The sequence below is a fragment of the Ceratotherium simum genome, chromosome 36, assembly GCF_057802395.1.
Source record: "Ceratotherium simum simum isolate JZ-2026a chromosome 36, ASM5780239v1, whole genome shotgun sequence".
In the NCBI taxonomy this organism is placed as follows: Eukaryota; Metazoa; Chordata; class Mammalia; order Perissodactyla; family Rhinocerotidae; genus Ceratotherium; species Ceratotherium simum.
In genome coordinates, this window is record NC_141935.1 from 24,079,398 (window position 1) to 24,223,576 (window position 144,179).

Consider the following 144,179-nt stretch of genomic DNA (forward strand, 5'->3'; position numbering starts at 1 on the left):
GAAGTGGGTGGCTTGTCTCCTTGGAGAGTTTCTCTGTAACTCCTCAGCTGGGGGCATGGTGGACCGGGGTCTGTCTCCCACTTGGGAAAGACACAGGACTGACTGACTGATTGCTTTGCAGGAGTGATGGAAGAGTGCCACTGCACCGGGACTGGCCCAGCTCCTAGAGATGGTCAGGGCAAGGGAGGTGTGGGTGACTCATGTAGACCCGGGGGAGCGCAGCGAGGGGTCCTCTTGGGTTCTGTCCAGTGGGGCTGCCCGGGGGCGAGGAAGCCTGGCAGCAGGAAGCTGGAGGTGAATGCTTGATTGCTAAGACCTGCATGGTTGACCCCACAATAGACACACACTTGTCAGGTTCGAGGGGCCCAGCAGGGATCCCTTGAAAAACTGATGAAAGCACCCTAAGAAAGAGCCAGTGTCACATACCTGCCAGAGCCACATTAACCAGATGCCACTGTGGGGGAGACCTTTCCCATGTCCAGCCTTTGCCCCCTTCCCCTACAGGCTAGAAACTCAAGCAGGAAGAGGACAGGCTGAGATAGAGAGAGCAATCTCATCCCTTTCCCGCCGCAGGCCTCCAGCCTAAGCAGGCTCAACTGAGCCAAGGGCGGGAGACCCGCTGATGCTAAGTCAAGTTCAGAGATTGGCTTGTCGTCTTGGACTGCGCATTCCAACTGCTGAGTTCAAACTGTGTTTGAAGCTTAGAGGCACCGTGGGGCGTGAAGGACCATCTGTCTTTGCAGAAGGGAAGAGTCACAGGGCCTGCCTGCAGAATTTTCTTCCAGTGGTAGGAGAAAGATTCCCTCGCTGAGCAATTTTAAAAGGGCAGCGGGAGAAGAAGAAATGGTTTTGATCACAAGTTGTGCTTGTTCAACGTAATGTAGATAAGATGCGTTTTGTCAAGCATCCCTTAGTTTGGCAGGGGTGTTAACATGTGTTTCCTCAGTCCTTGTCACCAGCCAGGGCCTGCCTGGAGATGGTCCCTGAATTGGGGATAATGCGGGAGGAGCCCAAGGAGACCAGGCTGTGGTTCAATGCCCGGGCTCAGTGCTGTGGCCCACCCGGCACTTGTTCTTAGGTAGCTGCTAACCTCTTCCTGGGAGGTCTCCTCAGAGATTGTCACAGCCAGTTGGAGCTGTTTCCTGGTGTCCTGGGCACCACAGTGGCTGCCACCTCAAGAAGAAATGGAATCACCACCAGTACAATTGGAATCCAGTAACTGCTCAGGCAAGGCTTTCGACCCCAGACAAGCAGGGCAGGACCATGTGCTGGGCAAAGACACTGGAGTTCACAGCAAAAAAACAAGCTGAGGAAAAAAAGAAGAGCTTGGTTGTCCTGGGGTGTGTGACAATGACCTCAGCAGTGTCATCGAAGCCTGACTGTGAGATTAGCACTAAGTACCGCCATTTAATCTATTCTGGGCAACTGTTTCTATTTCCCTGATGGTTTACATCCTTCTTCACAAAAATCACAGAAAGTTAGAGCAGCTGAGGGAGCCTCAGTGGTTCTCTACAGCTGCGGTTCTGAAGGTCCTTGCACTCATGGACCGCTGAGAACTGATGGGTTCTATGGACCCACTGCCTAGAAGGAAGTGTGCCTGGGCCTACACTTCTGCAGAGACTTTCCGGGGGTGACATGCACTCAGCCACCATTCTCGACCCCCTTCGTCCTTGCTGGTAGAGCCCACCTCCCCCTAAACAGGCTGAAGATGCCAGATATTCCGTGTCCAACCTCCCTTGCAAGTGGGGCATGGGCGTGTGTCCCAACCCTGGCCAGTGAGACTGGAAGACAGGTCTACTGGGAGCAGTGGAGAAGTTTCTCTTTCTGGTAAAAAGAGAAGGATGAGGGGGCCTTTCTCCCTCTTTCCTGCCTTCGGATGTTGACGCTGAGTCTATCTGCCATCTTGCAACTGTGAAGGGAAAGCCAAGGGAAATACAGAGCTCAATTCACCAATCCTGCCACTGTCCACTTCCTGTCACAGAGATAACGTGTCCTTATTGTTGGAGCTGCTGTTGGTAGGGCTTCCTTTGCTTGTAGCTGAAAGCAGCTGTTGACACAGTGGATTCCCTGATGACCACTGAGCATCTTCTGAGAGTTCACGGACCTAGCTTATGAAGCTGTGAACTAGAGTCTGGTCTTCTCATTCTACTGCCGTCTTCTCTGGTCTCAGCTTCCTTCAGTGACCAGTCATCAGCCTGGAGAAAGACAAAGGCAGGCTGGAACAGGTCTCCAAGCCACGTCGGCCTGTCTCTTAACTTTCTGGGAGAATTTGTACGAAAGGCCGTCTACATATATCGGGGATGATGAGAAAGAAGCATCAGACTGGAAAATACAGGTTCTCCACCTGCTCAATTCCAACCTGTGTTGGGACCATGGTCAGCGTCTCTTAGCTCTCTGAGCCTCAGTTTCTGCATCTGCTACTTCGTGCTATGTTGTCATGAGGGACTGCATATGAAAGTGCCAAAGTTGGTTCTCGGCATCTGTGGTTAATTTCTTCCTGATCCCAGTCCTTCTATAGCATCAAAATGCAGCCCATCACTCAGAAGTGGTTCAGAGGACCAACCGGGAAGCTAAGATGCTGGCTTTCTTCTTTCACGTGACAAAGAGAGTGATGAGAAGTAAGTGTGCCCAGGATACTGAGGACCCGCCGTCTGCCTGTTATCAGGGGAGCCAGGCAGGAGCCGGAGTCACTGTCTGCTTCTCACCACCCTCCAACAGCATGCGGTCTCTTGGCTTGTTCCCAGCACCCCACAGGCTTGACTGCCTGCTGGCTCTATAGTTTGGCCTCTTGTCAGTTCAGAGAAACAAAATCCTTTAAAAATTATATTTCTGGAATGCCTGTAAAGTGCTAGGCAGACACATAGATCATAACAACTCAAAGCTTTGTTATTGGCTCCAAACCGAAGTTGCACACTGGCTCATTCAAATCTAAAAGGCCCAGCCTGGTCCCTGGGTGAGTACCACATGGCTAAAATTAGCCTGGCCATCTGCTGAGACAGCAGCTGGGCTATTCTGAGCCCCAGCAGGCCTGCCTGAAGCAGGGCTGGGCCTGGGGGGAACCGTGTGGCGTCTGGTCCCTTCACAGTCAAGGTGGACGGCAGGGAGGAAGGGGAGGACGAAGCCACACCGCGAGGGAAGGCCAGCGTCGTGGCGAGGTTTCACAGGAGATTGAAAAGGCGGGTGTAAAGGTACCTTTATAGCCTCGGCTCCTTCCCCCAATTCTGTCCAACAGCTCCCTACTAAGCACAGGATTTTTTTTTTTTGTCCTGGCCCGTTTTCTCTTTTTTTACCTGGAGCTTTCTGTTGGGACTTGTCTCCCAGCAAAACCATTCTCCGGGATTTCAGTAATAATGGCTGAGATTTACTGAGAGCACATCAAGGTCAGGAATCACGCTAAATACTGTACGGGAGTCAGCACACACATTCTCAAAACAACGCTAAGCGGTAGGTACTAGATTTCAGTGATCCAGAATTGCTTGATCCGTCTTTTTGCAGTCAGTGAGGAGGAGGCTTGTTCAAAGGGCCAGACGGGGGAGCCCTGGCTCAGATGACCCCGGGAATACAGGGGCTCTTTTCTTGACACTGCCTCCTGCTTCCCCCAAGCTGAGCCCATCGCTGGTTCTCCAGTGGGGGGCAACAGTATCCCTCATAGAGTTCAGAATGCATTGACCTACAGGGTGAGGAATTTGGGGGGTACAAACATAACCTAGACAGACATTCATAGATACTCCATAAACTAGAGTCCAGTTTTATATTTACAGCCATTCTAACCCCTCATCACAAATCCTAGACTCAGGCCAGTTGTCTATGGCACCCTAACTGGTTGCTTCAGCTCTCGTTTCTACAATTGGTCCCTAAACCACAGTTGTCACTTGTAACTTCCTTCTTCCACTAACCACTCCGTATTCCTTCTGCCCTCTGCCAGCACCTTAGCTGACCAGAATTCCTTACCTGGTGAAGGGCCCCCGACCTTCACTCCTGAGGGTCTGCATCCTCAACGGTTCTGTCGCTGTTGTGGGCTGCTCACTTCCACAACCTGTACTGTTGGACATGGTAGGACTATGAGGTGCTCCCGAGAATTCCCCGGGTTATAGACATTGTCCTGCTGCCGCCATGGTACAGCATCCGTCGCCCCCTTGGCCATTAGTCACTGCAGCCAGTAGAGTAACCCCTTTCTCTGCTTGTGAGGACAGTGGCCTTTAAGGAGCTCCAGCCAGGTGGCAGGCTCAACTTCCAACTCAGTGGAACCATTGTGTGTCTCCTAGGGGAAGCACATCTCCCCCAGGGACTGAGACCTCCAAACCAGCAGAGCTCGAGGAGAGGAAGCACAGACTCTTGAGTGGGTATGAGATGTGGTACTCCTCACAGGAGCTCCTCCCACTCCAACCCTTGGTTCCTAGACCCATGCACTGCGGCTGTGGGACAGGGCGACACATTGGTCTGATTTAAAGCATACACTAGATTCTGTAAGATCAAACCCCATCCCTTACGGGTATTGTCTCACAACTGGCACCATTAGGGCCATTCCACCGTTCAATGAGGCTAATTCTGGGTGAAGCGGTATGTTGCTAAACCAGTTAATTCATGGGCACGAGCCCACTGCTGCACCTCCTTTGCTGTGGAATAAGTTCCTCGGTCAGAAGCAAGGCTGTGCAGAACAGCGCGTGGTGGGTCTGCTCTCCGCAAGCCCCCCGGTGCACAGGGCTAACATCCCAGGGTCCCCAGTACCAGCACCGTCCACTAGTCGGCAACCTTTTACAGGAGGGCCAAGGCCCCGGAGGAGGAAAATGTTTCCAGGCCACATTTTCTCACTTTTTAAAATGAGTCTCCAAAAACGTATCTTCTTTTAACCTAGATCACCTACTTTAGAGACTAGTGAACAATGAGAGAACTGGCACTGCTCTCTTAAGCCAGAAAAATGGGCAAATAGAGGCTGCTAACCTTCTACGCTGATTAAATGGCAGAAGTGAGGGGGGCAGTGGGATGCTGTTTATCCCTGCCCCACACCTCAGTAAACCAGCTATTAGCCCCCGTGAGTCACCATTTGAAAGGCCCTGCCTGGAGAAGCGGTGAGAACGCCATTCCTTAAAAAAAACAAGTCCCAATCTTTTGGGAGTTGAAACAGAATTTAAGGGAAAGGATGTGACATCACTTTGGGAAATGTGAAATCCTTAAGGTACCTGGGTGACACCAGTGTCATAAAACCAGCCAACAGGTCAAAGATAAACCATTCCTGATACTCAGATCTCAATACAGTCATCTGTCTCTTGACAACAGGGAAATGTTCTGAGAAATGTGTTGTTAGGCAATTTCATCCCTGTGCAAACATCACGGAGTGTACTTACACAACCCTAGATGCTATATAACCTCCCACACACCTAGGCTCTATGGTACTAATCTTATGGGACCACCGTTGTATATACAGTCCGTCGTTGACCGAAACATCGTTATGTGGCACATGACTATAGTTAAGACACTAGGTTTTGGAGAAGGCCAAAGGACAATGCCCCTTGTAGGCTTTCAATGTGAATACTTCAAGCACGTCCTGTATGTGCCCCAGGGGCCAGGCTACCACTAGATTTCGGGGGACTGCCTAAAAGCAGTGCTTGGGGTTCACCCCAAGGTGAAGTTCCAGACAAATCATGCAACAGTAGCTCCAGGGAAGTGGTCTGGGATGTTGGAGCTGTCCTCCTCCTCCCGAAGAGGGCAACATCCTTAGTGTAGCAAGGGAGAACCGCCACTGCAGAGTCCACAGTTAACACACTGCAGTAACATGCGGTGCTCCTGCTTAGGTGGTTTAATAACATGTGCCACTGTGTGCAACAGCGTGGTCTGAAATGCGAGCCAAGGGCTGCCTGGGTGGGGCAGCTCCTGCCGTCCCAGGGCGTCTCCAGACACAGAGGCCAGAGGTAGGGCAGCGCACCAGGAGAGGCAGACCGCAGCACCTCTTCTCATCGAGCACCCCATGCTTCTGAGCAAAGTATTTTGTTTTTTAATTTTTAAATTAACTTTAATTAAGTCCCTGAGATAGGACTTAAATTTTTTAAAGTGAAGAAAGAAAACTAGAATGTCAATATTGAAACAGAATATGGTAGGTTCCCTCTTTTAAAAGAAAAAAATGGATTTAGACATGGGAATTTCTCTTTAAGAAAGAAATCAGTGTTGATTACAAGGAACCCATTAAGCAATCACTCCAACCCCAAAATACTTTGTTTAATCAGGCACTGTGAGGGTCATCGCCTGTCTCTGTGCCGATAAAAAGGGTGAAAAAGACAGAGTATTCAGGATCCAGGGAGCCTGAGAGCCTGGATGGCTGGCTAAATCAGGGGAGAGGAGTCTCAGGTCAAAGGCACTAAATAAGGATTTTCATCAAAAGTTAAGGACCCTGAAAAGAGACAAGGACTCTACTATTATGGAGGTGATGTGCCCGCGTTTCTGTATCTGACATCTAAGTCACAAACACGGCAACTACAGGACACAGCCACAGGTCGTAAACCATACCTGTGGTTATAATCACTTACATGTAGCTCAACTCAGAGAAAACATGTTTTCCTTCTTTCCTGTTTTGAATGATGTCTGTCTTTTGTTTCCCCCCCAAACCCAGTGTAACTTCTGGGTTTGAGACAACAGCCCATTTTGCTGCCTTCTCTTGCCCGTGACTCTACTCCCTGGCCGACATTTCCCATTCCCCTTCTGTAAAAGGTCCCTGGCTTGCAGGGAACTGAAATGTAGACATTTAAAGCGTCATTCTCAAATATACGGCAGTATGAAGCAATACAGTGTAGATAAAGTAATACTGCATAGGCTAGAACAATACGCCGACAAGAGTTTTATCACCACGATGTATCTGATGAGCTGAACAACAGGAGTGTCTTCCTGTGCTTGTGTTTGGATTCCCGCCACTCAGATGGGGCATTCTGGGGTTTCACAGATACAGGACCTTGAAACTGTGCAGATTAACCGGATCTGTAGTCAGAATGAAACTAAATACACAAATACGGAAGCAGTTTCCATTTTAATCGAGAATTACTACCAGCCCTTGTACATCGGTTGATATAGTTTTAACTTGGAAGACAAAACTGCTCATAGGAAAGTTGAGAATTTCAAATGCAACTTTTAATGTACTATTATTGCACATATTCTGAGAGCTTCCACCTTCAAGAGTCTCTAGAAAAGGGAAGCGCTTTTTGTTTCTAAGTATGAGAAATTGTTAATGTTCCTCCTTTTGTTCTCCCCACACCCCACCCCAAAAAAGACAGCTAAAAGGATGACAAAAATGGCAAAATAAAAAGAAAATCTAAATAGTATGAAATTAGTTTTTATTTTTACCTCAAAATAAATGCTTAACATTTTTCCAAAATCAGAACTAAAGATGAACACTTAGAAATAAGCGTGGGAGATTATTGTTTCCTTCCCTGGGGAAACCAGTAAGGCAGACATTCTAACGTGGGTTGATTCTTTCCACAGGACTAGTCTAGACAAAAACCCCCAACCTCTCCCCAGCTTTTCCTCTATTGTCAGTTGTAGCTACCAGGGTTACAGCTGGCAGGAAAACACCCTGAACATCTCCCCCCCTCCACCTCCCAACCAACACAAACAAGGGATTTGAAAAATCGGGAAGAACTGCTTAACATGTGACCAAGTGTTCATATAAAATCCTTTCTAAGGAGACTTAGTAAAAGGACCATCCCGCAGCAACTCTGCTGAGGTGCCTGCCCAGTGAGCCAGGGCCAAGCTCGCAGGCAAATTCATACCAGAGTCACCGGGCCGCGACTCAGCCACCTCTCACGGTTCACCACAGGGACGTCTTGAAGTTGAATTTCAGCTTCAGCAGATACTTCAGATTTACCTGAGCAATATCGTAGACGATATACCTGGAGGGAAGCATGTCAAGGAGCAAACAGCTTTACTTTTTTTTTTTTTTTTTTTTTGCTGAGGAAGATTCGCCCTGAGCTAACATCTGTGCCAATCTTTCTCTATTTTGTACGTGGGACGCTGCCACTGCATGGCTGACGAGCAGTGTTGGTCCACACTCGGGATCCGAACCTGTGAACCTGGGCTACCTAAGCAGAGTGCAGAACTTTACCACTCCGCCATGGGGCTGGCCCCAACAAATGGCTTTACTTTTACGATGGAGGGTGCATGTGCTGCCCCCAGCTGGTGGAATGTTGGGCGCTGGTCACACCCCATAAACCAGGCTTATACAGGTGGGGAGAGACCACCGAGGGGAACTACTCACCATGGGACACACTATGGGATGGTCTCTAATCAGTCTGCCCCTGGTAAACTGGCTGCATGTAACTGACTCAACAGCCCCAGAACACCCCTGTGGGCTCACGCAGCGCACTCGTAAAAGGATACTCGTTATACAGCAGACAGGTGTCATTAACGCCCGATGAAATCCCAGTCCCCAGGGGAACCTCGACACCGTCCAGAGTAACACTTGCCGAAGGGTCAGGGGTAGTTTTGCCCAAACCTGCAAAAAAGGAAGGCACAACGGATGTGAATTGTGAGAAGAGATGCTGAAAACGTTCCAGGGAGAGGAGACCTATTTTACGCTGGGTCTGTGTGTTCATTTTAAAAACATACAAATTCCACACTATTTCTTTCTTCCAGATACAAACTGCAGGTTATAAATCTAGCTCCCAGGGCATCAGCCTTGACTGATTTTAATAATAGTAGCACCTCCCTCCCCCACCTCCACAGGATCATATTTCTGCTGAGCAGTCACTTCAACCAGGCAGTTGGAGGTGCTAAATCATCAGCTGCTTTGGGCCCCAGCAATCCAAGATGCTCCAGGGACCACTATGGCACAGGAGGTCCCTCAGTGCTGCAGCTCGGAGGGCAAAGCCATTGCACCTGGTTACCGGGGCTCAAACCAAGCCTCTACTATGGTCTTTGCAATACTAACTGCAGCCAGAGAGAGGGAACCTGTTTTTAATGAACCTCCAGCTGTTTAGCAGCCAGCCTCGGGAATGCAGCCTTTTGGGGAAGGAAAGCTCCCTCCCCGTGCTGTCCAGGATGCTCGGGGCTGTAGCAGCAGCTTTGGAAACGCATTACCTTTCACACTGTGCTTGCCCTTGGGTAACTTGCTGATATGCGAAGCATGCTTCAGTTCATACCTGTTCAAGAGAGCACAGGCTCAGAAGAGCCCCCGAGGACACTGGGCCTCAAACCAACAGTCTGATTAGCAGAACAAGGTCAAGAGAGAAGATGAAACAGACACCCAGAGAAGCCAGTCCGACTCCACGGCTAGGAGCCCGCTCCCACTCTGGCTCCAGAAACTGAAGGTGCGGTTCTTTCTGAACAGAGTTTGTGTCAATGATCACTGCTATGGGGCCACTTTCAAGGAAAGGTCCTGTTTAGGCTGTGGCTGCCCATTCTGGAGGTTCCTGTCTGGTCCATGATCCCTGGACCCCTGGGCTCTCATATAACCCCACTCTTTGAGTTACAGTTGATAGCACCAAGGTGGATGCCCAGTCCAAGCTGGACCTATTGGATTTTCTCTGTGAGGAGTTTGGAACTGGGATGAAGACTCCAGTTTGACCTGAGTTGGTCTCAAATAGAAAATCTAAACATCAGCAGGAGGAGAGGGGGCATGGGGTGACCATCCTTTGTGCAAGCCAACCTCTGCTTCCTAGTCCACAGAAGAGTGGACACTGCCAGTTCCCAAGCCAGCTCCTGGCTGTGTTCCTAGACTTGGGTTTCATGAGGCATGCCTCCATCTCCCTCGTTCACTTCATCTGAACCAGTTTCTGCCACCCACCACCTAACTGGTGGCTCTTGTAACTGTGGTGGGGAATTTCCAGGGTCACCTCCCAGCCAGGGGGAGCTCTCCTCCCTACAGCCCACCCCACTCGTCCCCATCAAGTGGCCCCGGCCCCAAAGCCAGGCGTACTCACATGTTTCCAAGGGCGACTTCCCCCAGCAGGACTAAGCCTATCGGGTCTCCCTGGGACGTGTGGCAGTAGTTGGCGCTCTTGGAGACCATGTCGGCGAAATAGATCCCTTTACCAAACATGTAGCCTGTCTGCGGGGTTGGAAGAGGGACAGCTGAAAACCCCCTAATGGGAAGTTCACAGCACTATCTATTCACTGAGTGTCCACAGTGAGCTAGGCACCAACATGCTGCTTCTGACTCTCACAGTGCCCCCGCGAGGGGGCGTCGAGGCCCGAGCTCACGAGCCAGGCGGGTCAGATCCCAGTTCCGCCAGGTACCGAGGGGCCGCAAGAAGTTCCTTAATCTCTCTGGACCCCACTTTCTTCTCTGGACTGGGGAAAGGAACCTCATGGGGCCGTTGTGAAAAATTTTAAATGAGTTAATAATAAACGCTACTTAGACCAGTGCCAGGCACCTATAAACACCCAATCGTGTTGCCTATTATTTTGATTCCCTTTTGTAAGGGACACTCAAGGTTCGGAGAGGTTAGTTAGGTCATTTGCCCAAGTCACACACTACTCCACAGCGCTAGCAAGTCACTAAACCTCTTCGCTTCTCACTTTTCACAACTGTAAGATGAGAGGCTTGGAAGACCATCTCCAATTCCTGTCCAGCTGGTCACTTCTATGATCCAGCAAGGGATATAACAAGCCCTCATGTCTGGGTAGGGCTTTACTCGTTTATTACCATGTTCTCTTGAGGAAGACACTGAAGCTCATGGTGGTCACCCAGCTGGGAATTGGTAGAGGAAGGTTTGAACTCAGCTTGGCACGGGGCCAAAGTCTGTTCTTTGCATGTCAACACACCAATTAGCACTCGCAGCAGGACCTGGACACTTTAATTCTTTTGTTCCAGAAACTATGCTCTATCCATGTGCAGCCACACCATCGATAGAGTCAGGGTCAGGAGAACGGAGGTGAAGGCACTGTCTGGGGGCTGTGGCTGAGGGCGCGGGGAGGAACGTGTGGCAATAGCCACCCGGTCAGCCACAGCCAAGCATCACCTGCATCTTAAACAAGTCCCCTTACCCACTGGGGCCAGTGCACCTCTCACCTAAGTATCTGTAAAGCTCTTTATGGAGACAACCGCAGAGACAGGTAATGCCCACCTGACACCTCCCCAGGCCAGGCACATACCACAGGCGCTTCTGGTGGTGCTATCCGGAGACCCTGGGACAGGATCCCAGCAAAGTTGGTGGTCCTGGACCCGTGCCACAGCAACCTTCGGTTATGCAACTGCTTAAACGGCTTATAGCGCTGGCTCTCCCCTTCACGCTCTATCTTAAAGATCTGGTCGGGGGATCAAATAAAGCAGAGAGACGAAACAAGCCATTTGTTACTCTGGTTAACTGAAAGATCAGACTAGATACAGGAGAGCTGAGCAGTTGTCCCTAGAGCTGGAAACCTTAACATCTGTTGCAGTACATATGGTGTTCCATCAGGCTGGGACGCAGCAACGTGACCAGCCAAGGGCCCGGAGCAGAGACTAGCTATTAAAATCAACACCACCTGTAGCAGACGCACCCCAGAGGCACTTCATTTTGGACGTCGGATGATATCTTCTAATTCTAAAACTAGGTTTTGGGATAGGAAACACCCTTTAAAACAGAATAAAAAGCCAACCCCAAACCGCTAAGACTGCTAATTTTTCTGCTCAACAAACAAACGAGTGACTTCCTCCAGTTACTTAAGGCAAAGTAAACTGCTCTTTTGTACGCAGGCCCAGGTAGGAGGAATGAGCAGGGAAGAGCTGGTAGGTCGTAAAGGGGAGGGAGGGATAAGCAATTCTCACATCAACGACTTCCAGGTCATACGCATTGTGTGTGGTGGCGTGAGTGTTCTTGACGTACTTCCTGATGGTCTCGGCTTCCTCGGAATCTTTGTCCACCACCTAGAAGAAAGGTGTCCTGGAATTAGAGCAAGGGAGACCCCCGGAGAGCCACGGAGGCAGGAAGAACAATCACAGGCTCAGTGGATGCACAGATTAACACCACGGCCCTTGTCGAAGCCCAGGGGGGACCGAGACAGGCCGTGTGCCAGGCCAGTGGTCCCACTTCCTTGGGCATTGGCTTCTTCATCTATTTGGATGGTGAGAGGATCTGAGTGTTCTTGTCTCTTAAAATTCTATGCTTTGGGATATCAGGAAAGCTAGAAATATGGGGCTCGCTGTGAACAGGGAGCCTCCAGAACAAGGAGCTGGCCCCCAGGTAACAGTCCAGCTCCTTGGCGTTAAAACACGTGGGCCAGACGCCCCACAGCCCACACTTGCAATCAGGGCAGCAAGGATCCGATTAACTGCAGGGCTTCGGATAGAGAGGAATGCTCTGTCTCTTCTGAACCCTCAGGGCCACGCACACTGTGGCTCAGAGCATCCGCCCACCAAGTACCCATCAATTAGTGGATTAATAGATGCTAAACAGACACGAGTGTGTGCTGGGAAATGCTACGTGTGTTCTCTTATATTCTCCTATTCTTACCCAAAGTTCAGAAAATCCAGGAATTCTGGTCTTCCTCACAGCCTCTTAATTAAAAGACTTCAGAATTGTAAATGGAGAGATTAACAACCCTTCACAAAGAACCATGCCCACAGCATTCCCATCGAGAAGGTGCCCCAGGTGACATTTGGTGTCTTCCCCTGCTCGGACTGTGATTTGTCCTAAGCAAGAGGCAAAGGCCGTTTGTGGTGATGTAAACACACCGTACCAGGCTCACCAGACTACAGAGCACCTGACAGAGTTTCCCTGTAACACGGCAGGGAAGGAGCCAGGGGCCGAGGAAGGGAGGCACACGGGAGGTGAGACGAGGCTCGAAGCCGGCGCACACCAGGAGCTGCAGCACAAACGCCTCCCAGGTGGCCCAGGCGGGGTGATTTCTGCCCGAGCCTCCAACACAATGAAGCTCAAGGACTGTGTGCGCCAACACAGCCACTTCAGCTCCAGAGAAGACGAACCCATGCACTGTATTTTCACTGCAGCTGCCACCAGGCATTCCTACTTCTGAAATGGGATACCAGTAACAAACCTTCTAGAGTTCACGCCATAAGTGTCTCCCAAAACGGAGAATCTCTCTAGATTAAGGAAAGCAGAACTTTCTGTAAGGCCCCTCAAAAACCAGCCTCTACTGAGGGCCTGGCCTGGAAGCCCGCCTTTCAAACAAGGTGCTTATTTACAGGTGAAATGCTCTGAGGTTCTCAAAGGACCACCAGCAGCAACATCTGGGAACCTGCTGGAAAGGCCAATTGTTGAGCCCCGGCAAGCTGTTTTAAGAAGCTCTCTAGGAGATCCTGACCACGTTCAAGTTGGGGATCCCCGCTCTTGGGATGAGTGGTGAGGATGCTTCAGAAAAGGCGGGCCCTGCTACCTTTATGTCGGTTTTGAGCTTCTCGTAGTTGACGTCGATGGGGTCCTTGCTGCTATCATCAGACCCACCCCTGAGCAGACTGTAGGCCACCTCGATGTCCAGCAAGTTGTCCAGCATTTCCACCTTGGCCTGGAGGAACAAAAGGAAAACCTGAGCTAGGTACCAAGGGTGAGGGAGAAAGACTCGCCCAGTTTCAGCACAGAAAACCTACACGCAGAAGACGGCCAAAACAGATAGGGAAGGGGGGCCTCCCGGCTGGTTGGGGACAGCTTGTCATCTGTGGTTCATAGTGAACGCTCCTCAGGGTTTCTTGGAAACTCAAGGAGGGCTTGCTCCCCAGGGGAGGGGAGAGGCGGAAGCTCCACGGTATGGTAAGAACTCTTTCCTCCCGTACACACTGGTGCAGGGTGGGGACCTATCACTGGCTCCCTTGTGAGGCAGGGTGGTAGAGTGGGGAGGACGACGCTGTTGGGGGAGAGGCACTCCCGCTCCTATGGTGCTCTTTCCCAGATGGATGTGACACAGCAGGGGCAGCAAAACCCATCAGTTTTGCCTGTGGTCTGTCTCCACTCATGTGGGTAGAAACGACGCTTTGAAATGAGGGCACAGAGCTGGCCCTCTCGGCACTGGTCTCTGCCCTCAGGGACCATGACGTGGAGGGACAGTCGCCGTGAGCAGCACCCAGACCCGCGGCTTCCTCCCACAGCCCCATGCTACCTGCACACTGTCTGTGTTATTCAGGAGTGGAGGCTTCTTCATCCCAAAGTCGTGGGGGATCAGGGTGTAGAAGCGATTGGAGAGATCCAGGATCTGGGAGTCACTGCTGCCCTGGGACACCGCCTGTAGGGGAGGGACAGAGGGGGCAGACTGAGGCAGGCAGCAGCTCCAAGGCCCCAGCACTTGGCCGGGCTTTCTCCTCTGGAAGGTGGGTGTGCAGCAGAGTCTTGAGATAGCCTGGTGTGTGCAGGAGCCAGGAGGTGCAGGAAAAGTCTCAGGAGACCAGCTTCCTGCTGGGGTCACACAACTGAACAGGATCGCCATCCTCAAACTGTGCTCCCAGCACACAACGGGCTTCCCATATGAAATTTCATTTCTACAACAGCGGTGTAATTATAGACACATAAAACCCCCCCACTGCTATGCAAAACGTTAACTGGGGCATCTAGGCGGAGGGTTCATGGGAACTGCTGTAAAATTCTTTCAGCTTTTTGTATGTTTGAAAACTTTTCATAATAAAATGTTGCAAGGGAAAAAAACCCCACTGCTATAAAATTCAGTCAGGCCCCCTTCACCCACCGACCTTCCCCTTTAAGGCACGGAACTTGTTTTTACTGCACCTGGAGTCCAGGTGGCCAGGCACAGAAAGGCTAATAAACTCCCCTTACTGCCACAATGCCCGTTGGTGCTCCGTATGCAAAAAGCACTCAATAAATGCACGAAGAGATGGAGGAGCTGGACCACTGGGGTACTGCATACTTGGCAGACACCCTAGGTGACCACAGGATGGTAAAGGAGCAATGAGTTGGCCCCCTGTAGGCCTGAGGCCCATATCTAGCTCTCACTGGGACACAGGTTTCTTTCTCCAGCCTGTCAACCTGTTTTCTGTGCTGCAGTTTACTCTGTGCAATGGTACGGACCCTGTCCCAGCCCTTCCACCTGGGGATTCTGGAACAGGGCAGAGCCTGGGCTCAGGAAGGCCTCTCAGGTCTCAGCCAGTGGGTAACAAAGAGGTCACTGCTCAGGACCAGCTGTAACCGGATTTAACTGCTATGTTTCAGGGCTTCTTCTCCAGCACTAGGCAGAAAGCCCACGGTCCCAGCCCCACTTCAGCTCCTGTGTCCTTTCTTCTTCCACAAGCCAAGCCTGCGCCCCACCCCTAAATACAAGCAGAACCCTCCAGCCCCTCCAGGGCACAGTTTGGGACTTTGGTAGATAAGCTGATGTTGAATGAACATGAATGAAGGTAAGACAATATTTAGCTTTCGATTTGATGATTTCCTAGTAACTGCAAAATAAATTCCACCTCTTATTAGGATTAGACTAAATAAAATGAAATAACATTTTTATGAGGTAGGAAAACCAAATTCCTCGAGTTATGGAGAGTTTACTATATATCTGATCTTGAAACCATTGCTAATGCGTTTTGTGACCATCTTTTGCAAGTGGCAGGCACCTGTCATACTTGTTGAACTGAAAAAAATCTAAATCGTTATGAACTGTGGCTCAGTACGTCTAGTTCATCAACATTGAGTAAATGTACTGCTGCACTCCAGGATGGGAGGTCTGCCAGCGGAGGTGGGCCCAGGAGACCCACTGGGTAGCTGGGAGAGAAGGTCAGCCCCTCGCTTACCTGCTGGACCTCACCGAGGATGGAGTACGCCGCCTGGATCTGCCTTTTGCTCAGTTTCCCCAAGGGCATCTTCTGAAGGTCAATCTAAGGAGACAGGGGGTTTTCCCTTTGAAAGCTGGGTACTGTGCAGTATGGTGACGGGAGAGCTAGACCAAGCACCCCCTCAGGCCTCCTGGGCCCCCGACAGATGCAATCAGAAGGCTGCCTGGTCTTCCTGGGGAGGCCCAGTGACCCAAGCCCGCAGAGTCTGCAGCCTGGCCCCCACTGTGGGGCCGGGAGTCTGCGTGAGAGAAGATTCTTGCTCATTTCATTTACGGCAGGGATAAGCCAACCAGGGCTCCCCACCCCACCCCTGTGTTCACTTTGAAATAGCCCAGCACTTCTGGAAGAAGACACAGCATAATTCCCATCTAATTCCAAAATGCGGATGAGGGTGAGCCCAGGTGGCCTTCTCTGGGGTCTCAGAGCCAAGGCACTTCTCAGCCGGAAAACAAGCATGAAGTGGTGAAAAATATTTTTAAAAGGACACACTCCTGAACATATGTATTTATATTCAAATCAATGCTGTCCCTTTCAAATCAGTCACCCCAAAAGGCTAAACATTTGTTCCAGCAATATTGCTACTGCTCACAACACCTTGGGAACTACCCTCAAGAGAGGCGACAAGGTACAGAGGAAAAAGCATGAGATCTGCGGCTGGAAGGCCTGGCCGCCAGGTAGCTAGTGACGCATCCACTCTCAGCCCTGGTTTCCCATCTGTAAAATGGGGCCACCTTCCTCAAAAGGCACCCACTCCCTTCGTGGGCAACTCTGCCTGCGCTGCTCGCTCGGCTCCCCTCCACATCTGTGCCCCAGTGGACCCCAGGCTCCGTATCCTGAGACACCGTCTCCGCGCTATTCCCAATGGACCCTTCTGAGCTCCCGGGGCCCGAGGCCGCACCTTAGCCATCTCAGCATCTCCAGCACCTGCAGTGCCTGGGACAGAGATGGAGCTGGACAAGCATCTGAGAAATGGAACCACTCTGTGATTAAACTAAATAAGACGTGAACGGGCTCACAGCTGCTCAGGCCCCAGCCCGGGGCCAGCGGCGACAGCATCTCATGACGACCACAAGCCGTGGTGCATACGCTTCTGTACCCTTAACACTGTCCCCATCCCGAGGGGAGATCTGGGCTCTGGGAAGAGTTAAATAGTTGGAGCTAAGTCTGGGGAAGAAGGTGGATAATGGATTTTGAGCCAAGAACGGGGTACCATAAAAGAGCAGAGTGACTTCCATACGGATTATAAATTGGCTCTGGAGGCGATTCTGCAGAAGGAATGCCAAGAGGTGCTTAGACCAAGGGCAGCATGACCAGAATGAGAGGAGACACTCCGAAGGGAGCAATATTCTCTGAGCTGTGTAATTTTGGTGCTTGTTTAAAAAAGAAAAGATTTGGTCTCCCTAACCTACACCCTCAAAAAGCACAGGGGCCACAAGAAAAGAGAAGGGCTCCATCAACACAAGCCACCCCCGCTCTGGGAAAGAAACTCTGGGTGCAGCCCTTTCGCCTGGGGGCATTGTCACAGCAGCTCAGTGCAGGGAGAAGGCAAGAGTGGGAGACGCCTCAGGGTCGGGGAGATGCGGGCCACGGCCACGGCCAGAGCGGGGCTCCCAGGCTGCAGCCGGCCGCGGACACAGCACACACCTTCTCGGCACGGGCTGAGGCCCCGAGCCCACTCTGCTCGGCTCGGCATTCACCTGTCTCACACAGAGCACCAGCCCCCCTGGGGTACCAGGTTTACTTATCCACCTGGTCACCCTAATCCCACGTGGAACCCATCAGGCTGGAGTGGGCACCCCACTCGCCACACTTCCACAGGCTGTCTTCCAGCCTGTTCCAGCAGCAGGCCCTGGCCCTTTCCTTCCTGCAAAACTAGTTACCCGTCCCAGTGAAAACCAACAGGAAAACGTCACTTCACAGGAAGAGACTAGTTGACTAATTCTATGAATCACAGATAAAGCAGAGCATAGAAAGCCGGAAATGAGGCGCCGACATTTCTTTTAAACCATGAATGAAATGGAGACCCTCTCCCCTACCCCCCAGCCCACTTCTCCTCGTCTCTTCCTCATGTGCCCACATTCTTGGTGAGGCCTCAAAGTTGTTCAAACTACTCAGACCTCCCACACAGAAGTCGGGTATGTATCTATTTGAGCCAGAAGACCGAACAAGCCCGGGCCATTCTCAAACCTGTTAGGGGACGTCTAGGATGTAACTCAACATCCTGTTCTCTAACAACAGCTGAGCAGTGAGCAGTCCTGCCGGGCTGAGCTCCGGAGAGAGACACGGGGTTGAGGAGGAAGAGGCTGCCAGTGGCTTATACCACTCAGGTTTGTCCCCTGTTCCCCTCCAAGGCCGGCCGGCAGCCTCCAGGAAGGACGTGGGAAGCAGCAGAAAGGAAGCAACCCCTCGGGGAAGGGGCGGAACGGCCAAGGTTGTTGATCTGCGCTGGTCCCTGCTTGTTTTTCAGAGCAGCCTGACACTTGTCCGTTCAGTGGCTGGGGAAGAGGGGAGACTGTCTGCCAGCCAAACAGCAGCAGCACTGGACCATCTCTACTCTGAAGGCCCCGGGGTCAGCACTCAAGAGCTCTGACACCAGGGGCAAGAACAAGGGGCCCTTCTACAAGCATCTCCCAAAGGAAGAGCGGAGACAGGATGGAGAACAAATGGGGACACCTGGCCTCAACAAATGGGGACGTCCGGCCTCAGCCTGCAGTCCCCGCCCTTCTGCTCCCGGCCAGGAGCATGACTAATCAACCATCATTGCCCCCACCCCATCCAGCCCCACCCCCACCCCCAATTTCCTCCTACAAACAGCTGGTATGAATTTTATCAGACGAAGCAAGTGACAGAAGTTCTCTGCACTTCTGTCCATGCTGGTCACGTTCTTTCACTCTAAGTTCGCAGAGTTCTTTTACTGTAAGTGGGCCACGTCCTGGAATTCCCATGACAACTCCGCTGGCTCATTTGGTTGGGTGACAAAAGCAGCATGCCTTCACCCCCACCATGGCACCCAGGAGATAAGTGCAAGGGGCCTGGGGACCCAGGGGCCAGCTCTCTACAACACGCCATACATTTCACAGCAAGCCCAACGATCCTTTGCAGAGGAGCCATCCTCTGGCTCCTGACAGACTCAGGCATCTGTCTCGGGCTGAAGGAGAGGTCAGAGGAGCCGACATCCAACAGGAGCAGCCCCTGAGCTCGTCGCCAGCTCAGCCCTGCAATCGTCAACGCCAGCGACCGCTCAGATAAAACAAACGTGCAATAACCTCATACTCCACCATGGCTTTCTTCATACTTTCCACGTCAAAGATCATCTTAATGAGCTCCTGCACTGGCTTGGGGAGCTTGGACTTGGTGCCAGGGTTTACCGTCAACTTCTTCACCGCCTCTTCATCCTTTAGGGAAAAGCGCACGTTACGGGAAAAAGAAAATCAGTACGAGACCCAATTAAACCACCCAAGCAAAGTGGTGATGTCTGGGGGTCTGGGCTGCAGATAAAGGATGCAGGATGGAGTGCCGCCAGCAGAGAAGGTTGAGCGTTCATGAGGAAAGTGTGGGCAGCGGCTGCCAGGAGGACCGGGTGTGAGTCTGCACAGGGATCAGACACTTCTTGTGCGGCTCCACGTCCTCCTGGCTGCTCCAGAGTCTTATTCCAGCTGCCACTGCAGCACCCAGCTCTGTGCAGACTCACACTACCCTCATGCCCCCACCACTTCTACCCATCTCCTCCCATCCTGAGGCTGCTGGCGCCCTGGCTGGGAACCTGCCCAGTGCCCACTCACGCCCAACCCAGAAGTGCTGGGCAGCTGTGAGGGCGAACCTGGGACCAAGGCGACAATGGGCAAATTCTCCCCCTTTCTCCTGCACTGCCTCCCTCCAGGGCCAACTGTAAGACTAAGTTCACACAGCCTTCTCTACAGTCCCCAAGGCTCAAGCAACCAGTCCCACTCTCTGCCAGGCAGCTGCACGGTGTTAAAGCACATCCTAGCATTAACCCTCCGTCCTCTCCTGCCTCCCTCCCCGCGTCCCCCACCCCCCGGATTGCACTTCCTAAGAAACTAACAGCACAAGACTTTCCTCCTGCTCTCTGGAGAACGCAGGCTAAGTCAAGACCATGCTGTATTGAAAATGCCTTAACTCTTCTCCCTCTTAAACCCCACGAGGGCAGGGACTGCGCCGTCCATCGCAGTGTTCCTAGCAACTAGTAGTGTTTGTGTTTGTTTTGAGTGAAGGTGACTGGCACTGGGCTCCGATCCTGGAATCTGCCTGGCCTAACCCAGCGGCAGAGGAGAACCTGTGCTGTGTCAGTGCTCGCGGCTGCTGCTGCCAACATCACCATGGGTCTACTCTTAACACTGAAACACTGAGTCTTCAATGCATTCTTATCCTCTGGAAGGCAAACTATTAAGGTGTTAAAAGCCTTATTTACATGCATATACTCTGTGATCTGGTAACTCCATCTCTAACAATAAACAGATATTTATGTGTATATCACCATCATTATACTAAACACCTGGAAATAATCTAAATGCCTAATCTGGGAGGCGAGGGTGGTTTGGTAAATTACGACTTCTGGCTACCCACAGGATGGAATTCCATCCAGCCTTAGGAAATCATGCCCCAGGTCAGTGCGTTTAATACAGTAGCCACTGGTTTTAAAATGCAGCCAGTCTAAATTGAGATGTGCTGTAAGGGTTAAAAACACACCAGACTGCAAAAATTTGGTAAAAAAAAAAAAACACGTAAAATATCTCAGTAATTTTATTGTATCGACATGTTGAAATGATAACGTATGTTGGATAACTTCAGTTAAATTACTAGTATTCATTTGACTATTTTTGTTTTTTAAAATGTAGCTACTAAAATATTTACAATGGCATAGGCGGTCGTATATTTTTACTGGATAGCATTGCTCTAGAAGACATGGGGAAATGCTCCTGGTACATTCAGGCACAGAGCAGGTGGGCACAACACAGTATGTGAGAAGACTCCAGTTTACAGGGCGAAAAAGCACCTGTGAAATGAAAGAAGACTGAAAAAAGACATACACCATGATTTTAACTGTGGTTAATTCTGGGTGATTTTTATTTTTTGTGCCTTTGCTCAAAAATTTCTAAAACAAATACATAACATTTTTGAAATCAGAAAACTCACTCACTAGGGGGCACTGCTGAGTCAGACCAAGTCCATTCAACCCTAAAGTCCAAGGTCTCAACCTCAACATTAGGCACAAGTCAAACTCTGATTTTAATGGTCAGAACTCATGACACTCTCTAGAAACTAGAGAATTCCCCCTTTGAGACATGCTAGGCCTCAAAGATTTGGAATTAAAATCTTTACCCATCTATAAATCTTTCTCCTTCTGCAAAATAAATGTGTATTTTTTTCCCAATTATAAAAGTAATAGGTTTTCATATAAAAATAAGGCAAGCATTTTGTCAAAACAAATGGCCACAAAAATATCAGCCAAAAGACTGAAAACTGTCTGGTAATGTATGTAGGGAGATGGCCGAGCTACACATATAGATAACGTAGATATTAGGAAATTATTAAAAAGTAATTTAGAACTAGAAACTGTGACCTATTTGCACAAGGAAACCATCAACAACATGAAAAGGCAACCTACTGAATGGCAGAAAATATTTGCAAATCATATATCTAATAAGAGGCTCATATCCAAAATATATAAAGAACTCACACAACTCCATAGCAAAAAAACAAACAATCCGATTAAACAATGGGCAGAGGATTTGAATAAATATTTTTCCAAAGACATAAGGATAGCAACCAGGTACATGAAGAGATGCTCAACATCACTAATCATCAGGGAAATGCACATCAAAACCACCATGAGATATCACCTCACACCTGTTAGGATGGCTATTATCAAAAAGACGAGATAAGTGTTGGTGAGGACGTAGAGAAAAGGGAATCCTTGTGCACTGCTGGTGGGAATGTAAATTACTGCAGAGACTATGGAAAACAGTATGGAGGTTCCTCAAAAAATTAGAAATAGGACTACCATATGATCCAGCAATACCACTTCTGGGTATTTATCTAAACGAAACAAAATCACTATCTCCATACATGCACCCCCATGTCCACGGCAGCATTATTTATAATAGCTAAGACACGGAAACAACCTAAGTGCCCTTGATGGATAAATGGATAAAGAAAATGTGGAATACACAGATAATGTAATATTATTCAGCCATAAAAAAGAACGAGATCCTGCCATTTGTGATAATATGGATGGACCTTGACAGCATTATGCTAAGTGAAATAAGTCAGACAGAGAAAGACAAATACTGTATGATCTCACTTCTGTGTGGAATCTAACTCCTCTACCTGCCTCAAAAAACAAACCCAGGAGCTCATAGATACAGAGAACAGACACTGATGGCTGGTTGCCAGAGGTGAGGGGTGGGCAAAATGGGGGAAGGGGGTCAAATGGTACAAACTCCCAGTCATAAAATAATAAGCCAAGGGGATGTAACGTACAGCATGGTGACCACAGCTAATAATACTGTGTTGTATATTTGAAAGCTGCTAAGAGAGTAAATCTTAAAAGTTGTCATCATAAGAAAAAAATTTTTATAACTATGTATGGTGATGGATGTTAATTAGACTTACTGTGGTGATCATTTCACAATATACACAAATAGCAAATCCTTATGCTGTATACCTGAAACTAATACAATGTTATATGTCAATTATACCTCAATGTAAAACAAGTCCCCCCAAAAAACTTGTGACCTAGCAGAGCATGTCCTCACCATAATTCTGTCTTGCGGATAAACCAGGTCACATGATCTACGATGAAACACAGGTTCAGATAAGAAGCCCTATCTGGAATCTGTGAATTACTCCCAGTTGTATTTAGGGAGAACTTCAAGGATTGCTCTTTGAGGGTCTTAAAAATGTTAATGTTGTTCTCATCAAGACTCCATCTCATACTTCAGGGTGTGGATTTTACTGATGAAGGGTGTTGGATTTTATTAAATGCTTTTTCCGTGTCTATTAGGATAACCGTGTGGCTCTTGTCCTTTATTCTATTCATGTTATATTACACTGATTGACTTTGTGTGTTGAACCAAGCTTGCATTCCTCAGGTAAATCCCACTCGGTCATGGTGTACCAATCCTTCTATGTTGCTAGATTCATTTTGTTAGTATGTTAGTGAGGATTTTCCATCTATTCATAGGGATATTGGTCTTTAGTTTTCTTGTGATGTCTCTCTCTGGCTTTGGTATCAGGGAAATACTGGCCTCATGCGTTGGGAAGTGTTCCCTCCTCTTCTATTTTTTGAAAAGAGAAGGACCGGTATTAATTCTCTAAACATCTGGTAGCATTCACCAATGACGCCAACTGATCCATGGCATGGTTTTTAAAGAACCGGGGGTCCCCTTCTTTTCCTAGAACTGGAAGGTGTAAGAGCATTAAGTGCTTACCTGGCCGTAGTCGATGTCCAGAGGGTAGAACTTCTTGGGATACTTTGTGAAGCTTTTGGAGTGCCAGGCGTTCCCGGTTTTCTCCTCATATAACTTCATAAAGTGCTCAATGGCATCCTCCTTGGACGGCATCTGCTCCCGTTTGTTACTCCCAATCACGGTGCCCACACGGCCCCAGGACCTGAATATCCAATACCTACGGGGATGGGGGGAGCATCAGCTATAGATCTGCGGCCCAGCTGGTCACATTTCACCATGTGTTTCCCCTCCCTGCCTTTGCACTTGGGCAAGAAACAACTGCAAACCCCCCAAAATTATGGTGACGGACACAAGGAAACAAAAGGAACTGATATTACAATCAGGACCTTTATTTTACTTTTTATTAAACTGAGGGTTATAGTAACTTTAAAGTAATTAAAGAACGCCCTTTCAAGTCATATTGGCAAATGGACTATAAAAAGTAACAAAGAACAGGTTAAGCTCGGATCTGGCAGCTGACCTTGAGGACTCAATCCTGGGTCTGGAGACCTTTACAAGAAACATCCCATTCCTCTCCCCAAAGACATATAGCAAGTATCATCTGGAAGTCATGTGTTCAAGGTGACGCAACCATTAACAACATTCCCTAAAAATAATGATGAACGTCTGGCTCAGATCAGAGGCTAAGATGTGATGAAATGGGAGGGAGCAGAGCGCGGCCTGCAGGGTCAGCCTACAGACCCAGGCTATCATTTTCAGTTGCCATCTCAATGTAGGGCACATTCACAGGTACCCCACGTGCTGTGCTGCCTAGCTTTGGGTGAGTTAATTTTTCTTAGTGGAAGTAAGGTAACGCATAAGTTAAATTTTATATCACAATAGGTATGGATATATCAGAAACTCAAATACAAGATTTGTATGCATTTTTAAGATAAAACCAGAGTTCAAAGAAAATCTGGGGCTTCTTGCTGGTTTTCTGGGCTGCTGCCCAGAGGCCTATAAATTCCTTCTCTGCTGGGTTTCCTTCCATGGAAATGTCTGGAAGACACCACGCTGATCTACTGAAAAAATTTTCTGACCCTAACAGCTCACACTACCCTTTCACTCTACAAACCAATAAATCCAAGCCACCAGAAAAATGTACACGGCCACAGTCACCACTAGAATTTCTTTGTTGTTGTTGGTAGACAGTTTCATTCTCATTGCCTGTCATTTAACAGAATAAGGCACCCTGCATATTTCCACAAAAATCCTACTCCTTCTCCTGTACTACAATATATATCTAGCTTTTGGAAGGTATGTTTTACAAGCAAGAAACCATTTTTTGATTTTCAAATCTCTGACAAGAGTTGGTAATAAACTAAATGACGTAGAGTTTATGTCCTCAGAGATTTCAAGTAGCCAATCAGGTACTTTGTAGTCTTTTAGGGTCAATTCTGTGTCCACTTTTTACATGAAAGGTTGGGTGAAAAGCTGAAGAGATAGGCCACTAATGCTTCCAAACCGAGGCCAGTCACCATTTACCTGGGTTACATTTACCATTTTTACGGGGGTTTGCCTTTCAACTAGTAAAGCTTTTGGGATCTCCTGGAGTTCCAATGGGTACACTGGTTTCATTGGCTAAAAAGAAAAGGTCCAGTTTAACATACTGGACATAAACATACAGGGTAATTTTTTCAAAATGTTTTTTCACCATTGGAATTTAGTGAGCGCTCCTTCCACACACCTTTCCACCTACACAGCTCCCAGGCCATGTTGGCTGTAATGAGGGACAATCGACTCAGAGGTGAGGACCACCCTGCCTAGAAAGGGGTGGATGGTAGAAGCCTGCCCAGCCCCTCAGCACCCCAGAATCAGCCCTGGCCTAGCTCCACCACGTTAAAAAAAAAAAAAAAAAAAAAAAAAGGCAAACCCAAACATCTTTAGTAACTAGGGAGTTTGAAATAATACTAAGGAATAAGTTCAGTTCTTGTCAAATTTTATCGGCTTCAGAAGTTTTAAAACGTGTCAAGGTATCAGAAAATCTAGGTTCTTCAAGCGGCTACAGGGAAAGAAAGTTGGGAGACGATGCGACACGGCATCCCGTGAGAATGGCAGGACTGGGCACAGGAAAGCAAGGCTGTCTGGGGCGATGGCTTCTTCCCTCTCGCTAAAGGCCTCACAATCCACGTGTGCGCGTTGCGAGGAGACTGAACCCCCAGGCACTGGGAGAACCCCGGTCTCATAAGGCCGACTGCACAGTGCTAACAAGTCCACATCTTCTATGGAGCCGGCCTCACACTAACACTCCCGTATCCCCAGGACACACCTGCTTTCTTTGTCATCCTCCAGAAGCTGCAACTTGTAATAGGAGTTGGTTCCTTTCACGATGTCCACCAGGCCGAGGGTGGCGCTGAAGACCTTCCCTCCTTTCTCCAGGACGTGTGCAGAATGTTCCAGACCTGTCGTGGGCAAAGCTCTTCCAGTCTCCTCTCCCACTGGGGCCAGGGCGCCCAGGGAGGAGGGGGTCTGCAGGCGCGGGGTCCACACCAGCCTGGACGTGCTAACGCTACCTCCGGGAGGTGCCCCACAAGACGCGCGCTCTCTCTCAGGACTGGGGAGGCCCCACGCCCACAAGATTTCCTGATGAACCGGGCGAGCACAGCCCACTCTGCTCACGTTCCCGTTGGCTTACCAGACTCGGGATCCACAGCTGCTCCTCCTTTAAGAGTTAATTTCATTCTCTTTTCCGATTTGTTGATTCCTTGGACGGGGGCAGAGAAATGTAAACATTAAATTAAAAAGCCAAAGGGAAGGTGGATGGCAAGGCAAGTGAGTTGTTTCCACTTGCATCATTGGCCACGGTGGATTTGGAGGCTGCCTCCTACTACCTTTTCCCTGGGCACAGGGAAAGCGGAATTGAGAGAGTTGTTCTGGGCAGCATTCAAGGGATCATTTCAGGGGCACAAAAGGATCATTTCCACACTGGCAGACCTGGCCGGCCTAGGACAGGCCCAGGACCTACAGCAGAATGGGCCACTGGCGTCCCTGGCTCTTGGCCCCCAGGGCGGGGCAGTTGGGGGCCTCACCTTCCTCCTTGACGGGGGCCTTGCTCTTCTTGGGGAGCGCAGCCCCCGACTTCCCTTTCGGGGCCACTACTTCCACAGGCTCCGCCTTCACCTCGGCCCCCCAGGGGGACAGGATGTGGGCTGAGAGCAACTCCTGGAGGCTCTTGGTCGAGGCGGAGACGTCCTGGAGGAAATCCTCAGACACGACGCGAAGGTTGGCTTCTTTTACTTCCTCCATCTTTTTATTCATCTTTTCCACCTCCTCTGTTCAAATCAGAAGGGGAAAGACAAAAAGCTAAACAGTAAGTTTAAAAGTAAACCCAAACCTCAAATTTCTTGTGTCCTATTTACTGAGTACCTCTAGACCCTCAGCATCCACAGCTCTCCTTTCCTTCCAAATCTAGTGCTCGGGGCTTATTTCAACAACTGTCTTTTATCAGCAAGAGTCCCCTTTCTCTAAGGTATGATAAGGTAGGGCCACCTTCTCCAAACCATTCTATAGAATGAGACGTTACTGGGCATTCCACAGAAAAACGACCCTGAAGTCAAATTCGCATGGGAAACGTCGTATACTATTTGTCTGGTCTTGGAGACGTACAGTGGTCATCACCACCATTACTCTGCAAAGAAACCTGTTTACCTTTCTCTAACTCTGCATTTTCCAAACGTACTTAAGCTGTGAACTTTTATTCTGGCAGCAAACCTACAAGCATCTTGTGAATAGTGCTAGGTATGAGAACTGTCGTCTACGGTCTTAGTTGCAAAGAGAAGACACGTGTGGACATACACAACACAGAGCAGCAACGCCAAGTACGAAAGCTGGTTTCCCCTCCTAAGAGCCTGAACAACGACGCTGACGATAAGAAGAGATACATTTGTCTGAGTGCCCAGTGTGTCAGACACCATGCTAAGCATTTCATCTCATTTAATCCTCATCACAATCGCAAGAGACAGATGGCGCTATCTCCGGTTTACAAACAAGATTCAACTCACTCTGGGTACTGATGCACAGGGAGGCCTTGCTTGCTGTCCCTGTCAACTTGCCCCCGAGCTTCTCGATCACAGCCTTCACTTCATCCTTGTTCCGGGAGAGCTTCCCGAGAGTCAGGATCTTCATGTTGGATAACGGCTTATCTGGGATGAGAACGGGATCATGAGGCGGGCTGCTCCCCAGGAAGGGGAGGCGGGGTGGCAGGAGAGCCAGGACAGGCTGCAGGGCCCTGGGCAGCCTCAGCACCCCTCTCTGATCAGCTTCTCCTGACAGGAGACTCTATGAAGACAGACGTAAAGGGTGAGGACAGCAAACTGCCACCTGAGACGTCTGAGAACCTGCGTGCATCCCTCGGCATAGAAAGACCAGGTGGGGTAAAAGCCACACGATGACACTGCTCCACCTACAGGCCAGCTTCGCCGGCAGTGATCCGGGGTGGACGGGGGCTCCTGGGTCTGCTCCACACGTGGACTAGGAAGGCTGCATTTGGGGACAGGGGACCAGGAGGCTGGGCAGTGGGAGGGGAAGTCGAGGGGTAGGTCATGGGAACTCCCAGTTCCTCCTTTTCTTCTTCTCCTCCTACTTCATGTCTAAAAATAAACTGCAATTCTTATGCAATACTTATTAATTAACCCCACATTAGAAAGTCAGACTCGTCAGCCGCTCACAGCTCTGGTCGGCAGGATCACACTGAGCCGAAATAACCGAATCCAGGCCAAAAGGGCCCTGGCATTATAGGTGTCCAGCGCTGACCCAGGCCAGAAAGTCCCAGGACAGGGTGTGCCTTCTGTTTGTGGCGAATGGGAATGTAGTGCTGGTCACACTTTTCTAGAACAAGAGAGGCTGTAGGGAGAAGTCCTTCAAGCCCCACTGTGAGGGCAAATAACTGGGGACACCAACAGAGTTTAACTGAAACTGGCTGAGGTCTGCACAGGGGACAGTCATTTCGTTGTGTGTGAACCATGAAGGAGGGGAAAGCAGGGCGGACCCCACAGCAGGGGCCAGAACGCCAGCCCCGCCTGGCCCACCACACATGCATGTGGGCTGCAGGCAGTGGAGCCGGCTCAGGACGACCATCCACACGCCCCCTTCCCCGGGGATGGAAGGAGATCACCAACAGGCTCATGTTCAGGGACGGACTCTCGTCCTCCACCCATCCAACAGTGGCCGTAACCATCAGATTGTACCATGTGTCTGAGTAAAGAAAGGCAGTGGGTCTCTCCTGCCAGAAACACACAAACTGTCTCGTTGTCTTGGTGGCATGGAGTATTTCACACTAACATTGATCAGCACCTTCCTCTGCTGACAATACATGCAGCAGGTCTCTGTACAGAATAGAGACCCAAGCATCACAGCAGGCTCGGGATGATTGACAGGTACAGGGCTGCCTGGAGACAGGGAAGCGAGACCTGGAACGATGCTCTGCAGTGCAGAGTTAGGCAGGATGTTCTGAACGCCATTCCAGGCGAGGCTGCCTGCCTTGCCTTTCTCAGAAGCCCCCCTCCCAACCTTCCTCCTCTTGCTGGGGGCAGGGAGAAACAGGGCAGGGCTTCCCCAGAAGATCCACAAACAGAGAATCCAGAAGGATACCCTCTTCCCCCCAAGATCAGGGCCCCAGCCCAGCCCCCGCCGGCAATCGGCCCTGGGGCAGTACCTGGTGGAGCAGAGTTCACAGTAGTGGGCACCGAGGCCGTGGCGGGTGGGGGCGCTGCCGCCACTGGGGCACTGGTCTCTGGGGGGAATATCCGGTCCTGCTTTTTGATCTTCAGTTTCTTGAGGTAAGAGATTTCTCGGAATTCCTAAAACAATTAAGTTTTAGTTAAGAAACCAGATCTCCTTTGAAATAACCACCTGATAGAGCAAAGAGGATGTGTCTTATCCAAGTTAATCTTCTTTCCTCTTATAATAAAGATTAACATATAATAGGAAAATGTGACGTTTCTAGTATGAAATACAGTATTATTGCTGACACAGGACTTGTTTCTAGCACTTGTACATTTAAAATAGAGCTGGGACTGTAGATGCTTTAAGAGAAAAGTATTTTTCTTTTTTTAAAAACGATCAGTTGACACTCTGATCCGGGAACCACTGCTGGAACCCGACCACAACCTCTAGGCCTCACTCCCGAGTCGTTCCCCTCCAGAGTCACCAGGCCTCTCCGGGGTCACACGCCCACCCATGACTGAAAGCCCCCAAGACCGCACGCTCCGGGAGAGAGATTAATACCTGAGAGGAACAAGGGCAATTCCCTTCCCTTCCTAGAAGGGACCACGGATGCAAAGAGCCCAACAACAGTCAATGTTCCATAGAAATCTGCCACCAGCACAGTCCGTCTTCATCCCAGGTGATTACAATGGGCCTGGCTCTAAGTGGTCATTCAACAGACCTCAAATCCACGAAGTTCGGGAACACCACAGTTCCTATGCTCCTAAGTCTTCATCTAATCGAGCACGAGCCCGCTCCTGCTATACCCACGTTCAGTGAATGCGCACTGGATAAAAAGAGGTGACAGATCGTTTCTAACATATGTTGAGCGTCTAACATGCCACATATCACAGGGTTGAAGAGAGAGTTTCTGCTCTTAAAAAGCAGCTTAGTTTTGACTGAAGAGTCAGATATACGAAGGCAAACTTTAATATGGTAGTTTAGTTCTAAAACAGAAGCGTGCGAAGGAGATGCAAGGCTGAGAATGCTGGGAGGGCTCCAAGGAGGCAGTGACCTGCTGAGTTGGCTAGGAACTGAAAAAGCAGGGGGCGGTCTAAGAAAAGGCATGTGACTGACATATTGTGGCACGTGCTGGGAACTCGAGTAGTTAGTTCCCTATCGCGAGTGTGAAGAATTAGAGAGACGGGGGGGAGGGTATGTGTGTGCGTGGTGTGGGTGTGGGGTGGTTTGAGCGGTATGTGAGAAAGAGGGTGGCAGAAAGGCCACAGAAGGCCTACAGAGTCAGATCATGGAGGGCTGTGAGGGGGTTCAAGCTAAGGAGCTGTCCTCGATTCCGGGGGTCAAGCCCCTGGGGGCAGCAGAGTCGTTACACGGGGTCTGGGAATCCATGGATTTGCACCGGCCGCGAGCATGCTTGTTGACGTGAAAAAAATGTCTTGCACATGCAGGCACCCTTTTAAAGTAACCTTTAATGTGGTATATATACACAAATGGAATACTACTCAGCCATAAGAAATGATGAAATCCAGCCATTTGTGACAACATGGATGGACATTGAGAATGTTATGCAAAGTGAAATAAGTCAGAGGGAGAAGGTCAAATACCGTATGATCTCACTCATTAAGCAGTAGATAATAACAACAACAAACAAACACATAGACACAGAGATTGGATTGGTGGTTACCAGAGGAGAAAGGGGGAAGGGGGAGGGCGAAAGGGATAATTCGGCACATGTGTGTGGTCATGGGTTGTAATTAGCATTTGGCTGGTGAACATGATGTAATCTATGCAGAAATAGAAGTATAATGATGTACACCTGAAATTTATACAATGTTATTATCTTACTATTTTCTCAAAGATCGTAAATGGGATACACATACCACATACGGGTCTGAAACATTTGCACACTCAAAAAAAACTGAGAAACATTTCTATAGGAAATGGGGAATCATTGGAAGATTTTAAGGGTGGGGGAAGTGACAAGGTCAAGTTTGCTTTAGAAGGATCACTCACGGACAGAGAAAGACTGGGAGGGAGGGAGTGTGATGAGGGTAGGGAATAGAGGAGAAACACACCAGCCAGTGCAGGAGGACCAGTGGAAAAATGTTCCGTTCTGGATGCTGAGTTAGTGGTGCCAACAGGACACTCCAGTAGCAGTTCCTGAGTGCCTGCTACGGGCCACTGTTCCAAATGCTCAACCCCCCGGAGTAAGCAAGGGGGTGCGATAACTCAATGGAGATCAAATCCGAAATCCCAGTGAGTGGCAGAGCTGCAACTCCACCCCAGCACCAGCTCGGCCGAGTCTGAGCACACAGGTGGAGTCCCTCCAGCAGCCAGCCCCCACCAGCACGGCTCCAAATGAGGCTCCCCAATTGAGGTTTCTTTTAAGATTCTGAGAATTCAGCACGTAGTTCCATTAAAAAAAAAAAGACAGAGATCAATAATAGGAGACTTTTGAATGACCCAATTCCTCCTCTAGCACTAAGATAAGGAAATATCCTTAAGAAAAACTCTCCTGGGGTCCGGCCTGGTGGTGTAGCGGTTAAGTGTGCACACTCTGCTTCAGCGGTCCGGGGTTTGCAGGTTTGGATCCCGGGCCCAGACCAATGCACTGCTTGTCAGGCCATGCTGTGCCAGGTGTCCCACATATAAAGTAGAGGAAGATGGGCACAGATGTCAGCCCAGGGCCAATCTTCCTCAGCAAAAAGAGGAGGACTGGCAACGGATGTTAGCTCAGGGCTAATCTCCCCTCCCCCCAAAACCCCAAAAAGCTCTCCTGTCATAAAGGCAGGAATTACAGCCCCTTTGTTCACCATTATGTCCCCTGTGCTAGAACAGTGCCTGGCACAGAGCAGGCATTCGGCAAACACAAATAAAAATAACTCACGGTCTTTGCAAGCAAGAGGATTCTACACCAATCGGACAAACCTACGCTCCAGTCAGGAGGGCTTTGGTTTACATGGGTGTAGTTTGCAAATGCACAGAACCACTAACATAATTTTACATTCCGATGATGCGGACGGCCCCACTGTAAAGAAGCCTGAGGAATACTGCACTGCAGCCACAGTGACCTGGAGTGTGGACAAGCCCAGAAAGTGGGACCATGTTTTTTGCCAATAGATCCCAGGATCCCCCTCACCATCACCACTTACCTTTGGGGTCACCCATTCCTTCCGGTTGGGTGTCTGTGTCTTGACCATACACTTGGTCCACGCAGTCACGTCCCCGGTACAGTAATAAGCATCGCTCTTGAAGACCAGCTGGCCCGAGCATTCCTCGCAGGGAAGGAGGGCACCGAACACCATGCCATCGGCTACGTGGTCTAGGATCTGAAGCCAGTGAAGAAACAGTGAGAGGGGAGAGGAGCGGCTACAGAAAGGGACACTTACCAATGTGGGATGAGGAACCTGCACAGACCTCACTCACTAAAAAAAGAAGAGGGCTCGCCCTGAGGCTCTCTGACATCCCTGGGGCAGCTGGCTTACAGTTGGGGCTTGGATTTTTTTTTTTTCAAGGAAGACTGGCCCTGGGCGAACATCCATGCCCATCTTCCCCTACTTTATATAGGACGCTGCCCCGGCATGGCTTGATAAGTGGTGTGTAGGTCCGCGTCCAGGATCCGAACCTGAGAACCCCGAGCCACTGAAGTGGAGCACGCGAACTTAACCACTACACCACTGGGCCAGCCCGGAGGCTGGGACTTTTGTACTTTAAGAGACCTTATTTCCACGCATGGAGTGTTCCTGCAGCTGGCCCTTGCCTCAGTGACTTAGAAACACAAGGAGAGCCCAGAGCATCTGCTATTTCTGCACAAGGAACAGTGCCAACCTCTCCCCCAGAGTGATGGAGGGGAAACGGGCAGGATGCTGGTAGGCCGCCTCTCCAGAGGAGGTCTCTACTCCCTCCAAGCCCTTGCAGCCCTTGGGGAGCTGGGGAAGAAGGCAGCAGAGAGAGTTCCTCGGGCCAAAGTGTGTGGCGTGAGCACACAAGGCAAATATACAGCCCATCCCAGTCCTCACCAAAATTCTAAACCAAGGGTTAAGTCGTGGAAGACGTCGGGAAGTGCCTGTGAGAGCCTGCCCCTTCCTGCCCCTGGGAAATAGTGACCATGATGGTGATGCCCATGCCACACAACTATGGAATTTTCACCCCACCCAATTAATACCAATGGGTGGCAATCGGAGGGCCTCCCACACTCCATTAGGAAAGTCACTCCACAACGACCTGGCCACCTCCCATGTGGCTCACTTAACACAAAGGCAGCTCACCGCCGACTCCCCGGAGGGCACTTGCTGCTTGTTGAAGATGAGCAGCTCTTTCAGGTCATTTGTCGAACACAGTTTCTTGAGTTCGTCCTTGACATTCCAGATCAGGTCATTCTGGGCCTAAGGATGAGACCCAGCAGCTGAGAGACGAACTCTTTCCAAAGAAACCCAACCAGAGGAAGACTCCACCAGGGTCGTGCGTACTCTCCAGTCACATCCTTGCAGGTTAGTTGGGCTGCCCCTCCTAAGTCGGTCTTATCAACAGGGAAGGGTACTCCCAGTCGGCCTCCTGTGGAATCAAACCGAACCTGGTGCGTGGCCTCTCAGAGAATACTGGAAGGCGGGGAAGAGGCCACGTAGGGTAACAGGGATGGCTGGAACCAAGGCCATCAGGGTCCCTGGAATCAATCCCTCAGAAACAAACCCCAGGAGACATAGGAAAGAGCCTGGAAGCACCAGGTTCATCCGGTACCCAAGGGAGGTTGGGGGCGGCGGTTCTCCACCACGCTGAAAGCAAGGAGGGACGATTCCCCAGCACCTCTGATCCCCTGAAGAGTGCATTACACTCAGTATCATGTAGAAATAGATTTAAGCTCTTCTGCAAATGGAATTTTAAATCTCTATGGTAATATTTATGCAGAGCCTATTTTTCGTGAGACAGTTTGCACGTTGTCTCATTTATTCTCACAACCACCTTGCGGAGGAAGACACCAGCCTCCCCGGGTCAGAGCCAGGGCAGGGTGAGCCTCCTCCCTCTCTAGGGTAATGACTGGGCCCCAGACCCCACCTCTGCAAAACACGGATGAAAATGCCGGCCCTCCATACCCCACCGGGTCTCTCTCAGCCCCACGTGAGGAGGATTCTAACTGACGAAGCTGCCTCACACGTTCACGCCTGTTTCCCGGCTACACGCTGAGGGCTCTCAATAACATCCCCTCCCTGTAGCACCACGTGCTGGGCCATCGGTTATGGAGACGAGGGAGCATGAGGAAAAAGTCTAAAGGCCCGAGTTTAAATGAAAGACGCAGAATTACTTCACCTACGTGACCAAGGACGGGAAGCCAAGGGAAACACGCGCCAGGGTGGGGAGGCTGTGGGAGCATTTCAATTTTCTAACTTTATGTTTCTGACAACAATGGAGAGAGAGAACACCAAACCCACTGAAGGGCAAATGCAAAACAGCACCACAGCTCTGCTGCAGCCAGACTGGGTGCACAGCAAACACATATTTTTTTTAACGAAAGGACAATCACACCAAATTTGTGATTCTTATCAAGCAACTGGCACCAGATCAGAAATCACTTCCAATTTTTACACCACTGGCAAAAACTGAGCAGATGGCTCATGGAAATCATGTTCCCAAGAAGAGACTGACTGTTCTCCCCGGGTTTCCTAAACATCCAGCATTTTCTACTTAATCACTTTTCATTTGCTTCAATGCACTCATAATCAATACAGTGATGACTCTGGTCAATGACCATTGATTTAATGAGTGGTTTTCTCCTCTTTCACTAATGCCTTCTACTCCTTTTTTTTCCTAACAAAAGCTCTTCATTTAAAGAACATGGAACAACTTTGTCTCTTCAAGCCATTCATCTATACTAAGGACCTTCGGCATTCTTGAATTTAATAATGAGTTTCCAAAGTTTGCAAGCGACCCCCCAGGTCCAGGATGCGCAGTGATGTATCATGTGGCTGAAGAACGAACCTACCATCTCAGTGTGAGGCTGGCGAGTGGGAACAGATGGCTCAGCTCCCGCTGGAGCCCGGCTGCTGGTCTGGCACCTAGAACCTAACATGGGTTCTCCTTCAAACAAGAACCGTTTCTTTGGGAGGAGGTAAGAAAACCTGGGGAAAAAGCCACGCTATTTAAAACGGCTCTCAATTTGGGAATTCGTAAAGGTCTGAGTAAGTGGGACAAACACAGTTTCTTGAACTTTCTCTCCAGAATGAAGAAGAGAATTGAGACAGAACGGCAAGAGACTCAGCTCAGAACTCACCCTGAGAGCCTTTTCCAGCTTACTATCCTTGTCCTTCTCTTTCTTAGACTTCTTCTTGGCCATTTCATCTGCTCCATCCACCTCGTCGCCTTTTCTCTTTCTGAAAGTGACACAGGATATAAGGGAAAGAACCAGAGCCACCAAAACTCTGCAACCCAGTAACTCCAGTGACACAGCATCTGCACGTTACTTCTCTCTGCCAGGCCCTGCTCACCCCGCGTTTCACTCAGTGCTCACGGGAGCTCGCTGTCTGCTCAGGCAGCATTTACAACCGATTTCATCCACTTCAGAACACGCTCTGCTGCCAACAAGGGGGTCAGGGGTTGCTCCAGGGCCTTGGAACAGCCCAGGACAGGACTCAGAGCTCTGGCCCCATCTGATGTCAAAAACCCCACGTATCTCTTGGCACCCATGAGATGGCCTAGAAGGTTCCGGAAGGAACTACGCTAGAGGTAAGTTCATAGCTGCGGGGCAGGGATGGCAGGAAGATAAAGCCGTGCCAGCAGCTGAGCTTTTCAAGCTAAAGGGCTTGGCCTGTAAGGCCAGGAGGCTGTTCTCAGAGGTGGGGCTGCGCTGCCATTTAGAGCCCAACCAAGAGATGGTCCAGGCACTGCTAACCAGTCCGCCTCAGCTGGGTCAGCAAACACGGCTGACCGACTTCAGCAGCGTGCTCCCTGAACTCAGGGAGGGCACCGGGGGTCATCAGCAGCCCCTCAAAACAGGGCAGCATAGCCATAGTGGTTAAGACCCAATTTCTGCCATCACACAGACCTGAGTTCACACCCTTGCGTTTTCCCTCATCCATAAAACAGGGAAAAGAACACCATCTACCTTATAGGATTGTGGTGATGGTTAAACGGAATATTTCACCTACAGTGCTCAGCATAGTGCGGGGCACACCAAGAGCGCTCAGTCAAGTCTGGCTGTTGTCACAGCATCAGTGTGAACTCACACACTCCTACACCCACATGTGTTGTGATGCCCTGAGGATTTTTTTAATCCCTGGGCCTGATTTTCCAGTTTTCTTACACATTCCAGAGCCACAAGTGCTGTGCAATGAACTTCTGCGTTATGAACTAATATTGTGTGTGTTATGAACGAAATAATGCATGAAGGCTGCATGATGGGGGGGTCAGGGTCACCCCAATCCTAATACGGCCTATAGTTACTGTCCAAGGAGCAGGGAGCACACCATGGCCCTGCCACGCTTCCCGTGGTGCGCTCATTACCAAGCAACTGCAGACTGTGGCAGAGGGACCAGCAGAGGGAAAACAGGAAAGAGTAAGAAATGTACACGGACTCAAGACAGCTGCTGACAGGTCTTCCCCTCCTGACTTAACACCGTATGAAACCCACGCCACCCTGAACTCTAAACCAGGGAACTGCTGATCGCCTGCCAGCTCCCCCCTCATTTAAAAACAGTCATGATTCCCTCGGCACCATTCTCAAGAGACCCAGACACAAAGGAACACATGCACACACGAGGATGCGTGGGGATGTGAAAGTGGGTCATGCAGGGTCAGAGGAAACCCGGTGGCTGACCCAGGCAAGGGGAATACTCAGACGGGACAGGAGAGTGTTTCGAAATGTCCGAAAGGCTGTCGTGGGAAAGAGGGACCAGCTCGTCCCCCGTCCGTGGGGATGAGACGTGGAAGGGGAACAGACCGCCAGGAGCTGCGGGAACATACACTGGGAGCTCCCTGCGGTCCTTCCCTACCCTGTCCTCCGCTACCAGAGTGGGGAAGGGCAGAGCTCCGTGGTCACCGTCCCTCAGCCTGCATCCTCCCCGTTTTCTGACGGTCAGCAAGAGCAAACAAAGGGCTGTGCAACCCGTGGGACCTCCAGCCCACCCCTCACTGAAGCCCTGTGGTGCCCCCCATGGCCCTTCACCCACCCTTCACTCTTGACTCCCGGGAGCTGCTTCTTCAAGGCTTCTTTGTCCTCTGGAGTGAGGACGCTGAAGCCCTTGAGCTGGCTCGCGCTGTACTCGGGCCGGAAGCCCAGCTCCTCCCTGTTCTTAACGAAGCAGTTCGGGTGGTACCAGCGGTCAATCATGCCCAGCTGGGGCTTCTCCGGGTCCAGCATCTTCTTGGACAGGCGCACCTGGCCCTGTAGGAAAAACCACATATGGTACCAGGAGAGAGACAAGGAAGGATGGCAAAACATCAGGGGCCCGAGGGCAGCACGAGCCAGCCGGTGCTCCAGCCAGCGATGTGAGGGCGGCTGGGAGGTTTTGGCTCTCTGCCACCAAGGATCGTATGTTATCCTTAGGCCTCAGCACTCCCATTTTAAACGGGGTCAACTCCAACTGGCTACCTACCTACCCCCCTGCCTGGGCAGGTGAGGAAGCGATAACATCTCCCCGAAGATGTTCTGCTGACCTGGAGTAGGCATAAGAACACCTAATACAGTGTGCCGGAGTGGAGCTGGGGCCTAGAACAACAGCTGGGATGCTACACTGCAGGCCCAGGAGCCAGAGCAGGCCCCCACTTCCAGCCCAGATGTTCTCCCATCACCCCCACCCCTCTTCGGTCTCTTACACCTCTGAAGGCCCCCAAAGAAGTGGTAATAAACCTGTAAGCTAGAACCTAGTCCTGCCATCCTGCCCAGGTTTACAAACCCCAGGCCTGACATTCCCAGGAGAGTCTCATGCCCGTGAGCCCCAGATCTGGAAAACTCAGCACAAGGGACGCTGACACTACGTAAAACTCCCTTTCAGGCCAAGCAACACTGAATGGCACACAGCTTCTGGCATTCCCCTCGGAACCCTAACTTTTGCCTCAAATTTTTGGTGGTTGAAGGTAGCTGGAGAAGATCTAGCATTTCATGTTTTTCCCTTGTAGACACCCACTGGCTCACCTCAATTTCCTGTACGACACTTAAAGGAGGCAGAACCCTCAACTGATGCCTTAAACGAATCAATTAGAATGTTTACGTAAGATGAGAAGGCTGACAAGCCTGGAGGGCACAGGCCTACCGTTCTACCCATGTCCCACAGCTCCCCACTCCACCCAAGTGGCTGTCATCCTTCAGGAACCAGAATCGGTAGGAAAGGCTGGTTAATGAAGTTCCTGATTAAAGAGAAGAAACCTGGAAGCTCATACCAGGGAACAAACTACTCCTTAAACTTAATCCTACCACAAATCACAGACCAACAGCCTTCCCCAGCCCCTGCTACATCCAACAGACCTCCATGTAAATGCTTCCCAACTCTCTCAGGTCTCCTAAGGGGGGATACAGTACAGAGACGAAGACTGAACCATGAGTAATTAGGGCCAGACCTGTCTAGAAGAAGTCATTGTCATCTCCTGTCTCTATTAAGATCTTCATTATCTTTTTAACCACTAGTGTTGAGTTAGCACCTAAAGCTACTATTTTTTCTTTTCTCTCAAGATACCCAATGACACCCAATGCAAGAGGTCCAGAAAACCCGGGATTTGAACTCCCAGGCCCTCACCTTTTCGATCTTCTCCATACAGCCCTTGCACGTGCTCCTGTTGGACTTGGCATACTCTGCCGCAAAGTCACCCAGCGTCTTCTCAGCCTTGCTGCCACCTCCTCCTTGGCCTTTGCCTAAAGAATCAAACACAGCAACGCTCGTCTCGACAGCCTCACAGTGTCACTCCAGAGACCCTGTTCTCTTCCTCCACTGCCTGGGTTCCTCCACTAGGACAACCTTGTGTTTTGGGCGACTACAGTTGGTCCATCTCATCTACGCCTGTTTCTAACCATTGTGGTTGCTTAATAGAGCTTCTTTTCTGGGAATAAGATCAAGACCTTTCTCAGACAGGCTCTCAGACACAGCACCATGTCAGGTGGTGGCTGTCTCACCCTCCAGCTCTCTCCATCTCCTCTGGAGCCGCCTCCCTCACTTTGGAACGTACTTATTAAGTGCTTCCCAGGAAAGCCTTGCACCATGCTCAATTCTAACACCGCCTTCTAATTTCCATTATACATTTATTTATCAAAGTTAAATGGTGAATTACAGGGAGTATCTTGATATAGAAACAGACACAAGTGTATGTAAGAATTAAATACATGGAAAAGGTGGCATTTCTCATTCGTGAAGAAAGGCTGAATCATTCAATAAAGAGTCTTGGGGACAAATGGCCAAATATCTGGGACAAAAGCTAGATTCTTTTCTTCCACAAAAATAAACTCAAAGACTGAACGCTTCTCTCCTAAGATCAGGAACAAGGTATCTTCTCTCACTACTTCTACTCAACATTGTACTGGAGGTTCTAGGAAGTGCATTAAGGGCAAGAAAAAGAAACAAAAGGTGTAAGTTTAGGAAAGAACAAGTAAAGCCACCTTCATTTGTAGATGACACGACTGCACATGCAGGATATCCTTAGGAATCTACAAAAAAGCTACTAGTACTATTAAGTGAATTCAGCAAATTTGTGGAGCACAGGTCAACATACAAAACATTTCTATATACAGTGGTCCCCCCTTGTCCGCGGGGTATACGTTCCTAGATCCCTACTGGATGCCTGAAACCGTGGCTAGTACTGAACCCTATATATACAGTTTTTTTCCTATACATAAGTACCTATAAAATTTAATTTATAAATTAGACACAGTACGAGATTAACAACAACTAATAACGAATAGAATAATTATAACAATATACTGTAATAAAAGTTATGTGAATGTGGTCTCTCTCTCTCAAAATATCTTATTGTTCTGTACTCACCCTTCTTATGATGATGATGTGAGATGATACAAGACCTATGTGATGAGATGAAGTGAGGTAAATGACGTAGGCACTGCAACGTAGCGTTAGGCTACTACTGACCTTCTGATGATAGGTCAGAAAGAGGATCATCAAACCATGACATTGTCGGTGGCAGGGGATCCAACAAAGGGATGATTCTCGTCCCGGGCGGGACGGAGCAGGATGGCGTGAGATTTCACCATGCTATTCAGAATGGCATGCAATTTAAAACTTATGAATTGTTTACTTCTGGAATTTTCCATTTAATATTTCTGGACTGCACTTGACTGTGGGTAACTGAAACTATAGAAAGCAAAACTGCAGATAAAGGGGGACTACTGTACTAGCAATAAACATACTGGAAAAGGAAATTAAAGCACACTACTATTTAATTAGCATTAAAATAAATAAAATACTTAAGAGATAAGTTTAACAAGACATGCAAGACCTCTACACTGAAAGCTATAAGACTTTGCTGAAATTAAAGAAGATCTAAATAAAGGGAGAGAGAGCTCATGTTTATGGATTGGAAGACTCAATTTGTTAACATGTTAATTATCCTCAATTTGATCCACAGATTCAATATGAGGCTAATCAAAATCCTAGCAAGCTTTTTTTGGGAAGAAATTGAACAGGTTTACCACAAAATTTATAAGGAACTACAAAGGACTTAGAAAGGTCAAAACAATATTGAAAAAGAACAAAGTTGGAGGAATTACTCCACTTGATTTCATGACTTACTCCAAGGTTAGAGGAATTAAGACGGTGGGGTATTGGTAGACAAATAAATCAATGGAACCAAACAGAGTCCAGACACAGACCTACAGTTATGCAGTCAACTGGTTTTGACAAAGAAGCCAAAGTCTTTCCGACAAATGGTGTTGGAACAAAAGGATTTCCACATGAAAAAACAAAACACAAAAAACAACCCCTTCCTTACACTTAACACAGAAGTTAATTTAAGACAGATCAGAAACCTAAACATCAAAGTTAAAACTACAAAACTTCTAGAAAAAAACAAAGGAGTACATCTTCATGATCTTAGAGTAGGCAAAGATTTCTTAGGAGACAAAAGCACTAACCAAAAAAGGAAAAAAATAAAAAACCAACAAATTGGACTTCATCAAAACGAAAAACTACTGCTCTTCAAAAAATATCAGTCATTAAATAAAAAAGCAAGCCTCAGACTGGGAGAAAGTATTCACATTATTTATATCTAATAAAGGACATGCATCTAGAATATTCTAAGAACTTTTACAACTCAATAATAAACAGACGAATGCAAATTAAAACCACAACAAGATAGCACTAACACCTAATAGAATGGCTAATACTAAGAGTGAACATACCAAGTGCTGGCGAGAATGTGGGGGAATCAAAACTCGCATATACCACTGGCGGGAATGTAAAACGGTACAGCCACTGGAAAAGTTTGGCAGTCTCTTTAAAAAGCTGAACATACATCTACTATAGGAACTACCACTCCCTTCTTAGGTATTTACCCAAGAGAAATGAAAGCACACATATATAGAGAGAGTTGTACACAAATGTTAAGAGCAGTTGTATTATACAATGTTATAAACCAACGTTACCGCAATAAAAAAAAAAAAAAAAAAAAAGCAGTTGTATTCGTAATTGCTCAAAACTGGCAACAACCCCAAAGTTACCAATAAGAGACTGGATAAACAAACTGGGATATATTCAAAGAAAGGACTACTCCTCAGCAATAAAGAACTGAGGATAGGAGACAACCTGGATGAGTCTCACAGACATGATGCTTATGAGAGAAATATACACTGTTTCTTTTTTTCCAAAATTCTAAATCACACAAAATTAACCCATGGGGATAGAAATCAGAACAGTAGTTACCTGGCTGGGGGGAGGATGACTGGGAAAGGGCACAAGGGAACTTTCTAATTTTAATTTTATTTATTTATTTTTTCCCCCAAAGCCCCAGTAGATAGTTGTATGTCATAGTTGCACAGCCTTCTCGTTGCTGTATGTGGGACGCGGCCTCAGCATGGCCGGAGAAGCGGTGCTTCGGTGCGTGCCCGGGATCCGAACCCGGGCTGCTAGCAGCGGAGCGCACGCACTTAACCGCCAAGCCACGGGGCCGCCCCGACAAGGGAACTTTCTAGGGTGACAGAAATGCTCTACAACTTGACAGGGTGTATGTTAGATGTGTGTACGCATCTGTCACAACTCACTGATTGGTATACTTCAAGTTTGGGCATAAAACCGTATGCAAATTATTTTTAAAATTCCAGATGAAAGATTTAAAAATACCAAAACAGATACCGTAAATGAGAAGACAGATAGGGCTAGAGATCGTTTAATCAATGAAGCCTTCAATGTGGCAAAACACACAATAAACAAATCTAAAAGAAAAACGTCAAACTGGGAAAAATATTTGCAAAACATATGACGAAGAATTAGTATCTTTTACATCTCACTAAAAAAAGGACAAAATACCCTAGAAGAAAAATGAGGCAATGACATACACAACTATCAAAGTAACACAAATGACTAATAGACACCTAACAAAATGATCCCCCTCACTAGGAGCAAAACTAAAAGGAATGAAAACACTTAGGGATGATATGGAAGTGGAGAAATGGGTATATTACATATTGTTGGTACAAGTATAATTAATATGATCTTTCTGAAAGGCAGTTTGGCACACACACAGGAGGCCTTAAAACTGCTCATCTCTCTGAGCAGTAATTCCACTTCTTGGAATTAAAGAAATAACTGGACAGGTGCCCAGCATGTACAAGAAGTTTGCAGTGGCTTTATCTGTAAATATAGCTAAATGGTTCAAAGTCTAGTCTCAAAGAAGACAGTCCACATGTGAATCCTGGCTCATTTACCACCAGTATAACCTTGGCCCAGTTACCTATCCTCTCAGTGTCTCGGTTCCTCATCTATAAAAACTGATAAAGGGCTGTTGCAAGAATTTGATGAAATCAATATATGTCAAGTGTTTGAATGATTCACAAAATTTAGCAAGACCTCAATAAATGAATACTACATTTAAAAAATGATGCTGGACGGGCTGGCCTGGTGGCAAAGTAGTTAAGTGCATGCGCTCCGCTTTGGCGGTCCAGGGTTTGCAGGTTCGGCTCCTAGGCGTGGACTGACGCACTGCTTGTCAAGCCATGCTGTGGCGGCGTCCCACATAAACTAGAGGAAGATGGGCATGGTTGTTAGCCCAGGGCCAATCTTCCTCAGCAAAAAGAGAAGGATTGGCTGGGGCCGGCCCAGTGGCGTAGCGGTTAAGTTCGCGTGCTCTGCTTTGGCAGCCTGGGGTTTGCAGGTTTGGATCTTGGGTGTGGACCTGTGCACCACTTATCGAACCATGCTGTGGCAGGCATCCCACATATAAAATAGAGGAAGATGGGCACAGATGTTAGCCCAGGGCCAGTCTTCCTCAGCAAAAAGAGGAGGATTGGCAATGGATGTTAGCTCTGGGCTAACCTTCCTCACCAAAAAAAAAAAAAAAGATTAAGATGGTAAATATTATGTTAAGTATGTTTTACCACAAAAAAAGGCTGACTGAGCTTTTAAAAAAAGTAACACTTAAGGTAGGATCCCATTTCTGCAGGAAAGAAAAAAACATAATACACACACATACGAATCAATGTTTGAACAGAAAATTTTCTCAGAAGACACCCCACAATGTTAATGATAGTTATTTCTGAATTACAGGATCTGGGATAATCTAAACTTCTTGATGGTCCGGCCCCATGGTAGTGGTTAAGTGCGTGCTCTCTGCTGCTGGCAGCCCAGGTTCGGATCCCGGGCGCGCACTGATGCACCACTTGTCAAGCCATGCTGTGGTGGGGTCCCATATAAAGTGGAGGAAGATGGACACACAGATGTTTGCTCTTCCTCAGCAAAAAGAGGAGGAGTGGCATGGATGTTGGCTCAGCGCTGATCTTCCTCACAAAAAACCAAAACAAAACTTCTTGAATGTCTAAATATATTAAGTTAGGCTCTCTGGATGAAAAAGCTTTGGACAATTAGGTAGGATCTTAACTTTATGACTTACGATGGTTTCACAAAAGAACCACGTTTACAGCAAAATTGCTATGCCTTTTCATATTATAAAATTACATAATTTGATACATACAAATTATAACTAGATATAACATATCTAGGTCCCTAAACGGATAACCCCCACTATCCTAAACACAAAAGAGAAAACGATCACAGAACAAGAAAAATTTCTATTACATCTGTCCTCTGCTAAAACTGACACTCTCTCTCCAGACCCTTTCTTGGCAAATTAACTGTTATCTTTATTCACAATTCTGAGCTGTGTGACTGATCTCTCAGCTTCCAGCAGATCAGAAGCAGCTGGAGACAAACATACTGACAGTTGCAAGGACTGAGAGGGCTGGCCCCGTGGCTTAGCGGTTAAGTGCGCGCGCTTTGCCACTGGCGACCCGGGTTCGCATCCCGGGTGTGCACCAACGCACTGCTTCTCCAGCCGTGCTGAGGCCATGTCCCACATACAGTAACTAGAAGGATGTGCAACTATGACATACAACTATCTACTGGGGCTTTGGGGGAAAAAAAGGAGGATTGGCAACAGATGTTAGCTCGGAGCCGGTCTTCCTCAGCAAAAAGAGGAGGATTAGCATGGATGTTAGCTCAGGGCTGATCTTCCTCACAAACAAACAAACAAAAAAAAGAAGGATTCAGAAACCAGTTCAGTACAGGCACACACAGCTCCGTGGGGAAGGATGGCTGACATCCCCATCAACAGCCTCGAGCCACAAGAACAGGTTAACCTGGGTCAGTGGAGGAAGTAGAGAAATGAGCACGCAGTCTCGGAAGATCTTCAAAAAGTGATGAAAAACTATTTAAAATTTAAAAGCATCTCAGCAACTTAAGTTTGTGGTATCAACAAGCTGACTAAGTAAGGTTTATGTGGTGAGGCAAAAGACCCAGAACAGCCAACAGCATTGAAGGGGAAGAACAAAGCCAGAGGACTGACACTACCAGACTTCGAGACTTATTATAAAGCCATGGTAATCGAGACAGTGTGGTACTGGCCAAACAGACAAATTGATGAATAGACCAGAACAGAGCCCAGAAATATACCCATGCAAGTACAGTCAACTGATGTTCGGCAACAGAGCAAAGGCAATACAATGGAGAAAAGGAAGCTTTTTTTAACACGTGGTGCTGGAACAACTGGTATCCACATGCAAAAAAGTTAATCTAGACACAGGCTTTATACCTGTCACAAAAATTAACTCAAAGTGATCATAGGCTTAAAACGTAAAACACAAAACTATAAAACTCCTAGGACGTAACACAGGAGAAAATCTAGGTGACCTCGGGTATGGTGATGATTTTTTAGATACAATGCCAAAGATACAATCCATGAAAGAGATAACTGACGGGCAGGACTTCATTAAAATCGAAAACTTCAGCTCTGTGAAAGACAGTGTCAAGAGAATGAGAAAGAAGACAAGCCAGCCTGGGAGACAATATTTGCAAAAGACACATCTGACAAAGGGTTGATGTCCAAAACGCACAAAGAACTCTTAACACTCAACAATAAGAAAATGAACGAAAAATGAGCAAAATATCTGAATAGACCCCTCAGCAAAGATACACAGATGGCAAATAAGCACATGAAAAGATACTCAACGTCATACGGCATTAGGGAACTGCAAATTAAAACAATAACAAGATGCCACTACACACCTATTAGAACGGCCCAAATCCAGAACACTGACAACACCAGATGCTAGCGAGGATGTGGAGCCACAGGCACTCTCATGATGCTGGTGGGAATGCAGACTGGTACAGCCACATCGGAAGACAGTTTGGCAGTTTCTTACAAAACTAAGCACACTCTTCCCATATGATCCAGCAATCACAATTGCTCCTTCGTATTTACCCAAATGAGTTGAATATGTGTGTCCACACAAAAACCTGCACATGGATGTTTACAGTAGCTTTATTTGTCATTTCCAAAACTTGGAAGTAATCAAGATGTACTCAGTAGGTGAATGGATAAATTGTGGTACATCCAGATAATGGACTACTACGCAGCACTAAAAAGAAATGAGCTATCAAGCCATGAAAAGACACGGAAGTACCTTAAATCCATATTACTAAGTGAAATAAGCCAATCTGAAAAGGCTCGATACTGTGTGATCCAACTATCAGACATTCTACATACTATATGATTCCAATTATATGATAATTCTGGAAAAGGTAAAACTATGGAGACAGTAAAAAGATCAGGAGTTGCGAACGGTTAAGGGGGAGGGGAGGATGAACAGGCAGAGCACAGATGATTTCTAGGGCAGTGAAACTACTCTGTATGATACTATAATGACGGAAATATATCATTATACATTTGTCCAAACCCACAGAATGTACCACACCAAGAGTGAACCCTAATGTAAACTACGGACTCTGGGTGATGATACTGTGTCAACCAAGGTTCACAGATTGTAACAAATGTTAACATTCTGGTGGGGGAGGCTGTGCTGGGGGAGGACAGGGCAGTACATGGGAACTCTGTACTTTCTGCTTAATTTTGCTGTGAACCTAAAACTGCTCTAAAATATAGACTGTTAAACACAACAAGAACAACAAATTTAAAGGCTACATTTCAAGCACGTGCAAAAATAGAATATCCCACAATATTACGACGCTGGCTCAATGAGGTCCACCTTGCTCTTTGAATGCACGTGTGAAGTGGGGGGGGAGCCGAAGGACCTTTTCTTTGCTCTCCTAGAAAAGGCCCCCCTGGAAGCTCTGGGCTTTGGGGGGGCGACACCTGCCGCCTCCCTGCTTTGTACGCACCTGTCACTCCTCCAGCCTCCGCCGTCTTCTTGACCTTCTGCTGGTCGTCCCACCTTAGCTCAGAGAACCCATCCACCTCGACGTCAGGGTGCCGGATGGAGTGGCCGACCTTCCAGAAGCAGGAGAAGTGGTACCAGTGTGGGACTTTTCCATCGAACATGGGCGACTAGAAGGAAGGGAATCAGAGGGAGGGAGATGAGCAGGAAACTTCCACCTCAGCCTCAGGCCCAGCCCTCTGCAGCTGAACCTATTAAACCCCGGTTCTCTTATCTGTAAAACGAAGACCGCCTCGCCTAGGGCCTCCGCATCACAAGTGAAAACCGCAAACAGATGAGAAACAGCACCCCGCTCCGCATTTCTCCTCAAGATCTTCCTCGACACCTCAGAAAGCTACTGTCTGCTGTTGCTGAGTCTACTCTTATAGGACGTGGAACACACAAGGGAACAGCAGCGTCTCTGAACAGAGCCCCGCCCCATGTACCCTGTATCCACACGCTGCTGGGTTTCAGTGACACGATCTACCTCACAGCCGTCTGTGTCCTGATCCTGGAGAGGCCAGACCACCGTCCCTGTCAGGCCTGGACTCACAGGGCCCGTGTGGCCCAGAAAGGGCTCTGTAAGTGCCTTTGCAGTTAGAATAACGAGGAACACGCCCCAGATAACGAGCAAGGCAGAGAAATGTGTCAGAAAAAAGTGCCAGCCTCGCAGCAGCCACACAGATGTGAGTGGAATGAATTCACTTCTATAAGGAAGAAGGAAAGAGAATGATCCAGGGAGGCAGACCACAGAGGGCAGACGACAGAATCCCCCGGGGCCTTCAGGAAGCGCCATTTCCCGGAGCAGGAAGTGAGAAGTCCAGACACGTAGGAAAGGTGGTTCCCCTCTCACGGTGGTTTTTTTCTTTCCTTTGCTGCTGTGGGGGATCAGAATTGGTCACCCCAAAATGTGTCTCTTAGGCTTGATTATTTTTAAGGACAAGAGACTCTGAAAGGAACTTTGACCTTCCTCCTAACTGCTTAAAAGAAACAAACTTTAAGATAGAAGGCCTGAGGGGCCATCACCACAGATTAACTCTGGGTATGACAGACTGGGAGGATCCTTGCTAAGCCCGTTTTTATCAAAGTGCTGCCCCTCTGGTCACATTGTCTATAGGTGGCCCAGCAAACATTTGTTTACCAAATATTTGCTTTTCAATCTCCATGTGAGTTGCCTTCCCCCTCTCTGAAGTCCCAAACTACCACCACCAACAGCCTCCTTTGTCTTTAGCTGAAGACGGTATTTAAGGTGGTGGTTTCCGCCATTTTGGCGGGTTACTCAGTTTTCCTGGGTTTCTCCCAGGTACACATGTTATTAAACTTTGATTTTCTCCTGTTATTCTGTCTCATGTGAATTTAGTTCTTAAGACCAGCCAGAAAGACCTAGAGGGCAGAGCAATTGTCTTCCTCCCCTACACTGCTTCACACTCTGATTGGTACCGACCTGACCTCATTGGGCCTTTCACTGTGATGGTGCCAGGCTCATGTGCCCAGGCCCCAGCACTGTCTGGCTTTATAGAGCAGACAGTGGCAGTGACCAGGAGTGGGACAGACAGTGGCATTTACTGGATCCCTAGCACCCTTCACAAGCCATCATGTGTAACCCCACAACTGCCTCTTGGTGGCAGCCAGCACCCCCATTTCACAGAGGCCTGAAGGAGGGGGGAGGGGGGTCACACAGGCAGCAAATGACTCAGCCCCAACTTGAACCCAATACCACAGTTCTTTCCACTACACTGCTCGGCAGGAAGAGCTGCTTAAAAATACACAAACGGTTCTGACCAAAGCAAAGGAGGCCCCAGACATCTGCTTCTATAGAACATAAATCTAAATGTCATGCAGGAGGAATAAAAATACTAAAAAAGCATCAAAATAAATACGACATGTATCTTGTAGGATGGAGTTGTAGGGACAGGAGAAATATTCTGAAAAAGCAGTGATAAGGTCTCCTAACTTGCCCTCTCCTCCTATGTGGGAGGCCTCTCTGGATTTAACATATTAAATTGTAAGGTTAAGGCGGGGGCCCTGCAAGACTCCTCAGCATCAAGCAGCCTGGGTTTTCAGCAGCATCAGCTGTTCCCTTGACCCAGAACACTCCCCAGCCCCACACAGAGCAAAGAGAACTTCCTCAGGTCCCCACAGTTAAGAATGATAAATTGGGGGGGGGGGGCGGCGGCCCGGGGTTCACAGGTTCGGATCCCGGGTGTGGACCTACACACCATTTATCAAGCCATGCTGTGGCAGGCGTCCCACATATACAGTAGAGGAAGACAGGCACAGATGTTAGCCCAGGGCCAATCTTCCTCAGCAAAAAGAGGAGGATTGGCAATAGATTTAGCTCAGGGCTAATCTTCCTCACCGAAAAAAAAAAAAGAATGATCCGTTTGGGTGATTATTTGATCAATGGCTGTATCCTGCAGGGGGTCATCCCCAAGGGGCGCACTGCTGGTCTTGCTAGCATCCAGCAATGCCTGCTCAGAGAGGGCCCTCCAAGAGTGTCTGGGATGTCCCAAGTCTGCAGGGGAACAAAGGAAGGATGGGGGGATTCCTGCTGTGGAAAAGGTGACCCTCTTTTCTTGTCTGAAAGCCAGACAAGAAATGGCATTTCAGAGAGTGGACTTGCATTCTGGCTCTGAGACTTTCACCAAGACAGCCAACACATCCTTAAGCATCCTGCCGTCTTGTTACGTCATCTGTAGAGGCCTCAACCTGGCTCTTCCTTGTCACCCTTGTCTACCTGTCCTCTGATGTTCATGCAAGGGAAGGCATGTGGCTCGGTGGCTTTGCCCCACACTGGAACTTGTGGCTGTGGCATTTCTTCCTGGTTCTACCGGGGCCCCACACCTGCCCCTTACACCTGGGTCTGGGGGCTCTGTCCTTATCAATAAATGACAAGCAATAGGATACACTGGAGGATATGAGGAAGTCATTTGGAGTAAAACTAATTCAGCCTGATCTTGTTTTTCCAAAAGGGCCTGATGTGGCCTTTTGAGCATGCATTGTACACCTGCTTTAGACATTTACTATGTTCCAAAGACAAGAATGATGCCCTTAAAGATAGGCATGTAACTTCTCCCCACATCAGCACTTCTTTAAGATAAGCATCTCTTCCTGGAAACTAAGGATTAATTACTGACCTGCTGTGCTCACCTTGTGACCACTGACCTGCTGTGCCAGCTAAGCACAGAGATATTCCTGTCATACATGATGTATGCTCTTTGCTCCAAGACGGTATATAACCACTCTGTACACCCTGCTTCTTCAGTGCCCATCCTTCCTTGGGGAAGGAAGGCCCCAGGCCACAGTCTTCAAACTTGGCTCATAATAAACTCCCCCCAATTTTGATTTATAGACTGACTACAGATTATTTGCATCGATAGTTCTTGGTGTAGTTCGCAGGATTTCAGAGAAACCCACCGGAGACCACATGCAACCTACACTGAACTGGTATTTGGTACCAACAGGGGCCCACTGAGCCCCCAGATCACTGCATTCTTCCCTGGTGAGTTCTCCTGAAACCTGGACCTCCTTATTTCAAGTGGATGGTCCAGAGTTTATATGAGCCATTTCAAGCCTTAAGACTAGGTGTCTTAAGGGAGTACTGGTACATACCCTAGGTAAGAGGAACCTGGGGGGGGATTTCCTAGGAAAGAGAAACCTAGGGGGAATTTCCTAGGCCAGGGGAGCCTAAGGGGAACTTCGGAGTGAAATGGGGCTGGCTGACCTTTCTAATTTGGCTTTAAATTAGAAAGAACTGTGTTTATAAAGCCCAAACAAACTGCTTGATAGAGAAATGAGAGCCTGAACTTATTCAGCTCCGAAGAGAAGGGACACCAGCTCCTCCTAGCCGTAAGGGGTTCTCAGGCGACTGAGAACCTAGTGGGAGTGTCTGAGGTTGAGCCTCGAGACGTGCGGCGGTCCCATAGGGAATTCCATCATGATCATTTACTTTAAGTAGTCGACGGCTCGTCCAGGGACGTGCATATGAGGGTTGGTCACCCACATGCTCCGAGCCCCCTTGGCAGTTTTAGACTGCCCGTGGGAGAAACTGAGGCACTGGAGGCATGTAAAGAGTGCTTATGACTTTTCTTTAGGGAGTAATACAAGCAGCATGTTTCCGACCCACTACACTGTCCCTTGAAATTGTTCAGACTTTACGGTGAAACGAAACTAGAAGAACAACGGGAAATTGAGCTGCTCAGAGCCGACCAGTTCCTGAACATGCAGCCTTCCCTTGGAACTCTGGGGGGCTTCATGCTGAAACTTGCAAGTGCTTAACAAAACAAGGATAGCCGTGAATGGCTGGGAAGAGAATCTGGGATAATTTAAAATTATAGTGGCCACTGTAGGGTTCCTTTTTAAGAGCCAGGTAATAGAGAAGTTTTTTAGAGTCGAGCTCGATGACTCCTAGCACAAGTGCTCAAACTAAAGGTTCTGGAAGTTGTAAATATTTACAAAGAACAGCAAAAAAAAAAAAAAAGAATCTTACCAAGCTTGTTTTGTATCTTGAGGGCTTGTCTTAATAATCGTCAGGTTGGGTCCCAAGATACAGTCAGACAAAAATACGGTTACACCCCATTCTGCGGTCAGAGACGGTCAGACAGAAATGTGGATTAAACTCCACTTGTGAATAAGGTTCTACCAAACTGCCACCAGCCTCGGGGGAATTACACTGGCCATTAGAAGAAACGTGCCGATTAGCTAAGGTCCTTTAAAAAGTGCACTTAGAAGCAAAGACTTCAAAACTTCAAAATAACCTTATTGAAAGTTTTGTTGCAAAAAGCTAATAGAAAATTAAGTTATAAAAGGTACCTAAAGGAAAATATATTAGGCCATGGCTTTACAGACACCCCTGTAATCTACTCCCAGAGTTAATGAGACACTAAAAGATTTTCTCAGAAAATGCTACGTTAAAGATTACGGGAACTGTTCAATACACCAGGCGGTTACTGTTTGTCCCAGCTGAAACCTGACAAGACATCTGAAAGGATTTAGCAACTTACCATCAGAAATTCAGCCCAACTGGAAGCTGATATTCAGAGCTTGACAAGAAGTTTTAGGTTTTCTTCCCTAAGTTAAAAAACTAAACACCCAGAGGGAAAAGACGCAAATTAGGGTGATGTACTTGGACAGGTAGACTGACCTGTGTGGGGGATCAGAATTGGCCACCCTAAAATGTGTCGCTTTGGTATGAGGATTATTTTGGGCTTGTTACTTTTAAAAACTGCAGGGGCCGGCCCGGTGGTGCAAGCGGTTAAATGTGCGCGCTCCACTGCGGCAGCCCGGGGTTCACCGGTTCGGATCCGGGGCGCGCACCGACGCACTGCTTGTACAGCCATGCTGTGGTGGCGTCCCATATAAAGTGGAGGAAGATGGGCACGGATGTTAGCTCAGGGCCAACCTTCCTCAGCAAAAAGAGGATTGGCATCAGATGTTGGCTCAGTGCTGATCTTCCTCACACACACACACAAAAAACTGCAGACATGGGAGAAGCTCTGAAAAGTAGAATTTACCCTTTGTAAGAGACATTTATATTTGTAAGGGAAATCTCCATCTGTAAAGGTATCTCTCTTTCTGTACCAGGAAGGAGGGGGATGACCTCACCTCTAAAACTCTTATCAATGCAGAAGGTGAGGAGTTAAATCTTGATACTCTTACCTACTGTGCTTTTCTGGTAATCTCCCATAACTGACTCCCCCCACCTCCAACATCCTCCTTTGTCTTTAGCTGAAGATGCTATTTCACCTGGCACCTCCAACCATCCTGGCTGATTTACCCAGTTTTTCCTGGGTCTCTCCCATGTAGACACGTTATAAAGCTTTGTTTGATTTTCTCCTGTTATTCTGTCTCATGTCAATTTAATTCGTACCCCAGCCAGAAGGACCCAGAGAGGGTAGAAGACGTGTCTTCCTCCCCTATACCTATAATGTCATTTAAGTTACAACCCAAATTTCTGACAAATTAAGAGCAACTAACTGTCTTCAACTTACAAACCTTTGCAAAAGTGGAAAGCAGCCCTAGAGGCAGTTCAGGGTCCACCCATTTCCTTTACCTTGCCTCTCTGGGAACTGTCATCTAGCCCATCACCAATTCGTAAGACTGAAGGAAGGATAAAAAAGGAAAAAAGGCAAGAAAAATGACCATAAGAGCACCCTCACCCAAAACGTAGCATCTTGAGTGTCTTCTCTGCAAATACTAGTAGAAAAGCTTAAAAAAAAATTTGGATTCAATTATTCTTTCCTAACTAGGGAGCTCTGTATTACTGTACCCAATTCATGACACTATATATATATATATATATTTTTGTGAGGAAGATTAGCCCTGAGCTAACAACACCCATTGCCAATCCTCCTCTTTTTGCTGAGGAAGATTGGCCCTGGGCTAACATCCATGCCCATCTTCCTCTACTTTATATGGGAAGCCGCCACAGCACGGCTTAACAAGTCGGTCTATGCCTGGGATCCGAACCCGCAAACCCCGGGCCACCGAAGCAAAGCCCACAAACTTAACCGCTATGCTACCGGGCTGTCACCCATGACACAATTTTAAAACAATAGCGTGGAGTCTCTGGTGTGTGTGTCTATGTATGTTATATGTGTGTGATAATATTACCTCTGGATGGTATAATTTCTAAAGAGCTCTATTCAACCGGCTTAAAGTAAGCACCCACATAAATGTAATGGAAACTAACTCAAATGTCTTTCAAGCTAACACGATATTAAACAATCTTTGACAAGGGAAAGCTTATTTAAGTTTGTTGGTTTGATTAAAATAAACATGTTTTCAGACTTATCAGTATGGAAACAAGTAAACTAAATAGAGGTGAAAAAGATAAGAGTGTTGGGTGAACTTTTTAATAATAATTATGTGTTATGGTGTATGTATGTACTTCCAAACCTTTTGGTAACTTGAAACCTTAGAGTTTTGCTGAGTTAAATAATAAAATTTATTGAGTATCTAGATCATTTTCAAACAAGATAAGATTTTAGATGTTAATTACTAAACATAGGTTTATCTACTTTTGGCTTATTACAGAAAAACCAAAAGATGTTTGGGTCTACTACTAAATAGGCCTTTATTTTATTCAAAAATCATACTATGAAGTAGCATGTTTCTAGAAATTATAAAAAGCTATTTATAAATTTGCCAAGCCACAGAATGCTAATGTAAAAGACAGTTTATAATTGCTTACTTCTTAGTTTCCATTAAAAATTAAGATCTATAACAGTTAAAAATTCTAATTAATATATGTGATTCATGGTCAATCTGGCTAGGATTAAAATAAATTTAGTTAAGTAAGTTTTAATACCAAAAGTAAGCTGGTACATAAATTAGAATTTGATTTTCTTTCTTAAAAGGATAATTTTCCTGGATGCTTAGTCTGCTCTCGATAAAGAGATTATAAAAGGTTTTCTTTACTTTTGAGGGAGCCTCACTTCGCCTAAATGGATAACTAAGCATTGTTTCACAGAACCCACTGTTTCACAGCGACACAAGATCAGCATATACTTGATCTCGTTTGACCAAGTGTTTTAAAACCTTTTGGCATTTTTGACAAGTTCCCCAAAGTTCATATTCTAAATGAAGTCTTTCTTTTGACCTGAAAATTTCGCAGAATTTTCAGAGGGCTGCCAGGATTTCTCAAAGAAATTTGTTCTATCTTTCTATAAGGAGGGAGATACTAAACTAATTAGGCTTGTTTGGTAGGCTAAACTGCATGGGAAGCAGTGTCAAGTAAATGATAAACCTTCTTACTTATATTGCGTAGGTAAATATTATTCACTCTTTTAACCTTGCTACCTTGCTTCCAGCACCATGGGAGGAAAATGACCACAACTGCATTCTATTATCTAATTTGATTTACAGATGGGTCTTACTTAAATGATAAGCAAGGACATTATCAAGCTGAAGACGCTGTCCAGCCTTGAGAATGCCTACTACTTTCTATTAACTGCTAACCCAGTTAAAGATTTCCTCCTACAGGCTCAAGAAATTGCCACGGAAGAAGAGAAACAAAGGTGGCAACAGAACGGGGAATTTTTGACACCACTACGCAGACGTGGTTCGGGGCCTGACAACAAACCATAGTGCCTAGTGCAGCACAATCGCCACTGCTGCAGCACATACACCAGCTAACCCACTGGACACCCGAAAAGATGGTTTTGGGGGAAAACAATACTTTTGGAAACTTTCTCCCACAGTGGCTCATAAAGCCTATACTCGTTGTGCTATATGCCCAACACAGAATCTAGGGAAATTGTTTCATGGGTCACAAAGCCACCTTCCCCTTCCTAAGGGACCCTTTGAAGTATGGCCATTGGACTTTGTTCAAATGCCACCATCTCAAGGATAAATATATCTTGCAGTGATCTACATGTTCTCACACTGGGTTGAGGCCTTTCCTTGCAGAAGAGCAACAGCTTTAAGTAAATTATTACGGTAAAGGATAATTCCTGTTTGGGGAATTCCTATCGAGTTACACAGTGACGGGGGAACTCATTTCACTAGACAAATAATTAAATCTCTTTGTGACGTTTGGCCAATAATATCATATTTTAACTAACGGCACAATCAAAACTCAACTGGCAAAGCTTTCAGAAGTATTTAATCTCTCATGGCCAAAAGCTCTTTCACCAGTGCTCCTAAATCTTAGATCTACACCCTTTGGTAAACATCGGCTGTCTCCTTTAGAGATAATAACTGGATGGCCTATGCAATTAGATGAAGGAACACACGAACCAACTTTGCTTAAAGGAGATATCTTAATGATTGTCAAGGTCTCACTGAGACACTTGAAAGAAATGAGAGGTTGATAGCTGCTTCTTTTCACAGTGAGCTCCTGGGAGACAAAGACTTTTAGGATCATGGACTTCGACCTGGAGATTTTGTTTGTTGGAAGAGACATTAGATAAAAGACTCCTTGCAGCCCTGTTGGAAAGGACCATACCAGGTACTTTTACCCAATTCATGAGCGGCAGAATCAAAAGGCACAGACTCATGGATTCACATTTCTCATTTTTAAAAAAAGCCTTTGCCACCTGAGTGGGTTTCACTTCCTATTTCTGATACCAGACTTCAACTAACCAATGCAAATATCTCCAAACCAGGATGAGAAGACGGCATCTGTTGCAGACAGCTGTTCCAAGGCTCTGGACCAGGCCTGTATTCCCAACCTTGTATCTCCTCGTTTAAACCTTTGTAATGCTTAAACCATATACCTATTTTTTTTGTGAGTGAGGAAGACCAGCTCTGAGCTAACATCTGATGCCGATCCTCCTTTTTTTTTTTTTTTCACTGAGGAAGACTGGCCCTGGGCTAACATCTGTGCCCATCTTCCTCTACTTTATGTGGGACGCCGCCACAGCATGGCTTAACAAGCAGCGCGTCGGTGCGCGCCCAGGATCCGAACTGGCGAACCCCGGGCCGGCCCCATATACCTATTTTATAGTAATTGTTCCATTTAAAGTTTCATTTAAGTTTATCATACTTAAAAAAAGTGACTGGGGGGCCGGCCTGGTGACACAGTGGTTAAGTTCGTGCACTCCGCTTCAGCGGCCTGGGGCTCGCAGGTTTGGATCCCAGGTGCAGACCTACGCACCGCTTATCAAGCTATGCTACGGCGGGCGTCCCACATACAAAGTAGAGGAAGATGGGCATGGATGTTAGTCCAGGGCCAATCTTCTTCAGGAAAAAGAGGAGGACTGGCAACAGACGTTAGCTCAGGGCTAATCTTCCTTACCAAAAAAAAAAAAGTGATTGGCTGGGAACAGACTGGTCTCAAAGGCCACGCATTTACTGGGTGGCTCCTAATGGAACTCAGTGGTTATACAGAACAAATCTCTGGCCTTAGCTACTGCCTGGATGGCTAGGACACTGCACCCTGAGCTTCCCTTGGATGCAGAGAAGGATTCACTCTGAACTAACTCCTGTTGCCAATCTCCCTCTCTTAAAGGCCAGATGGGCTTGTTCAGTGTTCCACTGGTATGGCCACCTAGTGGCTCTATTTGTTCCTTCCTTGGGGCTAAAAGATGTCATTACCACATATAGAAGCCCTGACTAAATTTATTCAACCAGGCCTTAACAACAGTCAAGCAAGAATAGCCTTATTACATACTGAAATATCTTTAATGAGAAAGGCTGTCCTTCAAAATAGAATGGCCTTAGATATTTTAACTACATCTCAAGGCGGCACATGTACCAATCATTCAAAATGAATGCTGTGTTTTTATACCTGATGAATCTTCCAAAGTGCCCTCTCTGCTAAAGCACATGAAAAAGCAGGTGAATGTCTTAAGGATCCTACACCCAGTCTTGATTTGTGTGGTTGGCCCTCTGAAGGTATTGGTTTCCTTTTTCCATCTGGACTGCAATTCCTATTTCTATTACTCCTTGGAATTCTTGTATTAGTCATAATACTCAAACTAATGACTATTTTCTTTACTCAGTGTTATTAAGACTGGCATACAGGGCCGGCCCCGTGGCTTAGCAGTTAAGTGCGTGAGCTCCGCTGCTGGCGGCCCCGGTTCGGATCCCGGGCGTGCACCAACACACCGCTTCTCCAGCCATGCTGAGGCCACGTCCCACGTACAGCAACTACAAGGATGTGCAACTATGACATACAACTATCTACTGGGGCTTTGGGGAGACAAAGGAGGAGGATTGGCAATAGATGTTAGCTCAGAGCCGGTCTTCCTCAGCAAAAAGAGGAGGATTAGCATGGACGTTAGCTCAGGGCTGATCTTTCTCACACACACAAAAAAAACTGGCATACAGGCTGGAGTAATGATTGCTCAGTGACTTGCGATGGTTGACTGATCTTACAACCCTGGACCAATTTCCTTTTCTGATAAAGACTATGCCAAAGAACTCATTTTAAAACTAATCTTTTCAAATATTGAACTGTCGTCATTGTTAGTATACCCGTTCTATAACTGTAAACAATGTGAGCATGAGGGGTTATGGAAAAGCACACGTACAATGTTTGTGCAAGAACCTAAAATTAATTGAAAAATTACATAATCTGTGAAATGTTTCCTGTTAATATATACACCTATGCTTGTCCGACTACTTCCCCCCAACATGGATAACTGGGCAAATAAATGAGATAAAAGCCTAGCACTGAGGGATGCGATGGACCCAGGGCAGGCAGCAACCACCCTGGCACCGAGGGACAATATTTTGATCTTTCTATCGAATCTTTCTATCGAAAGATTAGTGATCAGAAGGGGGAAAATGATAAATAAGTGAAATGCGACAGGATATATTAGAGTATATGAGGAAGCCATCTGGTATAAAACTAATTCAGCCTGACCGTGTTTTTCCAAAATAAGGCCTGTTGCGCATGCATTGTACACTTGCTTTAAACTTTTACTATGTCCCAAAGACAAGAATGATGCCCCTAAAGATAGGGATGTAACTTCTCCCCATATTGGCATTTCTTTAAGGATAAGCACCTCTTCCTGGAAACTAAGGATTCATTACTGGCCTGCTGTGCTCACCTGTGACCAGTGACCCGCTGACCCCTGACCTGCTGTGCCAGCTAAGCATCTTGTGACAATTATAAAAGAGACATTCCTGTCATACGTGATGTACCCTCTTTGTCCCAAAATGGTACATAACCACTCTACACCCCACTTCTTTGGGGAAGGCTAGGCCCTGGGCTCTAGTCCTCAAACTTGGCTCATAATAAACTTGATACTGGCTCACGACAAGGTTGACATGAGGGAAACCATATTGTAGAAAAGAAGCCCTATTGCAACTTTGAATGACCGCTGACTAACTAACCTGGCTGGATAGGCAGCCTCCAGGAGATCTGACTGCTCTGTAGATTTTACCATCCCTGCTTGTGCGTGTACCTCCCAGCTGCGAAGAGATGGTAACTTTGTTCTTTTGAGTTCCTTAAGGAATGTGATGACCCCTGAACAGAGTCTATGCTGACAGCCATCATCAATGAAAACTGAAAGATCTGGTGTGGCGACTCCCAGTCTGTAACACCCGAGGGTCAACATTCCTAACCCCCTCCTCTATAACCCACCGGCCTCCATAACTGCTGTAAGACTTTGTGCCCCCTTAAGAAGGTTCTTTGAGACATTAGTCGCCATCTTCCCCCTTGCTAGCAAGCTGTAATAAACCACCCTTTCTCTGCCACCATCTTGCCTCTTGACGACTGGCTTCTGTCTCATGGCAAGCAGATTGTGCCCTTTGTGCGGTAACAAACTCACCCCAATTTTGATTTATAGATTGACTATGGATTATCTGCGTCACCAGCCCCCAACCACGGGGCCGTGCCAAGCAGCAGAGGTGTACTCATAGCACAGGCTTGGGGGACTGTAAGGGCCCCCATTCTCTCTCGAGAGGAAAGAATCCTTGACCAAAGCAAAGCTTTACCCTAGAACTTAGGACTCAGGATGACATGGCAGGAAGGGAACCAGACCAAGGTCACAAGACTGCTTGGCAGCCGCACAGCTCAAGCACGGCAGAATCTTTGGCCGTGTAATCAGCAAACACTTAGAACCTACCCCGTAACAGCGTCCTCACTCAGCTGCCCTGTCTGCTTCCTTCTGCGTAAAACAGGACACACCACTGCCCGCCTACCCAACAGAGAGCAGAACGACTGTCACCTCCCTGTATGTGACCATGCTGGGTGCCTGAAGCCCTCCCAAGACAGAAGAACACAGGAGCCCACCACAACCCCCTCCCAGTCCAAAGGCTGGAAGTCCCGTCCCCTTGAGGCTGCCCCTGGGCAAGCCAGTTAAAGTATCACGTATTTGATACTCAAGAGAACAATCCTCCCATACAAATGCAAAAGAAGGTATTTAAATCCAAGTAGGAGAAGAATGGCTTCTTTCTTTCCGGCCTCTGCCAGCTCAGCAAACAAAACCAACTTTACTTTCTGGATTAAAACTCCACCCCCACCAACTATTACAGAAAACCACACTTACTTTTAATAATAATTTCTTTCTCTATCAAGTATGCCAAATGAGGGCCCGGAATGTTAAACTTCATTTGGTTCAGGAGTCGGTTCCTCAATGGGGCCATCCCCGACTCCCCCCGACACAGCTAGCCCTCCTCTCTATTCTTCCTGCCTCTACACACTGGCTGGATATGGGGTTTCTGTCTGTCCTTCTCAATAGAACAGGGTTCTCTTGGGCTGTCTGGTGAAACCTATGCATGTCCCTTCCTTGGATAACACTTAAAAATGCATAACAAAATACACAGGTTCACCAAGGAAACCAAATATACTGAAACAGTTATCAAAACATTTAAAAAGCTTACTGGGATACAGTAATCTACGAGCTTTAAAGCATTAAATAAAGAGATCTAGCACCCGCTGTAATACCTACTGTAATTCTGAAGTAGTGATGAGCGTAAATGATATTTTGGGAAACTCCCAACAAATGTAAAATGATATGAGAATATCTGTAATTACTGTTGATGACAAAAATCAAGGTACTGCTATTAGGCCTTTGCTTTGCTGCTTACATTCATAACTGGAGGAAATAATGAATTGAATCTAGAGATTAGTGACCATAGGGATGTAAATTTCTCATCTAAACTCAGGGACCTCTTGAGTTCTATCCGCCATCCCAGACCCCAGGTTAGGAGCCCCCTGCACTAGGAGGGAGCTTCGTAAGGTCAGGCCGCCCATACACTCAGGGTCAAGTTCAAAGATGCTTAGTGGGAGACACGGCTCTTCAAGTGGTAGGCCTCGTCTGCTTCTCCATCCTCAACTTCCTGCCACTGGGAATAATGACTCCTAATCAAGCTCCCATCCTGGGCACACAATGCCTAATGCACAGCTCCATCAGGTGGCACCCACTCAGGTACAGCAGTGTTCATCAGTCACCTTCCCTTTAACAAAACTGGAAGCTGCCAAGGGTGGAGTCTCTCTTTGTGCCTCTGGTACCTGACACAGTGCCTGGAACCCAACAGGCGCTCAGTGAGTGTTCACGGAATGAGTACTGTGTGCCGAGTACTGAGCTAGGTTGGCCCTGAGGATACCGAGATGGCAGCCTCAGTCCCTAACACATTACAAAATGAGATACCCTAAGTACTCGGTATCCACTCTCTTCCACCTTGTAAGTGGAAATCCAGAGAGGGCTGTCCAGCCATTCCTAAAACATGCTACTGCCCTCCTGCAGGGAGGGAAAACCAAGCCATCTTGACCCTATGCACCAAGTCTGGATAACAGACAGCTTTAAGCTGGAGGAGGAGATGACAGAGCAGATGAGAACCAAGATTACACCGGCAGACAGGAGCAGGCTGGAAGCTGGAGGAGGCAGGGACCCCTCAGCGTCAGCAGGGGCCTTCAGACACAGCTCACCGCCCACCCAGCAACCCACTAGCCATCTCTGAAGCCTCAGGGAACACGGGGCGGGGGGGGATCCCCAATGTGTCAAGAGGCCCAGGTGAGGAATCCCGGAGCCCCTCTTACTCAAACCAGATAGCTGCAAATGCATCAAGAAGAAAATGCGTCTGTGAACCTGGAAAGTTTGGGGAAAATGTTATTTTCAACCACAAATTAGGCCAAAAGTCAATGCCCTGTACAGAAATGACACCGACTTGTGTGGTTTTGCATAATTAAAAAAAAATGAGAGTGAGTCGGAGTTGAAAGAGCCAAAAATAGATATATAAAAAAAATCCTCCCGCGCCAGTCGCCACCATCAATGTAGGACAAAAAAATCTTCCAGGACAAGGTAGGTCAAAACCTGACTAGGTTCCAAAGACCGTGCACACATTTTCTCCCCCCGAGGCGAAGGGCAATGAAAAAACCAGAACTCCACCCCCCAGAAATGTAAATAGAAACTGCTCCTTGTTTTTGACAAAGCGAAGGGGTCCACGAGCTCAAGAATGCATTTCCCGGGCTTTTCCTGCAAGATCAGCAAAAGCTTGCGGGAGGGTCCGCCCGGCGGGCCACGCGGGGGAGGAGGGGCAGCGGCGCCCACAGGCCCGGCCCGCCGCTCCGCTCCGCGCAAGCCCTGCCCCCTCCCCGGCCACGCGGAGGCCCCGGCCACGCGGAGGCCCCCGCCGCGCACAAAGCGGCCCTCCGCCCGCACCTGCACCATGATGGCCATCCGGAGCGAGTCCTTGGGGATGCTCTCGCTGCATTTCTTGCAAGAGGCGCGCCCGCTCTTGGCGTACTCGACCCGGTAGAGCTTGTCCGAGGCCTCCGCCATCCTCCCGGTCCTCGCGCCGCCGCAGCCGCGGGAGCCCGACGCCGCGCCCCGGAGCCCCGCCGCTGCCGCCGCTGCCCGCCCCGCGCGCGCGCGCCCGTCCGCCCCGCCGGCGCCCGAGCTCGCAGCGCCGCCGCCGCGCACGCCGCGCACGCCCCCGCCGCTCCGGGTAGATTGCTGGTGCCTGGCCCGCCGCGGGAACGCCCCCCGCGCGCGCGTCCACGGGGCGGGGCCGCCGGCGCGCGCCCCCTGCGGGCCCTGGGGTGCCGCCTCCCCGGCGCCTGCGGCTGCGCACAGAGCCGGGCAGGCCGCGCGCGAGGAGGTCTCGGAAGGACCTGGTGGCGCCTGCTTAACCGTTTCGTCGCCAGCGAGGCTTGCGTGCTCTCACAACTAACTCCACCTCCATCCCTTTTAATAAGCGTGTCCTTTCTCCCCGGAGCGCGCCCAGGTCTGGAAGGCGCGGGGCTGGCCCGGGAATGTGGTTGCTCTGCTAGAGAGGGGTCAACGCTGGCTGACCCTCGGCGGGGGTTCTAACTACAGTCCGCAGACCTTCCCGACCGAATACGAACTGAGCTCTAGCATCTCCTTCACTGTGAATTTTAAATGCATGAATGCAAATCCTGGGAGTATTAGCAGTACCTGTGACTATGTCGGCAGTAGTCATCACAGAGGTTTTCATAGCCCTTTACAGTTGTTGGAGAGAACTCAAAATATTGTTAAGTTCATCGTTACTTGCAATTGTTGTAGTTACTACACCGTCTGGTACTAGATCTCGTTATTTAGTGTAGAACTATGTTTTTATATAACTGGTTTCTTTTTTTAACCCTATGCATTGTATTTTATTCCTTTAAAACATTATAGCGGAGAGTGCTGTGTTTGAGAATATTCAGTTCTGCTATAGAGGACAAGAAAAGGAAACGGGATGAATGAGACTCATAAAACCTGTTAAGCATAGAGAAGAAGAAAGCTAGTAGCTTAAGAGACTTGGGTGTGGAGTAGGCAAGTGGGTTATGAGACACAGGCAGAATCCTAAATTCATGACCTGTTAGATATGTCGAAGGTAAATAGAATAGGTGGAATATATGATGGTACAAATAAGAATTTTACTTAGAGAGTAACCAAATCAAAAGGCATGATCATCCCACGTCTGGGTTGACAACTATGTCATCCCTAAAAGGCCTCTCATTGGTGATAACATTATGGTCCCATTCTGGCTCCGTCTGATTTGCGCAAGAGTTACAGATAAAACCCATGTCTGTTCAGCAGGCTGACTGACAAACTACATCCATGTCCAGGCGTACTTGCCCCTGTGTCTCTCTGATAGGTGACTGTGAAGTGGCTCCAGGTACCCTCTATTGAGTAGCCTTGAGCGTCCTCAGCTCTGGTCTTCGTGACCCCATCATCAGGGGGGCTGGCTGATGCAGCAGAGAGACACAGAACATATGGACATTCAGGTGGTATGGTCCTTCCGCCTGCCTGTTCCCTGTCCTGTGTGTATTATGTGCCCCATGCTGTTCTCTTTGCTGCAGGAACTTTAAATCAGGTGTTTCAGGTGATTCAATAAACTTGTAATTCAAGCGTCTTAATTTGGTCTGTGAGGCTTTCTGTTTTGTGACTTCCGGGACAGCTTGCCTGATAGTGTATCTGGAAGCTACCATTGCATTAGAATTTCTTAGACCTCACTGCACCCACAATGGGGTCCTGGGCAAACACACACAAGATTAGGAATACCTGGGTAGAATTTTAAGGAGAGCCAGCCATATCTTACTACCTAGTCAATACTTCTGTTTGGGTGTCATATATGCTTCTCCAACGATGTCCAAAATCTCCCCAGTGCTTCCCATCTCAGGAAATGGTCCACGATTCTCCGCATTGTGTAGGTCAAATGCTTTAGAGTCGACTTGACTCCTTTTCTCTTCCGTCCCACATCCAATCCATCACCGAATCCTGACTTTCCGACTTCAATCATTTCTCACCTCCTTCCCATCAGCACTGCTGTGGAGTGCCATCATCTTTTGCGGTTCCTCCACAGTCTCCTGCCTGGTCTCCTTCCAGGCCAGCCCTCCTACAGTCTTTTCTTCCCGTGAAAACACATGAGGTCGCTTTAGATCTCAACCGTATTATTTCCATGTTCAAAACCCTCCAAACGCTTCTCCTCATACTGGGAATAAAATCCAAAGTTCTTCCTGTGGCTGAATCTGAACCCTGGTCACTTCTCTGATATCATCATCACCCTCTCCCCAGGGCTCCTGCTGCCCCAGCCACACTGGCCTCCTGCCTGGTCCTCAGACACCCCAAGCCCACTCCCACCCCAGAGCCTTTGCATTTATTTTTTCTGGAACAGTCTTCACCCAGCGAGCACACAGCTCACTTCCTCTCTTGATTCAGCTTCTGCTCACATGTCACCATGACCACTCCAGCTAAGATGCTTAGTCTCTGCACACCGTCTTTATCTTCTTGTCTTACCTTATATTCTTCTTTCTACTTCTTACTCCTAACAGCGTATTTTATACATATGCATGTGTTCATTGTCTGTCTCCCTCACCAGCATGCCAGCTCCTCCAGCGCAGGGGTTTATCTGCTCTGCTCTCTGTACTAGCCTCAGTGCCTGGCACAGTGCCAAGCATTCAAAAATATTTGTTGAATGAATGAATGAATCACACCCTTGACACTTCCTCTGCACAGCCCAATTGTTTACTAATAACGGTACTTCACACTTATATAGATTTTTGTATTTTATAAAGGGCATTCATAAACATATGTTTGTTTGCTCCTCATTATAATGCTATGAAATAGGTTACTTTAAAAACTAATAAATGACTTTATTTACTTAGAAGCATTCAGATTGTCCACCAAACAGCTGTAACTTTTTATCCCCCAATTTCAGAGTGGTATTCAGTTAACAGAACAACAATTATTTCATACAAGCTGCGTGAGAGACAATTGAAGTTGATAAAACTACCATGCCCATGTATAACAGATTAGTTAATCTGTACTGTGCACCAATGAGAACCTGCTTTGCACTCCTATGCCGATTTACAACCCGCATACTATATCCCCGGTGAGGTTGGTGGCTATTGAAAATACCACAAGTTCAGGGTTGTCTAAAGAATTACTTGGTAATTCTTGTTAACAATACTAAAAAAACCACAACAGTTTAAAAATATATCTTATACAGCTTTATCTTTCAATTTTTATTCTTTAAAGGAATGAATTATGGAGGTTAAATGCTTAATGGACAAGAAAGAGAAAGAAAAGCTGCCCTAGAACCACCTTGTTCTTCATCATCATCGTCTTCAACTCTGTCGTCTCCATCTTTCTCCTCCTCATCCTCCTCTTCTTCTCTGTCTTTCTCCTCTACCTTTTTTTCTAGTTGTGACCAGCCTTGACAGCATCCTTTCGTGCCACATCAGCTTTCCTTTAGCTCAGGATGCAGCAAGATCCTTCCGGTACTTTTCCTTCTGCTGAACAGCCTTCTCAGGCTGCTTGCCATCTGCAGCGCTGTGGCTCACATCTCTCCCAGGTTCTTTTTTTTTGTTTTTGTTTTTGTTTGTTTTTTTTTTTTGTGGGGAGGACTAGCCCTGAGCTAACATCTGCCAATCCTCCCCTTTTTTCTTGAGGAAGACTGGCCCTGGGCTAACATCCGCCAATCCTCCCCTTTTTTCTTGAGGAAGACTGGCCCTGGGCTAACATCCGTGCCCATCCTCCTCTACTTTATATGGGACGCTGCCACAGCATGGCTTAGCAAGCAGTGCGTCAGTGCGCACCCAGGATGGGAACCTGCGAACCCCAAGCCGCCGCAGCAGAGCACGTGCACTTAACCTCTGCGCCACTGGGAGGGCCCTCTCCCAGGTTCTTTACATCATTGCCTATGGGCAGGCCAGGATCCCCTTTGATTCTTGGGCGATCCTTGGAACACACTGAGGAAACGGCCAAAGGAGGCCTTTTGGGTGCATTGGAAACCCTGAACTTCTTTTTGTTTCTGCTTTAGAAGGGATACAAGTTTTCATTCTACAAGGGCTCTTGTCCACTCTTGACATGTCTCCAATTTCCTTTCTCTTTATCAGACAAGGCTTTCCATTTTTCTGACCATTTTAAAGAACATCCTGAGAAGCTGACTGAAGCTCTGGATGTTTTTTCCTGTGCTCCTTCTGGCAAGTTTGCGCAGAATGCCTGTGATGACATTTTGCCTCTAGGCTTCTTAGGGTCTCCTTTGCCCGTGCTTAGTTATTTTTCCTCAGCGAGGCACAGAGTGGCCCAGTGCCCATCAGCTCTCACTTGCCTTGGCAATGTCTCTAGGTAGGTATTTTTAAATCCCAGCTTTCAGATAAGAACATGAAGCTGGAAAGGTCTAGGGACTTGCCCACTAAGCCTTGTCTGCTTCCTCTCCTGACCCTTCCAATCCCTCCCACTGCCATTGTCTTCACCACCTCTCCCCTCAGCGTTATTCTTCTCTCCCTTTTCCAACACATCCATTGCCAAAGTTTTTTTTTTTTTTTAATAAATTTGATTATGACTCCTACCCTGCTCAAAACCCTCTGTTGAACTCCTGTATTAAAACTCCCAAAAGAGAAGTTTTGGGAAGGGATACGAGGGTATCTAATAGAATAGAAGGAAGAATCAACCAAGTTATGGGAAGGACTAAAACCTGATGGACTGTAGAGATGAGAGGACCCAGGGACTTAGATGCCTCTAGGACTGTCTCTCTGCTTGTTGTCTCTTCTTTTCTCTGCAGCATCTTTCTCTCTCACGGGAGACTGGCTTCTACCACACGTGGCAGAGATCAAGGCCACCGATGTTTCCCGACCTCTGTTTCTTATGGTTCTTACCACCAGGGGGGGCTTTTTTCTTCAGTTTTACTTAAGACGTTCCAGCTAAGAATTCTGATGAAACCAGGGTGGGTCAGATGCCCACCCCTGGACCATTCAACAGGGACCAAGAGGTATGTCCTGTAAGAACATGGGGGCTTCACTACAGACATGTGGAGAAAGAGGGGGAGAGGCAGACAATAGTCATTCCATTTTGCTTAACCAGAGATGGACAGCTGGTGGCCTGAGGCCAAATTCAGCCCACAGCGTTGTCTCCAACAGGCTTAATATTTTTTGAACTATTTGTCAACATTTCAAAACCCGGATATTTCTCATAAAAGCCTGGATTTATGTTTTCACTTGAAAAGTGTTGAAATGTGGGAACATTGGACCCTTGCATTCTCACATGGCAACAACTGGCTGGAGGTGAATGGCGGCTGCCCATCTAAATGGGGTATTCAGTTGTTACCATCCTCCGACCCTTGCTACTTCCTGTTGTAGTTATCCATTGCTGCGTAATCAACCACTCAAAACTACATGGTGAAAAACAACAAAAACCGTTCATGATTATTGCTGTTGTGTTTCTGGGGGTTGGCTGGATTCAGCCAGGTGTTCTCACTCAGGGTCTCAGGTGGTTTCAGTCAGAGGTGGCTGGGGCTGGAGTCATCTCGAAGCCTTCCTTTGGTGGCTGCAGCTGGCTCTTGGCTACGACATCAGCTGGGGCTGTAGCTGAAACACCTACGCGTGGCCTCTCCGTGTGCTCAGGGCTCCCTCACAGCATGGCTCTTGTCCTCTCCTTTCCTTTCCTCTCAGGACAGACTCAATTTCTGTGCTCTCTGTTCACTTGAGTTGCATCCTTTCCAGAAGCTGTTTTCATTTTCACATGAGAAAATGGCGACATGGAGAGATGAATCAGCATGCTCAATGTCACCCAGTAGTAAAGCTGGGATGAGAACTGAGCCTCTGCCTTTCCCTCTCAGTTTGCAGAGCCTCCCGTTAAGTCCCTCTCTTCTCCACCCTTCCCTTTGTCTGGACTGAAAGCTCTGTTGTCTCCTGGGCTCCTCCTTGTGTTGCAGTCAGCTGTGTCCAGAGCTGGTTCCCTCACTAGGTTTTGGCTCTCTCTTGGCAGGAACTGTTTTACTCAACTTTTTTTCTCTATGCCAGCTTGATGCCTGGCATTTAGTTGACCCTCAGAAAATGTTTGTTTACTCAAATCCCTGTTTTTCAAGCATCCTCAATTTTCTCTGAATTTTGTTACGTGTCTCTCGCTCTCAGTTCTCTCTCTAGCTCCTAAGGAACCCCAATTCCTGCTGTGGCGTGGGGATGGGAGACTGAGCTGGAGCCAGAAATGTGTCCCCACCCGCTCACTCTCTCTCAGGACCTCTGGAGACGCCTGAGAAACCGCTGAGCCCAACTTTTGTTGTCTTGTGGGGGAGGGGTGTGTGTGAGAGAGACAGAGAGATGGAGTTTAAGGGATTTATTGTGGTTTTCCTTTGATAAAACTAAACAACAAAACAAAAAATTAAATAACAGAGGCATAAATAAATAAAAAGTGAAAGCCTTTCTTCTCTTACTCCCTCCGCATTCCCACACCTCAGGGATCATCACTGGTCACTGTTTATAGTATGGCCCCTATCCTGTCGGATTCTTTCTCTACATACACACACACACAGAGTTTGAGATCTTATTATGTACATACTGTACCCTGAAATTTTTTTAATATCTCAGAGATACCTTTTCCTGTCAGAAATATGGGGCACTTCATTCTTTTTAACAGCTGCATGCAAATTTATAATATAGATGAACCATACTTTTGTTGGTTTGTTTGGAGGGATGATAATGTTATTTATATTTATTTTAGCTACACTGAGTTTTCCTATTTCACCCGTGATGTACGAACACATCCTTTTTGTCAAATATTTAGACCTGTGTTGTCCAATACAGCAGCCACTCGCCACATCTGACCCCTGAGCACTTGAAATGTGGTGAGTGTGAATTGAGATGTGCTGCAAGTGTAAATGCACATTGGATTTTGAAAACTTAGCATGAAAAAACTAAAGTAAAATATCTCAATAGTAATTTGTTTCTATTGATTACATGATTAAATGATAATATTTTGGAAATATTGGGTTAAAAAATATTATTAAAATTAGCTTTATGTTTCTTTTTACTTTTTAAATGTTGCTAATAGAAGATTTGAAGTTACATATTTGTCTTGATCTTCTTTCTTTTGGGCAGAGGTGATTTAGATCATATAAACATGTACAGAACAAAAGATGAAAGTTCTACTTCCTCATGTACTCCCATTTCTTTCCCTGAGTTGTCACTTATTTTTATTTTTTTTCCAATGTGTATTTAAGGCTATGTGCTTTATCCCAAATTATGCTTTGGCCATATTCTTCAGATTTTTATGTATATTGTGCTTTTGTTTGTTTTTGAAAAAGTTTATTCTATTATTTTCCATAAATACTTTAAGTGCAAATAGAGTTGCTTTAATTAAACAAGTAATGCATGACTATCTTTTGCTTATTAAAATAAAGACAGTGAACTCTTTCTGTTTCGCCACAGCCCTGACCCTTATCAAGTATGCATTATTTTGGATATTAGCATTGCCACCTACCCAATTGAAGACAGAAATAGAAATGCTAACATCTGAATAATAGGAATCCCAAAAAGAGAAAAATAGAAGTGGAGAGAAGGAAATCTTTTTTTTTGAGGAAGATCAGCCCTGAGCTAACATCCATGCCAATGCTCCTCTTTTTTTTTTGCTGAGGAAGACTTACCCTGAGCTAACATCTATTGCCAATCCTCCTCCTCTCTTTTTCCTTTTTCTCCCCAAGGCCCCAGTAGATAGCTGTATGTCATAGTTGCACATCCTTCTAGTTGCTGTATGTGGGATGCCACCTCAGCATGGCCCGACAAGCAGTGCGTCAGTGCACACCCAGGATCCGAACCCAGGCCGCCAGTAGTGGAGTGCGCGCACTTAACTGCTAAGCCACTAGGCTGGCCCCGAGAGAAGGAAATCTTTCAGGAAATAATGGAGATAAATTCCTCAAAATTAAAAAAAAAAAAAAAAGCAACATGAAAGACCTCCAATTGGAAGATCCATAGAATCCCAGAGAGAAAAGAAAAGGAAAAACCCACCCTTAGACTCACTATACAGAAAAGTAAGAATACCAAAGATAAAGACAAAATTATAAAAACCTACATAGAGAAAGAACAGATCACACAAAGGAACAAGAATCAATTTGCCGTCAGATTTTCCAACAGCAAAATTGGGTAGTATTGATCAGAGAAGGAATTCAGAGGGAAATACATCTCTTAGAGGAGAAGAAAAAGACATCAAGAGTAACTAGCAGATTAACACTGACCTGTAGAGGTCAGTCAGACCTCAGAGGGAGAAAGAGACAAATTAGGGAGAAAACAAGCAAGGCCTCAGAAGGCTTTACACATTTTGACCACACAAAAAGGGAGCCAAGAACACAGTGGGAGAGAGTTTAGGTGTCAGTAGAAGTGGAAACTACTCACACTCCACTCTTGATCGGCCTGGCAGAGGAGCCCCTCTTATGATAATGATATTATAATTATTATAATTGGAAAAACCACATGCTAATGAAGCATGGACCATTTGAGGGAGCCCACATCATTGAGAGTGCTTCCACCTGGAGAAACGTCTGAGGACGAGTTTGGGGAGAGTTTTGAACACAGACAGAGGTGTGAGGACATAGGAGAAAGAATGTGGGCTATGTTTAAAAAGTTACATATAAGTTTATTTGATCAAGAGAGCTTCCACGAAAGAAAACACTGATAAATTGTACTTCATCAAAATTAAAAACTTCTACTCTTCAAATGATACTATTAAGAAACTGAGGCAAGCTATAGACTATGAGAATATATTTACAAGAGATGAATTTGACAAAGATTTTGAATCCAGACTATATAAAAAACTTCCATAAATCAATTTCAAACAAACAAGCAACCTAATAAAAAGTGAGCAAATAGACCCCTTAGGAAAGAAAATATACACATGGCTTATAAGCACATGGGAAGAGCTCAACACCATGAGTTAGCAAGAAATGCAGGTTAAAACCATAATGAGATACTATTTCATACCCTCTGGAATGGCTACAATTAAAAGGACTGACAATATCAAGTGTTGGAGAGGACGTGGAGGAAGTGGAGCTCTTCTACATTGTTGGTGGGATTATAAAATGGAACAGGTACCTTGGAGAACTGTTTGGTAGTTTCTTATTAAGTCACATGTGTATCTATGCCGTGATCCAGGAATTCCATTCCTAGGTGCTCAAGAATAATGAAAATATATTCCATAAAAGACTGCAAAGACTCATAGCAACTTTATTTACGGTAACCAAACACTGGCAACACCCAAATATCCATCCATAGGATAATAGGTAAACGAACTACTATATTCTTACAATGGACTATGCCTCAGCAATAAAAAGGAATGAACTACTGATATACGTGCTACCACACAAAATTGGGGTTCTCTGCCCAATGAGCATAAAGAAGCCAATTAATTACAGCATCAGCCTTCGGGAAAAGAGATCAGCTTTATTCTGCAAGATCAATCTGCAGGGAGAACAGGGGGCATGTGCCCTCAGATCGCTCTCCCCAATTCAGGATTTGGGGCAAAATTTAAGAGGTTAGGGAGAACAGGTTGGCACGCGAAAATGCTGGTGGGACAGGTTATGATTGATCAGCTTGAAGCATTGATGCTAAGGTACTAAACATTTATGATGAGGTTCTAAACTTTTACGATAGGGTTCTAAACATTTTTGATGAGGCTGGGAAGGAATTTTGCCACTAGATCTTCCTGAACGAGGGACCCCTCGCTTCTGATAAGAGTCCGACTTTCAAGTTCTGGTTGTGTTCCAGTCCTTGGGTTCCATGGAAAGAAGAGTCTTTAGTTGTGAGGTCATTTCAGGTCAGGATTTCTCCTTTTGCACATGCCCTGGCTATGTGACTTTGCAGATTTTCTGAAAGGCAATTGTTAATCACCCTGTTGATAAGAGATGGGGTCAGTTGAACTGGTTCTGGAGGGCCCGTGGTTACAAATGCAACAATATGGCTAAATATTTAAAATATGATATTCGGTAAGAGAAGCCAAATACAAAGTATTCATACTGTATGATTCTGGTGATAGAAATCAGAACAGGGGTTGAGGGCAGGGAGAATTGACTAAAGGGACATGTGGCAACTTTCTGGGAGCACGGAAGTGTTCTATATCTTGTTTTGGGTTGTGGTAACTTGGATGTTTACAAAATTGTTAAAACTCACCAAACTGAACACTTAAGATCTGTGTATTCTATTGTTTACAAAATTGCTAAAACTCATCCAACTGAACACTTAAGATCTGTGTATTTCATTGTATGTAAATTATACCGTGGGTTTTATTTAATGGAAATTCTTAAAAAAAAGTAATTAAAAATATAAAAGTGCCCAGAACTGAATGATAGTGAAAACATTTTGTTTCACAGTTGTGGAATGCAGCAAAATTGGCCGTGTAAGGACAATTTATAGTCTTGAATACTTGCATAAGAAAAGAACAAAACCTCAAAATGAGTGAGCTAATGCTCATGTTTATGAGGTTATAAAAAAACCAATAGAATAAACCCAAAGCAGGGGGCCGGCCCCGTGGCATAGAAGTTAAGTGCGCGCACTCTGCTGCTGGTGGCCTGGGTTCGGATCCCAGGTGCACACCAACGCACCGCTTGTCAGGCCATGCTGTGGCAGTGGAGAAAGTGGAGAAAGATTGGCATGAATGTTAGCTCAGGGCCAGTCTTCCTCAGCAAAAACAGCCCTTCCTAGCTCAGGGCTGATCTTCCTCACAAAAAAAAAAAAAAAAAAAAAGGAATAAACTCAAAGCAAGTATAAGGATAGAGATAAAATAAATAAGAGCAGAAATCAGTGAAATAAAAAATGAAGGTAAAATAGGAAAGATCAACTAACCAAAAGTTGTTTTTTTGAAAATTTATTTTAATTGTAATGATACACGTAGCAGTTATCATCCTAACCATTTTTAAGCAGAGAGTTCAGTAGTGTTAAATACATTCACATTGTTGTGCCACCAATCTCCAGAACTCCTTTAATCTTGCAAAACTGAAACTCTGTACCCATTAAACAATAACTCCCCATTCCTCCCTTCCCCCAGCCCCTGGCAACTCTGCTTTCTGTCTCTATTTGACTGTTCTAGGTACCTCATATAAGCGGAATCACAAAGTATTTGTCCTTTTGTGTCTGGCTTAGTTCACTTAGCATAACGTCCTCAAGGTTCATCCATGTTGCAGCACGTGGCAGATTTTCACCCAAATGGGGTGAATAGGAGATCATCAGAGCACACTGATGCACACTCTCTTGTTTTCCTGTACTATTATGGGTTTATTAATTTACTTTAAAATATGTCATCTCTGGGGCCGGCCCTGTGGCTTGGTGGTTAAGTGCGTGCGCTGTGATGCTGGCGGCCCGGGTTCGGATCCCGGGTGCGCATGGAGGCACCACTTGTCCCTTCATCCTGAGGCCGAGTCCCACATACAGCAACTAGAAGGATGTGCAGCTACGACACACAACTATCCACTGGGGCTTTGGGGGGAAAAAATAAAATAAATAAAATCTTTAAAAAAAAAAAAAAAAAAAAAAAATAAAATATGTCATCTCTGACTTCATGGGATTTGGGAGGGGAGGAATATTAGATGACATGTACTCAATCAGTCTCCCCTTAATTTACTTGGGTTTTAAAAAAATTTATATTGTTACCTATTTTTTTTGTTCTTAAAAATACACTTGTCTTTGTACACCTCTGCTATTATTTCTGAGATGATTCCTAGAAGCAGGATGGCTGAGGGGGTGTATACATTTAAAATTTTTAGAGATCCTAGGGGCTGGCCTGATGGCATAGTGGTTAAGTTTGCACACTCCACTTCGGTGCCTGGCATTCTCGGGTTCAGATCCCAGGTGCGGACCTACACACTGCTCATCAAGCCATGCTGTGGGGACATCCCACACACAAAATAGAGGGAGATGGGCACAGATGTTAGCTCAGGGCCAATCTTCCTCAGCAAAAACAAAGAATTTTTACAGATTCTGGCAAATTGCCCTTTGAAAAGGCTGTACCAGTTTATACTTTCACCAGTAGCACTTACGACTAACAATATCCACTGTGGTGAACGTGTGGGGAAATGCACAATCCTTGTGCATTTTTTGCGAATCTAATGATTTCCTGATTTTATTTGTTATGATGTTATTAAAGAATAACATGCATACAGTAAAGCGCACATACTTTGTTTTTTTTTTTTTTTTTTTTTTTTTAAAGATTTTATTTATTTATTTTTTCCCCCCAAAGCCCCAGTAGATAGTTGTGTGTCATAGCTGCACGTCCTTCTAGTTGCTGTATGTGGGACGCGGCCTCAGCATGGCCAGAGAAGCAGCGCGTCGGTGCGAGCCCGGGATCCGAACCCGGGTCGCCAGCAGTGGAGCGCGCTCACTTAACCACCAAGCCACGGGGCCGGCCCAGCGCACATACTTTGAGTGTACAGTTTGATGAATTTTTGCAGAGGGAATCTACCTGCGTGATCACCACCCAGTTCAGGATATAGAACATTCCCAGCTCCTCACGAGCATCCCTCATGCCCGCTCCCAGCGTTACCTCCCACCAACCACTGTTCGACTACTGTCGTTATAGTTTTGTTTGCTTTTAAGCTTCAGACAGATGGAATCACAGACTATGTGTTCTTTTGCTCAACATGACATTGGTGAGATTCACCCCATGGTTATGGGTATTTGTATCTTGTTCATCTGATTGCTGTGGACTATTCCATTGGGTGACCACACCTCAATTTACTTTCCATTCTTCTGTTGATGGACATTTAGGCTGTTTCCAGGTTTTTGGCTATTTCAAGTGTTGTTACCATCCACTGGAATGTACATATCTTTTCGTGCTCCTTTGTACCGATTTCTATTAGATATTTACCTAGGAATGGGGTTGCTAAATCATAGGGTTTGCATATGTTTAGGTTGAGTAGATTCTGCCAGTTTTCCAGAATGGTTGTCCCAATTTATACCGCAAGAGTGGTGTATGAGAGTTCCATTTGTTCCACATCTTTGCCAATACTTAGCGTTGTCTGTTTTTAATGTTATTTTTATTTATATAGTTTTTGATTGCCAATAAAGTTGAATATCTTTTTATATTTCATTGGCTATTTCAATTTCTTCTTCTGTGAATTTCCTGTACTACTTTTTGCCCATTTAAAAACATTCCCCAGGGGCCGGCCCAGTGGCATAGTGGGTAAGTTCATGCACTCCACTTCAGTGGCCTGGGGTTCTCGGGTTCGGATTCCAGGTGTGGACCTACATACTACTCATCAAGCCATGCTGTGGTGGCGTCCCACATACAAAAGATAGAGGAAGATTGGCACAGATGTTAGCTCAGTGACAGTCTCCCTCAAGCAAAAAGAGGAGAATTGGCAACAGATGTTAGCTCAGGGCCAATCTTCCTCACATACACACAAAAAATATTCCCCACACTGTTTACTCTAAGCTTTGTAGTTTTTTTGGTTTAATGATATAAACATGTCTTACTTTATTTTCCTGATTGCTTTTAACTTCCAAATGCTCTTTACCGTACATTATGTTGCCTGGTTTATAACAGAGTGAGACCAGAGGAAGAAATGCTCTTGCATGATAAAGGAAGAAATAAATGATTAAGGGAGACTGTGGTGGGCGGTTGAAGCCGGGGTCTATGCCGTGTGAGAGGCAGAGAGTGGCTCTGCTTCCGTCGCTGCCTCCGCCACACATTGCCTCACCTTCCTTTTCTTGCTTTCCTTTTTAAAAACCACAATATAAATCAGCCTTGTTGTTGGTTTTTTTCTGATTATATAAGTAATACTTGCAGCCTGTGAAAACGAAACAAAACCATATCACTCCCGCCATCCCACTCTGTTGACATCCTGGTGATGACCCCAGCAGGCAGGTGGCCCGCAGGGAGGGCTCTGCATGTCTTTTCTTATTCATTGCTGTGTCCCCGATACCTGGAGGAGTGCCTGGCAAAAATGTGGCCACGTGATGACTAAAGGGCCCCCCCTTCACTTTGAGGACTGCCTCCTAAGCCTCATCCAAGAGGGAAGGCGTGGGGTTTGAGCTGAAGGAGCACATTGAGTACGAAGCCTTCTTGGGACCCAGGGTGGGGGACAGGGGAGTCCATGAGATTCTAGCCGTTTAGTTCAAAACGCAGGCCACAGGCGTGCTGGAAGCAGCATCTCTCCCCCAACAGTCTGAGCCCTGGCATCTCTGGGGCCTTCACGGCCATTGTTACTCATAGACCTCAGATGGAACCCTTTCCATCAGTCAGAGAAGTTGGGCGGGTGGCGAGACTGGGGTCCTGCCTTTTTCACCGGTAAGTCTCCTTGGGCCTTCCGGCAGTTTTATTTTCTCCCACTGTGCAGTGCCAGCTCTACATGCCAAGGAGCACTGGGCAGGGTAACTTTGTAGGCTGCACCTCAAAAAGGAGGGATGGGGGGGGCTCTGCACTTTTTGAGTGATTGACAACACTTTAGCACAGATTATTCCAAAGGGACACCTGGGAAAAACCTTAGAAAAAACACCTTAGAAAACATCTTAGAAAAAACAGCTTCTCTAGAAAATAAATAAATACACGAATAAATAAATCAATGAACAGAAGGCATCCTTCTACAATGGCCCTTATCATGACGCTTGCATTTCTTACTGCACTGAGAATTCTTTGAGGACTGGCTCTGGCTCCTTGCGAGTCTTCTTCATTTTATACCCTCGTGCCCTGTGAATGAATGAATGAATGAATGAATGAGTGAATAACACAGTCCTCCTACTTGGCAATATAGGTGAGTTTTGACACATAAATTCTTTGGTATTCTTAACCCTTAGCCCAGTATGTGGCACATGGTAGACGCTTAGTAAACGTTTGTTGAACGAATGAATGAATGATTGAGTACATATATAAATATGTAAAAAAATATATACATATATTTTTTTCCTTTTTTTTTTTATTGATGTTTTAATGGTTTTTAACATTGTGAAATTTTGGGTTGTGCATTTTTGTTTGTCCATCACCATATATATGACTCCCTTCACGTCTTGTGCCCACCCCCCACCCCCCACCCCCACTGCCGCTGGTAACCACAGTACAGTTTTCTCTGTCCATGTGTTGGTTTATATTCCACATACGAGTGAGATCATACAGTGTTTGTCTTTCTCTTTCTGGCTTATTTCGCTTAACATAATACACTCCAGGCCCACCCCTGTTGTTGCAAATGGGACGATTTTGTCTTTTTTTATGGCTGAGTAGTATTCCATTGTTATATACATATATTTTTTGACTTGCCTTTAAAAAAGGCGGGGCAAGTCCATCAGGGCATGGGGAACAGCGAGCCCATCGGGCTGCACCACTCTCAGTGGCTGGCTCAGATCAGCCGGGCGGGTTGAGTCCCTGCCAAGCGCACAGTGCTATGCGGGGAACCACCACTCTGCCCACGTGGGCCAGTTTCTCCTGAGCGCATTTCTCACTGAGCAAATAGGCCTAGTTATTTTACAACACTAGGCCGACATAAAGAAAGTCACAATTGCCTCTGAACATTATGTTCCCTTCCAAGCCCACGCAATTGTCCTGGGTGCCGATATTCTGCCAAGAATGTTTACTCTGTTGTGGTGGAAGGAGACACTCTAGAAAGAACTGCCAGGAGGTCATGGCTTGGTCTGCAGGTCTGGGGCCGATACCTGGACTTAAGTGCTCCCAGAAGCTCATTTCTCATGTGAGAACAAAGCCGTGAGAAATGTAGATTCTCATTCCCTCGCTTCTGGTTTGAAGATCTTTGCCCTTATTCTCTTAATAACTGAGCTGATCTTATTTCACTCCTTCGTTCTTTTGAAAAATCATATAAAGGAGGAAAGGAAGAAAATAAAGCTACAGATAGCTGACCAATTCAAGAGGGAAATAGCTTCATCAAGCCGTCGTTACGTTATGACCTAGAGGGGAGTCTTTGTGTTTATGAAACAGAGCGGCTTTGGAAATTGTTCCATAAATTCTAACCTGAGTGCAGATTTCCTAACCATCTTCACAGAGAGACACTTTTCAACTGTTATGATTTATTTTTCAATAACTCTTCTTTTTAAAAAAATAGCATCAAAATTCTGTGATTCTCTTTACAATGTCAGAGGGCAGAAAATTTTGTTAGAACTAAACACACACAAATAATTTAATGTTTTATGATTTGACTTTTTGAATTACAATAGAATCTTATCATGGTGTGATTTGTTATTTGACATATTGGGAAGTAATTCAGTTGAATTGAATGCCCTGGAATACAATAACATGCAGCAGAACCCCCAGGATCCTTAGCTAGGGAGAGATATTGGAGCTGGTCTGGTCTCCTGGATTTACAGCTGAGGCCAGAGAGGGTGTGATTTTTCCAAAGGTCACCCAGCTAGTGAGTGGCAGAGCGGGAGGGAACACAGGAGTTCTAGCCCATGCTTTCCCCACACTGCCCCAATAGGATCACGATTAATTTATGTGACAAGGGCTAGTGTTCTGGAAAGAGGCATTTTCTAATTGTGAGACGAAGGCGAGGGCAGGGATATAAAGACGTGGCAGTGAGCAAGCCTGCGATGATTCAGACCCAGGAACCAGGTCAACCCAAGACAGGCTTGGTCACCTGGATTATACCACAGATGGGGCATGGAGGGTGAGGCCCCACTCCAGAATCAGGGACTATGTCTTGGAGATAAAACAAAACAGGCCTTCTCTCACAGGCACCCAGAGCTGGGTCTAAACTCTCGGACTCTCCTCAGCCGTATGCCGATCTTGTTTTATCATAATCTGTGCCCATAGCTGGCTTTCCTGTCTAATCTGTGAATCGTTGAGGACAAAGGCAGTATCTGGCTCACTTTTGAAACTCCACCTACCACAGTGACTGGCACAAAAAGAACTCAATAAATGCAAAATAAATGAATACAGAGAGCCAGCCCCAGGGCAGAATGAAACCACAACCAGCCATTGCCTGAAAAGTTGAACTTCCTCATTCCCTCTCCCTTGCTGAGTGTACTCGAGGAAAACATTTGCCCACGGGCATCAGGAAGAGAAGAACATTACAAAAGTGTTCATAGCAGGATTGTTCCTAACAGCCCCAAATGGAAACAACCTAAATATCCACAAATGGTAGAATAAATGTATTATAATATAATCATTCAACGGAATACTATATGGCAATGTAAATGAATGAATGACAGCCCACAGCTCAATACATATGGATCTCAGAAACAGTGTTGAGTGCAAAAAGAAAGTCAGAGAATAATTCATTTAGACTGGATCCATTTAAATAAATTCAAAACCAGGAAAAACTAAACAATATATTGTTTAAAGTTGCACACATACGTTACCATACATTTTAAAAAGCAAGGAAATGATTAACACACGTTTTCAATAGTGGTTGTTTCTGGGGGGACGGAGGGAAATTCAACTCAGGGAGCTTCCAAGTTATTGGTATTATTCCATTTCTTAAACTGGATGATGACTATATGACTATTACTATTTTAATAGTAATTAAAGGGGTTATATGTAATATATACATTCACATGTTTCATAAAAAGTTTCAACCAACACCCCACCACCAAGCAAACCTAGATGGAAGCTCTCACTAGTGCTTTGACCCGGTCTGTCATCAGAGGTGGAACGCAACCTGTTGGGGCCCACCACCCTTGAACAGTCCATCTCTACATGCAATAGGCTTGTCCACTGGGGTTTGAAATTGTGTCTGTCATTGCCTGTCCCTTTGATTGAAGGGGTATGCAGGTGTCCGTGGTCCAGGGGGAAGTGTGTCTCCCCAGAGGACCCCTTCTTTTTGAGCATCCTCAAAGGGGGAATAAGTTGACAATCTCCCCGCACCCCATCATGGTTTATCAAGGGTCTGTGCCTGGCAGGCACTGGGTGTCCATTAGCAGACAGTCTCTTCGGGCCTCATTATTTACAGGTTCTTGTTAAAAGCAAGGACAGCTGTTTCCTCTGGGAGATCACAGAGCGGGCCCTTTAACAAGTCCGGCATACAGTTTTCTCAGAAAGCAAGAGAGGAAGAGAGCCTTTAATCGGGCCTTGTTGATGGTCTTTGTCCTCTTTCCATCACTAGAGGCCCAGTAGTTAATGGCCCAGGTTCTGAAGTCCCAGCAAGACCTGGGTTTGAATCTTGGCCCTGCTTCTTGCCAGTTCCTGTCCACAAGCAAGGTTCTACCCTCTCTGATCTCCCATTTGCTCCTCTGTGAAATGGAGATAACAACAGTAGTACCTATGAGGTTGTTGTGAAGATTAAGTGAGGTAATGCGTGTAAGCCCCTAGCCTGGCTGTAGAAGGAACTCAGTAAATATTTGCTGAATGAATGCCCTCTGGCCGGACTCACTAACCTGAGAAGAGGCCAAGCTCTGAGCATTCACATCCATGGGTTGTGATGGAAGAGGTGACAAGATGGCGGTTCTACAGGGAGGCCACACCTTGATGGGCCTGCCATGTTCTAGGCTCCAGCCTCAGCTTCCTTAGTCTCATAACAGTTTTGTCCAGATATCCAGAAGAAATCAGTTGGAAACCAACTGGGAGATTGATATAAAAATCAGGACACCAGTTTATTAGTTTACCGCGGGAAACAGCGGTGCTCAGTAGACCTGAATTTGGATCAACTGGCCTGGGCTGTTGTCCCTTTAAAAGGGAAGAGGACAGGAAGCCAACTGAGAATCCGAAGGGACAGGGAGAGCAGGGAACCAGCCTCTGCGGCATGGACAGGAGGATCTCAGGGCCAAAGTTGCCGGTTGTGAGGCCAGAGACTGCCCCTGTACTCTGGAGTGGATCCGCAGAGTGGACCAGCCACTGGGGGCCCCTGGGCACTGCACCTTCTCACGTGGACAGTGCAGGAAGCACCAACACATCCAGCACCCCATCTGGCCTCCACGCTGGACCTCAGCTCCTCGCCTGTAGCAGGAGGCAGGGATCCGGCCGTTCTGTGACGACATCCCCTCAGACAGATTGCCGTGGGCAGAGCAGAACGGAGGTGAGAGGGGCCTGAGTGGGGACCAAACTCATTGCCTGGACTCCCACAGCACTGCAGTGAGACCCGGGAAAGGCCAGGCCTGAGTGTGTCCCCTACGGCCAGGATCGTCCTAGACCGTGTCCCCAAATCCTCTGGTGTGCCTCTTCCCTTAGTTCCCATGCAAGTGAGCACCGAAGACAGTCTTGAAGGAGTACAAAAAGGGGGGCAACGTGCAAACTGAAGGGAACGAGACAAGGAAAGGACAGAAGCCCAGATGGCCTTGCCCACGGTCTGGGTGTCCCAGAGGTTCCCCAATAAATGCTACCCCTCTTCTTCTCTACCCTGGGCTTTAGAGACGTTGAGAAATATAACAAAAGAGGAAAGAAAAATATCTCCTTTACAGCTAGGGGCCAGCTTGGAGGACAAGATTTCAGGTCAATGGCCTTGCTAATATTGAACCCCAGAACGAGGCGGACCTTGGGGGCATGTCAGGACCTACTCTGTGGGCAGGGGCTCAAAGGTACCAATTAGGCATATCCATCTCCTGGGGTGGGGTGAGCAAAGGAGGGAGAAAGGCAGGGACTGTGCTTAGCAAATCTTTCCCCTCGGGAGTGAGAACTCCTTCACTCTTAACAGTGACAGTAGGGGGCCAGCCCCGTGGCTTGGCGGTTGGGTGCGCGTGCTCCGCTGCTGGCGGCCCCGGTTCGGATCCCGGGTGCGCACCGACGCACCACTTCTCTGGCCATGCTGAGGCCGTGTCCCACATACAGCAACTAGAAGGATGTGCAGCTATGACATACAACTATCTACTGGGGCTTTGGGGGAAAAATAAATAAATAAAAAATAAAATAAAAAAAATAAAAAAACAGTGGCACGTGGTATGTACTTAGTAAATATTAAAAAAAACAAAAAACAGTGACAGTAGGGGCTTTGGGGGTGCTCATTGTATGTTCATGACCCCCAGTCTTTTATTAAATAAATACTAGGCAAATATATCGCTTATTCCTTCCTTCTTTTTTCTTGAAATATTGCCTTCATGATATCATGAAAATGTCCCCAAAGCTCAGCGTAGCCGACTCTGCGGGTGCCCCCCGTATTCCCTTGTCTTCTCCACTGTGGCACATGTCCTGGCCCCCATTCCAGCCGCTGGGATCTGCCCTTTGTTTGAGGCCAATAGGTCTTTCTCTCTCTCTCTTCTCTTCCTAACTCTCTCTCTCAGCTCCAGCATGGCTTTGCCCACCTGAGTGGCAGCCACTGCCCACCCCCACCCCCCGCCACAAGCCTGTCACCAATGCTGGTTGGTGATGTATAAATACCCCAGCTCCCTTGCCCCGGGGGTGGGATCATTTTGAAGCTCCCAGGGTTTCCCATCCTCGTGAAGCTTCAATTGCCCTCACAAGTAACTGGCTTGATAGAGCAGCCTGTTTTGGTGAATGTCCCTTCCCTGTCTCACTCTTTCCCCACTTCCCTCCCACTCCAGAATAAACCACCACCCAAATCCTTGTATGGGGTCTGCTTCTGGCGGAACACAAACAAAAAGGAGACTCTCTCCCTTTCCACCAACCCTGGGACAAGCCCGGGAAGCCTTAGTTATGAGAGTGGCGGGCGGGGCCGGGGGGGCTCACCCTGCACACAGCTGTGACTGACGGTTCCAAAGAGCTGTCTCTTTATAGTTGGCAGCCATTCGTCCTGGTTTGCCGGGGACAGTCCAGTTGACACCTGCAGTCCTGGTGTCCATCTCGTTTAGCATTTCTCGAGGAAGAAAGTGTCCTGGCTGGGATGATAAATTCTACGGTTGCCCCATTGAGAGGAGAGTTGTGCTTGGGCAGGTGGAGTGCGATTTAATAGAACTGCAGGCTGTTAGAGCAGGAAGGGCCTTTGGGCTCATCTGGTATAAGCTGCTCATTTACAGATGAGGCAACTGAGGCCCAGGGCACTGGATGAACTACTCATGGTCAGGCAATTAGCACAGCTGGCCCGGGAAGCCACGTGACCCTGTGCATGGTACCACTTTAATCCTCCCTTCCCTTGGCCTATTGGCAGGGCGCCCACTTCAAAGCAGGCTGTAAGCCGCCTTTGCAACATTGACCTTGTTGTGGGGTCAAGAGCAAACTGTGCTTTTAAAATCTGACCGTGAGGGGCCAGCCCCGTGGCATAGCGGTTAAGAGCGCGCGATCTGCTGCTGGCGGCCTGCAGTTCATATCCCTGGTGTGCACAGACGCACCGCTTGTCAGGCCATGCTGTGGCGGCGTCCCACATAAAGTGGAGGAGGATGGGCACAGATGTCAGCCCAGAGCCAGTCTTCCTCAGCAAAAAGAGGAGGATTGGCATGGATGTTAGCTCAGAGCTGATCTTCCTTACACACACACACACACAAATCCGGCCATGTACTAAATCTTTGATATTAGGATGCCTGACTAGGGCTTGGGGAGTTCATTCCATAGCCTGGAAATACGTTGCCCTACTGTCCACTAGATGGTGCCCAATACACACACAGCCCCCACACATGCATCTCCGGAAACGCACACCTGGGCGTGATGTCAATGAAAGAAATCCACAAGATCTCATCCATCCCAGTCTGGGTGTCTTGTTTGCTGGCAGCATGCTCTAGAAGAGATTCGGGAACTGGCAGGAGGAGAGGAAGCTGTGCCTTTAGACAATCCTTCTGGTTGCACTATGGCAAGACCGAAGGCAGAGAAAATCAGGGGGTGTCAGAGCCATCTTGGTAAGAGGTGACGGCGGCCTGGACCAGGGCTGTGGGCAGTGGGGGTGGAGAGAAGTAGATGGATTTAGGAGGCAGGAAAGACAGGCCTTGATGGCAGATTAGATATAGCACTCTCTGAATTCACTCATTTCAATTCTCCATCTACAACTCCTAAACTCCAAGAGGGCACAGGTGTTGGCTTATCAGTGGTGATATTTCCAGGGCTGCACAGAGTAGATACTCAATGCATACTTTTTGGATAATAATGAATAAAATAGCTAACATTTATTGAATGCTTATGCGAGCCCTTCTAAGCACTTGTATTAATTTCCTTTATCTCCCCCCAAAATACACATCTTGGGCCCCTGCCCAGATCAAAATCTCTGGGACAGATGGGCCTGAGCCAGTACATTTTCAAAACTCCTCGAGTGATCCTTGTACACTTCCTCCCCTGCTGGGAGAAGCCACAGAGGCCCAGGAAGCTTGTCCCGTGAGGGGACCCGGGCCTTCTGCCTGGCAGAGCTGCCACTCAAGGTCTCCTGGTGGCCTCGGGCCACGTTTCTCTCTTCCCCTCGGACTTTCTCCTCACTTGGGTCTGCCACACACCACACGCGCTCTCTTTTCTCCTTTCTCCCTTCCTTCTTTACAGAACACCTCCAGGCCCTGCTCAGCCTCTCTCCTCGTCCCTTGTCCCTCCTGTGAATCGTGCCCAGCCCTGGAGCACGTCTGTGGAGTCGGCCCTGGTCCCCTCTTGCAAGAAGCCCTGTCCACCAGGTGCCCTCCTGGGCCTGGGAGGCTATCCTTGCAGGCTCCTGGCCCTCCGTGCAGGGTCGGCATCCGGACTCCACCGCAAGGACTCTGCCCCCCCACGCAAGCCTCAGGCCCACAGCTGAGCAGCCCAGCCCTCCTCACTCCTTCCCGCTGCTGGCCTTCTCAGATGCCCAGCTCCAGGGCCCTCCACTGAACGCACCCTTCCCGCCTCATCTCAGCGACCTCGTCTTCTCCCCACCAGCTCTTGGAGCACACACAAGTCCAGACAGCAGAGAGGTGCGGAGTGCCTGGGCCCACAGGGGCCTAAGTATAGGGCCCCGGGAAAGGCCCTAGCTTAGCTGCTCCCTCTCCATCAAAAGTGAGAGCCATAATTGTCTTTCCTTCAGCAAGCATTCACCGGTACCTCTGTGCACCAGGCGCTGTGCTGGTGACACACCTCTCACACCCAAGGGCCTTAAAACTTGTGTCACATCCTCCCAGAGAACCTCAAGCCCAGTTGGGCAGACCCCAGGTTGATTTAAGAGTCCTGCCTCTGGGTCCCCAGGCCCCCAGGGCACTTACTGCAGGTCTTGAGGGCCGCGACTCCCAGGGTCCCTCTGCCTGTGAGAGGCTTTGGGCAGGAACCCTGTCTCCACTTCCTACCCCAGAAACCAGGGCCTGGCGCACAGCAGGCACTATGTATTTGTTTGTTGAAGGGCTAGGAGGTGCCATTTGTGCTGGGTCTTTGTGAATAGGGAGGATTTCGAGGGTGAGGATGGCGGTGGGGGAGCAGGGAGGCGGAGACGCGACCAGGAAGAAAGGAAGCCCAGGCTGCCTCAGCGCCCCTTCTCCAGTTACTCTCTGGTGTATGTGAGCAGCAGGGACTCCCAATCTGCTTCCAGAAGCGCTGAGCTTTGCAGGCCCACCTTTATCCTTTAGAGCTAGGTGCACTTACTTACCCAGTCTACACCACTGTCCTCTTATTCTCTGGCGCTGGACATTTGCACAGCCTTAAAGGAGAGGTGGGCAGTGGGCCTGACACCCTTGGCCCAGGGGCGTGCCCATCCTTTCTCTCCCTCCCCAGCAGCCATAGCTGAGCCTATTGATCTCATCTCTGGGTGAACTTTAGAACCACCAGGGAAGCTTTTTAAAAATACTGATGCTTTATTTAATTGGTGTGGGGTGGGGCTCCAGGAGCATCATCTCTGAAGCTCCTCCAGTGGTTCTAATGCACAGCCAGCTCGGAGAAGCTCTGAGCTAGCCCCCCGCTAGGGCAGGGCCTCCCTCCCTCGGGCCTCGCTCCAGCCTGCTTTGATCTGCTCCCAGCCTCCCTCCCAGCTGCTGTTCCTCGAGCAGCACATCCCAGAGCCCTCTCGGCACTCCATTATCCATATCCCGGCGGACTGCTGCCGTGTGAACTACTGAGGCCAGAGCTGTAAAGACATCTCCTGGCAAATAAATTAAAGTGTTCAATCATTCAGCCAAGAGCCAAGGCGGACAGATTCTCAGCCCCTGGAGAGAAAGATGGGGGCGAGTGAGCACAGAGTGGGGAGAGATGGAGATGGGGAGAGAGAGCTTGCCAGGGCTGTCTGTCCGAGAGAAACCTCTGCGGCTGAGGGAGATAGGAAGGAAGTGTGCTGGGGGCACGGGCCATAGCGAGCGAGGAGGGCCCCCTCCCCTGAGGCCCCTTTTTGGGAGGCTGGGACAGAAGACACCTGTCTGGGGTGTGGGGGCTGGAGCGGGGTAAGGAGGCTACAGGCAGGCAGCCCCCAGAGGCTGACTTGGGGTTTGGCTGAGTGGGTGTAGAGGCCTCTCAGGGTGGGCAGCGTACTGTTAGCCAGATAAAGTGGGGTGCTCAAACGCCACCCCCTGTGGCAGCCCTTCAGGACCTGAACCAAACATTGCCCTCCTGAGGAACAAGGATCCGGCCTCCCAGCCCGGAGGACTCAGACAATTGGGACTTCTACAGGCAGAGGCTCCTGGGAGCTCTCCATCCCTCTTTTTGAATACAGCACTGAGTGATACCCCCACAGCAGCTCTGGCTTTAGGCAGAGGACAGGGGCATGATGGGGAGGGCTCGACTCCTCAGCCTGGGGCCCAAGCTGCAGCCTCCCGCTGGGCTCAGTGCTGCCATCTTGACCCTTGTGGGGTCACAAGCTCATGACAGAGGTGTGGGGTCCCTGTGGGGCAAAGGGAGGGCAGGGAGGTGGTGGTGGCACATTTGCTCTTGCTGGGATGCATCTTCAAAGATGGCTCTCATTCTCCATCAGCAAATATCTGGGCCTTTGTCCAGGAACTGCCAGGGTGACATCAGCTATGGAGCACAGGCTCTTCCCACGTGGCCCTCCTGTCTGGAGGATCTCACAGGCAGTGTGGTGACAGAGCTGGTTAGGCGTGGTGATGGGAGGCCAGGCCGGAGGACTCGTGTCCTGGGCATGCTTGGCTCTGTTCCTCGACCATGGTTGGTGCCCTGGGCTGGGGACCTCAGCCAGGCCTCTCCCACTTACCAGACAATCAGATGCCCAGACACAGGGCCTCAAACCAGGAGCATCATCCTAACACCCCAAGGGCAGCCCCTTTTGGGGTCCCCAGATCTGGTTCTGGACAGTAGTAATCCCAACACGAACCAGAATCGCATCTTGGTGGGGGGGATTTCCAGGTCTCCACTAATAGAACAACTGCTTGGTTAGACGGCCCTTGTTGGCACTCTCAAAATTTCACAGCACACACGCCGAAGTTTGGATTGGCTAATTGTTAAGTTGAGTCATCACTCTGATCGGACCATATTTAAGAAGGTTTTTTTAAATAAGTGAAAATAAAGAATATAAATCCATCTATACACGAGGACCCGGCCTGTCCACATCGTCTGGTTAAGAATTTAACACTGCCCTGCACATCCTGGAGTTGCAGAGGGGATGGTGGGGTCCTGGAGGGCGTAGCTGGGGTTGCTCCCTGTTCGGGCGCCTGGACCCCCTGAGGAAGGATTACCAATGGTGTGTCCATCAGAAAGGTGGCTGGAATGATGGACACGGTGTCTATCATGGGAGGTGCAGGGCAGGGGGGAACAAGCCTGGGGTGAGGACCCGAGGCCCTCGGGCTGCTGCCAGAGCCTGTTTATCCCTCCCCCGGGGGCCGTCATCGCTTTCCAATTAGCTGGAGGCTTGGCAGGCAGCTGCAGGCTCCAGACTCCACCATATTAATGAAGGCACCGTCCCTGCTGGAGACAGCACTGAACGAGGATGGAAGTCAAATTAGGTTATCCCTGTAGAGAGGGACATCCAGGCTTTGGTTTGGGGCTATTGGCTTACCGCTGGCGGGGCTGGGCATTTCCTTGGGCTCGGAGGGTGCACTCTGCCCCGCATCTTCCTCTGGGCTGGGGTACTGGGGTGGGAGATTTTTACCCCTGGAGCTGAGCCTCACGGCTCTAGGTCTTCCTTCTGGAGGGGCAAGCAGGAGCTAAAGGCAGACCTGTGGGGTTTTCTGTCATCTTGGGCTTGTAGCAGGGGGGAGCACTGGGGTCCCAGAGTCTTCGAGGGCCCTGGGCGGGGGGCTGCATGCTCTGTCCACGTGTAGATGAACTACACTAGGCAACTAGGAATGGCTAGCCCTTCAGAGTGATGGGCGGCCCAGCCTCCATGATGGGAAGTCTGACCAAGCCTCAGGCTCCGTAGACAGTACCGAGCCGATTTGCAGTAACAGGAAAGGAGGGGCCGGGAACACCCATCTCTCCAGTCAGAACACCAGATGGTGGTATGTGCCCCAAAGCAGTTGCTAGGGAGGCTGTGGGGACCAGCCCACAGTCCCTTCCTCAGAGGCAAAGCCCCCAGGGAGTATCAGCTTCTTTTATTGATTTGCCCTAGTCCCTCAGATTTAAACTGGTTTTCATAAAACTCAAGGAGACATCTGCTGAGAAAAATTAATTTAATGGGCAATAAAGTGTTCCTCAGCGGAGCCTCCATGATTGTTCTTTCCTTCTCCTTCTCCTTTGGCTGCTCAGAGGGTCTGAGGAAGGATGGAGACCAGTCCGAGAGCACTTGTGGCTAACCACAGGTGGCCCAAGGATCCGGACCAGCCTTATGCCTTTTTGCCTGGATCCTTGAGAAGGAGGGAGCAACTAGATGCCTTGATAGGCTGGGAACCTAGCAGAGTGGGATGGGCACGTGGCTCATCCCGATCCCGCCCTCAGCACCCGGGTCACTACCTTCATGACCATCACCTCCCGTTTGCCGAGTGTGTCCAGCAGTAGACAAGGAGACTTGGGGGAAGGCGGAGCATGAAGGACAGAACTGAAGTGACACTGCTTTAGCGAAGCCTCGAGGCTCAAGAGCCCAGGAGAGGGGCTGCATTCACAGGAGGAGGGGCCTGAGGACCACTTCCTCGGCTCCGGCCTGGAAGGTCCTGAGAGGAGCTGGGTCTGCGCACAGACGTGGACGGAGGGGGCTTCCACATACATGACCTCAAACAGCCTTTACAGGAGCCCCAGGGGGTAAGCTGGCAGACATTATACCCACGCTATAGATGCAAAAACAAAGCAGAAGGGTCCCAGCCAAATTAAGTCCCTGGCAGAACAGAGACAGAGAGAAGATTCTGACACTGGTTCAACACAAGGTTGACATGAGGGAAGCCATATTGTAGAAAAGAAACCCTATTGTAACTTTGAATGACCTCTAACTAACTAACCCAGCTGGATATGCACCCTTCAGGAGATCTAACTGCTCTGCAGATTTTACAACCCCTGCTTGTGCATGTACCTCCAGCTGCGATAGATGATAACTTTGTTCTTTCGAGTTCCTTAGGAAAGCGATGACCCCCAAACATTGTCTATGCTGATAGCCATCATCAATGAAAACTGAAAGATCTGGCGTGGCGACTCCCAGTCTGTAACACCAGAGGGTCAACGTTCCTACCCGCTCCCCTATAACCCACCGGCCTATGTAACTGCTGTAAGATTTTGTGCCCCCTTAAGATGGTTCTTTGAGGCCTTAGTAGGCCATCTTCCCCCTTGCTAGCAAGCTGTAATAAACTGCCCTTTCTCTGCCACCATCTTGCCTCTTGATGACTGGCTTTTGCCCCGAGGCGAGCAGATTGTGCCCTTTTTGCAGAAACAGTTCCATCATCAAACCCCATGTTTTGTGTGCTCATTGCCTGATTTCAGTGATTCTCAATCTTTAGATCTTAGAAGAATCTTGAAGATGATGTGTGAAAATGAAGATTCTCAGGCCTCACTCCCATAATTCTGATTAAAGAGGTCCGAGGTGGGGCCCAGGGAGCTGATTTTTAACAAAGGGGGCAGATGGGACCACCCTTAGAGAAGCACTGCCTCAGTCCAGCAAAAACAAATAAACATCTAGAAAGTTCTCCAGTTGCTTAAATTCACCGACGAGCTCAAATGAATTGACAAGCATTTTCTGAGAGCCTATAATTACAGCCCCACATTGGGGCCGGCTTCATGGGTGAGCGACCAGTGCAGTTGCACAGGGCTCCACGGTCAGAAGGGCCTCCAGGCTCAAGGTTTAATGCTCTGTAGTGGCTGTCCTTGAATTCTTAGTAATTTTATGAATTTGTGCGCTTTTAAGTGGAGTCTAATGGGACAATGGAGCATGTGTGGGGTCTTGGAGCCTGGACTTAACTGCTGCCTCTGGAGGATGGGTTCTCAGCCTTGCAGTCTCCACCCTGCCCCTTGACCACTGCCACCAGCCTACCCAGCGGGGGTCTGGGAGGAGATGCGGACACTCAAGTCTGGCTCTGGAGCCCTGGGGGTCTTGGGACACTGTCTGGTGGCGGTTGTCCCCACAACCCCCACAGGCTCGAAGTGCCCCCTGGTGTCTGGAGGCCGCATGACGATGGCGGGGCCCAGCCTATTGCCTACCCCCACCCCCAGTACTGATCAGTGTCCCAGTGCGCCAGTCTACATGTCCTGGGTGGGGGTCGCCCCTCTGCTGTGGGTTGGGCAGTGGCTCCCAGACCTGGCTTCCTGACCTCCAGGAAGTTACAGCTCCCTGACTTCAACGAAAAAGAAGGAAGGCGGCGTTTATTGAACACACCATTTCCCCCAAGTCTCATTTAATTTTCACGGATAGGTCCTGGTCCCTAGGACACTGGAACATGGCCAGTGCTCAAAAAACATTCGAGGAGTGAAAGAATGAATGGCTAAACTCTTTGAGGTAGATATTATATTCTCTCCATTTTACAGGTAAGACACAGAGGTTTTAGGAAACCAAAAAATTTGCTGAAGGTCTAAAACCAGTAAATGACAGAAATAAGATCTGAATGCGGGTCAAAACTCCAAAGCCGTTGCCCTTTCACTGTCTCACAAGTCTCAAGTCATGGCGCACTAACACTGGCTCCTGGGCCAGGGCCCAATACCCACCCACCAATGTCCATCTGCCTGTGAGCTGGAGTTGCTCCTGGGATGGCCTTCCAGTTGTCCAAGGGAGAGTGGGATTCTGAGCCTAGAGTGACATTGGTCATTTGGATTTTGACTAGTTCTGCTCTCCATGGACCAAAGAGTGAGAGAGGGCGAAGGAGCTATATTCACTAAAATTCTCTAATTCAATGGAGTCAATTAGGATACTTCCAATTGCTCAACATAGAAAACTCAATTCAAAATGACCTAGACAATATTATCATTTCATGTAACAGAAAAGTTCACAGCTAATCAGGCTCAGGGTTGGGTGATTCCAAAGCTCTTTCCTTCTCTTATGTGCCATCCTTAGTGTTGACAGATCCAGAAGTGACGTCTGGATGGAATCACGGGGACTGGATCATCTGAGGTGAAATGGGTATCAAGGCGTCAACTATGATGTCCCCACGTCATCAGTACACAGGCAGCCCTGCTTCAGGACCTCTCTGGAAAACATTCCAGAAAGAGACTGTCCTTCTTGCATTGCCACAGACCACTGCCATCCCAGGTAGCCTGAGGGGTCCCGTGTTTCAGCCACATCACGGGCAGTAGCAGCAGAGTCAATGGGGGCGATGATGGCGCACGGCCCCAGAAGCAGCAGCAATGCCCATTCACAATGCCTGGTAGTCAGCCAAGGCCCCAACAGCAGCCATCGCTGGAGGGCCTGCACCTGGAGAGCAGGAGAGGGAGGAGGAGTGGAGGTTGGCACATGACAGTCAGGACTTGTTCGTTAGCACACCTGAGATGCCCCTGGGGAAGAGGAGAAATAACTGGGGTTTCTGCAGGTGGCTGGCATCCGAGCGTAACAGATGGGACAGGGTGAGCTAGCAGAGCTTGGCTCTTCTCGCCAAAGTGATCCTATGGCCCCCAGACACTGGTCATGTGTGCAATGCCTGGGAGAGCTGGGTGGGAGAGCCCCCACCACACAGGCTGTCTCCCAGCTCTGCCCCCTCCCTGGGGGTGGAGTTATCACACCTTGGACACACAGCCAGGAGAAACCTGGACAAAACCCTTCTTTTCGTGTGAGCCAATGGTCACCTAGTGTTAATGCTGGCTGTTCCTGGGTGGTGTGGTGAGATTGGAAATCTCTCCCCTCTCCTCCCTTGCCCACCCCCTCCTTCCTTCCTCCAGACTTCCCTCCTTTTTTTGCTTTCTTGCGCTTTTCTGTACTGCTAAATTAAAAAAAATATTTTGGCAAATTTTCTGAATAGATACTATATCTCGGGGTTCAAAACTAAAAAATACATTAAAAAAGTAATCAGTAAAGAGTCTTTTTAATATCCCTATCTCCCCAGTTTCCCTTCAGCCCCCCTCTTTCTCCATTATAATATCTTCTGGTTTATCCTATATTATAACAACTTGTGTATACTTATAGAGTTTCTTTATGCATATACAAGCAAGTGAAAAAATGTTTCTATTTTTTCCCCTTTGTTATACATACACACTGCTCTGTACCTTACCTTTTACACATAACCGTATATCTCAGAGATCTTTATCAGTACAAAGAACATCTTCATTTTTTGTAAAGCTGCTCTTTGTAATAGGACATGATAATACCATGATTTTTAAAAACAATCTCCTATTGACAGGCCGTTAGGTTGTTTCCAAACTTTTGCTATTCCAGATGGTGCTGCGGTAAAGATGTACATATTCTTTTAGCATATGCACAAGTGTTCCTGTAGGATAAGAAGTGTAATTGCTAGGTCAAAGGGTATATGAAGTTGTAATTTTGATTAATTTGGCAAATTGCCCTCCATAAGTGATGTACTAATTTATACTTTCACTAGGAATATCCAAGAGTGCCTTTCCCCCGCAGTTGGGCCAACAAAATTTGTTATCAAATTTTTGGAATTTTGTCAATCTGATAGGTGAAGTGTATCTCAATATGGTTTTACCATCTTCTGTATTGAGCTATAATTTTCATACAATAAAATGGACTCATTTTAATTGTACACCTCAAAGAGTTTTGACAAATGTATACACCACGGACCCGACACCCCGAATCAAGATATAGAACATTTTATCACCCCAAAAGTGAAACTTTTGGGGTGATAAAATGCCCCTTTCTCATCAACACCCTCCCCATCCTGTCCCAGGAAACCACTCCTCTGATATCTATCACTATAAGTCAGTTTTGCCTGTTCTAGAATTTCATAGAAATGGAATCACGCAATACATACTCTTTTATGACTGTTTTCTTTTGCTCAGCATGATTTTGAGATTCATCCATGATGTTGCGTGTACATGAATGTTCATAGCTGCTTTATCCATATTAGTCCCAAACTGTAAACAACACTTATTTATCACCATGTGAATGAAAACAAAACAACAAAAAAGGTGACATATTCATTCAATGGAATACTACTCTGCAATAAAGAGGAATGGACTATTGATACATGCAACATGAGACAGTGACAGTGTTAAGGAACAAGGCTGTGGCACCAGAGGCCCGTGTTCTCCATGAGCAAGAAGCCCAAGCCTGGGGAGGTGGATGAACTGGGCCCGGGACGTGTAATTCTACAGTTCCTTCTCTTCCCTTCTCTTCTACTTCCTTTTTTTTTTTTTTTTTTTAGATTTTATTTATTTTTATTTTTTCCCCCCAAAGCCCCAGTGGATAGTTGTATGTCATAGCTGCACATCCTTCTAGTTGCTGTATGCGGGACTCGGCCTCAGGATGAACGGAGAAGTGGTGCCTCGATGCGCACCCGGGATCCGAACCCGGGCCACCAGCATCGCAGCGGGCGCACTTAACCACCAAGCCACAGGGCCGGCCCTCTTCTACTTCCTTTTGTTTAAATATTTAAATATTTAATCTACTCGGAATTTATCCTGATCTATGCTGCTGTGTGGTGTGAGGCATGACTCCAATTCCAGATGACAATCTAGTTTTTCCAACTCTGTTTTTTAAATAGTGCACCTTCTCTCCCATAGATTTGAGGGTCTCTTTTATCATACACAAAATTCCTATATTTTGGGGCTCACTTAAAAATTTCCTTTCTGTTCTACTGGCCTGTCTGTTCAAGTTGTTTCAATTATTAAAGTTTTACAGTAATGTTACAATAAATTAATCCTTTAATTCTATAATTCTAACGTTAATAATACATTACAATAATTATTCAAGTTTTAACATCTGATAGGCCTAGTCTCCCATCATTTTCTTTTTCTTTTTCAGCATTTTCCTAGATATTCTTGTTCATTTTTTCATATAAACTTTATAATCAGCTTGTCTTGTAAAAAAAAAATAGATTAGTATTTTTTGGTATTTTTAATGGATTGCATCAAATTTATAAGTTAAATTTTGGAGAAGTGGTATTTTTTATTATTATGAGTCTTCCTATCCAAAACCATGGCATAATATTCCATTAATTCCAGCCTTTCTTTGTATCCTTCCATAGGTTTCAAGGTCTTGGTCAGTTCATGGTACACTCATTTCTAGTTGTTAGCAGGTGGTAGGATTATTTTATTTTTCTTTACTCTTCTTCGCCTAAGTTTGGGGAAAAAAAGTTGAGCATGTCTACTTTTTAATTAAAACAAGACATCATTAGTCTTTAAAAAAAAAAGAAAGGAGGAAAAAAGAATAGCATTTAAAAAACAAAAACAACAAACAAACAAAAAACAAAGCTGGACTCACTAGTCTAGGCAGGCTGAGGTCTAGCGGCCAAAAGTGCTGAGCCCTCCAGTGGGTGTGGCCTGGGGGCTAGGAGGGGCCCTGGGGAGCTCACAACCTGCCCAGGGAGAGTGAGGAGAAGGGGGTGGCTTCTGGGCAGTTATTTTGGTGTCTACACTTGTCTGAGGCTATTCCCAGGGCAGAGAGAATCCACTTTACTCAAGGCCCTAATCTTCAGTAAGCTGCCTCTTGCCTCTGAAGAATAAACACACTTGCTTTCTCTCTCACTCTTTAAGAACCTCCTCTTTGCTCAACCAAACTCCTTTCCCTTGATGGCAGGAAGACACAGGCAGAGGCTCACATCAGATGCTCTGGAAGTCATTCCATCCGTCCAATCCAATCCATCATGTGAACCAATGACTTTACCTGCCAGGTACCAATCCCAAAGAAGCAGTTTTCCCAGCCAGAGTGTTGGATCGTGACCTGTGGGGACACAGCAGGGGGCAGGGAGAAGGAAGCTGGTGAGGCATCCTGTCCGGGGGTTAGTCCTGCCCTCTGGGGCCAGACATTGAGTCAGCTCTTGGTCTACATGGCCACTGTTCACATGTGTCCTCTCTCTGTGTCTGCTCCTCTCCAGGCCAAAGGTCATGGTAGAATCAGAGGAAGCCCTCTGGCTGAATGCCATGTAAAGTCTCTCATTTAATGTTTTTAAGAAATTGTTACTGCCCAAAAAGGGGGTTTGTCGTCCACCACAAGACATGCCAATAGTTAAGAAGCAAGGTGGTAGGAGAAAAAGGACTCTTTACTACAGCTTGCTAGCAAGAGGGAAGATGGCGGACTATGTCCAAAAAAACCATCTTACGGAACAAAGACTACAGGCCAGTATATAGGGGCTGGTCTCCAAGTGGGGGAGGCATATGGTCTTAGTTCCTGATAGTCTTTTGTTTTACTGGATGTGCATCAGAGACCGGAGCAATGCCCTACACCCTGATCTTTCCGGTGTCATTGATAATGGCTATCAGCATAGACTCGCTGCCCAGCATGTCATTACATCCCCAAGGAACTCAAAAGGACAAAGTTATCAACTTATAGCAGCTGGGAGGGGCCATAAAATCCAGAGTTAGTCAGAGGTCATCCAAAGTTACAATATGGTTTCGTTTTTACAGTATGGCTTCCCTTATGTCAACCTTGTGTTGAGCTGGTGTCAAAATGAAATAAAAGTTTCTTTCCACATTTGGCTTACTTACACGGTTGAGCCAGCTTTGTTTTACCCCGTCTGTTTCCCAGTTTTATTCCCCATTATTTTAAAGGTATTTTGGGGAATATTCATATCTTATGATTTTGTGCTTCAAAGAAAGGCTGAGGCAGTCTTATCTGGGAAGGGTGAGGCAGGAATCCAGGGGACAGAAAGATGAGGTACCGGGTGCCTTGGGGGCTGGCTTCGGCCAGTTTTTTAGAAAAATGTCACTCTTGCTTCCTCCCCTCCTCTCCCCTCCCTTTACCCCACCCCCAAGTGAGCAGCAGAACCCCAGCCCAGGCCTGGAGGAGACCCCCCCCTACCCCCGACTCCAGGCTTTTTCAATCTTTCATTTCGTGGCTGCTCGTGGGCTGGAGTGACAGTCCGACCCAATGGCCAAGCTGTCCTACATAAGACTCTTCAACTCTCCCCAGCACTATTCTTATTATCTCTCTTTTTCTTCCTTTTCCCTTTCTCTTGGGTTTGGAGAGGTTTTATGAATGGGAGGAAATCAAGTTTATGAGTTAGCTAATCAGGGATTTTGTTGCCAGGGTCCTTGTTCCACCTACATTGGTTCAGAATCGAATCAAAGAACTCTGTTCAGGGAGGTGAGTTTATTTTGCTTTGCCCTAGGATACCAAACAAACATGCCTGTCTCTCCAAATATTCCTCAAAGGAGAGAATGTTTCAGCCAGGTTGCCTGTGGCTGCAAGTAATTAAAAAACACAGCTCAACTCACTTAAACAATCAAGACAGCTATCATCCCGCATACTCAAGTCCTACATGGGGTAGATGTCAGGGTGACAGCAACCAGAGCCTCTAGCTCTGTTTCTGCGTCAGCCTCTCACCTAGCCTCCTCTGCATGAGGGCTTCGTCTCCAGGCTGGAGCAAGATGGCAGCCCAAATTCAGCCTCATAGTTAAATAGGAGACTGTTCACAGCAAGAGAGTGAGGCTAACTTCCCAGAAGCCCTGCACCTCCGCTTAAATTAGGTCACGTGCCTTTCCCAGGAACCAATCACTTCAAGGGAGACGGGGGTTATCCTGAAACTAATCAGACCTACTCCTAGAGCTGGTGGTAGTTTAACTTCTCCTGGAGCACACAGGCTGCCTGGGGTGAGCATGATACCTGAACTAAATTGGAATTATGTCTGGAGGGAGGGGATATGGGTGCTGGGTGGGCAACCAGAGACGGGTTCCAGATCGTTGTCATTCTTGGTTACCCTCTTCTGAGTCTTTTGTTGAAATTGGCCTTGAATGATGAGAACAACTTAGATATACAGGGTAGGAGGTGAAGAGGGAAACTGTTCTGTGAATATGTAAGGATTTTTTAAGAAGTCTGTGGCTTCATTGGAGAGGGTGCTCTGACCTGCGGAAATGACATCCGACCACTGGACAAACATGAGTTATCTGATTATTCCAGCCCGATGAAGATAAACAATGTGACTATCCAAGACCATTAGTCTCATTTCATGTATACCCAATGGCTTTCTTAATTCAATTTCTCAAGTAAATTTTCTTGCCAAGAAGACAGTGTTCAGAGTGGACAAAGTAAGTTCTCTGATCTTGTCAATTAAATGTTAAATGTCATATTTCTCATTCTAAATTAATAAATAGTCATTCTGGTTCCTTGAGTAATTTCTTTGGAATATCACTTAAATCAATTTGTGAAGGCTGGATCACCCCTGGCAAATTGAGGACATTTGGACCTTCTGAACTGGATCACCAGGCTATATGTTAAAATACCTAGATAAGTGTAACCATGTAGTGTTATCATGATCGTGATTGTCACTACTGGTGTCAGGTTCTGGGTGATCATAACAGAGTGACAACAAGCTGGGTTGACCCAACCTAGAAACGATTTCCTGTTTTCCATCTGACTGCACAGACCTGGTTGGCCAAGGTGGCGATTGATAAGTTAACAGGTAATAAGACAGTCCAGGAAACATTTGGATATTTTCTAGGTACACGTCTCAAAAGAGTGGTGTGGGAGCTGCAGTACCTACAGCCCATGGAACTCTGTCCTGTGGTCTGGCCCCATAGGAATTAGCTTATCTGCCTAGTGCGGGCAACCATGGGTGTAGAAAAACTTAACTTCTGTGTATCAACCTTAATTTGTAAGTCAATGAGCACTTAATAACCACTTCTTATGTGAAAACCATGAGATATGAAAATAGTAGCATGAATACACAACCATCATATTATCAGAACTTCTGGATTTGACAGAAAAACCAAACTGTCTTGTAAATAGAAATTCTGTTTGCTTATATAACAGGGTTGCTGTCACTCTAGGCATAGGCAGATCCAGTTTCTCAAACAAGGTTCTCAGGGTCTCTCTCTCTTTCCATCTGGCCTAGCTCAGCCCCGCTGGTGTTGTTTGCATGCAGACACTATGGCTGCTGGTTGGACTGGACTCACATCCTCCTGGCTTGGCAACTCCAGTTGAAGGAGAAGAGTCTCTCCACTGTTCATAAATTAATCTCAGGGAAGCCTATGTTTGGTCCTAATTAGGTCACATGTCCCTAGACTAGTCGCTATGGCAGGAGTTTAAGGTACAATGATTGCCCGGTTCTGGGCCTGCTCTACTCAGACCACATGGGACACTGGTAGAGGACGTTTTGCCCTCATCATCCAAAACCATTTTGCATCCCTGTGCAGTTGCTTTCAGGGGATGTCACACGAGGGATGCAGGAAGCCGGAGAGACACGGTCCTTGCATTCCAGATGTTTACAAGCTCTGTCTTTGGCTGGGGGAAAAACTGATTAGGATCTGGTTTCCTTCTCTACTCACTAAGGGGCCTGTGGGGAAGGGGCAGTTTGAGAAGAACTAAGAAAAATGGGACTGCCCTTAGAATTTTGGTTCCGTTCTAACGGAGACTAAAGCGCATTTGTGTAAAGTATATGAATGATGACTCAATACCAACCCATGAGAGCTGCCTGCATCCTGATGAAGGCCATCTTATCCTATCTGCGTGAATGTAGTAGGGTTGCCTGATTTGCATGTCCGCAAAACCTACAACCGGGTGGGTGGGAGTGACAGAGCCAGCATGTACAGCTGTCAAATCCAGGATCAATGTAACTGCGTTTGCTATTTTGCATGTAACCTATAGTCTCTGACGAAAGGCTTCATACTGGACCCAATTCACTGGTTGGCCTAGGCAGCTGCCAGGGGGAGAGAACATCCATTTTGCAAAGTGACTAAGGAACTGTCCCAGACACACACCTAGAGGTTAAGATATGTATGGCCCTTTACCCTGACTCCAAAGAAATGTGTGTTTTAAAGAAAAAGAATTAGTTTAGATAATTTTATACCAAATAATCTTTGTTAGGTTGAGCAATCCTGTAACAAATATAAGTAATTTGAAAAGCCTGCCTCTGGTCATTTTCCACTAGTTACATCAAGCCCCCTGATCGTGACAAGGTTCCTGTGGGTGGGCCTGCACCAGGCCCACCCGCTTTGACTCAGTGGCGTTGACTCAGTCGAGCCCCAGAGGACATCCGCTTTGCCGAGTGAGGGGGTGAAGAGGGGGATCTCTGAACTTAATCAGCACGCCCTGGGGAGAACAAAGCCCACTCAGTAGGGCCGGGAGTCCACCCCCAGCGCTGCTGGTGCCCACGCCGCCCTCCCAGGAGGCCCAGCAACACAGAGACCAGGGTCGTCTCCCCCACTTTTCCTGGGGGCTGAGGGCCAAGCTCCGATTCCCATACCTGCTTCCACACAACTGCCTGAGGATGGTCTGTAACTCCAACTGTTTTCATTCCTCTCTGCACATGTTGCTCAGAAGAGCTGGAGGCGTTTAGAACACCTGTCCTGTTTGTCTTCAAGGCTGGCCTTAGAGGGGGGTGGAGGGGCTGTCATTTCACATCTGAGGCACTGAGGGTGGCCAAGGCCATGGTCCCACAGTGAGCCCTACAGCCATGGCTGAATGGGATCAATGAACCGTCCAAAGCTCATTGCCACCCAACAACAAGAGAGGGTTGGGGCCCGCCCCATGGCCTAGTGGTTAAGTTCGGCTGCCCAGGTTTGTGGGTTCAAATCCCGAGCGTGAACATATGCCACTCGTCAGCCATGCTGTGGTAGCAACGCACATACAAAATAGAGGAAGACTGTCGCAGATGTTAGATCAGGGCGAATCTTCCTCAGCAAAAAAAAAAAAAAAAAAAGAAAGAGGGAGAAATCCTGTCACTGCCAAATAGGGGTCCTCTACTCGCCGCAAAGACAAGCCAATAGTCCAGAGGCAAGATGGTAAGAGAGAAAGGGTCTTTTATTATTATTACAGCTTGCTAGCAAGGGGGAAGATGGCGGACTAGTGTCCATAAAGAACCATCTTAAAAGTACAAACTTTTGAAACAGTTATATAGGGCAAACGGGCTGAAAGGGGGGGTTTTCGGAATGTGACCATCTGGTGGTGTAGTCCTTGAGACGCTGGATCATCCCTTTTTCTTGTCACTGGTAATGGATACCAGCATAGGGGCTCCTTTCTGAAGGTCATTACATTCCTGGGAAAACTTAAAGAATGAAAAGTTACTGTCTTGTCACAATAGGGAGGTCTATGTGTAAGATAAGGCTGAGAAAGCAGCAGAGCGTGCATATTGCTCACAAGCAGGTGTGGACTCATCCAGGCTACGTGCAAACTAAAGCATTGCACACTCAACAAAGGGGTGCCTTGTGGATCAGGTTATTTATAGCTCCAACACGGTTCCCTTCTACAAGATGGCTTCCCTTATGCTAACTTACGCTAACCTGTGACTACATATCTACCATAGCTATTTAAGCAGCACTAACAATCCCACCCGCACAGGCAGCCTTTTGCAGAAGGATCTTAGGAGCTGAAGGCAGTTTCTGAACAGCAGAAAATAGCCTCCCGGACTCAGCCATGGCCTGCTCTCAGCATAGGGCCCAGGCAGGGGAGTCTCCCTGAGCCCATTAGCAGCACTTCCTTGCTCTGGACCCCATTAGCTCACCCGCCCTTACAGAGGGCGAATTGCAGAAGGAAAGGGGTGTCTAGATTCCAGCTCTGCAAAATCCCTTTTTCTATGTTTCATAGTATCAGGACTTCAGGAAGAGGAAAGCATGCTTTAGGGCTTGTTGGAGTGGCTATTTTTACTTTTCTTTTGTTAGCTTTTAGGCCTGCAGAGCATTTTACTTCAATAATAGTAATAATAATCCTAACGCCGGGAGCTTGCCTGTGCCAGGTGCCTTTTCTTTTCAGCCTCCCATCTATCATCTCATTTGAACAATTGTGGTAATCCTGTCTGAAGCTTCTCCAGGGGATCTGGAGCCAGCACTTCTGCAGCACTTTGAGGCCCGGGAACCTGGGGGTGGGGTGGGGGGCGGATGTGTAATTTGAGGAGGGCAGAATCTTCCCCGGAACTCTCAGCTCCAGCCAGCGCAGGGCCTTCTGGCTGACTGATGGCAGCTTAACAAGCCAAGATGTATCTTTCTTCTTATGCCCTGAAATCCTTTGGGGTAAGGGTTGTGCAGTTTCCACTTCACATTCTGTTAGATGATGTATCTATTCTGGGGGCTGGATGCCTATTAGCATGAGAGGCTGGCTGTGCAGGGCCCCCTGGGACAGCGGCAGCGAGGACCTGGGGCTGGTGGGGAAGAGAGGGCCAGGGCACGGGGCAGGGCTGCCCACCTGCCCACATACCTGCCTATCGCCATTCCCCACCACAGGCTTGGGGGGCAGAGAAGCACAAGTTGGAATACTGATGAGCCAGGCCCGGGCCAGGCCCTAACTCGGCCCGTTAGGCTCTGAAGGCAAAGTCAAATGAACAAGTCCCATTAGAAGGAATAGAGGAAATCGATGGAGAAAACAAGGAATTCTTTAAGTGCATTTTTAAAAGCAGGTAAGTGTAGGTGGCTAGGGAGTTGAGTGAGCAAGAGACGGTGACAGGTTCACATAAGGCTGCACTCACCGGGTGACAGTTGGAATTTGTGCTCAAGAGTCACAAAAGAGTCTGTCGGGCACTTGGGGACAAAAGCGTGCTCTTCCTAGGACGGGAGGGAAGGGCAAGATTCGAGGGTGGGTGGGGAAGAGATAGAAGTGACTCTAAAGCCTGTGCGGAAACCTGCCAGTTACGTGCAAATCGGGTGCAAACCAACTTGAGACCTTATTTCACACTGGTCTCTGACCCTGGGGAAAGTCCTAGATGAGATCTGGGGCTTCTCTGGAGCAGAGCCTGGCCGGGAGGGGAGAGGGCAGTTAAGGAGTGGTGGGTGGCGCCTGTGTCTGTCCAGGCGGCTGTAGCGGCTTCTGCAGCCAGTCAGTGGAAACTGGGCAGTCAGCCAGGCTGAGAAATTTTCCCAGGATATTTCACCGCTGGGTCATCGAGGGCCCCATCCAGGTTCTGTTCTGGCTCCATTTGACAGAGCAGCCCCTGCAGGTGGAGATGCTGGACCAGGGCAGACTGGACCATAGCTGGGATTACTATTAAGAGCTACACCTGGCATATACAGCTCTGGTGCCCTGCTCCTCGGGACGGCCTGAATGGCGCAGTGAGCACTCCCTTAGGAGTCCAAATACGTGGGCTGGAGCCCCAGCCCCATCACTTCGGAGCGGGGGCACGGGGCTTGTCCCTCCTCTCTGAGCCTTCCACTTCAGGTAGAGGTAGGGAACAGTGAGTCATCCCTCCCTCTCCCTGCCAGCACCTTTAAGGGACAGGGACTAAAAATGCCTCCCTGCCCACCTCCCTTCCCCCAGCCATTAGAGCTTTGGGAAAGGCAGAAAATACCCGAAGTTTCTTGAACAAGCTATTATTAATTTCCTTTGTCAACTTCATGTCTGCAAGGACTTTAAAGTAACAATAAAGACAGCAATAATAGCTTGCACTGTGGAGGACTTTTGCTGTCAGGGCACTTCTACCCCTATTATCCCATTTTAAACAGTCATGTGGTTCCACCAAGTATTTAGGGGGAAAGGGACCCCGCAGCTCAGGTGCTTTCCTCGGCCCCAGGCACTGTGCCGGCGCTTCCTCTGTGTTCTCATCTAATCTTCACAGCGTCACACCTGGTCGCCTGGACACCTGGACCCTTGGCATCAGCAGCCCAATTTGTCACATGAAGAAAATGAGATTAGGAGAGATTAAATGTACTTGCTTCACCCCAGGTGCCCCTTTTTTTTTGCAAAGAGGCTGATATAAATTAATCGATACTGAATAAAAGCCACCTGCCCACGGTGACCCTGTAGAATCCTCGACCCCCGTGGTTCTGACCTGGAGCTGGGTCACATCTGAAGAAGCACTTACAAAAAGAGGGAGTAAATAATTGAAGAGTAATTGCACCCTGGACTCAAATCTCTTGAAGGGCGTGGAGAAGGATCCAATTTATAATTCCCGGTTCTACCTCCAGTCACCCCGTGCTTGCCTCCCTAATTCCATTTCCTGGTATTCTCCAGAACTCCACGGCTATCACCCCCTCCCAAACCTCTGCTCTCACCGGAGACTTCTTTATTCTGTACTTGCTGAAAGAGGTCTTTCAGACTTAGATGTATCACTCTGTGCATACATCAAAAGGAAATATAAGTGAAAAAAATTGGGTAAAGTATTTTTCAGGCAGCAACAACTCCATCGCTGTTGCCACCTGGCTGACCATTCTGCCGTCAGAGTTGTTAAACACCGTGACCCACCACCTTGCCTAAGAAACAGAATAATTCCCAAAACTGTCGAAGGCCTCAGTGTCCAGCTCCGTGACCACAGCTCCGTCCTTTCCACCCACGAGGCAGCCGTTCTCCTGGATTTCCTGTTGTCCCTACAGTTTTACCAAATATGTAACCTATAGTCATTGTTTGGTCTTGTTTTTTGAGCTGCTTCATAAATGGAACTATGTCGTATGTATTCTTCCACGACTTACTTTTTTCTTATTTAAGACAGCTTTACTGAGATATAATTCACATACTATCCAATTCACCCATTTAAAGTGTACATTTTAATGGTTCTTACTATATTCACAGAGCTGTGCATCCATCACCACGGTCAATTTTAGAGCATTTTCATCACCTCAAAAATTTCCTCACCTCAGGTTATCACTCTCCTTTCTCCCCATCCCCAAACCCCAGCCCTAAGCAACCACATCTACTTTCTGTCTCTAGGACAGGGAAAATAGGATTTGCCTATTCTGGCCTTTCACGCAAATGGAATCAGAGAATATGTGGTCTTTTGTGACTGGCTTCTTTCACTTAGCGTAACGTTTTCGAGGTTCATCCATGTTGAAGCGTATGTTAGTACTCTATTCCTTTTTATCATGGAATAGTGTTTCATGGTGCGGATATACACATTTTGTTTATCCATTTGTGCGTGGGCGGAGACTTGCTTTTTCGAGTTTAACGTTATGTGAGATTCATCCTTGCCAATGGGTATAGCTGCTGCTCATTCCCATGTAGCCCATACACTCTATGCATATGATGGACATTAGGCTGTTTCCAGTGTTTTGTTATTACAAATTATTTTGCTATAAAGATCCTGATGATTCTCCCAGAACACGTGTGTGAAGGTTTCTCTAGGGTATGAACCTAGGAGTGGAATTGCTGGCCAGTGGAACCTTCTGCAATGATGGAAATGTTGGATTCTGTGTTCTGCACTGTCCAGTGCGGTGGTTAGTAGCCATGTGTGGCTCTTGAGCACTTGAAATGTGGCTAGTGTGACTCAGCAATTGAATTTTCAATTTCACCTAATTTTAATTAATTTAGATTTAAATAGCCATTTATGGATCCTGACTGCCATATTGGAGTCTAGATATATTTTCTTATTCTGTTGCCAGCAAATGCCGCTGTGCCCCTCCTTCCTGCCCTGGGTATCCTGAGGGAACACGAGTGCTGTTCTGGCTTAGTCTGTGGACTGAACTGAATATCTAGGTTCAGGGACTTTCAGGAGAAGGGAAGGTAGAGGAGGGGGGTGGTGGTGGTCCCCAACCTTCAGACTGTGACTTTCAGCCCTAGCCCGGGAGAGCCAAAGCCAGAAAGGGGTTGAGGCCCGGGGGACACTTATGTGGTCCTGCTGAGTGTGGGTGTGGAGTGGGCTCTGATTGGCTGGACATCGGGGTCTCAGATGCAGTTGACATCACAGAATCCACCCTGAGGTCATACTAGGCTGTGGCACATGCGAATTCAGACAGAAGGCAGCATGCTGCTCTGGGATGGCATGGCTTTTCTGCTGTGATCAAGAAAGTGGGAATGAGTTCTCTAGGGATCCTTTCTCAAGCCCTTGTTCCCTCTGCAGCTTCCTGCTCTGGCGTCAGAAGTCACTGCGTCCTTGGTATCAGATGTCAGGGTACCAGGGATCTCCAGCCCTCGCCCCCATCTGTGTCTCCCTGATGGCCTCCGTGTTGCACCTTCCACCATCTTAGACATGACATTATCTCTGTATCACGTAGTGGGGATTTGGCTTCGAAGTTCCTAAGAAAGAGTCAACCCTGATGGATCTCTTTCTTCCAGAACTTGAACTACCCGTAGATGGGCTCCTCGCCATCTGTGAGATGTCCCAGCCTCCTTTGTGGAGGGAGCGCAGTGGCTGCTTTTCTGAAGGGGTAGCTGTGTTCTCTGTCTCATGGGCTACTGTAGGCTTTTTCCTTTTTGTCACCTCCAGTGGTTGCACAGCTGGCTAAGGACTGGAGAGAAGATGATTTGGGGGTTGACTTGTGCCTCTCCTACTCCCTCCTATACTGCCCCCCCTGTCTTGGGGTGATAGATACTCCTCTTACTGAGACTTCTGTCTTGCTTTCGCCTTCTTTCTTTCCAAGCCTGTGGCTGGCTGGGCCAGCAGCATGACATCTGTCAGGAGTGGCAGGATGGGGCTGGTGGATGAGATGTCCGTGGTCACCATTTGGACACAGTATCCACTTGTCACATCTCCTCTTTTGCTGATCTGGATAGAGTTGCCTCACATGTAGGTGTCCTTGGCATTCTCCCTCATACAGTTGTGGCTGCAATTTCTCCCTGGACGCATTATCATGCCCACTGCATGGCTGCTGTGGACCACGTAAAACGGCCACATTTATCCTCTACTGCCCTAAGTCACCTGTCACCCATACACATCCCTTATTCTTCACCCCCAACAGCTGTCCTACAAGGCAGGGCCATGAATCTCCCCCGCCCCACAAGGCCTCCACCACAGGATGCAGGCTGACCCCTGGGGGCCGCGTGGTTATTTTTCCTTCCCCCTCTACAGATTGACTTAACCTCTCTCTTGCCATCTATCCTCATCTCCCAGGGCTGTTCTTCTGGCCCCTTCTCGGATTCCTTCTGCAGCACAAACAGCCTAGGAGTCAGGCCGGCCCCGTGGCTTGGGGGTGGGGTGCGCGCGCTCCGCTCCTGGCGGCCCGGGTTCGGATCCCGGGCGCGCACCGATGCACCGCTTCTCCGGCCATGCTGGGGCCGCATCCCACATGCAGCAGCTGGAGGGATGTGAGCTATGACATACGGCTATCTACTGGGGCTTTGGGGGGAAAAAAAATAAATAAATAAAATCTTAAAAAAAAAAAAAATAAGCCTAGGGGTCAGTGTGGAGTCAGACCCTCACAGAGGATGAGGGGTCCCAGGGTCAGCCTTAGGGCGTTCTCTGGGGGCTCAGGGTGGGGCATTCTGTGAAGACTCCCACCAATTTCAGCGGGAATTTATTCCAACCCCGGTGTCTTTGACCTAAAACTTAAGGTCTCCTCATTGCCCTCACTGCCCGTATTTATGGAGCATCTGTAGTGTGCTCAGCGCGGGGCTGAGAGGGAAGAAAACGTCCAGAGGAATCTCCAGAAGGAAAAAGACATTGTTTCTGTTCTCTGAGAACTTCCCATCTAGTTGGGGACCCAAGACTAACACACGATGATGAGAATACGAATAAGAATAACCCCCTCTGTCTGTTTAGCACTCAGCAGTCTAGAAAGTGTATTCACATAATCCAGTTTGTCTCAACCCTTCCCCAGGATGAGCCCCTAATGGCCCATGCGCAGGAGGGCAGAGAATGTGATTTTGCTCTCTGGGGTGTGTGAGGTAGCCTGATGCGGCTTTAGTGCAGCTTTAAAACCTCTCTAAAGTCTAGTGTCATCTTAAATCATCATGGGGATTTCTTATTCTACTCCGTACTAAGCCTGTATTGACATAAATATAAAAATAACGTGCTAAATTATTTTTCTTTAGTAAAATGAAGGCATCTGTTGATCTTGCAATTTGAGACACAGGGATTCTCCCAGCTAACCTCAGCCCTGGAGGATGCTTACTGCTGTTCGAGATGCATGGGAGATGTCGCAGGTGATCTCTGGGGGCTCCCCTGGTGAAGTGGGACCTTCTCCTCTCCACAGGAAAACTAATGCTCTGAGAGTGGGACCAGCCCAGTTCCCGGCTCGGGAGTGGTGGGGCTGCGGCTTCAGTCCAGCTATTTGGACTCTTCTGATTGAAGGCTCTTTGCATGCACAACCTGGCCTGACCAGCAGGCAGCCAGGGCTCCAAAAATAGACCACTCTTCCTTTCTCCATCCAGCACTGGGAGTCGAGCAGGGGAGAGTTTTTGCTGAGAGATGGGCAGAAAGCGACTTTTTCTTCCACGGTAAGAACAAGTTTGCAAAGAGAGAGGACAAGGCCTCCGTAATTTAGTTTTGATCATCTTGGGAGCTGCCAATGGGCTTCCAGATGCTTGAGTGACAGCTGCAGAGGGGGGCCCTGCCTCACTTCCTTCCCACCAGCTGTGGCCTCTTGGCTTTATCTGCTCTAGTTAACCCTTGACCCCAGAAACACAATGGAGCCCTGGGAGAGCCTTCTGGGGGGCCCTCAGCCCATGGGCCCGAGGCACCAGCTGTCCTGGCTGGGTCCCACAGCTGCTTCAGGGCGCTTCCAAGGCAAGGATTTGGCAGAAACACTCTTATCCAACCTCCACTCAGCCCATTCACCTGGTTGACCTTCACTCCCCATCCCTTCTATAAAATGTCACCGCCCACACCCACCAGCACCCTGCAAGATTTTGCTCCCATAGTTGACGTGTATTTTTACCACGAATCAGTTTTTCCCAAATCTGATTATGCCAGTTGAATTTTTTACTGCCCTTACATAATTTAATTAATATTATGTAAACTGATAAAACCTGAGTGCAGAAAGTTTTCTTGGAAGATTAACCTAAATGCTTTGGAAGGATTTAATAAAGGTAAATCATATTAGAAAAAATTAGAAGTAGATGAGAGAATCAAAAACATTGGGGAAAAGATATTGAGAAACCAGGGTTCTGAACTCAGATGGCCTCACAAGCGTCTTGACCATCTCCCTTCACTTTAAAGATTTTATTTATTCAGTTTTTCCCCCCAAAGCCCCAGCAGATAGTTGTATGTCATAGGTTCACATCCTTCTAGTTGCTGTACGTGGGACTCGGCCTCACGTTGGACGGAGAAGTGGTGCCTCGGGGCGCGCCCAGGATCCGAACCCGGGCCGCCAGCATCAGAGCGCACGCACTTAACCGCTAAGCCACGGAGCCGGCCCCTCCCTTCACTTTAAAAAAGGAGAGACCGGAAATCCTCAGGGATAAATTACAGGTGTGCTTCCTGTAGGAAAGAGGACTCGTGACTCCAAACGGCAGATCTACAAGCAAGTAAAGGCCTTGACTCCACACTGAAAGATTGGAGGAACATTTGTGTGACTTACATAAAAGTAAACTGTTTGAGGGAAACATCATTTTTAATGATTTAACTCTTTGTGGTGATTAACACACCGACTTCTGGGTTTGGTGGTGTTGGATAAGAGGGCTCTGACTCACTGCAGTTGTGGGGTGAGGACGTGGTGCCGACTCCCCAAATGGAATTCAGAGAGAGAGAGGCCCATGGGAGCTATGGAATCAGTGGTACTTGGAACTAGCCTTAAAGGAAGTTTAGATCTGAGGTTGTGATGTTACACAGCCATAGGGACCACTATTCTCATAGATCCGTGTTCCTTTCCTTCCTGGTCACTGGTGCAGAGTCTGCTCCCACTCAGCCAGGAGCAGCATGAAGGCAGGGACCAGATGTGTTTTTATTTCCCACTGCACTTCCGTAGCACCTGGCACATAGCAGGCTCTCAACTAATACCGGCCCATGAATGAACAAATGAAAGGGTCTCGTGAACACCAGAGAGGTTCCTACGTTACCTGTGTGTGTGGCTTTTTTAAAAAAGGACTTTATTCTTTTAGAGCAGTTTTAGCTTCAAAGCAAAATTGAGAGGAAATACAGAGATTCCCCATATACTCCCTGCATCTACACATGCACAGACTCCCCTGTTATCAGCATCCTGCAACAGAGTGGAATATTTGTGACAACTGATGAACCGACACCAACACATCATAATCACCCAAAGTCCACAGTTTGCATTAGGGCTCACTCTTGGTGTTGTACATTCTATGGGTTTGGACAAATGTATAATGACATATATCCGTCGCTGTAATGTCATACAGAGTATTTTCATTGCTCTAAAAACCCTCTGTGCTCTCCCATTCATCCCTCCCCTCCACCCCCCAGTGACAACCACTGATCTTTTTACTGTCTCTATAGTTTTGCCTTTTCCAGAATGTCAGATGGTTGGAATCATACAGTATGCAGCATTTTCGGATTGACTTCTCTCACTCAGTAACATGCACTTAAGTTTCCTCCATGTCTTTTCATGGCTTGTTAGTTCATTTCTTTTTAGCACTGGGTAATGTTCCATTGTCTGCACGTACCACAGTTTATTTATCCATTCACCTATTGAAGGACACCTTGGTGGCTTCCAAGTTTTGGCAATTATGAAAAAAGCTGCTATAAACATCCATATGCAGGGTTTTGCCTGGACATAAGTTTTCAGCTCCTTTGGGTAAATACCAAGGAGCATGATTGTTCATATGGTAAGAGGATGTTTAATTTTGACAGAAACCAGCAAACTGTCTTCCAAAGTGGCTGTGCCATTCTGCGTTCCCACCAGCATCATGAGAGTTCCTGTGGCTCCACATCCTCACCCCATTTGGTGCTGTCTGCGTTCCAGATTTTGGCCATTCTGATAGGTGCGTAGTGCTATCTCATTATTGTCTTAATTTGGATTTCCTGGATGACATGTGGTGTGCAGCACCTTTTCATATGCTTCTTTGCCTTCTGTGTATCTTCTTTGGTGAGGTGTGGTTGCCTGTGTTTTAATGAGTCCAGATCTACACCCCCTGAAGGCAGAGCAAGAAGAGATGTTCTGAGAACTGTCCCTGGGAGCTGCCTGATGAAGTGGAACACCTACTGCTGTTTGCTCTACCTGTTCTGTTTCACTTATCATATTGGGCACCCCCCATTGCCCCTGATTAGCACGTGGAGCATAGGAGCTAATATGGACCAAAGCCCTTTGGCCAATATGAAGTGTTAAACAAAATGGTAGAACAAATATAAGGTATTGGTATATTAAAGTTACCAGTGGAGTCCCTGATTTAAGAAAGCTCATATTAAAAAAAGTTAAGAACTTTTTTTAAGGTACAGGGGCTGGCCTGGTGGTGCAGCGATTAAGCGCAGGTTCGAAGGTTTGGATCCCGGGCGCGCACTGATGCACTGCTTGTCAAACCATGCTGTGGCGGCGTCCCACATAAAGTAGAGGAAGATGGGTACGGATGTTAGCCCAGGGCCAATCTTCCTCGGCAAAAAAGAGGAGGATTGGCAATGGATGTTAGCTCAGGGCCAATCTTCCTTACCAAAAAATAAAATAAAATAAATCTGAATTTAGAAATGATTATTGTAAAGCCGAATCTGGTCAGGTCAATTGATATTTGTGTGCATGCACATGTGCGTGAATGTGTGTGTATGGTGGGTGTGGGGTTGTTCCTGAACAGGCTGTTGCTTCCTCTGATGAAGGAAGCTTCTAGGGTCATAGACTCAACCAGACACACCTGGAGCATCTGCTGCAGAACCTGGTGTATCTGTAGGGGGCCTAATATAACCGCTGTGCAGGCTTGTTGGGAAGCTAGATGAGCAGTGGGCTCAGTAATGGTCTCCAAAGACAGCAGACCATAATCCTTGGAACCTGTAAATTTTCCTCTTTTTGGAAAAAGGATCTTTGCAGATGTGATTAAGTGAAAGCTCTTGAGCTGGGGAGATTATTGTGAATCACCTGGGTGAGCCCTAACTGTAATCCCATGTGTCCTTACAAGAGGCAGGCAGAGGGAGATTTGACCACACACAGGGGAGAGGGTGACGTGAAGATGGAAGAGAGAGAGATTCCAAGACGCTGGCCTTGAGGATTGGAGTGATGTGGCCATAAGCCAAGGAATGCTGACTTGTGGATTCTCTCCCAGAGCCTCCGGAGGGAGCATGGCCCTGCTGATATCTTGATTTTTGGCCCAGCAATACCAATTTTGGATGGCTGGCCTCCAGAACTGTGAGAGAATGTACCTTTCTGTCGTTTTAAGCCACCATGTTTGTATAATTTATTACAGCAACCATAGGAAACTGAACACAATATATAAATCAAATAGCACAGTGCCTGGACACAGCAAGTGTTTAGGAATCCAACAGGTCGTGGTTTGAATTACACCCCATCCACTTGCTGTGTGACTTTGGGTAAATTTCTTAATCTCTGTCTAAGCCTTAGTATTTTCACCTATAAAGTGGGAATAACAGCAACTGTCTCATAGGACTGGTGTGAGGATTAAATGAGAAAATGTGAAGTGCTCAGCATAGAGCAGAATTTCCCATCCTTTGCATGTTGACATTTTGGGCTGGACAAGTCTTCATTGTAGGGGCTGTGCTGTGCATTGTAGGATGTCTAGCAGCATCCCTGGCCTTTGCATACTCAATGCCAAAGTACCCCTCACTACAGTGATGATGGTCAGACATTTCTCCAGACGTGGCCACGTGGTCCATGGGGGCAAAATCGCCCTGATCGAGAAACGCTGATACCCAGCCCGGCTCATCAAAAGTGCTCAACAGACAGTAACTATTATTATTTGCTGAATGAATGGGTTGTTTAGGGAGGAAGCAGAGCATATACTTAAGAGCATGGCCTCTGGCCTCAGGCCGCCCGAGTTCCAATCCAAGCTCTACCACTTAACCACCTCTGTGACCTCGGGCACGTTATTTAACATCTCTGTGACTCAGTTACTTATATGTAAAAAAGGGAAAATAATATCTACTTCGTAGGGTTATTGTAAGGATTAGATGAGATGATCCAGATAAAGCATTTAGAACTGAGTCTGTCATATTATAAGCCTCACTAATAATAATAATTATTGTTATTATCATTTACTGTCTCTGAATAGTCACTTGAGAATCAGAACGTGAACACCACTTGTGCATACAGTCTCGGGCCAGCCACCCGAGCCTGAGGCAGCCCTCCCTTAGTTTACCCTCAGTCCCAGCTCTGCAGGAAGTCTGTCCAGGTTGCCTCCTGTCCCAGCAGCTTCTCAGGGGGCTGGTCGTGGCAATTCAAATGGCACTTCGGTCACTGCGTTTAGAAGGAGTCCTCGCCACAGGCAGAATTTGCACGCACCATTGTTTTCCTCCTGGCCTGGTCACCGCAGACAGAGAGGCACCGTGCCAGCCCACGCAGAGCTAGTGCACAGGCAGAGGGCGGTCCTGTCCTCTAGGACTCTCACATAGAGGTGCCCTGAGGATGCTCGAGGCCAGACACTAAGGATCCTCTGTGGGGTACTGACCCAGGCACTATACATGCTCTGGGAACTTCAGTTCTTGCTGTCCAGTGCCTCAGAGCTGCGTAGGAACGCAGGCAAGAAAACGTGGACGAGTGCTCACAGGACCATGGACTAAATGTGCCGATGGCAGAGGCACCAGGTGCTTGGCACACAGCTAGGGAAGTAGGTAACCCCATTCTGGGGGACTGTATTAATCAGGGTCTGGTTCATCTGCAAAAAACAATAATATCCCAAATAACAGAGAGGCTCAGAAACGTTTATTTCTCTTATTGCAAAAGCGTCCTGAGTTAGGCAGCCCAGGGTGACAGGCTGCACCATCCAGTTGTTCACCTCTAGTCCAAGGCAGCAGGAACAAAGGAAAGGATGGAGAGAGGGGCATGATCTTCTTCTTCTTTTTTTTTTTTCTGCTGAGGAAGATTGGCCCCGAGCTAACATCCGTGCTCATCTTCCTCTACTTTATATGTGGGACGCCTCCCACAGCGTGGCTTGGTAAGCGGTGCATAGGTCGGCACCTGGCATCCGAACCTGAGAACCCTGGGCCGCTGAAGCCGAGCGCACGAACTTAACCACTACGCCGGCCCCATGATCTTCTTTTAAAGAAGACATCCTAGAAGTCCCACCCACCACTTCCCGTCACTTCTCATGGACCAGGATGTAGTCACGAGGCCACACACACCTGGCTATCAGAGACTCTGGCATTGGAGCTTTTCGCTGAGAGCATTGCTAGAAACCCAAAATAAAAGCAGGATTCCACTACTAAGAAGGATGAGAGAATGGATGCTGGGGTGTCAGATCTTGCCACAAGGAGTTGGGTAAGTTTTCCAAGACGGATAAAATTTCCACTACTAAACTCTGTGATTTTACAGAAGAATCCTGAAGTCCAAGGCTGTAAGCCAAAGGAGGTATGTCTAGGAGATAATTTGGGAGGAGGAGAAGGAGGAGTAAGGAAGGCTTTCAAGCTGCCAAATTGCCTTTAGAAATCAATTTTCCCCGTCCAGCCTCAAACCATGACCAGATTAACACCCCACCCAAGTCCCTCCCTAACACTATCCCTGAGATCAATCATAATTTTGACACTAACCATAATCTCAACTTTAAATCCACTTGGTCCCTATCCTAACCTTAATCCTAACCCTAACTCAACCCCGAACACTAACCCTAACTTCAACCCAACCCTAATCCTAACCCAGACTCTAACCCAAATTCTCACCTTACCCTTATTGCTAACCCTAACCCCTACTTCGACTTCGATGCCAACCCCAACCCGAACCCCAATTCTAACCCTAATCCTTGCCCTTACTCTCATCTTAACCCTAATCCCAACCCTAACTGTAACCCCTGCCCTAACCCAACCTTAATCCTAACCCTAACCCTAACCCTAACTCTAACCCTAACCCTAAACCCAATCACAACTCCAACCTTGTGTTAGTCGGGTTCTCCAGAGAAACAGAATCAATTGGATGTGTATATATAAAGAAAGATGCGATGTATTTTAAGGAACTGGCTCACGTGATTATGGAAGCTGGCAAGTCCAACATTTGCAGGGTGGGCTGAGGGCTGGAGACCCAGGAAAAGCCGATGTTGCAGCTCAAATCTGAAGGCTGTCTGCTGGAAGAATTCCCTCTTGCTCGGGGGAGGTCAGTCTTTGTTCTATTCAGACTGTTACCTGATTGGATGAGGCCCACCCACATTACAGAGGGCAATCTGCTTTACTCAAAGTCACCTATTTAGATGTTAATCTCATCCAAAACCACCCTCACAGAAACATCCAGACTAATGTTTGACCAAATATCTGGGCACCGTGGCCCAGCCACGTTGACACATAAAGTGAACCATCACAAACCTCAAACCAAATCCCAACCCTAATCCTAATCTTCTCCAAAAAGAATCTATTTTTTCTATCAAGCTGACTTGACCTCTGCAGATGGGCTGGTTGACAGGATGCAAGGGCCCACTTGGTTGGTAGGGTGGGTGTGGACACCACAGGCTGTGGGGTTAACAGCCTGGGGGTGGGGGCAGAACCACAGCAGGAATGTTACCTTCTCAGCCCCAGACCCACCAGGAAGCGTGAATAAGGGCAGTATTCGCTCTGCAAGGTGACGAAACCTCAGAATGCTATTTCACCAACTTGGCCTTCACATTGAGTTTAAATGCATTTGAGGCAAATTGTGCTGATTTCTATTTCACAGGCTTAGATTTAGTGGCTTTTGAATTCGTCTTCTAAATGTATGTAAATTATCCATTCTGGTCCAAAATCCAGCAATTTTTACAAGAGGACTGTAATTTTTGTGGGAGGCCTTTACAGCAGCTCCTGCTAGCACTGGCTCCCTGGGCCTGGGCCCAGCAGAAGATTCAAATGAGGAATGAAAGAGCATTATTAGTGAAATTCCTGGGAACAAGGAACACTTTTTAGAGAGCAGAAGAAAAGCAATAGATGGTCGTGATTCTGTACAATTCAACAAATGTTTTTTGGATACACGCAAAGAATGGGATGGGTACTGCAAGAAATCAAATATAAGGAAGATGGTTACCCAGCATGGGGAGGGGGAAATGGGAGGCGGGGCAGTAAGACCAACACACAAATCACTTCTCACCCCTTCCTTTTCTGCTTCCGTGTTGCAGAATCAGAAAGGCCTTCTCTTTCTCTCTATAAAAAAGGGCAACCCTCCTCACGAGTCTGGGTCCCATGGGAGACATATATTTCACAGGGATTTTGAAGAGCATTAATGAAGAGTTGGGAGCAGGGAAAGGAAACTGACTAGGGATGGTGAGGCACCCAGGGACCGGCGTCACTGAGAAGCCATTCCCGGTCAGGTCTGAAGAGGGAGAGGAGGGAGAGGGAGCACCCGCGTCCGGTTAGAGCTGGAGACATGGATGGATGCAGGCCCCCCCGGGACCAAGGGTGGGAGGAAGTGGGAAGACAGTCCCAGACCTCTGTCTCCTTCCACCAATGGTGTGTTGGAACTGCTCATCCGCACTCATGAGGGCCGATGGTGTGCCTCTCTTTCCAACTCCAATATCAAGTTGGTAGTTTGAAATCTCTCAATTATTTACACTGTGAGAATGGGCAGATGCTACAAATCAGGATGTTTTCCTTGGAGAGCTGGTTGATATAAACATTTACTAGCACACGACTGCCCCTAACTGTCTCATCTCCTCTTTCTGCCTAAGCCAGTAGGAAGTCAGAGGGCAAGGGAGCTTGCTAAAAGAGTCATTATGGGTCTACCCTGGGGGAAAGAGGGAGGAGAATGGGTGAACTGTATGGCAGGGGGCGCAGCAAACAGAATCACCAGTGCACCCCACCGTCACTTTTTATCTCCGTACCCTGCTTTAATTGTTTTAAGGAACACATCACTGCCTGCCATACCACGGAGTTAATGGTTTACCATCTGTCTCTCTCACTAGAAGGGAAGCTCTGAGAGGAGGGACTTCATTCTCTTTTCTAACATGTCTTCAGCACTTGGACAGCTAGCGGATGCTCAAGAACTTTTGTTGAGGGGCCGGCTGGGTGGTGTAGCAGTTAGGTTAGTGTGCTCCTCTTTGTGGCCTGGGGTTCGCAGGTTCGGATCCCGGGCGCGGACCTATGCGCCTCTTATCAAGCCATGCTGTGGCAGGCGTCTCCCACATAAAGTAGAGGAAGATGGGCACGGATGTTAGCCCAAGGCCAATCTTCCTCAGAAAAAAAGAGGAGGACTGGCAACAGATGTTAGCTCAGGGCTGATCTTCCTCACACACACAAAAAGAACTTTTGTTGAATGAAAGAGTATAAGGAAGTGGCTTAAGAGGATTTGGAAGTGCTGGGTTATGCAGAGGAGAGATCCATCTAGTGTGGAGTGTGAGGGGCCAGTGGAACACCCAGAGAGAAACGTCTAGCAGACAGTTGGAAAGACAGAGGTTGGAGCATCTTCAGATGCAACTTGATCATGTTGTACCGTGTTGAGGGCCTGATGATGGAGGAGGCCAGTCTGCTGGATATCTCTGGAAGACTGTGAGAGGAGAGGACAAGTGCCAAAGGCAAGCCTTGGAGAATTCCTACACGAGGGAGGAGGAGAAAGGAGCACCAAGGAAGCAGACAGAGAAGGCCCAGACAAGGAAGCAGGAGAATGAGGATGGACATGGAATTTAAGGAAGCAGATTTCAGGGAGAAGGAGATGAGTGACTCCAGTGGGAATGGGCACGTAGTTAACACTCAACCCATGTTTATGCTGAACAAGGTCGAAATGGAGCTTGAGAAATGGCCACCAGACTGTACAATGAGGAAATTACTTGTGACTCACACAAGAGTCATCATGATAACGTGGTGGGCTCAGAAGCCAGATTCCAGTGAGTTGAGCAGTAAGTAGACTACTTTAAAAGTTAAATATAATCTACAACATGGATGAAACTTGAAAACATGCTAAGTGAAAGTAGCCAGTCACAAAAGACCACATATTGTATGATTCCACTTATATGAAATGTCCACAATAGGCGGATCTGCAGAGATAGAAAGTAGGTTTGAGGTTGCCTAGTGCTGAGAGGGCTGGAGGAAATGGGGAGTGATGCTAATGGGCACAGGGTTTCTTGTGGGGAGATGAAAATGTTCTCAAATTGATTGTGGTGATTGCACAGCTCTGTGAATAGACTAAAAACCATTGCATTGTATACTTTGAATGGGTGAATTGTATGTATGTGAATTACATCTCAATAGAGCTGTTATTTAAAAATTTGTTATGGGGCCGGCTCCGTGGCTTAGCGGTTAAGTGTGCGCGCTCTGATGCTGGCGGCCCGGGTTCGGATCCCGGGAGCGCCCCGAGGCACCACTTCTCCGTCCAACGTGAGGCCGAGTCCCACGTACAGCAACTAGAAGGATGTGAACCTATGACATACAACTATCTACTGGGGCTTTGGGGGGAAAAAACTGAATAAATAAAATCTTTAAAAAAAAAAAAATAAAAAAATAAAAATTTGTTATGAAATATTTTTACTTACAAATACACACCCTCTATTTCATCTACTCTAAGGCACCATCAGTTGTGAGAAGCATCATTGTTTTATGTACCACAGAGAAAGATAACAGCCTACCAAACAAACTATGGTATAAGGCTATTGTTTTTCTTATCACATTGATTGTGAGCTGCATCCCAATTTCAGAGAGATTATATTTTTAAAATGCGTGTCTTGGACCCCATCAAATAAGCTACATAGCATACATATGCGGTTGCGGAGGAGGGAGGTGTGGCTGGATATAGGCAATGAACTAAGCGAGTATAATAGAATGAGGACCCGGGTGCTTAGCACCAGTAAAATTGTAATCCTCAACGTATCCCTCTTCCTCCCCCTGGGGTGACCACCATTTTGGTTTTTTTTTTTAATGTGGTACAATATACATAAGGCAAAACTTACCATTATAACCATTTTTGAGTGTTCAGTTCAGTGGCATTAAGTGCATTCACATTGTTGTGCAACCATCACCACCATCCGTCTCCAGAACTTTTTCATCTTCCCAAACTGAAACTCTGTACGTGTTAAACAATAACTCCCCATTTCCCCCTCTCCCCAACCTCTGGCAACCACCATTCTACTTTCTGTCTCTGTGAATTTGACTACTCTAGGGACCTCATATAAGTGGACTCATACAGTATTTGTCTTTTCATGGCTGGCTTATTTCACTTAGCATAATGTCTTCCAGGTTCACCCATGTTGTAGCATATGTCAGAATTTCCTTCCCTTTTAAGGCTGAATAATATTCCATTGTATGTATATACCACATTTTATTTATCTCTTCATATATTGATGGACATTTAGGTTGTTTCCACCTTTGGGCTATTGTGCATAATGCTGCTGTGAACATTGGTGTACAAATATCTGAGTCCCTGCTTTCAATTTTTTTGTGTATATACCCAGAAGTGGAATTGCTGGATCAAATGTAATTCTATATTTAATATTTTGAGGAACTGTCATATGGTTTTTCAAGCGGCTGCACCATTTTAGACTCCCACCAGCAATGCACAAGAGTCCCAATTTCTCCACATCCATGCCAACACTTATTTTCAGTTGTTTTTTGTTTTCTTTTTAATAACAGCCATCCTAATGGGTGTGGTCAGCGTCCTGATCTTGAGTGTACAATTCTTTTGCTTTTCTTTACTGTTTGACTAAACATAAGTACCTCTAAATAATACATTGTTTAATTTTGCAAGTTTTAAAACTTGATTTCAAGAAGAGCATCTGCGGGATGCAGACACTGCTGGGTGCCGGGGAGACCACGACAACCAGCAGGATGGGCGAGACCCCGCCCCCTGGGACTGACAGCCTCTTGGGCACGATCTTGACCGATGGGGGATCACAAGCAGGACGCACGCTCCCAAAGGGACTCGTGGGAGAGGACTGTGGCAGTTTAACCTAGTTCAGGGGGCAGGGAGGGCTTCTAAGGAAATAACTTAGGAAGTTTGACAGTAAAGAAGAGGCCATGTGGAGGGGAAGAAGAATTCAGAGACGGTTTTTGTCTTGGGAAAAGGAAATCCGCCCGAAAGAAGGGGCAAGGGGACAGGGACAGATTGAAGATGCCAGGCGGGGCGATGCCCAGTTCCAGAGGAGGCAGTGGGGTGGGATGTAAATCACTGCCTCCGTCCGCCCATGTGCCCCGCAGCCCCGCCCCCAGAGGCCTGTGCAGGCTCCCGGGGAGCACCGCAAAGGCAGCCCGTGAATGAGGCAGCTCAGTTCAAGCGGGCTGCGGGGATGCAGGGAAGGGGCCGCGATGGCGCCTGCGGCCCCCGAGTCTCTCCCCGCCCCCCGGCACGACTGCGGAGCCGCTCCGCCCACCCCTGCAATCTGCCGCGGCCACCCTTCTGCCTCGTTCTATTGATAGGCTCAGGGAGCGTGTTCCACCTCAGCACAGAAGCAAGTCGAGTCTATTAAAAAGCTGCCTCTGCAAACAGCGGGGGTGCGGTGGGGTGGAGTGGGGCGATGCGGGGCGGGAGGGGCTCACGCCTCCAGGTGCTTCTCTCCTTTCCTTTGACCTCCTCCTCTCCATGGCCAACGTGCAAAGAATCCCACAGGGTCCAAGGTGGCCAGACCCTTTTCTGCTGTGCTCCGGAGCCTGTGGGATAGAGCTGGAAGGGAAGGTCGAAAGCATCTTGCTGCTGAGGAGCCTGGGACATCTGGGATGGCCAGGACCTCAGAGAGAAAGCTGTGCGAGGCAGCACAGCTCAGTGGAGCGAGACTTAAGTTCAAATCCTGGCTCTTCCACTTACCTGCTGTGTGACCTGTGGAAAGTTACTTAACTTCTCTGAGCCTTGGTTGCCTCAACTGTAAAGTGGAGATTGCAATTCTTCTTTGTGGGTCGATTTGAGGATTAAAAGAGATAATGTATGTGAGCTAACCGGTACAGTGCCTGGCGTATAGGAAGCACTGAGAAAAAGCAATTATGTTCATATAATGGAATACTGCTCAGTAACAAAAAGGAAGGAACTACTGATACAAGCCGCAATGTGGATGAATCTCAAAATAATTACGCTGAGTGAAAGAAGGCAGATGAAAAAAAGAATACCTACTGTGAGATTACATTTATACAAAACTCTAGAAAATGCAAACTAACCTCTGGTGACAGAAAGATCAGTGGCTGCCTGTGGATGGGGGGAGAGGTGGGGGAGAGATTACCAAGGGTCCCAAGAAAATTTTTGGGGGTGATGGACATGTTTGCTATCTTGATTGTGTTGATGGTTTCATAGGTGTGTACATGTCGAAACTTATCAAATCGAATACTTTATGTATTGTGTGTCAATTATACCCCAATAAAGCTGTTAAAAACGACAAAAACGTAATGATGATGCTGATGATGGTACTGAGTTGTTTCCCCCATCACCCTCCCCATTCCCAGATGATCGCCTTTCTCAAAAACAGAGATTCTCTGGGGCCAGCCTGGTGGCGCAAGCAGTTAAGTGCATGCGCTCCACTGCAGCGGCCCGGGGTTCGCCGGTTCGGATCCTGGGCGTGCACCCACGCACCGCTTGTTAAGCCATGCTGTGGCAGCGTCCCATATAAAGTGGAGGAAGATGGGTACGGATGTTAGCCCAGGGCCAGTCTTCCTCAGCAAAAAGAGGAGGATTGGCATTTGGATGATGTTAGCTCAGGGCCGGTCCTCCTCAGCAAAAAGAGAATGATTGGCATTTGGATGTTAGCTCAGGGCTGGTCCTCCTCACACACACACGCACACAAAACAACAGAGATTCTCCTGCAGAGAGGGGCTGATGGGATATGCCCATATGTAAAAACATCACCAGAACTCCTCCAGGGTCCCAGCGGGGAAGAGCTTTGGAGAGAAAGGACCCGAAGGAAGGTTCTAGAGGCTCCTGGGACGCAGCCCCCTCTTACTGGGAACTGTGGGCAGTGGGAGTCAAGGGGAAGGACAGCTGCACCTCCTGGGAGATGCTCCCTCCCAGCCACCCGTGGTGCAGGGACAGGTTGCCGGTAGCCACAGGGGTCACTTCTATCCCTTTGGTTTGGGGGCAGTTGTGGCAGACTGCCAGCCCTGGTGGTCCAGTGGCTAAGAGTCGGTGCTCTCACTGCCATGCCCGGGTTTGTTTCCCAGTCAGGGACCCACACCACCGTCTGTCAGTTGTCACACTGTGGCGGCTGCGTGTTGCTGTGATGCTGAAAGCTATGCCACCGGGATTTCAAATACCAGCAGGGTCACCCATGGTGGACAGGTTTCAGCAGAGCTTCTAGACTAAGACAGACTAGGAAGAAGGACCTGGCCACCCACTTCTGAAAAAATTGGCCCTGAAAACCCTGTGAACAGCAGCGGAGCATCATCTGACATAGTACTGGAAGGAGAGCATGGCGCAAAATGACCAGGCAGGGTTCCACTCTGCTGTCCACAGGGGCGCTGGGAGTTGGAATCCACTCCACGGCACTGACAAGAAACCAGCAGACTACAGCTATCGGAGCTCTCTGGGCCTCTTTAGAGCTGTGCTTCTCTGCCTTTATGCTTTGACCCATCTGTTGTGTCCAGGGCCGCCCCCCATCAGTAATGGCAGCCCACTATGGTCACGATTCTAAGGCAGGGAGCCAAGTGGAGTGGAGGATCGCTGCTTCCCATCATTGAAGGTGAGAGATGGAAGGCACCTAATCCGATTCAAGCCCGTTTTTGCTCAGGGGAGACGGACGCCCGGGGAAGCCGGCAGACTAATACCACATGGCTGCACCTTCTGCTCCCTCCCCATGCAGGGCGGGAGCGGCTCACCGTTGGGTGCTGCGCATGGCCACTGGGCTTCTTCCTTGAAGACCTCTGTGTGAGCCCTTCTCTCTCCGGCCGCCAGGCTGTCCCTCTGCTGCTCTCCTTGCCAGGCTGCAAGGGCAACCCGCCCCTTTCAGGCTCAAGGGCTCAGCTGGGGACGCACCATCCCCGGGGTGCTTCCAGAGTCTGTGTGTGTGGAGGGGTGCAGGCCACAAGGAGGCTTGGAAGACTGCCACGGCCAGGTTCCTAATCCCTGGAGGTCGCGGGATCCAGGTCACAGAGCTTCTGCCGTGGGTTCCAGGGCAGAGCGTGCAGGCCTGAGGGTGGCCCACAGGCTGATTTCACCTGGTCCACACATGCATTTGGTTTTGTTCTAATTGAATTAGTTGCCAATATGGAAAAAATGGGAGATTTCAAACAAAAATCCAGATTCCCAGCTTCTTTGACAAATTGGGGAATCTGGCATCAGTGTGTCCACCTTGCTGGGGGACAGTAGTGGTCTGGGGCTGAGTCACAGTGCTCCACTAGTGCTAATAAGTATAATAAGAGCTAACACTTAGGGAGCTCTGACGATGTGCCTGGCACAATTCTCATGCAATTCACTTATCTCTGCCCCCCAGGACCTACTTCCCCTTTGTAGGGTCTTGGCCTGCCGCCTACAGTCTTCAGTTTGCAAGCTCTGCTCCAGAGGAGGAGGAAGGGCCTGTGGGGAGGAACCTGGGGCCCCAGTCTGTCTTCCAGGCTGCTGCCCTGGGCTGAGAAAGAGCACATCTCCTCACCACCGTGCCGGCTGCTTTCAGATGCACCTTAATCTTCTCACTTCTGCCACTCGGCAGCAACCATCACACTTCACCCTCTGCCTCCTCCCACCGCCCACTGTCGCTTCCAAACCCCACCAGCCTTTTGATCTGGCTTTCAGGAGGGCAGAAGAGCTCCTTCGTCAGGGCCAGGCCCAGCTGCCGAATATGACAGCCGGGACGAGCCGGGGGGGAGGAGGAGCTGGCTGGGCTCGTGTCGGTTTATTACTTCAGGGAGCCTGGGGAGGTAAAGGCTTGATGAAATCTTGTGTTGGAATGTAGCTGTGATTTTAGCAAAGCGTTTGATGAAATGTCTCAAGTCCTTGCAGCCACGCTGAAGAAATACAGGCCAGTGGATTTGTTTTTTTTTTTTTGGCTAGGAAGATTCACCCTGACCTAACATCTGTGCCAATCTTCCTCTATTTTGTATGTGGATCACCACCACAGCATGGCTGACAGTGGTGTAGGTCCATGTCCAGGAACTGAACCCATGAACCTGGGCCGCTGAAGCGGAGCACCGAACTTAACCACTATACCACAGGGCCAACCCTGAAGTGGATTTTTAACTAATGGAAAAATTGCACTCGGATAGTTGTGATTATTGGATTGATGTCAATGTGGGTCATTGATGAGGCCAATGCTCGCTAGAAAGAAAACAGAAAATGCGTTTGCCCCATGTTTAGAGGACGAATCCAACAACATTGAGATTGAGAGCCTTGGTCCTGGAGACAAGCAGATCCAGGTTTAAATCCCAGCTCTGACACTTATTAGCTGCGTGACCATAGGCAGATTACTAATACCTCCCAGAGGTTTGGTTTCTTCATTTATAATGTAGTATAATAGCAACACTGTCTTCTAGGGTCACTAGGAGGATAAAATGATCTAATGCCCAGGACAGCACTCAGTAACGTTCACTCTGATGGTGATCAGTTCATCATGATGCCTGGCTGTGGGTAAACTGAGGCAGAAAACTAAGCATGAGGGCCTAATTTTTTCCCCAATTAAAATAAACAAGTGCCTACTTCACTGCCACAAACACTAGACTCTGTTGTCCATTGGGTCAAAGGGGGAAGGGAGATGGAGTGTCACAGGGTCTTGGCCCCCCTTGGACACTCAGGGACACAGCTAAAGCCGAGATAATCACTGGGTGAGAAGAGGAAATAGAAAAGTGATTGTCACTAAGAAAAAAAATCAAAGTTAGAGGAGGGAAAGGGCAGAGGAAGGTGAGAGGGAGAAAAGCAGGGAGACACAGAGGAGCCCCCTCATCTTGTCCTTTCATGGGGGAGAGCCTTACAGTTTGACAAACGGGGACCTCCCGGGGGTTGGCAGTGTTCCAGAAGGGACTGATGGGGCTCCAGAAGGGGTGGGTGACTGCTATAGGGAAGCACGCAGCTGCCCGGGGCTGCCCTCAGACCCACTGGAAAGTAGGCCTTTAACACCAAACAAATTCCAGTGGCTCTGGCTCCAGCTGTGGGGGGCAGAAGCCCATTTCTCTGCTGAGTGCCCAACAGAGCTGTGTTCACGTTTGGTCTCATATATTAAGAGGGACAAGCAGAATATTAGGCCTGAAGTGAGAAGTGTTATTTTTCTCTGAAGCCCCAGCCTCCAAGTGCCGGGACCATAGCAGATGCTCCATGAATGTTGAGACATGAAGAGAATGAAGCCCGAGAGGGAGTGGGCGCTGGCAGCTCAAAGGGGCCTTGGAAGCCTGTGCTAATGGTGGTGACAACAAGAGGGGTTCCCCACGTAGCCAGCCTCACCCCCTGAAGAAATCACACAGCCTTTTTTATAGTTATCAAAATAATATGTGCACATAGTTTAAAAAAATCAGGTGGCACTACAAGGCTTATAATGAAAACAGTAGATCCCTGCCCTTTCCTGTCCCAATCCCCAGAGGCAACACCCTTAGCAAGAAGACCTCCCCTCCGGATGTTTATGCAGCATTGTTTGCAATAGAAAAAGGTTGACAATGGCCTAAATGTCCATGTAATGGTCAACGGACACTATGCGGCAGTAGCAAAACAACGAAGAATCTCTTTATGTACCAACATAAATGATCTCAAGATATATTAAGTACAAAAAGTGAGGTGCAGATGAGTTTGCGCAGCATACTACCAGTTGTGCAAGAAAGGGGAAAAAGACATATGTGTGTCCCCATTTTTGTAGAGTGCTCGGAGAAGGCCTGGCACATTTGAGCAGAGAGCTGAGGAAGTGAAGTGTGACATGTGTGTACATACGTGTGCACGTATTATATACATAGAACTGTTTGTTAAGTTATGAGAGAAACCAGTTACATTTGTTTCATCCCAGGGAAGAGAACTGGTTGGCCAGGAAATGGGTGGGAGGGATTCATTAATACTCTTTTATGTCTTTTGGATTACTTACTTATCAAAAAAGTTTGTTTTCAATAACTTTGTGATGGATAGAATTTATGGTGGTCCCAATGGTCCCGGCCTCCTGGGGTTCACACTCCCTGAGAGCAGGACTTACATGACAAAGGTGATGGGATATGACCACCATGGTTATGCTGTGTTGTATAAGACACCAGCTTAGTGGACTGGAGGGAGAGGCTCTCCTTGTGGGCTTGATAAAGTCAGTGGCCATATTGCAGGAGCCCACATGGCAAGGAACTGTGGGTGGCTTCTAGGGACTGGAGGTGGCCAATAGGCCTGAGGGCACCTCCAGCTGACAGCCAGTAAAAAGCTGGGGCTCTCAGTCATACAACCACAAGGAAATGAATTCTACCAGCAACCTGAATGAATTTGGAAGAGGAGTCCTCCTCATTCGAGCCTTCAGATGAGAACACAGCCCAGCTGATGTCTTGATTTTAGCCTAGCAAGACTCTGCAGAGGGTCCATGCCCAGACTCCTCCCCCACGGAAACTGTGAGATAATAAATGTGTGTTTTAAGCTGCTAAGTTTGTGGTGATTTGTTATGTAGCAATAGAAAATGAGTACACTCTTTGAGCTGTTTCTTCTGGTATTTATCTCCATATTTCTAACCAATGTGCTTATATTGCTTTCCTTGATTTATCAAATTTAGAAATTATGTATTGATGTCCTGCTATAGCAGACAAGGATTCATTCTCTTCCCACCCCCTTCCCTCCTTCTACCCTCCCAGGATAATGGCTTCAATACTTTTAGTTAATATCAGTAGCCAGTGTTTAATTATTACAACCGTGTAAATATTGTTCATGGCAGAGCAAGTAGTATGCAGTGATTATATTTTCTTTCTTCCTTTCTTTATCCTGGGATTAATAATTATCTCATTTAAAAATTTAGCTAGTTTTCTATGTATCTTGCCTTATTTTTTCTCCAGTTCCTCCTTCAGCTCTGGCAAATGCCTAACGATATGATGTCTGAATGGTGAGACCTATCATTTAATGCATTGATCCCATTTTTTCCCTGGTAGTCTTCCTCCTGGAGCAGATCTCACTCCTGCTCCAAACTGTCTGCTTGCTTTCTTGGCCTGCTGCACAGCTGTCATCCAGGGACTTGCCTCCACTGCTCTGCTCCATCCTGGCTCTGCTGTTCCCTGAGTCCCATATCTTCTTTCTTAGTTTACACCCTAGTTTTGGTGGAGCACACCCTTCAGCAGTTTCTTAACACAGGGCACACAGGAGGTCAATTTGTTTGAGTCTGTTTACATCTGAAAAATGTCATTTGCTACCCACATACTTACCGATGGTGGTAATATAGAATCTATAGAATATAGAATCCCAGGCTGAAAATAACCCTTTCCCCCTGAGAACGTTGAAGGCATTGTTCCCTAGTCTCCTGACTTCTAGTGTTACTGCTGAGAAATTGGTACCATTTCGATTCCTGTTTCTCTGAGTGTGCCCTGTTTTAGCTCTCCAGAAGCTTTTTGGATCTTCTCTTTATCCTTACTGATCTGAAATTTAAAAATTGACGTAGGTCTTTTTTCATTTGTAATAACGGGCCCTCAACTGGCCCTCTCAATGTGGAAATGTGTGCCCTTCTGTTCCGGGAATATTTCTTATGTATATACTTTAAATGATTTCCTCCTATCTGTTCTCTTTGTTCTTTCTTTGATTGTTTAATTTTCTTATCTCACCTGTTCTGTTTTTCCTCTCTGTCTTTCAGTTCTTTTCTGGTAGGTTTCCCTTTAGTGAATTTTTATTTCAAGCATTATATTTTTTTAATGCCCAAGAGTTCTTTCTTGTTCTCTGATTATTCCCTTTTCCATAAACAGCAAAGTCTGCTCTTCTCCGAATTTGCCCTAGAATTTTTTTTAGAAATTGCCTCTGGGATCCGTTGACACCCACCCCACCCCTGGCTTTTGACTCTTTTTCCTGGTGGAGTCTTCCTCAGATATCTGTTGATCCTTGACTATCGTATTTCCAAGAGGCTCTATAAAGCGGACTGGGAGCTCTGAAGGCTGGGTGGGGCGTGAAGACTGGCGGGGCTTTTTACATTGGAAATCGCCAAATGCCGGCATCTGGAATCTTTTTCTCTGGGGTGGTTCAGCTACTCAGGAGGAGAATCCTCCCATCGCTTGCCTGGGGTCAGGGTGCATGCAGCAGGACCAGAAGATGGGACCCAGAAATCCACTGTGATGTGTTTAGACTGCAGTCCTGAACCTCCCCCCACCCCTCACCTTGCCTGGTACCCCCAGGTTCAGAGCTCCCACTCTGCTTCCCCAGAAAACAAGCCTTGGGCTTCCTGCCTGGGTAGGGGGCAGCAGAGGGATGTGAGCTGCCCAGCTGTGTGGGGCAAAGGAGGGGATCTGGGGGTCTCACTCAGTGTAGACTTTCACACAAACCTTCTCCTCTCAGCCCCACACTTGACCACAAATTTCTGCACATGTCGCCTCCAGTCCTGGGGTCTCATGTTTCCTGCAGCAGATCGGTTTGCCTCTCCTCTGGAGCCGCCTCTGCAGGCTCTTCAGCTCACAGCCTTCCTCTGCTATTTTCCTCCTCCATCTGCTTTCTGTCTTCCAAACTTTGTGGAAACCTCTTATCTATAATTGTCTCTCTCATATTCTCCTAGTCTTTGGATTTATACTTTCAAAAAATGCATTGGCTTTCATTTCAGTGGGTTTTTGGAGAAAGACAGGACAAACACCTCTAGTCATGTTTAGGAATAAGCACATTTCTTATTTTTCAGATTGGGGTTCCAAGGTTTCCCCCATCTCCTGAGGGTTCAGAGCAGCGGCTGAGCTCTTGGGGGTTCTGAGAGCTGCTGCCCCAGCACAGAGCCCTCCCGGGACCCCAGACAGTGTCCTGTCTTTGGTGTCTCATGCTGGGAAGCTGGAATCTGTAAGAAATAAAATGACGCCTCTGCTCCCACCCTGGGGACTTTGTGACACTGGTCAGCAGAAGCCAGAAGCCTTTCCCCATCAGGGCCACTTCTAGGCAGTCTTCTGTCTCAGGCGACGACAAGGTTGCTCAGGAGTGTCCCAGCCTGGGTCTGGGTGCTCGGGTGGAGCTGGACCGCAGAGGCTGGCCCCAGAGCACATGATGGGAGGGCTCCTGGCGGCAGGGGGCAGGGAGGCTGGGGAGGCAGGGGGCTGGCGGCCCTCAAGCGCCTAGCTGTCAGAGGGAAGCGGAGGTCCCAGACAGCAGGCGCTTGGACTCCAAGTCAGGTGCATATGGCAGCAGGGGGAGCCAGCAGGCTGGGCTGATGGGCAGTTAGTTGTTCTTGGGAAGCCCAGCCTCTGGGAGCAGGGTTCAGCTCGAGGACTGGAGTCTGAGTTTGGGGGAAGGTAGGATGCCCATTCCCAGGGGATGGCTCAAGGTGTGGATACTGAGGCCGATTGTCATAACACAAGGGACAGTCTTGGGACTGAGGTATAGGAGGGAGAGGGACAAGGCGACGAGGCAAGGGTCCTGGAGTCTGAGCTGGAATAACAGCGAGTCAGACAATCAGGCCTCCTGTGACAGCCTCAGGACAGGACCAACTCCCAAGCATGGGTCAGAGCATGACCCTGGAGGCGACATCAGGTGGACACAGGGACATGGAGGCAAGTAATTACAGAACATGGGAGAAACCCAGGAAAACTGAGTAACTCACCAGAATGGCCAAAGCCACCACCTTAGATACCATCTTCAGCTAAAGACAAGAGAGGCTGTTGGGGGCAGTGGTTGGGACTTCAAAGGGGAGGAGGGCAATTTACATGGAGAAGGAAAAGCGAATGTTTGGTAAACAAATGTTTGCCACAGACAATGGGAAGGCTTGGATCAAATGGGCCTTGCTAGGCTCCTCCTGTCTACCACACCCAGTTCATATGATACTATAGTCATCTACGGTGAGAGCTCCTTCCTGGGACAGGCCTTCTATCTTAAATGCTTTTAGGTAGTTACGGGGAGGTCAAAGTTTCTTCCTGAGTCTTTTGTTCTTAAAAATATTCAAGCCCCAAAGACACATTTAGGGGTAGCAAATTCTGCTGCTCTGCTGCCTCCTGAGAAGTGACTCGTGTTCCTTCAAGGTATGAGCGGGGTCAGGAGCCTGCGGGAAGACCCAGAGCTGCTGATGAAGTCAAACAAGGCCTGGAATCAGCCAGAGGGTCTACTTCTCTAACAATGCAGCGCACTCTGAAACCCTGGTGTTTCAGCTAAGCAGAAGCCTCAGGTTGGCCTCTCCCCTGCACACGGCCCGGGGGTGGGGTGGGGAGCGCCCTTTGGAGCCAGCAGCAGGATTTAATTTGCAAGCCTGTCCTGAGCTCTGCTGAGTCTGCCCAGTTCATTGGGTCCGGTGCATCTGTGAGCTGTGATGAAGCGTCTACACTCTCCAGGTATGGCTGGTCATGCCACTCTTGTCAATATCTGTCCCGAGTCCTGAACCCAAACCACCCCCAGCTGCTGCTTGGGACCATCCCCAGTGGTCGGAGCTCAGAGCTCAGACTCCGAGGGCGATTCAGGTGGAGGGAAAAGGTATGGAGATGGAGAGGTCACAATCCAGAGGAAACAGAAATAGAAGTAGAAATAGATATATGGATGTAAATGTAGTTATAAAGAGGTAGATAGGAGAGACAGATACAGATATAGACACAGAGATACCACCTAAGACAGCCCAGGCTAAGCACACCTTGAACATAGCTACCACTGACTGAGTTCATTTAATTCTCATAGCAACCCCACGAGGTAGGAATTTTTATCCCCATTTTACAGATGAGAAACCGCGGCTCCCAGAGGTTGAGACTTGGCCAGGTCACACAGTGATGGAGAACTGGACTACGTCTTGTTCCCAGGACCTGGCTCCCATCATGGTGAGTGGTCCAGGCTGGGGATCCCTGGGATTTGGTCCTTCCTTGCTCCTGGCAGACTCTACACCCCTGGGACTGGAGTTCTGCTGTCCCCTGGGAGCCCTCCCTGACCTGGCCTCCATCCCTCCCTGTTGAGATGACATTCCTGGACTCCCAACACTGGGCTCTGCCTTTTCTGGAAGCTTCCTAACTAACCCCAACAGTTAAGGTATGACTCAGGTCTTTCATTTTTAATGTTGAGCCATTTCTCCATGCCAGACACTTCAATAGGCACTGGGGAGATAGTGGAAATAAAATGAGATGGTCCAGGCTGCTGGGAGCTTATAGGCGGCAAAGCAGAAAGATAACAACATTATAATGGTGATCAGTGCCATGGAGATTCCATGGGCCGTGGAGTGTTTTACAGGGGAAACTGAGCAGATCTGAGGCAGTCAGGGAAGTCTTCCCTGAGGAAGTGACGTCGAAGGTGAGGCCTGAGGAAGATCAGGGGTTAGTCAGGTGGAAGAAGAGAATGTTCCCAGCAGAGGAAGTGGCACGTGCAAAGGTTCTGGGGCAGGGAGGTGCGTGGAGGAAACCTCAAGGTTTGGAATACAGTGAATGAGAGGGAGAAGGTGCATGGAGAGGGTGGAAACTCACGCAGGGGCCTTCTACACCAGTGGCTGTCTGTGCACTCTCTGAGCGTGCTCTATTGGGCCTCCCTGGGGTGGGCCTGAGCCCTGCCCCTCCCTTCTGCACCCCCAGGTAGGTCCCATCCAGATCCTGCCACCCTCCAGCTCCCCAGTTACAGGGGCCAGGCCCAGCTGGGTCCCAACACCTCATACTTTATCTCCCCTTCCCCATCTGCTCTTTCTTGTTGCCACACAAGTCCTGGCAACACCCAAGACTACAGGACCCCAGGTCGTAATTTACAATCCCTTTCAGCAGAGTTTGTTGCCCTTAGAGCCTCAGGGCAAGAGGAAATAAAAGCACAACCCCCTTCAGAGATGCTTTGATGCAAAGGGATGGAGATCCTGGCTTTGCTCTTTCCTGAGCCCTGGCCCTGACCCCGCCCCCTGCCTCTCCCACCTGTGGGGGGTGAGTCACCTCTGACGCTCCCTCGTGGGCACAAGCTGGGGCAGGAAGGCTCAAGAAGAAAGTGGGAGAGGGACATCCTCACCAGGCCCTGCTGGATGCCCCAGTCCACCCTGCAATTCTAGAATCACATCGGCTCTGTTATTTCCTTTGATTAAACTTCTGTTTTCTCTCAGCCCACTGGATCCACCTTTCAGTTATTTAATTCCAACTGTAATAAAAAATCCATTGAACTGCACAGGAACGCAATATGAGGCCGTGAAGCCAAGAGCAGGCCTGGGAGGGCGGAACTGAGCGGGGTGGAATCTACAGGGCTTTGACATTTTTATACGCCCTGGAACATAAAGCCTGATCGCATCTTGGCTCAGGATGGGGGGGTAGGAGACACACTCAGGAAAAACTGGAGGGCTTGGGGGCCCGGAGGAGGGACCCGTGCTGTCCTTGCTGATAGCCAAGTGTTGTACTTGTCCTCAGTCACAGCCACCCTCCTTGTCGCTTTTCACACGTCCAGGTCCTGGGCCTCCACCCACCCAGTCTTACAGCCTGCAGGCCTCGAACCAGCATGGTATGAAACAGGTCTCAGTCATCCCTATAATATTCGTGTCTGTAGACTGGAATCCTATGCTCTGACCCACCTAAGCCTCTAATCAAACTGTTCTCCCTCTTCCAGCTTCTGTCGTGGAGGCTCATCGCCCGCTCTGCTTTTGCCCCACCCCACAGACCCACACTCAGAGCCCGCTCTCCAGCTTTGACTTCCTGAGCTTTTGATCCCTTCGGGGCCACTGTAGAACTCTCCCCTGGACACTCTTCCACCAGCCTGGTTCACCGGGTCCTGCAGTTGGTTCAGGCATGCTTGGGTGTTACTCGGGGTTATGGGGGTCTCTGAAGGAGAGATGGCTGCCCCAGCCAACTCCCTGCCTTAGGGACCACCCCGTCTGTGTGCCAGAGCCTGACACCCCAGATGCAGCTCCCTATGGGGTCTGCGTAGGAATGCTTCATCCCGGGGGCCCAGGAGCTGCTGGACATGCCCTTTCAGATCAGCAGTTCCCACGAGAGGGCGGGGCCCAAAGGAGAAATTTGAAATAATGAAAAAGTGGAATGCATGGGAATGGATGCCGCGGGGACCAAGCCCCAGCCCTCCCCTGGAGCAGGGTCCTGGAGGCCCCGTGCAGGGCCAGGCGTTAACCCTTGAGCTGTGGGATCTCCTGGGTTCTGGTGGGGGTTCCTGAGCGGTCGAGGTGATGGGGCCCAGGAGAAGGACATCAGGAAACAGCAGCTATTTGCCAACGTGTGTGAACGTATGTCAACGTTTTATCAACAGGTACAGCTGTACCGGTGGACGCCAGCTGGTCAGCAGTACTGGTTGTTTCCGCTGAGTGACTGTTGGGTAGAAAAACAGGTCTCAATTTTAGAGCGCCTTCAGGAAGCAGCTGCTTTGCCTGAGGGCTCATTGGAGCCACACTACCTCAAGGCTTCCACAGGGGGTGGTTGGGTGGCTGACCTCTGGTTTCTGGTCCTGCCCCTGTGCTCTTTCTGAGAGCAGGGGAGGAGAGTGAAGGGGAGAAGTACCTAGCGGTCAAGAACTCAGGCTCTGGGGCCAGACTGGCTATGTCACAAGCTGTGTGACCTTGGGAAAGTTGCTTAACCCCTCTGAGCCTTGGTTTCCTCACCTGAAACATGAAGCTCGTAACATTTCTCTCACGGGGGGCCGTAAAGGTTCAGTCTGTTACAAGTCTGTAAAGCACCTGACACAGAGTAAGTGCTCGATTAATGGTGGCTCATGTGATTGTAATTAATTTGACTCTGATGGTCCAAGCTGGCTGTTTTCCCCTCGACAACCTGACCATGCCTGTACTCAGCCCCAGCAACTCCTGGGAGCTTACCATGTGCCACGCACCGTGCTGGACACTGGGGTTTCAGAAATGGACACCACAGCTACGTACAGTGCTGTGCAGAGCTTAAGTAAGTGAACAAGGTCTTTGCAGATCACCATCTCCCTCCCTCCTACGAGCCCCTCACCTGTCTTGTGTGGAGACGCCCCTAAATCTAATGGAACATTGTCCTGTATTCCCAGAGAGGCCTGGAGGGGCGAGGATCTGTGCCCACCGTGGTCAGTGCCCACATGAAGGCAAAGGGCTGTCGGCGCAGAGACGGGCTTTGACCCTCCTTGATGGTGGCCAGGTCCTAGGGAGGAGGCTCTTCACAGCTGAGGCCGGGAGTGGAACAGCTGGGTTCCCTGAGCCAGAGACCTGGAAACCCACAGGCCAAGAACAGGCCTCCGGTGATCAGGGCCGAGTGGGGACCAGCCTGGGGCAGGAGAGCCAGACATTGACTGCCCTCCACAGGGCCTGTTTCAAATGGGCCACTTACATTAGTGACGATAGGTTTTATTTAAGTTTTTCAAATATGTGTACTTAGACTATCTACTCTGTCTTTCCATCTACCTGCCTGTCTAGTGTTCCATCAGAGACCACAACCCAGATCGGATCTCCCTGCTAAAACTGATGGTGTAAAGTCTGCCCCGCCTGGAAGAAGAGAAACCTTGTTCCTGAAGCATTGTTTGCACATATCAACCCGATGTTGCTGGTAACAATAGCAAAGCGGTCTCGTAGCCTTGAAATGGAGACAATTGCTTGATTTTCTAATACGGATAATCTGTAAAACAGTGTTGTTCATATACAGTGCCTGAGGCTGATGCCACAAGGCGCCCGCATCCTCTTAGAGACGCCCTCGTGCCCCGCACGTTTACTGTGACCTGCATACACACGGCGTCCTTGGTGTGCAGCGCCTGCGGAAGACGGGCGAGATGGCCCAGCTGCGCCCGGAGCCCATATGTGTCTCTCATTAGGAACATAAAGAGAGGAGAATGTCTTTCCTACTTGTCAAGCACGAAAGCTTAATTGGGCCAGAAATACTCCCTGGTTCCTTCTTCTGGAAGACAGATCTCGGCTGTCACTAAGCATCTGTTGTACCCGGAAGGGACAGGTGGAATTCTGTGGGCTGGAGGTTTTGAGAAGGAGCAGAGTTTTTCCTCCGTATGGCATTGGGATTTCTTTGTCTGAACCACCGTGTCTGAACCTTCAGCCCTGAGGCTGACATTCTGAACCGCCTGAGTCGCCACACAGCCCGCCACCCTGACCGCGGGGAAGTGTGTCAATGGAACCCCAGTACTGCAGGCATTAGATCAAAAGGGAGCTCCGAGCTGGGAGGTGCTGCTCTGGGAAGGCTCCCAGGGGCAGGGGAGGGGAGACTTGAAGAGGTGATGGTCTTGGATCTTGGAGGAGGGAGGGAGGGCAGGCCCAGGAAGCTGTGGGCGCTAAGGCATGGAGGCCGCATGCTCACCTATTCAACATTTATTTACCATGCCTTCACTTGTTCAACAGTTATTTATCAAGTACTTACTGTGCGCAGCTGCAGTCAAGGCAGACCCTGTTCCTGCCATCGCGGAAGGGAGACAGACAAGCAAACACATAGATTAGATGATAGGGTAGTGGGGCGTGCTTTGAAGAAGAATAAAACAAGATAAGTGGAGAGGGAAGGGAGGCGGGAGGGTTTGGATGGGCAGTCAGAGCAGAAGGGAGCAGAACGAGCAGCAAGGTGTTGGGAGGAACAGGGGCGGGGGTGGCTAGAGAGGTGCAGCGTTGGGGACCAGGATGCGGGCTGGAGAGTCTTGATGGGACCTGATGGGCATGTGGGGTCCTTATTGATGGTACCCAGAGGAGCAGGGAGGGGGATTGCTAGATGTTTGGACTAAGCCCTCCGCCCTGTGAAGGAATCCGTTACCTTATTCCACCCAATCCTCCAAGCCAGCCCAGAGGTGGCAGTATGTGACAGGAAGCATGAGCCCACCACCATTTATCAGAGGAGGGCACCTGCCCAGAGACGGGAAGTGACTCACCCAAGGCCACTCGCCCAGAGAGGAGGCAGGAACCCAGTCTCCTGACAGAGCCGCCTCTGCCCGCGGAGTGGGAGGGACAGGCCACGCTGGCCTGGCTGGCCTCTCTGAGGAAGGTGGCAAGCCAGGGGAATGGCAGTCCTGGAGCCTTGGGACATTCCTGGGGAGCCGTGGCTTGGCGTTGCCCATCTGACCAGAGCAGAGACCTTCCCCGGTTCCCTCTCCCTCTCCCACTTGCCTTCCTCAAGTCTTGCCCCTTTCTTTTCTCTCTAAAGCCCCTTCCTGCATTTCTCCCCCGGACCCCTGGGTGTGACGCAGTGGGTCGGACATGGTGCTGGATTCGCTTGGCCACCTCCATGTGGAAACTCCACGATTCTGTGAGTTCCCTGAGAAAGAGTCTGCCAGGAAACGCCCCCCTCCCCCTGGGGCACGGAGGAGCCTGTCCGTGGGCCTGTCTGCAGAGCCTGCACCTGTGGTGCAGCGGTGGGGTGCTCCTTAGAGGCCCAGGGCCTGAGTATTCCAGGATTTGACTTTCTCTGTTTATGAACTCTCCCAGGGGCTGTTGAGCAGAGGCCCAGGGCTGGTGGAAACTGCCTGTGCCTTGAAGGGCCTATTAATGCCATCACAGGCCCAAACCAGGCCGTCACTGGCATTTTCGCTGCCTGCTGGAGTGATCCTTCAATCCACGTGGAAGTCTGAGAGCCTCTCCTCAGAGACATTCATTAGCCCCAATTAATGCAAGACAGACGCTCACCCTGGATGGCGCGTAGGATCTGCTCCAGCCCTGGAGTCTGACCCTCCTTCGTCTGCAGATTGCCCAGCAGATCAGGATGAGGCTCCAGTCCTTTCTCATCAAAACAACACAACAGCTAAACGTGGACATTAAAGGGCCTTTGCAGGTTCCTTTCTTTCCTTGGCCTGTCAGGGGAGACCCCCCCTCCCCGAGGCAGGTCCAGCTGCGTCTCTGGCTTATCTTGGCTCCTCACCATGGCCTCATCCCAGCACACAGAGAACCCACCTATGCAGCAGCTCGGGTCTTTAATTAGCAGCTTTGGAACTAATTAAAGCGCCTCCGTAGAATGGAGATGCCAAGGTTCCTCTCAGAATGATCCTGAGCCGGTTGTACAGGGGTTTCTGAGGTGAGTGGTGCTGCACAGTGACCCCTCTGGCCCCGGGAAGAGGACCTTGCTGGCCGGTTCAGGCAGCTGGAGTGCGAGTGGGGCGTGGGGGAGGAGAAAGCAGGATGTGGTTCCTAAGTGGGCTTTCGTTCACACCACAGGCAGCTCAGACACCCACACTGCTGCCTGAGCGCTTAGGGGACAAGGCAGTGGATAAACACAGCTGAGGAGGGCGTCAGCCCCGCACACAGACCACAGGAGAGAGGCGGGCACGGCAGCAGAGCCTCGGACTGCATCGACTCCGGCCAGCTCACTCTGTCCTCCTTTTTCTTTATTTCAGCCCCAGGAATGCGGTCCAAGGAGACCAGTATCCCAGAGTTCAGGGAGGAGGGGGCAGGAGCCTGAAGAGGCCGTCTCCATCATGGGCAGACGGCCAGGCTCATGTTCTCCTCTCCCGCCCACTCCTGCCCCACACCAACCCCAGAGCTGGAAGATTCTTTTGGGCAGGGCCAGGGGCAGAGTCTCTTTTAATACAGTTAAAGGCATAGAAGTGGGGATGGAAAGAGGAAAAGGCCAGAACAATGAAAGAAAAGAGCGTGTGTGAGATGGACATCCTTCCTTCCCTGACTCCCACCAGCATCTTACCATGCATACATGCACACACGTGCACGCACACACACACGTGCACGCACACACATGCACACGTGCATGCACACATGCATACTCAAATGCAGACAGGGGAAGGGAGGAGGGGGAAATAAGAGAGGAAGACTGGAGGAGGATGGAAGGCTGTAAGATGGGACAAACATTCATTCCTTAATAATCACTCAGGCTCTACCAACAAAACAAATTGTGGTCCCTTATCACTGCTTTTGAAATAAGCCTACAGTTGGCACACATCAACAGTCCTCTCTGTGCTGGCTGGTCTGCTAAGTGCTGGGAAGAGAGAGCTGCCTTTAGGTCCATCTGCAGTCTCTCTGGAGGGAACGTCCGTGGAGAGCGACATTCAAGCCAGCCCCTGGTGAGGCCGAGCAAGTGGTGAGTTATCCAACAGAGAACGTGACTCTCCATTGAGAAATAGCTTATCTATTTGTATTTTAATATTTTGGCATTTATTTTTTAAATAGAGGTTTATTTTCCAATAGAATTCTGAAGGAAGGTTTAGGTTTAGGTAGTTTTCTTGGGCTGGAAGGGCCTGGGTCATTTCCCTAGATCGCATGATGCCACGGGCGCCAAGCCAAGGACCCAAGGGGGCTGGGCTGGGTATCCCCTGTCACCACTTTTAGGGTTAAAGTCATCGGTGGCCCCAGGATTTGAACAGAGAAAGGGACCCACCTCACTTAGAGTTACCTAGGCTGGCTCTCGTCTTGTGGCCAGGCAATCTAAGTCCCCCAGTGATTTAATCTCTCACGATGTTGTCAGCACGGGAGGCAAGTTCAAACTGGCTTCTCATCTTGCAGATTCAGGTGGCCCAACACTTAGGCGAACAGCCCTGCTGCTCAGATGAGGGGTGCTGAGCTGCACGCCTCTTTTCCTGGCTGGCTGGAGGGCATTTCTACTTTTAAAAAACTGGGAGCGTATAACGATGCTACATGTGCAAGAAGCTGTGCAAACAAATGGTAAGAGAGCGCAGACTACTGATAAATTGCAGACAGATCTTTCTCGACTTACCATGGGGTTACGTCCTGGTAAACTGAATGTTAAGTTGAAAATGTCGTAATTTGAAAACGCATTTAATACACCTGATCTACGGAACATCATAGCTTAGCCTAGCCTACCTTAAACGTGCTCAGAACACTTACATTAGCCTACAGTTGTGCAAAATCATCTAAGACAAAGCCTATTTGATAATAAAGTGCTGAATATCTCTTGTAATTTATTAAATCCTGTACTGAAAGTGAACAACAGAATGATCATGAGTGTGTCGGTCATTGACCCTCATGATCCCGTGGCTGACTGGCAGCTGAGCCGCCCAGCATCATGAGAGACTGTCATACCGCCTATCGGTAGCCCAGGAAAAGATCAAAATTCAGAATTCAAAGTACAATTTCTACCGAATGCATATTGCTTTCACACCATCCTAAAGCCTAATAGTTATAAGTCGAACCATTGTAAGTTGGGGACCGTCTGTACAATAGGATTATTGTAATATATATTCAATGATACAAGCAATCTGTGTGTGTGTGTGTGTAAGTAATAAGAAAAGTTCACATAAGCGACTAATTCAGTACTTTAACCCTCACACTGGGGGTCCCTTAGTCCTCTTCACGGGCTCCCGCCAGACCCTGACCTCTGGGGTGGTCGGTCCTGTCCTGGGATGCGGGATGTCCAGAGCTTAGCCCCACGCTGGAGAGCCAGTGCAGGGACCGCCTCCAACCTGGATCCAGAGTCCGGAACCTGTTCCCACTGTTCCTCAGCCCAGGGCCCCCTCGTAGCCTGACTTAGTGATGAGATTCTGTTATGACCTGTTGCATAGCAGCTCTAGGAAGCAAGCCTTTCCTCACTATTACCAGCCCCTGTTTTGTTCCTAACCCCTCTCCCCCTCCCCTGCCCCCTCAGGCCTGAGACCCTGTGGCCCGTGGAGGACACGTTCCCTTCCCCAAGGATGCTGACCGTTGCCTTACCTCCTGATGCCAACTCACACCTGGATTATCTACCACCTGTTTGCGGTGACATTGTCTTCAGCTTCCTGGGCTCTGTCTGCTGACAGGCTCTTACCATGCCCGGCAGCGAAGCTGGGTCTCCTTCTCTGCCCGTGCCTTGACCGCTGGGCCTAGCCCGGCCCTCTTGGCCGGCACCTGATCCGGCTTCTGCCAGTCCCTCCTTCCCAGAGAACTAGATACCACATGCCTGCTGCCTGAGCCCCCAGCTGGGGTCGGATGCTGATGACGACGATGATGGGAGCTACCACCCTACATACATTGCCTCTTTCTTTCTTCTTCTTATGAAACAATTTCAAACGTACATAAGAAAAGAGAATAGTAAGGAATCGCCGTGTATCCATCACCCAACTTCAATAACTATCAACTCAGGGCCGATCTAGTTTTCTCTCTTCTGCCCACTTTGGCTGCTTGTTCACTTGTTCGCTGGAGTATTTTAAAGTAAATCCTAGATGCCATGACATTGCAGTCACAAATACTTTCAGTCATTTCGAGCTGAATATCTACATCTCATCTACATGTATTTATCTCCATCACGTCATTATCACACCTAGCGTAAATTATCTTATCTGTATACAATTATCTTGAACATAATTATCTTTGACCAGTTGGTTTGTCCAAATCAGGAACCACACAGGGTCTGCACATTCATTCGTTCAGTTAAGTGTCTTTCAACTCCTCCATTCCTTTATCTTACCCTTTATCCTTTAGCAGCTCCCTTCTCTCTTTTCATGGCTTTGATTTTCTAGAGAACCTGGGTGATTTGGCGAGTAGAATGCTCCATATTCTGGATTGGGACGAATGCTTCCTTATGATGTCATTTAACTTGTTCTAGATTCTCTGTTTTCTAAAAGCTGTTCTTGGGCCAGCCCCGTGGCTTAGTGGTTAAGTGCTCGTGCTCTGCTGCTGGCGGCCCGGGGTTCGGATCCCGGGCGCGCACCAACGCACCACTTCTCCGGCAATGCTGAGGCCACGTCCCACATACAGCAACTAGAAGGATGTGCAGCTATGACATACAACTATCTACTGGGGCTTTGGGGGAAAAATAAAAAAATAAAAAAAAATAATAAAGCTGTTCTTTAGGTCTAGAAACTCAATTAGATTCAGGCAGTGGTGTATCAAGGATGGAGAACCACCGGGAACAGACATCCTGGAGGGAAGGGGTATTTATCAGTGACATTGTTTAGCATTGCTGGTTCCTGGTGATGATTAAAAGCAGACTGACTTTTAGTTGGTTTTATTATTGGTTTAAAATTCTCTATGAAGTAACCTATTGCCTGCACACAGGTGGACTCCTCCCTCCCCCACCCTGTCCTTGGCAGGTCACTGGATTCAGGTTCCATTTTTCCGAAAAGAATACTTCACAGGTGGCTCTGTACACTTCTTATTGCATCACAGCACGAGGCACGGGGTCTGGTTTGTCTCTTTTTGTCATTACGTGGGTTCAGGTCGCACCAGCCTGATAGTTTCAGCGGCTCAGATTCATTATTTCACTAGGGGTTCCAAAACAGTGATTTTTCAATTCTATCATCTATTATGACATATTATCTGATGATTACCTTTTATACAGAAGAATTTCCTTTCTTTTATTCAGTTTTCAGAGTAAGGAGTTGGTGCCCCAGCGGCCTTGAATATTGACCAATGCGTTTATTGTTTTTAGTGTCGTTCAGGCACACAGATTTGTCATGTGTCATGTCTCCAATCAACAGCAGTTATTATTCTTTCGTGTTGCTCAGATAGTCCCATCTTAGGTGGTGGGTCCTTTGTCCTTTTGACCTGACCTCAGTGCTTCCTTGTTTTCTGGTACAAGGTATGCCAAGCTCCTCTTAGACATTTCCTGCCCCGGCCCTGGAATCGGCCATTTCTCTAAGGAGCCCTGGTGACTTCCAGAGGAATTGGTACTTAGAGGACCTCAGCTGAGGTCCTTTTAATCATCCTGCTTTTAATCATCACCAGGAACTGGCTGGTTGTTGGGGTGCTCACTGCTGTTGGGTTGTCATCACCTCAGGGACTTTACAGTACTCAGAGCTCAGTATTTTTTTTTTTGTTTTTAACTTTTCATTGAAGCATCACACATATAGCAGGAAAGTGAACACATCATAAACATACAGCCTGATGAATTTTCCCAAAGTGAGAACACTTCTCTAATCGGTACCTGGATCAAGAAACAGATTATGGGCACCTGGAAGGCCCACTTATAGCCCCTCCCAGGCACCACCCCCTCACAAAGAAAACCACTCTCCTGACTTCTAAGATGATAGGTTTTGTTTGGTTTTGAAATTTCTATAAGTATAATTGCGCTGTTTGTATGTTCATATTTTTTAAGGAGGAAAAATAATCACGAGTTCATACTGATACTTCTAATTCAAATTTAAGATTATAGGGCTTTTACTTGGTGGAATTTACACTTTCTTTTCTCTTTGCTGAAAAGCTTGGTTTTTAATGACTTTAATGCAATTACTTACTTGCCTTGTTCCACAATATAACTATAATAGTTTAAAAATAGCTATATGCATATTGCTGCTAACAATAAGATTACTGAATGCAGCATAAAATTTATTTGTGGTTCATTTTGTCCTTAGAATACAGCCCACCAGGACTGTATAATCAAAATTCTGTATTTTAAAGTCATTTGAAGTAATTATTTTCTCTTTGCTGTTATGCCACTGACTTGAAATCCAGTTAGGTGCATTTCTTTTCTTTTGTTTTTACAATTTTTGTGTGTGTGTGTGAGAAAGATCAGCCCTGAGCTAACATCCCCCAATCCTCCTCTTTTTTGCTGAGAAAGACTGGCCCTGGGCTAACATCCATGCCCATTTTCCTCCACTTTATATGGGATGCTGCCACAGCATGGCTTGACAAGCGGTGCATCAGTGCACACCCGGGATCCGAACCAGCGAACCCCGGGCTGCTGCAGCGGAGCACGCGCACTTAACCGCTTGCACGACCGGGCCGGCCCCTGTTTTTCCAGTTTTTAAGTCTTGCTTTTTCGCCTTTTTGATTTCAAAAAATTATGGTTCAGAGTCGAAACTACATAACAAGATATATTCAGAGAAGTCTGCCTTTCATCCCTATCTCCTCCACAGAGTTCTCTCTCCATGCATAGGTAACTTTTAATAACACAGGTAATTTTCATTAGTATTTGGTTTATCCATTCATCAATTTTTAAAAATATAAGCAAATATGTATATATTCACATTATCTCTTCCCTTTTCGTAGTGGATTAAAGAGGGTAACAAATTCTTTGTCACTCTCCCCACTGAGAGATCAAGTTTCTCTCTCTTCCCCTTGAATCTCGGGTGGTCCTGTGATGCTCTGAACAATAGAATGCAGCGGAAGCATTCTCTGCCAGTTCCGGACCTAGGAGGACTGGCAGCTTTCATTTAGGATTCAGCTGCCAAATTAAAAAGCCCAAGCTAGCACGTGGAGATAGACAGGTCCCAGCCTCTCAGCCATCCCTGCCACGGCACCAGACATGTGAGCGAGTCACCTTGGATGGTCCAGCCCAGCCGCCATCTGACTGCAGCAGCATGTGAGACCCTAAGGGAAACCAACAGAAGAACAGCTCAGTCAAGATTCAAGAGAAATAATTAACGTTTGTTGATGTTTTAAGCCACCACGTTTTGGGATGGTTTATTATGCAGGAGTAGATAGCCAAAACATCTTTATTATACAGACGGAAGCATTCTAGTGACACCACTCTGCACCTTGCTTTAATCACGTAATGCATCCTGGAGATCACTGTGTATCCCATTCGTTGATTCTTATCTTTGCGATGACCCAGGTTGTAGACGGAGATCTGAGGTTCAGAAAGGTTGAGTGACTTGTCCAAAGCTGCACAGCTAGTGTATTAATTTGCTAGAGCTACCATAACAAAATACCACAGACTGGAGGGCTTAAACAACAGAAATGTATTTTCCCACAGTTCTGGAGGCTGGAGGTCCGAGATCAAGGTGTTGGCAGGTTTGGTTTCTTCTGAGGCCTCTCTCCCTGGCCTGCAGATGGCTGCCTTCTCCCATGGTCTTTCCTCTGTGTGCCTGCATCCGTGGTGTCTCTTTCTGTGTCCAAATTTCCTCTTCTTATAAGGACACCGGTCATATTGGACTAGGACCCACCCAATGACCTCATTTAACTTAATCACCTCTTTAAAGGCCCTGTCTCCAAATACAGTCACATTCTGAGGTACTGGGGGGTTAGGACCTCAGCATATGAATTTTGGGGGACACAAGAACTTGTGACCATCTTCAGTCTGCCACGTTGGGTTTAGACTTGTCCACATGCATAAGATCTTCTCTTTGTGAGACTATTGGAGATATTGGAGAATAAATTTGTAATCTCTCAAGGGAATATGCATGTGATGGATGAAAATTCAAATAATAAATAAAGCACTGATTTAGAAAGCATAAGAAGAGAGAGTGAGAGGTTCCTTTCCACCCCTCTTAATAATAGTTCCAGGGAATGATTTTTAGGCAAAACTTCGCTGGGGGATGAGGACAGTTCTTTCGCTAAGAATGCTTCTGTGTTGTGATAATTGCCATTTTTTTTTAATGCCTATTTACCTCTATCTTCTTAAATTGGAAAAAGTAAAAGGTGTTAAGTCAGGCATAAGTGTTCCCCAAAATATTAATGTCTGTTGTCTGAGTAGTGGCACTATGGGTAATTTCTCTCTTGCTAAAACTTTCCTGTACTTTTCCATGCTTTCTCTGAGTATTTCTTCCTTTTATAATGGAAAAAATAAATATCACAGAAATGTTTTGGGACAGACTGGGCCATTCCTTTTCCCACTCTTTTGTCCTGGTGATGTATGGTTAGAGACCAACAAATGGCGTCTAGAAGGAAATAGACGCCCGCAGGGCGTAATAAAACCCGAAGGCGCGAGGTGGCTGGCGGGATGGGGGAAAAGCATCAGTCAGGGGCTAGTCAGGAAACTGGGGCCCAGGGCAGACACTTCCAGGGCGGGAGCTAGTTCAGCTCATCAAGCACAAAAGAGCCACGAGCCTGGCATTCGGCCTCCCCAGGGCCTGTGGACAGGGCCCCCGGCTGTGCAGCAACTTGGTGCAGCACCCCCCAGGGCGTGGCGTGTCCCACTGAGCTGCCAAATGTTGCTGGCTTCAACTCAGGCAGCCAGTTTGCCCTTTGAACCTTGAGCTGCTTCTGTTTCCTCACGCTAACCCGATTAGCTATTGACTCTACTTCTTGTTTTCATAGAAATTTAATGATGTGGACTCATTTGTCTGAGGTTCTTTCTCCCTCCGTTCCTTCCTTCTTTCCTACCTCCTTCTCTCTCTTCCTTTCTTCTTTCCTTCTAGTGGGGAAGGAGGGAAAGAAGGAAAGAGAATGGGCAACAGGAAAAAAATTACAAACCCTTTCTCTTTAGGTAACCAGCCGCCTTGTCCTATGATCCCTCTGACTCAGCCCTCGGAAACCCCTTAGGTCTTGTAGAGGGAGAGTCACTGGGTTTAATCCAAAGCAGAGCCTGGCTTGGCTTTGCCAGCAGAAGGGGCCTTACTGGCTTGCTCCGAGGGAGCCAGGAGGGACCCCATCTGGTGACTAGGCAGCCTGTCTGGCTCAGGCTTTGAGCAGCCAGAAGATGAAGGAAGTGAAGCCAGAGATGCTGTGCCAGGAGGCGCCAGAGGCAGGTGTTTTCTTGCTTTTGAACTTCACAGCTGGATCTCTCTCTGCCCGAAGGGTTCACAGAGCCCACCTGCTCACCAGGGGAGGATGAGCAGAGCCTCTGATGAGCCAGGCCCTGCTGCAGTGGGCAAGCTGGCTGTGAGACACTCCTGCTGATAATGACAATGGTGCCTTGCTCCTGAGTGGCCCTGTGGGGCCACAAAATGCTCTCACATTGGGTTGCCTGCCCAGAAGCAAATCTAGAAAGTTCTGTTTGAAGGACAGCAGTAGTGCATTCGCCCAGGAGTCCACAACTTATGATGTCTTTGACGTAAAATTACTTTCTTCTAAGACACTTGTGAATCTCGTGTGCTTTGCACAGACCCACACATTATACACCAGCCGACTTCTTGGTTTCTCAGGAGCCACTGCCCAGGTTGTGAGGTGCTGTCAGGGTCGCACAGGTGTGCCGGACGCACCATGGTTGGTCGACTCTGAGAAATTACCAAATAGGAAAAGTACTGGAGGATTGGAGCAGGGCAAACTTACCCAGATCTTTTTAAAAGAAACAAGATAGATT

General features: G+C 48.1%; 1 protein-coding gene and 1 pseudogene across 1 annotated transcript; both read right to left on the reverse strand.

The window, feature by feature from the left end:
* Positions 1-7,302: 7,302 nt before the first annotated feature.
* PARP1 (poly(ADP-ribose) polymerase 1) lies at positions 7,303-61,901 on the reverse strand. Its single transcript, XM_087424428.1, has 23 exons — positions 61,732-61,901; positions 46,641-46,806; positions 38,547-38,662; positions 36,984-37,198; positions 35,090-35,189; positions 33,093-33,209; positions 31,977-32,153; positions 28,814-28,958; positions 27,162-27,302; positions 26,190-26,432; positions 25,796-25,864; positions 25,430-25,562; positions 23,143-23,338; positions 18,958-19,086; positions 15,650-15,733; positions 14,017-14,139; positions 13,300-13,428; positions 11,732-11,830; positions 11,077-11,229; positions 9,903-10,030; positions 9,061-9,122; positions 8,362-8,476; positions 7,303-7,874 (listed from the first exon to the last, which is right to left on the reverse strand). Exons 1-23 carry the CDS (start codon positions 61,849-61,851, stop codon positions 7,793-7,795), a joined length of 3,042 nt encoding a protein of 1,013 aa, XP_087280554.1. The 5' UTR covers positions 61,852-61,901; the 3' UTR covers positions 7,303-7,792.
* Positions 61,902-62,823: 922 nt separating this feature from the next.
* Positions 62,824-90,003, reverse strand: LOC101399333 (high mobility group protein B1-like; annotated as a pseudogene).
* Between the last annotated feature and the right edge of the window lie 54,176 nt (positions 90,004-144,179).

Coding starts and splice junctions, on each gene's coding strand:
- PARP1 (XM_087424428.1), bottom strand. CDS start 61,851: ATGGCGGAGGCCTCGGACAAGCTCTACCGGGTCGAGTACGCCAAGAGC. Junction 32,154..33,092: donor TGCCCTCCGGGGAGTCGGCG/GTGAGCTGCCTT, acceptor CACTGGCTTCAG/ATCCTAGACCACGTAGCCGA. Junction 11,831..13,299: donor AGCTCAAAACCGACATAAAG/GTAGCAGGGCCC, acceptor CCTTTCTTCTAG/GTGGTGGACAAAGATTCCGA.